Consider the following 144179-nt stretch of genomic DNA (forward strand, 5'->3'; position numbering starts at 1 on the left):
TGTATCACACATGATGGGATTAGGCTACGTTCACATTTGCGTTGTGCGCCGCAGCGTCGGCGACACAACGCAAACAAAAACGCAACAAAACGCACGCTAAAACGCTGCGTTTTGCGACGCATGCGTCCTTTTTTGCCGAAAGTTGGATGCAAAAAAAATGCAACTTGCTGCGTTCTCTGCGCCCAACGCTTGCGGCCAAAAAAACGCATGCATCGCAAAACGCAGCACAACGCATGTCCATGCGCCCCCATGTTAAATATAGGGGCGCATGACGCATGCGGTGACGCTGCGGCGCCGAACGCTAATGTGAATGTATTAGATACGCTGTTCTGCAGGCTGTACTACATATAATGGGATTAGATGTGGCTCCGTATCACACATGATGGGATTAGATATCTGGCCGTGCAGGGAGTATCACACACGAAGGTATTAGATACGGGCAGCACGATGGCTTAGTATTGCAGCCTTGAAGTTCTGGGTTCAAATCCCACCAAAGACAACTCCAGGGAATGTGTATGTCCTCCCCGTGTTTGTGTGGGTTTCCTCTGGGTTCTCCGGTTTCCTCCCACATTCCAAAGTCATACTGATAGGGAATCTAGAATGTGAGGCCCATTGTGGACAGTGCCGATAATGTCTGTAAATCCATGTGAGATTATTAGTGCTATATAAGGGTGTATAATAAATAAATAAGATACACGGCTCCATTACATCAGAGTAAAGCCATTCTTCAGACATCTGTAATACAGGGGTGTCTGAATGAGGCTTTACAATGATATAGCAGAACTGAGAGCTCAGTGATGATTACATGGCTGTGCTTTGAACACTGTAGCACTAACATCAGTGGTGAGCAAAGGTTGTGTGAGGCAGTGACAGGTGTTAAATGCGAGGGGCGATATGTATCCCCCAGGAAGCATACTGAGGCCGCTGGACTGCATTGCAGTCACAGACATATCTGTGATTGTAGTGCAAAATAAAACTAAGTTCTGGTCCTGGACAAGCTATTTGCCCAAGGCAGATTTAAGAAAACGGCATGGGCTTTTATTTTTAGAGCGCGGACTACAGGATGGTAGTGGGGCAGTTCGCTTCCTCCAAGCCTTGTCTTACAAGTGGCCCATGGCCACAGAGTTCATTTAAAAACCCTGCAGCAAAGGGTTGGGGGTGTCAGTCTTGGTATGCAAACTTGCAGAGCAGGTGGCTCTGAAAAGCTCAGCCTGTGTGAGGTAACACAAAACCAAGCAGAGCCAAAAGACCTGGCACCGCTCAGCATAGCACGGTGGGGCAGTCGCCCACGGCAACCGGTCTCGGATACGGACTGTCTTGATTCTCAGCTGCGATCCAGAGGATACCATTTGTTTTCCGTTTGTAAGTACGTTGGACATTAAAGATTCTTTCTGTTGAACTTTCCGGTGGTCACTGCCTGTCTGTCACACTGCACCAACCCCGCTGCACTGCATATGGTGGAGAATGCGAACTGACGCATACCCAAAGCTCGCTGCATGTCGGTTATTAGGCCCACAATACTGCAGCCCAAGCCTGCCGACAAGATGGAGAAGCTTTTGAAGCAGTTGGTCCTCACTCAGCAATGGCAGCAGGAGCAGCAGAAGCTACAGTTTCAGCGGCAGCAGCAGAAGCAACTGCAGTTACAGCGGCAGCAGCACAATCATCATCAGCAGCTGCTGTATCAGGAGCAGCAAAAGACTAATGAGAAGATTCTGCAGCAGGTTGTGCCTATGCGAGATGCGTCCTTACCAGTGTGTTGTGTATCCGCTTTTTGGGCTCCCCTGGTGGTTGCTGGTGGTACTGGTGACTTGTTTGCACTTTGCTTCTTCTGTTCACCTGCTTCCATCAGTGTTTGGGAGTTTCCTATTTAGCCTTGCTCTCCAGTCATTTCCTTGCCGGTCATCATTGTAACCAGAGCCTTCGGTTGCATGTTCCTGCTACTAGTCTGCTGATCAGCTAAGTGGACTTTGTCCTTTTGTTTTGTACCTTTTGTCCAGTTTGCAGTTTTTGTAATTCTCTGTAGCTGGAAGCTCTTGCGGGCTGAAATTGCCACTCCTGTGTCATGAGTTGACACAGGAGTCTTAAAGTAATTTCAGGATGGTTTTTGAAAGGGTTTTCAGTTGACCGTGAAGTCCTCTTTTGTATCCTTCTGCTATCTAGTAAGTGGACCTCTCTTTGCTAAATCTACTTTCATACTGTGTATGTCTTTTCCTCTTAATTCACCGTTATTACATGTGGGGGGCTGCTATCATCTTTTGGGGTGTTTCCCTAGAGGTAAGCCAGGTCTGTTTCTTCCTCTACCAGGCGTAGTTAGTCCTCCGGCTGGCGCGTGGCATATAGGAAGCCGTAGGTATGCTCCCTGGCTACTGTTAGTTGTGTGGTAGATTTAGCTCACGGTCAACTCGAGTTTCCATCACCCGAGAGCTCGTTCGTTACTTATATGTTTCTTACGTTCCCTTGCCATTGGGAACCATGACAGTATGACCGGCCAGTGTTAAACTTATTGGCAGAAGAAAGGAGAGAAAAAAGAAGTCTGTAAATTTTTTTTATTTTTTTTCCCCTTCTTCTATTGAGATGGACCCTGTCAAGGTTCGGGCTATTTACGACTGGACGCAGCATACTTCTCTGAAGAGTCTCCAGAAATTCTTGGGCTTTGCTAATTTTTATCGTCGATTTATAGCTGGTTTTTCTGGCGTTGCTAAACCTCTGACGGATTTGACTAAAAAGGGTGCTGATGTTGCCAATTGGTCCCCTGCTGCCGTGGAGGCCTTTCGGGAGCTTAAGCGCCGCTTTTTGTCTGCCCCTGTGTTGCGCCAGCCTGATGTTTCTTTTCCCTTTCAGGTTGAGGTCGATGCTTCCGAGATCGGAGCGGGGGCGGTTTTGTCGCAGAAAAGTTCCGACTGCTCAGTGATGAGACCTTGTGCGTTCTTTTCGCGAAAATTTTCGGCCGCCGAGCGAAACTATGATGTTGGTAATCGGGAGCTTTTGGCCATGAAGTGGGCATTTGAGGAGTGGCGTCATTGGCTTGAGGGTGCCAGACATCAGGTGGTAGTTTTGACTGATCACAAGAATTTAATTTATTTGGAGTCTGCCAGGCGCCTGAATCCTAGACAGGCACGTTGGTCGTTGTTCTTTTCCCGGTTTAATTTTGTGGTCTCGTACTTACCGGGTTCTAGGAATGTGAAAGCAGATGCTCTTTCTAGGAGTTTTGAGCCTGACTCTCCTGGGAATTCTGAACCTGCTGGTGTCCTTAAGGATGGAGTGGTTTTGTCTGCTGTCTCTCCAGATTTGCGACGTGCTTTGCAAGAATTTCAGGCGGATAGACCTGATCGTTGTCCGTCTGGTAGACTGTTTGTTCCTGACGAGTGGACCACTAGAGTCATCTCGGAAGTTCATTCTTCTACTCTGGCAGGTCATCCGGGAATTTTTGGCACCAGAGATTTGGTGGCTAGATCCTTCTGGTGGCCTTCCCTGTCTCGAGATGTGCGTGTTTTTGTGCAGTCTTGCGATGTGTGTGCTCGGGCCAAGCCTTGTTGTTCTAGGGCTAGTGGGTTGTTGTTGCCCTTGCCTATTCCGAAGAGGCCTTGGACGCACATCTCTATGGACTTTATCTCGGATCTCCCTGTTTCTCAGAAGATGTCTGTCATCTGGGTGGTGTGTGACCGTTTTTCTAAAATGGTTCATTTGGTGCCATTGCCTAAGTTGCCTTCCTCATCTGAGTTGGTCCCTCTGTTTTTTCAAAATGTGGTTCGCTTGCATGGTATTCCGGAAAACATCGTTTCTGACAGGGGTACCCAGTTCGTGTCTAGATTTTGGCGGGCAGTCTGTGCCAGGTTGGGCATTGATTTGTCCTTTTCGTCTGCATTCCATCCTCAGACCAATGGCCAGACGGAGCGAACTAATCAAACTTTGGAGACTTATTTGAGGTGTTTTGTGTCTGCGGATCAGGATGATTGGGTTGCCTTTCTGCCGTTGGCGGAGTTTGCTCTTAATAATCGGGCTAGTTCTGCCACTTTGGTTTCTCCTTTCTTTTGCAATTCAGGGTTTCATCCGCGTTTTTCATCTGGTCAGGTTGAATCTTCGGATTGTCCTGGAGTGGATGCTGTGGTGGATCGGTTGCATCGGATTTGGGGACAAGTGGTGGATAATTTGGAATTGTCCCAGGAGAGGACTCAGCAGTTTGCTAACCGTCGTCGTCGTGTTGGTCCCCACCTTCGCGTTGGGGACTTGGTGTGGTTGTCTTCCCGTTTTGTCCCTATGAGGGTTTCTTCTCCCAAATTTAAGCCTCGGTTCATCGGTCCTTATAGGATTTTGGAGATTCTTAACCCTGTTTCCTTTCGTTTGGACCTCCCGGCATCTTTCGCTATCCATAATGTGTTCCATCGGTCGTTGTTGCGGAGATATGAGGTACCGGTGGTTCCTTCTACTGAACCTCCTGCTCCTGTGCTGGTGGAGGGTGAATTGGAGTACGTCGTAGAGAAGATCTTGGACTCCCGTATTTCCAGACGGAGACTTCAATATCTGGTTAAATGGAAAGGCTATGGTCAGGAAGATAATTCTTGGGTAACTGCCTCTGATGTTCATGCCTCGGATTTGGTTCGTGCCTTTCATAGGGCTCATCCAGATCGCCCTGGCGGTTCTTGTGAGGGTTCGGTGCCCCCTCCTTAAGGGGAGGGTACTGTTGTGTATCCGCTTTTTGGGCTCCCCTGGTGGTTGCTGGTGGTACTGGTGACTTGTTTGCACTTTGCTTCTTCTGTTCACCTGCTTCCATCAGTGTTTGGGAGTTTCCTATTTAGCCTTGCTCTCCAGTCATTTCCTTGCCGGTCATCATTGTAACCAGAGCCTTCGGTTGCATGTTCCTGCTACTAGTCTGCTGATCAGCTAAGTGGACTTTGTCCTTTTGTTTTGTACCTTTTGTCCAGTTTGCAGTTTTTGTAATTCTCTGTAGCTGGAAGCTCTTGCGGGCTGAAATTGCCACTCCTGTGTCATGAGTTGACACAGGAGTCTTAAAGTAATTTCAGGATGGTTTTTGAAAGGGTTTTCAGTTGACCGTGAAGTCCTCTTTTGTATCCTTCTGCTATCTAGTAAGTGGACCTCTCTTTGCTAAATCTACTTTCATACTGTGTATGTCTTTTCCTCTTAATTCACCGTTATTACATGTGGGGGGCTGCTATCATCTTTTGGGGTGTTTCCCTAGAGGTAAGCCAGGTCTGTTTCTTCCTCTACCAGGCGTAGTTAGTCCTCCGGCTGGCGCGGGGCATATAGGAAGCCGTAGGTATGCTCCCTGGCTACTGTTAGTTGTGTGGTAGATTTAGCTCACGGTCAACTCGAGTTTCCATCACCCGAGAGCTCGTTCGTTACTTATATGTTTCTTACGTTCCCTTGCCATTGGGAACCATGACACCAGTGACCCTGATCCATTCTGAGGCCCTGTACATAGTTAGGTCAGCGCTGAGGAAGAGGAGTCCTGATTTGGAGGCTTTCTTCACCATGTTCGAGTGCACAGCAGAGCGGGAGAGCTTGCCGATGACCCAGTCGGCTGAAGTGGTGGCCCCCTTCCTGACGGGAGTTGCCCAGAAGGCATACCTGCATCTCAGTTGAGACGATGCACTGGACTATGAGAAGCTCAGATCCTTGCCCGACTGGGGGTTAACACATATGTGTAGGCTCAGCGGGTGTATCAGTGGTCTTTTGCGGCGTTTCGTCCTGTCAGGTCTCATGCATATGACTTGCTGCAGCTGGTAAAAAATAGCTTCAGCCTGAGTGGGTGGACCCCGGGTTGCGAACGCACCGATTACTCTTTAAATATATATTTGGTGCGTTCCGCCAAACCGTAACAGTGCCAAGGGCCCAAACATATGGCTGTCAACTGCCCCCTGACAGCTGAACCCATGGACTGTGGGTATACTCGCTGTATGTCTATGTACTCCCAGCCAGTCTGCACCACAGCTCCAGGCACTGCAGGCAGCGATCCCTAACTTCGCCCGGTACTCATCAACGGGTACCAAACGAAGGCTCTCTTGGACTTGGGGAGCTTAGTGACTCTGGTCCATGGGTCCCTTGTTGCCGGGGACAACCCCAATGGACCGAAAGTGGGGTGGTGTATATATTGTCACGCTCACGCCCTGACTGGTGGGCATGAGCCAGGGAGTTGTGGCCCTATGTGCCACAAACCAGACTACCCTGGATGGGGTGTGACTAGGACAGCTGTCTTGTGTTCGCTGGAAAAAGAAGTTGTGGAAACTAAAACTAAGAAGTACCAGCGGGATCAATTAGATTTTCAGAATGATCAAGTCTATAAGTGGAAAAGAAAAGGAATGGGTCAAAGGTCATACTCACGGGCACGATCAACATCGATTTCATCCATGTCTTCGGCTGAAGATAAAACCCGGGGCCCTGAGAGTTATAAAATAATGTGGGAGAGAAGAGACTTCCCTAGAGAGAATCGTTCAAGAGGGGGAGGGACAAGAAATCAGAAACGTAAGACATCCATTTCACCCCCGATGGACAAGAAGGCAAAAACTAACACATTGGAGGTGATTAATTTATCCTCTCATGTACTGTCCCAGACCCAAAAAGATGTATTGAGTTTGGGATTGTCATTTTCCCCTACTAATAACTTTAATTTCTTTTTAGCACTGAAAGACCTTCACCTATTCTCTAGAAAACTGGTGTTACGTAAACTTCACTCCAAACCAACATTTGGTCAGAGGGATGGATATGTGACAGAACAGGAAGCAATTGAAGCTCTGGAGGAACTGGAGCGAGAATCCAGTTCGGATACTACAGGTACTTCTCTGCCGCCAATTTTTTCCAAGTCTACCACTTTCCCCCCCTTGTCCTTATGTCCGCAGGTTGACATCTTTACTAAACTGGTAACAGAGGAATTTAAAACCGTTCAGAATAGGAGGAATAGGGACAATCTTACTCCCCTACAGAGGAGATCGTTGGAGGAGTTGAGTCAATTAGATGACGTTATTATCAAGCCAGCTGACAAGGGGGGGAATGTGGTAGTTTGGCCGGTAGAGAAGTATGAAAAAGAGGCCTTTAGGCAATTAAGAGACAGACAGATATATCATCATGCAGAATCCTCTATCTTCCTTTCAAGAGGAACTTGCCTATATTTTGGAGATAGCATTTGAGAGGGGCATTATTACCAAAAAAGTTCTGGTAGGTCTCATGGTTAAATGCCCTGTTGTGCCCATGTTCTACCTTCTGCCCAAGGTCCATAAAGATCCAGTCTCCCCCCCCCCCCAGGGCGTCCGATTGTCTCTGGCATTGGAGGGCTGTGTGATCCTGTTTGTAAATTTATTGAACATTACTTGCACCCGCAGGTAGAAACGCTGCCCTCCTATGTCAGGGATACTACGGACGTCCTGAGGCGGTTAGATGGCCTGTCCCTGGACCAAGACGCATTTCTTGTGGGGGCAGATGTCGAGTCTCTTTACACGAGTATTCAAGACGAGGAGGGTTTACAAGCATCTCGGTTCTTTTTGGAGAACAGTAATTTGGATGCTGATGTGAGGGAGCTGGTGTTGGATTTGTTACGATTCATTCTCACCCATAACTTTTTTACATTCAAGGACCGGTTCTTCCTGCAAAAACCGGGGACCGCGATGGGGGCGGCTTGTGCGCCCTCCTATGCAAACCTCTTTCTCGGTTTTTGGGAGAGGGGTTTGTTTCTGGATGGTGCACAGGCCGCTCCCCAAGTCCTTGGATGGTTTTGCTTTATTGATGACATTTTGTTCATCTGGCAGGGTTCTGTTACAGATTTAGAAATATTCATGGTGGGTCTGAATCGCAATGAATCCAACATCAGACTTACATATACTTATGACAAAACAAAGGTCTCCTTCCTTGACGTGGAGCTCAGAGTGCAGGAGGATGGATCGATACATACTGATATGTACCGAAAAGAAACATCTGTTAATGCTTTATTACATGCATCCTCTGCACATCTGGGCTCCACGATCAATGCTATTCCAATCGGTCAGTTCCTCCGGGCTCGGAGAATCTGCACCTCTGATGCGTTGTTTGAGGGACAGGCCAGTGACCTTGGGCAGAGGTTTAGAGATCGTGGTTATAGCAACAGGAGCATTAAGAAGGGCTACAGAAGAGCCAAAAATACCAAAAGAGCGGACCTTTTGGCTCCACAGGAAGGGAGTGTAGGGAAGAAAAAAGTAGGAGACATGGGTGTACGATTTATTTCTACTTATAACCAGCAATGGGACTTGATGAGAACCATCTTGAAGAAACACTGGCCGGTCCTTCTAACTGACCCAGTTTTGAACAAACATCTGACTCCGGTGCCCCTCATGACAGCAAGGAGAGGTCGTAACTTAAGGGATATTCTCGTGTCAAGCCACTATATTTCAAAATCTACCCCCCTTTTTGGTATTAAGGATAGGAGAAAAGGTTTATTTCCTTGTGGAGACTGTTTAGCGTGTAAGAACCATATGAGGTCCACGTCCTTCGCATCATCGAGCGGCCTCAAGACATTTCAAATCAGGGAATATATCACTTGCACAACTACGCATGTCGTATATTACGCCATGTGTAGCTGTGGCCTGATATACATAGGACTCACCTCACGTGAGTTACGGGTTAGAACTCGTGAACACGTGAGAGATATTGAGGCCGCTCGTGATGTGGATGACGTGGAGTCTCTTAAAACAATCCCCAGACATTTCAAGCTCAAACATAAATGTAACTCTAAAGAATTGAAAGTCTGGGGAATTGATTGTGTCCATATGGGGAGTAGAGGTGGTGACGCTGTAAGGATCCTTATGCAAAAGGAATGCAGATGGATAGTAAACTGAAATACAATGGTCCCATTTGGACTGAATGAGCAATTAAGTTTTTCATCATTCCTGTAGTTCTGGGTCGTCTCTGGTTTCTGAATCACTGTTTTTATATGTATTTTTATCCTGTTTTTAACTTGTTTTTCTTGTTTATTTCTTTTGTATTCATTCAGTGTTAAAATAAATTATGAACTATTATTACTCATACGCTTCTTCGGAAAAAATTCCATCTGGATGTGGATCCCGGAGTCTTCTTCCCTCGTATCTATGGATGGAACTTTCTAATTTGCACTATGTCACTTTATTATTAATATACATGTATATATATTTTCACTATGTAATAGGTATATTTTTTATATATGTGATGGACATACGTGTTCATCACAATAATCACCATTGTACTGTTTGATTTTTGTATTTTTTCATAATTATTGTAATAATTATCACTATTGTATTTTCTTTATTTTGCATCATGTCACTTTACTATTTATATACGTATCTACTTTGTCACTATGTATTGGTATTTCCTATATATTATGGGTTATGTATGTAATGAACATACATGTCCATCATATTAATCACCACTAGATTGTATTTTCATTTGTTTGATATATTGCTGTATATGTATGGACCATAATAGTTGTAATAATTATCACCATTGCACTATTCTTATTTTGGGATTGGGACTAATATCTAATCTATTAGGGATGAGTCTTCGTTAATATTTATACATATGGTGCATTTAACCCACTTTAGGAGATATTCTATCGGTAGTGTGAGGGTTATATGATTGATCCGGGTACCTAAGTAGGTTCACATCGCAGCGGCAGCATCGGACATTGCAGGTGAAGGGGCGGCCACTAGTGCGCATGCTCCTGACGCGGGCATAGGCCGCGGCATCTTCTCCGGCGCCTATTAATGACGTGTGCGGGTCACTGACGTCATCCGGGATTTCCCGGTGACCCGCGCCGCCATGTTGGCGCCCGGGATGATGCGGCATTAGGCGCCCGCTTTTGTCAACAGCATGCGCCGTTAATTAGTGGCGGTGAGTGATATAAAAGCAGGATATTGGGAGACATAGACACCATGCGGGCCCCCAGACGAAGCAGTGGGCGAAACGCGCGTAGGGGCGTGTGTCGTCACTATGGAGAAGGAAAAGGGTAAGACTCAAGTATGAGATGAAGTGTTCCCCCTGCATTTGTAGAATTTTGGTCACTGGACCATTGCATAGGTTTTCTTGGCAATACAGTGTAGTGGTGGTTCCCTCCAATAGTATAATCAGTCAGATGAGCTAAAATTGGTGTTTACTGGGATTCAGTATTCATGTGACTGTACCCTTTTTTCTTTCCTTCTTTCCATTATGTGACACCCCGCGTGTCCTTCTGGTGCACCTGTACCCAATATTTTAAACACTCTATAGTACTTTATTACTTATTTATATATGTATTGTGTTGTAATTTTAGTGGTTTATTCAATAAAACTTTAGTTTTTTATACAATTTCCTTTGAGCTTGTTTATACTTTATTTTGTGAGGTTGATATCTATCTAGGAAGTATCTCAGGGTACTATCCCAATTGATTTAGGGTGATCCCGGTAGGATCACCTTGTGATTATGGTTTCTGGACCTGGGTCGTTGTTTATGAGCCAGGGAGTTGTGGCCCTATGTGCCACAAACCAGACTACCCTGGAAGGGGTGTGACTAGGACAGCTGTCTTGTGTTCGCTGGAGACTCTGATGATGAGGTCAGGCTTGTGCGGCAGGCAGCTGCCAGGTGCCACTTCAGGGTGGTGATCCCACTTGAAGAACAGGAACACTAGAAAAGGTGCGGACGTCAGGCAGGACTGGCAGATGAGCACGGCTGAAACTCGAACGAGCTGGCAGGCACGGCAGAGACACAGAGCTGGCAGGCACGACATAGACACAGGGCTGGCAGGCACGGCAGAGACACAGGGCTGGCAGGCATGGCAGAGACACAGGGCTGGCAGGCACGGCAGAGACACAGGGCTGGCAGGCACGGCAGAGACACAGGGCTGGCAGGCACAGCGCATGAAGGAACATCAGATGCTAGTACAGCAGATGCTAGTACTGCAGATGCTAGTACTGGAACAGACAGGAAAGAGTGGAGTATGACGGAACAGGTTTGGACCTGTTCACACAAGGTGCTGGTATGAAAGAAAGCAGGAAGGAGTGGAGTATGATGGAACAGGTTAGTACCTGTTCACACAGGGGGTGAACCGCAAGGTATGTGGAGAGGAGCTGCAAGAGATTCTGCAAGAGCAAAGCAGAGTGAAACCGCAAGGTATGCGGAAAGGAGCTGCAGCAAGAGATTCTGCAGCAGCAAGAGCAGAGCGAAACCGCAAGGTATGCGGAGAGGAGCTGCAGCAAGAGCAGAGCGAAACTGTGAGGTATGCGGAGAGGAGCTGCAGCAAGAGATTCTGCAGCATCAAGAGCAGAGTAGTGCAAAACCGCAAGGTATGCGGAGAGGAGCTGCAGCAAGAGATTCTGCAGCAAGAGCAGAGCGAAGCCGCAAGGTATGCGGAGAGGAGTTGCAGCAAGAGATTCTGCAGCAGCAAGAGCATAGCATAGCGAAACCGCAAGGTATGCGGAGAGGAGCTGCAGCAAGAGATTCTGCAGCAGCAAGAGCAGAGCGAAACCGCCAAGTATGCGAAGAGGAGCTGCAGCAAGAGATTCTGCAGCAGCAAGAGCAGAGCGAAATCGCAAGGTATGCGGAGAGGAGCTGCAGCAAGAGATTCTGCAGCAGCAAAAGCAGAGCAAAACCGCAAGGTATGCGGAGAGGAGCTGCAGCAAGAGATTCTGCAGCAGCAAGAGCAGAGCGAAACCGCAAGGTATGCGGAAAGGAGCTGCAGCAAGAGATTCTGCAGCAGCAAGAGCAGAGCGAAACCGCAAGGTATGCAGAGAGGAGCTGCAGCAAGAGATTCTGCAGCAGCAAGAGCAGAGCAGAGTGAAACCGCAAGGTATGCGGAGAGGTGCTGCAGCAAGAGATTCTGCAGCAGCAAGAGCAGAGCGAAACCGCAAGGTATGTGGATAGGAGCTGCAGCAAGAGATTCTGCAGCAGCAAGAGCAGAGCGAAACCGCAAGGTATGCGGAGAGGAGCTGCAGCAAGAGATTCTGCAGCAGCAAGAGCAGAGCGAAAACGCAAGGTATGAGGAGAGAAGTGGCAGCAAGAGATTCTGCAGCAGCAAAAGCAGAGCGAAACCGCAAGGTATACGGAGAGGAGCTGCAGCAAGAGATTCTGCAGCAGCAAGAGCAGAGCGAAACCGCAAGGTATGCGGAGAGGAGCTGCAGCAAGAGATTCTGCAGCAGCAAGAGCAGAGCAGAGTGAAACCGCAAGGTATGCAGAGAGGAGCTGCAGCAAGAGATTCTGCAGCAGCAAGAGCAGAGCAGAGTGAAACCGCAAGGTATGCGGAGAGGTGCTGCAGCAAGAGATTCTGCAGCAGCAAGAGCAGAGCAGAGCGAAACCGCAAGGTATGTGGATAGGAGCTGCAGCAAGAGATTCTGCAGCAGCAAGAGCAGAGCAAAACCGCAAGGTATGCGGAGAGGAGCTGCAGCAAGAGATTCTGCAGCAGCAAGAGCAGAGCGAAACTGCAAGGTATGCGGAGAGGTACTGCAGCAAAGAGATTCTGCAGCAGCAAAAGCAGAGCGAAACCGCAAGGTATGCGAGAGGAGCTGCAGCAAGAGATTCTGCAGCAGCAAGAGCAGAGCAAAACCGCAAGGTATGCAGAGAGGAGCTGCAGCAAGAGATTCTGCAGCAGCAAGAGCAGAGCAGAGTGAAACCGCAAGGTATGCGGAGAGGTGCTGCAGCAAGAGATTCTGCAGCAGCAAGAGCAGAGCAGAGCGAAACTGCAAGGTATGTGGATAGAAGCTGCAGCAAGAGATTCTGCAGCAGCAAGAGCAGAGTGAAACCGCAAGGTATGCGGAGAGGAGCTGCAGCAAGAGATTCCGCAACAGCAAGAGCAGAGCGAAACCACAAGGTATGCGGAGAGGAGCAGCAACAAGAGATTCCGCAGTAGCAAGAGCAGCGCGAAACCGCAAGGTATGCGGAGAGGAGCTGCAGCAAGAGATTCTGCTGCAGCAGGAGATTCTGCAGCAGCAAGAGCAGAGCGAAACCGCAAGGTATGCGGTGAGGCGCTGCTGCAAGAGATTCTGCAGCAGCAAGAGCAGAGCGAAACCGCAAGGTATGCGGAGAGGAGCTGCAGCTAGAGATTCCGCAGCAGCAAGAGCAGAGCGAAACCGCAAGGTATGCGGAGAGGAGCTGCAGCAAGAGATTCTACAGCAGCAAGAGCAGAGCAGCGCAAAACCGCAAGATATGCGGAGAGGAGCAGCAGCAAGAGCAGAGCAGTGCGAAACCGCAAGGTATGCGGTGAGGCGCTGCTGCAAGAGATTCTGCAGTAGCAGAGTCGAACGGAGCAGATTCGCAGGAGTGCAGAGCAGAGGTAGAAAAGTGGTTCAGAGTGAATACAAGGAAGGACACATGATGGAAAGAAGTACAGACAAGGAGACAAGGTACTGAAACAAAGACACAGGAACCAGGATATTCAGCCTCCTGATGGGCGGACAGACAGGTACAAGGCACAGCAAGGAGAACAGCCTTCAGAGAAGGCAAAACACAGAGCAAGGCCTGGCAGCTCAGAAGCAAAACACTAACTGAGTTAACACACTGACTGCACAGGCAAGTTCCACAGAGTGGAGCTGCCCTAAATACTAGAGGCCTCTGGATAATTGGTCAGGGACACATTAGACAGGTGCGCCCTGATTTCATAAGAACCAGAGAGTTCGGTAGAGAGGTAGAGGCATCGGAATAGCGATTGATGAGGAATATGATCCTGGCTGCAGCATTCAAGATAGATTGGAGATGGGAGAGTTTGGTAAGATGGAGATTGATTAGTAGAGAATTACAATAGTCCAGACGAGAATGAATAAGAGAAACAGTAAGAATTTTTGCAGAGTAGAAAGTAAGAAAAGATCGAATTCTAGAAATGTTTTTGAGGTGCAGATAACAAGAGCGAACAGTGATTGGATGTGGGGGTGAATGAAAGCTCGGAATCAAGGATGACCCCAAGACAGTGGGCGTGTTGCTGGGGAGCAATGGTGGAACCACACACAGAGATGGCAATGTCAGGCATAGGTAGGTTAGTAGAGGGAGGAAACACAAGGAGTTCAGTTTTTGACAGGTTCAGTTTGAGATAGAGGGAGGACATGATGTTGGAGACAGTGGTAAGACAATCACTGGTGTTTTCTAAAAAGTCAGGCATGATATCAGAAGAAAAAGTGTATAATTGGGTGTCGTCAGCATAGAGATGGTACTGGAAACCAAATCTACTGATTGTATACTGCCCCTATTGGTAAAACAAAGAGAAGAGGAAGGGGTCTAGAACCAATCCTTGAGGAACCCCAACAGTAAGGGGAAAGTGAGAGGAGGAGGAGCCAGCAAAAGATACAGTGAAGGAGCGGTCAGAGAGGTAGGAGGAGAACCAGGAGAGAACTGTGTCTTTGATGCTGTTGGAGCGGAGCATAGTGAGGAGGAGCTGATGATCCACAGTATCGAATGCTGTGGAGAGATCCAAGAGAATTAGCATGGAGTAGTGACCATTAGATTTAGCGGTTAGGTGATCATTAGAGACTTTAGTGAGGGCAGTTTCAGTAGAGTGTAAAGAGCGGAAACCAAATTGTAGAGGGTCGAGAAGAGAGTTATCTGAGAGATAGCGGATAAGATGGGATTGGACCAGGCATTCCAGGAGTTTAGAGATGAAGAGAAGATTAGAGACAGGTCTATAGTTAGCGGCACAATTTTGGTCGAGGGATGGCTTTTTAAGTAATGGATATTTGATGGCATGCTTAAATGAGGAGGGTAAGGCTACGTTCACACGATCAGGATTTACATCCTTTTTTTTTCCTGCCCGTTTTTGGAAAACGGCAGCTAAATTCCGCAGTGAATTTGAGCTGCGTTTTCTGATCCTTTTTCTTCAGCGTTTTCCACTGCGGGTTTCCAATAGCAGTTTCCTATTGGAGTTGCTGGAAAACCGGTGCGGAATCCGCTGAAAGAATTGACATGCTACTTCTTTTTTCCGCTGGAAAATCCGCGCGGATTTTCCAGCGGAAAAACGGATCGTTAGCACAGCGGTTTTGGTTTTCCATTGGGTTACATTGTACTGTAACCAACATGGAAAACTGATCCGGATCCGCAGCTGAAAATCCGCTACGGATCCGGATCAAAATCCGGATCGTGTGAACGTAGCCTTAGATATCGGAAGAGTACTCCGAGCGTCTGACTCCACCATGATGACACGCCCACCAGGGCCGTGGGGTACTCGGAACTGGGTTGGACAGTTCTTTGCGGAAGTCGTGGGGCCGTGACCCGACTCCGCGGCCCTGGCTGTGCCGTAAAATGGGGAATATGTGTATGGTATCTAACGTGACGCCACCTGTGGTGTTCGGAAATGGATGGTCGACGCTGCTAAAGGAGAACGCTAATGCTGATGGTGACACAGCAACCTCATCAACCCCATCGAATTAAGGTTATTTGATCTACTCCAAAAGCTGAAGGCTCAGGGCCCCACTGGCCTTTCTATACATTATTATTGAGCTTTCTTGGAAATGCTTACCCCCTATTACGTTCATTCAATCACGGACTAGTAGGATTTCTTTTCCTGCAACAATCCTTATCTGCTCATATCACAGTCATTCATAAACAGGGCAAGGACCTATCCAGTCGTGAAAACTATAGACCTATTTCACTATTAAATGTCGACCGAAAGTTATTTGCAAAGGTTCTAGCCCTTCGTTTACAACCTATTTCCCCCGGTATATTAAACCCTGACAAGGTGGGCTTTGTTCCAGATAGAGAGAAGAACAACAATGCCCTCTCCAATACCCACAAAGCAAAGTCCTTAGTCCTTCTTGGCACAGAATGATGCCAAGAAGGCCTTTGACTAAGGTAATTGGTACATCATGGAGCAAGCCCTGATCAGTGTTAAGGTACTGTTACACTCAGCGATGCTCCAGCGATATAGACAACGATCCGACCTAAACTAGATCGCTGGAGCGTCGCTGTTAAGGTCGCTGTAGAGACGTCAAACACAGCAACTCCAGAATGATGCAGGAGCGATCCAGTGACGTAACGGCGACTCACTTATCGTTCACGCTCCATGTAAAAACGTTGCTGGCGTCGTTGCTTTTGATGTCAAACATGACGACACATGCCGATCTAGCGACCAAATAAAGTTCCAGACTTCTAGCTCCGACCAGCGATATAACAGCGGGATCCAGATCGCTGCTGCGTGTCAAACTCAACGAGATCGCTATCCAGGACGCTGCAACGTCACGGATTGTTGTCGTTCTCATTGGAAAGTTGTTTAGTGTGAAGGTACCTTTAAGGTACCTTCACACTGAACAACTTAACAACGATAACGACAGCGATCCGTGACGTTGCAGCGTCCTGGATAGCGATATCGTTGTGTTTGACACGCAGCAGCGATCTGGATCCTGCTGTGACATCGCTGGTCGGAGCTAGAAGGCCAGCACCTTATTTCGTCGCTGGATCACCCGCTGACATCGCTGAGTCGGCGTGTGTGACACCGACTCAGCGATGTCTTCACTGGTAACCAGGGTAAACATCGGGTTACTAAGTGCAGGGCCGCACTTAGTAACCCGATATTTACACTGGTTACCATTGTAAATGTAAAAAAACCCAAACACTACATACTTACATTCCGGTGTCTGTCGCATCCCCCGGCGTCCGCTTCCCTGCACTGTGTCAGCGCCGGCCGGCCGTAAAGCAGAGCACAGCGGTGACGTCACCGCTCTGCTTTACGGCGGCGCTTACACAGGATGCAGGAGGAGTGCAGGGAAGCGGACGCCTGGGGACGTGACAGGCACCGGAATGTGAGTATGTGTTTTGGTTTTTTTTTACATTTACAATGGTAACTGTTGTGTATCCGCTTTTTGGGCTCCCCTGGTGGTTGCTGGTGGTATTGGTGACTTGTTTGCAGTTTGCTGCTTCTGTTCACCTGCTTCCATCAGCGTTTGGGAGTTTCCTATTTAGCCTGGCTCTCCAGTCATTTCCTTGCCGGTCATCATTGTAACCAGAGCCTTCGGTTGCATGTTCCTGCTACTAGTCTGCTGATCAGCTAAGTGGACTTTGTCCTTTTGTTTTGTATCTTTTGTCCAGTTTGCAGTTTTTGTAATTCTCTGTAGCTGGAAGCTCTTGCGGGCTGAAATTGCCACTCCTGTGTCATGAGTTGACACAGGAGTCTTAAAGTAATTTCAGGATGGTTTTTGAAAGGGTTTTCAGTTGACCGTGAAGTCCTCTTTTGTATCTTTCTGCTATCTAGTAAGTGGACCTCTCTTTGCTAAATCTACTTTCATACTGTGTATGTCTTTTCCTCTTAATTCACCGTTATTACATGTGGGGGGCTGCTATCATCTTTTGGGGTATTTCCCTAGAGGAGGTCTGTTTCTTCCTCTACCAGGCGTAGTTAGTCCTCCGACTGGCGCGTGGCATATAGGAAGCCGTAGGTATGCTCCCTGGCTACTATTAGTTGTGTGGTAGATTTAGCTCACGGTCAACTCGAGTTTCCATCACCCGAGAGCTCGTTCGTTATTTATATGTTTCTTACGTTCCCTTGCCATTGGGAACCATCACAGTATGACCGGCCCGAGTTAAAACTTATTGGCAGAAGAAAGGAGAGAAAAAAGAAGTCTGTAAATTTTTTTTTTTTTCTTCTTTTTCCCTATGCTTGCTCCATAGTTGGATCAGATGTATTTCAGCTCTAATTACTGCCTTTGCCTTTCTCTCCTTATAATCCTTGAATGGCTCTGAGCTCACCTGTTTAAAGATGGATCCTCAGAGTTTGGCTGCAGGTTTAAATAATCTTGCTACGAAGGTTCAAAATTTACAAGATTTTGTTATGCATACTCCTATTTCTGAACCTAAAATCCCTACACCAGAGGTGTTTTCCGGAGATAGATCTCGGTTTCTGAATTTCAAATATAATTGTAAATTGTTCCTTTCTCTCAGACCTCACTCCTCAGGAGATCCTGTCCAGCAGGTTAAGATTGTAATTTCTTTGCTGCGAGGTGACCCTCAAAATTGGGCATTTTCATTGGCACCAGGGGATCCTGCGTTGCTCAATGTGGATGCGTTTTTCCTGGCTTTAGGGTTGCTTTATGAGGAACCTAATCTGGAGATTCAAGCTGAAAAAGCTTTGATAGCCCTATCTCAAGGGCAAGATGAAGCTGAGATATACTGCCAAAAATTTCGTAAATGGTCTGTGCTTACTCAGTGGAATGAGTGCGCCTTAGCGGCAAATTTCAGAGAGGGCCTTTCTGATGCCGTTAAAGATGTTATGGTCGGGTTCCCTGCGCCTACAGGTCTGAATGAGTCCATGACATTGGCAATTCAGATTGATCGGCGTTTGCGGGAGCGCAAACCCGTGCACCATTTGGCGGTATCTTCTGAAGAGACGCCAGAGAAAATACAATGTGACAGAATTATGTCCAGAAGCGAGCGGCAGAATTATAGGCGTAAAAATGGGTTATGCTTCTATTGTGGTGATTCTGCTCATGTTATATCGGCATGCTCTAAACGTACTAGGAAGGTTGACAAGTCTATTTCAATTGGCACTTTACAGTCCAAATTTATTTTGTCTGTAACCTTGATTTGTTCATTATCAGTTATTACCGTGGATGCCTATGTGGACTCTGGCGCCGCTCTGAGTCTTATGGACTGGTCCTTTGCCAGGCGCTGTGGGTTTGATTTAGAGCCTCTGGAAGTCCCTATACCTCTGAAGGGTATTGATTCTACACCTTTGGCTTGTAATAAACCACAGTTCTGGACGCAAGTGACTATGCGTATGACTCCAGACCATCAGGAGGTGATTCGCTTCCTTGTGTTGTACAATTTACATGATGTTTTGGTGCTTGGATTACCATGGTTACAGTCTCATAACCCAGTCCTTGACTGGAAAGCTATGTCTGTGTTAAGCTGGGGATGTCGGGGGGCTCATGGGGACACTCCTTTGGTGTCCATTTCGTCATCTATTCCATCTGAGATTCCGGCATTTTTGTCTGATTATCGTGATATTTTTGAAGAGCCTAAAATTGGTTCACTCCCTCCTCACAGGGATTGTGATTGCGCCATAGATCTGATTCCTGGCAGTAAATTTCCAAAGGGTCGTTTGTTTAACCTATCTGTACCTGAACATGCTGCTATGCGCGAGTATATTAAGGAGTCCCTGGAAAAGGGACATATTCGTCCTTCTTCATCACCTTTAGGAGCCGGTTTTTTCTTTGTCTCTAAAAAGGATGGCTCTCTGAGGCCTTGTATTGATTATCGACTCCTGAATAAAATTACAGTCAAATATCAGTATCCGTTGCCTTTGCTGACTGATTTGTTTGCTCGCATAGGGGGGGCTAAGTGGTTCTCTAAGATTGATCTTCGTGGGGCGTATAATTTGGTGCGAATTAAGCAGGGGGATGAGTGGAAAACCGCATTTAATACGCCTGAGGGCCATTTTGAGTATTTGGTAATGCCTTTCGGCCTTTCTAATGCACCTTCTGTCTTTCAGTCCTTAATGCATGATATTTTCCGTGAATATTTGGATAAATTTATGATAGTGTACTTGGATGATATTTTGATTTTTTCTGATGACTGGGAGTCTCATGTTCAGCAGGTCAGGAGGGTTTTTCAGGTTTTGCGGGAGAATTCTTTGTGTGTAAAGGGTTCAAAGTGTGTTTTTGGGGTTCAAAAAATTTCCTTTTTGGGGTACATTTTTTCCCCTTCTTCTATTGAGATGGACCCTGTCAAGGTTCGGGCTATTTACGACTGGACGCAGCCTACTTCTCTGAAGAGTCTCCAGAAATTCTTGGGCTTTGCTAATTTTTATCGTCGATTTATAGCTGGTTTTTCTGGCGTTGCTAAACCTCTGACGGATTTGACTAAAAAGGGTGCTGATGTTGCCAATTGGTCCCCTGCTGCCGTGGAGGCCTTTCGGGAGCTTAAGCGCCGCTTTTTGTCTGCCCCTGTGTTGCGCCAGCCTGATGTTTCTTTTCCCTTTCAGGTTGAGGTCGATGCTTCCGAGATCGGAGCGGGGGCGGTTTTGTCGCAGAAAAGTTCCGACTGCTCAGTGATGAGACCTTGTGCGTTCTTTTCGCGAAAATTTTCGGCCGCCGAGCGAAACTATGATGTTGGTAATCAGGAGCTTTTGGCCATGAAGTGGGCATTTGAGGAGTGGCGTCATTGGCTTGAGGGTGCCAGACATCAGGTGGTAGTTTTGACTGATCACAAGAATTTAATTTATTTGGAGTCTGCCAGGCGCCTGAATCCTAGACAGGCACGTTGGTCGTTGTTCTTTTCCCGGTTTAATTTTGTGGTCTCGTACTTACCGGGTTCTAGGAATGTGAAAGCAGATGCTCTTTCTAGGAGTTTTGAGCCTGACTCTCCTGGGAATTCTGAACCTGCTGGTGTCCTTAAGGATGGAGTGGTTTTGTCTGCTGTCTCTCCAGATTTGCGACGTGCTTTGCAAGAATTTCAGGCGGATAGACCTGATCGTTGTCCGTCTGGTAGACTGTTTGTTCCTGACGAGTGGACCACTAGAGTCATCTCGGAAGTTCATTCTTCTACTCTGGCAGGTCATCCGGGAATTTTTGGCACCAGAGATTTGGTGGCTAGATCCTTCTGGTGGCCTTCCCTGTCTCGAGATGTGCGTGTTTTTGTGCAGTCTTGCGATGTGTGTGCTCGGGCCAAGCCTTGTTGTTCTAGGGCTAGTGGGTTGTTGTTGCCCTTGCCTATTCCGAAGAGGCCTTGGACGCACATCTCTATGGACTTTATCTCGGATCTCCCTGTTTCTCAGAAGATGTCTGTCATCTGGGTGGTGTGTGACCGTTTTTCTAAAATGGTTCATTTGGTGCCATTGCCTAAGTTGCCTTCCTCATCTGAGTTGGTCCCTCTGTTTTTTCAAAATGTGGTTCGCTTGCATGGTATTCCGGAAAACATCGTTTCTGACAGGGGTACCCAGTTCGTGTCTAGATTTTGGCGGGCAGTCTGTGCCAGGTTGGGCATTGATTTGTCCTTTTCGTCTGCATTCCATCCTCAGACCAATGGCCAGACGGAGCGAACTAATCAAACTTTGGAGACTTATTTGAGGTGTTTTGTGTCTGCGGATCAGGATGATTGGGTTGCCTTTCTGCCGTTGGCGGAGTTTGCTCTTAATAATCGGGCTAGTTCTGCCACTTTGGTTTCTCCTTTCTTTTGCAATTCAGGGTTTCATCCGCGTTTTTCATCTGGTCAGGTTGAATCTTCGGATTGTCCTGGAGTGGATGCGGTAGTGGATCGGTTGCATCAGATTTGGGGACAAGTGGTGGATAATTTGGAATTGTCCCAGGAGAGGACTCAGCAGTTTGCTAACCGCCGTCGTCGTGTTGGCCCCCACCTTCGTGTTGGGGACTTGGTGTGGTTGTCTTCCCGTTTTGTCCCTATGAGGGTTTCTTCTCCTAAATTTAAGCCTCGGTTCATCGGTCCTTATAGGATTTTGGAGATTCTTAACCCTGTTTCCTTTCGTTTGGACCTCCCGGCATCTTTCGATATCCATAATGTGTTCCATCGGTCGCTGTTGCGGAGATATGAGGTACCGGTGGTTCCTTCTACTGAACCTCCTGCTCCTGTGCTGGTGGAGGGTGAATTGGAGTACGTGGTAGAAAAGATCTTGGACTCCCGTATTTCCAGACGGAGACTTCAGTATCTGGTTAAATGGAAGGGCTATGGTCAGGAAGATAATTCTTGGGTAACTGCCTCTGATGTTCATGCCTCGGATTTGGTTCGTGCCTTTCATAGGGCTCATCCAGACCGCCCTGGCGGTTCTTGTGAGGGTTCGGTGCCCCCTCCTTAAGGGGAGGGTACTGTTGTGTATCCGCTTTTTGGGCTCCCCTGGTGGTTGCTGGTGGTATTGGTGACTTGTTTGCACTTTGCTGCTTCTGTTCACCTGCTTCCATCAGCGTTTGGGAGTTTCCTATTTAGCCTGGCTCTCCAGTCATTTCCTTGCCGGTCATCATTGTAACCAGAGCCTTCGGTTGCATGTTCCTGCTACTAGTCTGCTGATCAGCTAAGTGGACTTTGTCCTTTTGTTTTGTATCTTTTGTCCAGTTTGCAGTTTTTGTAATTCTCTGTAGCTGGAAGCTCTTGCGGGCTGAAATTGCCACTCCTGTGTCATGAGTTGACACAGGAGTCTTAAAGTAATTTCAGGATGGTTTTTGAAAGGGTTTTCAGTTGACCGTGAAGTCCTCTTTTGTATCTTTCTGCTATCTAGTAAGTGGACCTCTCTTTGCTAAATCTACTTTCATACTGTGTATGTCTTTTCCTCTTAATTCACCGTTATTACATGTGGGGGGCTGCTATCATCTTTTGGGGTATTTCCCTAGAGGTAAGCCAGGTCTGTTTCTTCCTCTACCAGGCGTAGTTAGTCCTCCGGCTGGCGCGTGGCATATAGGAAGCCGTAGGTATGCTCCCTGGCTACTATTAGTTGTGTGGTAGATTTAGCTCACGGTCAACTCGAGTTTCCATCACCCGAGAGCTCGTTCGTTATTTATATGTTTCTTACGTTCCCTTGCCATTGGGAACCATGACAGGTAACCAGGGTAAACATCGGGTTACTAAGCGCGGCCCTGCGCTTAGTAACCCGATGTTTACCCTGGTTACCCGGGGACTTCGGCATCGTTGGTCGCTGGAGAGCTGTCTGTGTGACAGCTCTCCAGCGACCACACAACGACGAAACAGCGACGCTGCAGCGATCGGCATCGTTGTCTATATCGCTGCAGCGTTGCTTAATGTGACGGTACCTTTAGTTTCCCTAACAACTTCATCCAAGCTATTTTTTCTATGTAATCTGCCCAGAAAGTCAACATGCTAGTCACTGATACTATATCTATTAACAACAATGGCACTCATCAAAGGTGCCCATTATTCCCACTACTATTTATAATTACCAAACTCTTCAATTAGTAAGGCAAAATCCAGTAATTCAAGGCATTAAGACCATGAGATTGCAGCCTATGCAGATGAGATTATACTCCTAATATCTAACCTGTAAATAACCTTTCCTCAAACATTGCACACCTTCCATACATTCCGACTGATCTCTAGCTTTAAGACTAATAATAAATCCCAGCTATCCACATCTCCCTTTCTCCCCAACGACAACAAATTCATGAATAGAACTACCATTCCAATGGCCTGAGACTCAATTAAATTCTTGAGGGTAAACATTTCCCCAGAATTACAAAAACGATCATCCATGAAGTGCTTCCTGAGTTTATGGTCCCCCCTCCTTTCTATTCTAGCTAGTGAGGAAAAACATGTTGTAACGTAAATGCCGACGCCCCTGCATGGTTCCCCTTCCCACTCCATGCAGTGACACAGTCATACGGGCCGCATGTTCTTGTCCCCATCGCTCAGCATGTCTCCCTGCGCCTTGACTCCCGGCGGGTCACCTAGTGCGCACACGCATTCCCCTGCTCTTAAAATGGCAGCATGCGCACATTGTAAATCCCCCCAGTCAAGAGCTGGGAGGCATCTAGTCTTAATAGCACTCTCCCCATTAGGGAGGTGCCTGAGCAGACCCTATAGTTCTTGTGTCTTAGTGTGTTATGCAACTTTATGTTGCCAGGTTACTCTTCCCGTATAGTTGAGAGTTAGCCCGAGTCCCTGGTCATTATGCAGTTAGGCCCTGAACCTGAACTCCTGGTCCTTGTGCGGCCAGACCCTGAACCAGAACCCCTGTTCCTTATGTGGACAGTGTCCAAACCCTGAAACCACATCCGGCGGTACCTGAACTCTCAAGCCGCACCGGCGGTATTGGAACCTGTTACAATTTCGTCAGTACTAGAACCTGCACCCATGTCAGTCCTGGTTAGTGTTCCAGTGTCTGTAGTGTCAGAGCGTTTTCCAGGATCCGAATCTAGCCTTCTCTGTGACTCCATCTCAATATCCGTTCTGCCTGAGAATCTAAAACCTGTGCAGTCTGAAGAGCGTCCGTATCCTGTCTTCCCAAGTTACCCTAAGGTCAGTCCGTTTCAGCGTACCTGACCCTTGGTGTCAGCAGCTGCAGTACTTGGCGGCTACCTTCAGCTCAAGCCTGACTCCACCATCAGGAGCTCCAGTGAACACTAGGTAACCGCTTAGCTCCGCCCGTCCTAGGTAAGCCAGGTCCTGTGGCACATAGGGTCCACAAACCACATGCATCACCTGCGGGCGTGACATGTTCAATTCAATAATGGTCTCATGATAACCTACTTTAGGTTCTCCCTCTTCACCTTCATTAGAAATGTTTTCATCAATTCAGAAAGACCTGCAGCAATTATATCTGGCCCTATCCAAACCTTGAATATTAAATTAATTATATTAAGTCAAACTCCAGATTAGAAGGAAATTTACATCGGGAGATGAGAACTCATGACACATAGCAGCGTCTCTTTAGCCCATGGCACTCTTGTTTTTCAAGGGACAATTTGATTTCACTGATACCATTTTTATTTTACATTCATCTTTTTCATTGCTTTTTATTCAATTTTTTGTGTGTCAGTATAACGAAAAGCTGGATTTTTTTTTTTAAAGGTGTTCGCCATATAGAATAAATTGCTTGACAGTTTTAGGTTAGGGCAACACAGTGGGCATGTGTTATCTTGTGATATTGTATGTAATTATTTCTTATGGTGTCGCATTGTGATCTACCACAGTCACAAATGTTTCCAAATGAGTTGGGTTTTTTATGTTGCAAGGAATGCACTTGCCCTCGACTTCAATGCAAGTCACAAGTAACTTGTCGTAACTTGGCTGTAAAACTGTTGAATGCTAGCAAGTGGCAGACAGGATGCACAGATGTTTTTATTGCGTGACTTTTCGGAAAATTACTGTTGTACAACAGATGTCGTCGTGTAGCACTGGCCTTATAGTTTGTGTCATTACAGATGCAGCGGTACCAAATTAAGTGTACTTTTGAGTATTTTTGTTTTAACACAAAACCTACTTTAGCCCTTTAACGACTGCCAATAAGACCTGAGAATAGCCTCCGCACAGGTGACAATCCAGCAGCTGTCGGCTGTACACTATAGCTGACAACTTGCTGCATCAGCCACGATCAGTGTTGGCACAGTCCATATCTGTTTAACCTCTTACATGCTGCTGTCAATAATGACTACATCATATAATTGGTTAACAGAGAGTCGACACTGTGCATAATGCATAACACTGCGGGGCTGGGATTCACAAGCTGGGTGGCCGCACTGGCCGCACAGGCCAGGATTTGAGTGGAAAACAGCGCGGAGGGGGCGGCGCCCGGCACCGAAGAAGATTTGAGTGACTGAAGTGTGGCGGTTGCAGCAGAGGGGTTAAGACCTGCCTCCAGGGCTAAAGAGAGGTATTTTGGCGAAATTATAAAACGCTTTATTTTGGCTATAACTGCACCACAAACTAAAAGAGCCACCTTGTTAGAATGCAGCATTACTGCTGCACAAGGTGGCTCTTTTAGTTTATAACGGCTGGAGGGGGTGACAGAGTCCCTTTAAAGACATTTAGGTGGTAAAAATAAATTTTTTCATTCCTGTCATGTCACTTTGCATTAATTCCTGAAAATCACTTGAAGGGTTAATAAACTACCCGACAGCAGTTTTCAATATGTCGGTGGGTTTGGTTTTTAAAATGGTATCACTTTTGGGGGGTCTTCAACATATAGGACCCCCAAAGTCACTTCAAACCTGGATAGGTAACAAAAAAAATAATTTTGTAAATTTAATTGGAAGAAGGAAAAATGACTGCTACATTTTTAAACCTCCTAAAATGCTAACAAAATAAAATAATATTTTACAAATGATGCTGATGTAAAGCAGACATGTGGGAAATGTTATTTTACATTTTTGTCAAATTTCTGATATTTTTAAAAATAAACAAAACATATCGATCTAAACTTAACATTATCAAAAAGAATAATGTGTCAAAAAGACAATCTCCAAATTAATGAGATATGTTAAAAAGCGTTCCACAGTTATTACCACGTAAACTGACACTGGTCAGATTTCAGAAATTTGGCCCCATCAATAAGGGGTTAGCAGTGGGAAAACAGCTTTTTGAGATGTTTTTTTTTACATACTTAGTTCCAGTATGGTGAGGGACTTGAATATTTTTCACTTTGACCTATGGTCTCATGCACTTGAGTGCAAGAAAACTGACCATCTTTCACTAAGGCTACTTTCACACTAGCGTCGTGCACTGCACGTCGCTATGCGTCGTTGCGACGTACCGACGCTAGCTGTGAATGCGCCGCACAACGGGGGCAGCGGATGCAGTTTTCCAACGCATCCGCTGCCCCATTGTGAGGTGCGGGGAGGCGGGGGCGGAGTTCCGGGCGGCGGTCGGAAATGCTGCAGACGCACCAAAAAACGTTACAAGCAACGTTTTTTGGTGGCGACGGTCCGACGCAACACGACGCAACCGTCGCACGACGGTTGCGACATGTGCCAATGCGTCGCGCTGCGTCGCTAATAAAAGTCTATGGAGAAAAAAGGCATCCTGCAAGCACTTTTGCAGGATGCGGTTTTTCTGCAAAACGACGCATAGCGACGTGCAGTGCACGACGCTAGTGTGAAAGTAGCCTAACACAGTCTGCTAGACCTTTCTGAGCTGATGGCGGATCGAATAAGCCACCGCAAGTATCGGCAACTTTACTCAGGGGTGCCAATATGGTTAAAGATGGAGCCCTTTTTCTCATCTAAATGTCACTGTCATGATTGACATTATCTAAGGGGGTAATTTGCTTCGATTGGTTCCAAAAGAGATCAGAACCGATGCCACAGGGTGTCAGCTAATATTTACAGCTGGCACTGATAATTAAGGCTGCTTAACCCCTTTACCCCGAGGGTTGTTTGCACGTTAATGACCGGGCCAATTTTTACAATTCTGACCACTGTCCCTTTATGAGGTAATAACTCTGGAACGCTTCCATGGATCCTGGTGATTCTGTTTTTTCGTGACATATTGTACTTCATGCTAGTGGTAAAATTTATTTGATATAACTTGCATTTATTTGTGAAAAAAACAGAAATTTGTTGAAAATTATGAAAATTTCGCAATTTTCCAACTTTGAATTTTCATGCCCTTAAATCACACAGATATGTCACACAAAATACTTAATAAGTAACAAATCCCACATGTCTACTTTACATCAGCACAATTTTGGAAACAATTTTTTTTTTTTTGTTAGGGAGTTATAAGGGTTAAAAGTTGACCAGCGATTTCTCACTTTTACAACACCATTTTTTTTTAGGGACCACATCACATTTGAAGTCACTTTGAGGGGACTATATGATAGAAAATACCCAAGTGTGACACCGTTCTAAGAACTGCACCCCTCAAGGTGCTCAAAACCACATTCAAGAAGTTTATTAACCCTTCAGGTGCTTCACAGGAATTTTTTGAATGTTTAAAAAAAAAAAAATTAACAACTTTTTTCAACAAAAAAATGTATTTAGGACCTAATTTGTTTTATTTTACCAACGGTAACAGGAGAAATTTGATCCCAAAAGTTGTTGTACAATTTGCCCTGAGTACCCCGATATCCCATATGTGGGAACTTATCTAGATGTGTGGTGAGCACTTTGAACCCCCAAGTGCCTTCACAGAAGTTTATAATGTAGAGCCGTAAAAATAAAATGTTTTATTTTTTTTTCACAAAAATGTTTTTTTTGCCCCCAATTCTTTATTTTCCCAAGAATAACAGGAGAAATTGGACCCCAAACGTTGTTGTGCAATTTGTCCTGAGTACGCTGATACCCCATATGTGGGGGTAAACCACTGTTTGGGTGCATGGCAGAGCTCAGAAGGGAAGGAGCGCCGTTTGACTTTTCAATGCAAAATTGGCTGGAATTGAGATAGGATGCCATGTCGCGTTTGGAGAGCCCCTGATGTGCCTAAACAGTGGAATTCCCCAAAAGTGACACCATTTTGGAAAGTAGACCCCCTAAGGAACTTATCTAGATGTGTGGTGAGCACTTTGAACCCCAAATTGTTTCACTAAAGTTTATAAAGTAGAGCAGTGAAAATTAAAAAATTTTTTTTTCCCCCACAAAAATCTTTTAGCCGACAATTTTTTATTTTCCCAAGGGTATCAGGACAAATTGCACAACTTTTGGGGTCCAATTTCTCTGGAGTACGCTGATACCCCATATGTGGGAGAAAACTACTGTTTGGGTACACGTCAGGGCTCAGAAGCGAAGTAGTGGCGTTTTGGAATGCAGACTTTGATGGAATGGTCTGCGGGCATCATGTTGCGTTTTCAGAGCCACTGATGTACCTAAACAGTAGAAACCCCTCACAAGTGACCCCATTTTGGAAACTAGACCCCCCAAGGAACTTATCTAGATGTGTTGAGAACTTTGATCCCCAAAGTATTTCACTAAAGATTATAACGCAGAGCCGTGAAAATAAAAAATCATTTTGTTTCAAACAAAAATGATTTTTTTAGCCCCCAAATCTTTATTTTCACAAGGGTAGCAGGAGAAATTTTACCGCAAAAGTTGTCCAATTTGTCCTGAGTACGCTGATACCCCATATGTGGAGGTAAACCACTGTTTGGGTGCACGGCAGAGCTTGGAAGGGAAGGAGCACCGTTTTACTTTTTCAATGCAGATGCCATGTCGCATTTGAAGAGCCCCTGATGTGCCTAAACAAGGCAACCCCCACATGTACTTATGCTGGCTAACAGATGTAAATCATTCAGCTGCGGCAAGAAAAACTAAATCTCCGAGCACTAAAAAATACTCGGAGGACCCCCGAGCATGCTCAAGAAATCTCGAGTAACGAGTATATTCGCTCATCACTAGTTAATAACAATGGTATACAGTGATTTTGGTGCCAACGAGGTCTGAACGGTTTTATATTAAGTTTATGGTGCAGATTAAGAATATTACTTTGGTTTTGCCAGATTGGCTCTAGTTTTTGAGATATTTAATAGTTAAATCAATTGCAATAGAATTCTGGCTTAAAAAAGTGGCTTTTATAGCATTGTAACCTACAAAAAAAAAAAAGCCTAAAACACTGTCTGCAAATTGAAATTTTGATTTGGCTTTCATCCAAAGTCATATTGCAAGACTCGTTAAAGAGTTGACTGTGACTTGTAGGATCGCGGCTTCCAACAGGTGGCGCTATAGAGTTCAAGTCCTCTTTCGCTCTGAAGACGCAAATTGCATAACCTACAAATTAAAATACAAATAATAATCTTTATTTTTATATAGTGCTAACATATTCCGCAGCGCTTTACAGTTTGCACACATTATCATTGCTGTCCCCGATGGGGCTCACAATCTAAATTCCCTATCAGTATGTCTTTAGAATGTGGGAGGAAACCCACGCAAACACGGGGAGAACATACAAACCCCTTGCAGATGTTGTCCAAGGTGGGATTAGAACCCAGGACTCCAGCGCTGCAAGGCTGCAGTGCTATCCACTGAGCCACCATGCTTAGTGGATAGCACTGCATTACATGAGATATTTCATTACCTATGACACCGTGGAAGAGTCTAAAACACCAAAAACTATTGCTTTTATTATCACACACAAGTCGCATTGGGGGGAATGCATTATTTTAATGGATAAATTATCCCAAAAACTAGAATCAATTCAACAAAAGTAATGGGATCTTTGAATTCAGCACCATAAAAATACCCCAAATCCAATAAAAAAGACCTGTGTAATAACTGTTAACCCCTTTTCGACATCGGGCGTAATAGTACGCCGATGTCGGACACCCTCCTTTTGATGTGGGCTCTGGCGGTGAGCCCACATCTTTCCCGACACATGTCAGCTGTTCTGAACAGCTGGCATGTGCCCGGAACAGCCGCGGGTGGAATCGCGATCCACCAGAGGCTATTAACCCGTTAAATGCCGCTGTCAAACGCTGACCATTGCAAATAGAATTAAAGAGTACTTACTGTCAATTTGGGGATTCCCTTTATATTTGAAAGGGAGTCAACCCTCCTATGCCATCTACACTGCTCAAAAAATGAAGGGAACACTTAAACAACAGAATATAACTCCAAGTAAATCAAACTTCAATGAAATCAAACTGTCCACTTAGGAAGCGACAGTTTGACAATCAATTTCACATGCTGTTGTGCAAATGGAATAGACAACAGATGGAAATTATTGACAATTATCAAGACACCCTCAATAAAGGAGTGGTTCAGCAGGTGGGGACCACAGACCACATCTCAGTACCAATGCTTTCTGGCTGATGTTTTGGTCACTTTTGAATGTTGGTTGTGCTTTCACATTCGTGGTAGCATGAGACGGACTCTAGAACCCACACAAGTGGCTCAGGTAGTGTAGCTCATCCAAGATGGCACATCAATGCGAGTTGTGGCAAGACGGTTTTCTGTGTGTCAGCGTAGTGTCCAGAGGCTGGAGGCACTAACAGGAGACAGGCCAGTACACCAGGAGACGTGGAGGGAGCCGTAGGAGGGCAACAACCCAGCAACAGTGACACTACCTCTGCCTTTGTGCAAGGAGGAACAGGAGGAGCACTGCCAGAGCCCTGCAAAACGACCTCCAGCAGGCCACAAATGTGCATGTGTCTGCATAAATGGTTAGAAACCGACTCCATGAGGATGGTCTGAGTGCCTGACGTCCACAGATGGGGGTTGTGCTCACAGCCCAACACCGTGCAGGACGCTTGGCATTTGCCACAACACCAGGATTGGCAAATTCGCCACTGGCGCCCTGTGCTCTTCACAGATGAAAGCAGGTTCACACTGAGCACATGTGACAGACGTGACAGAGTCTGGAGATGCCGTGGAGAGCGATCTGCTGCCTGCAACATCCTTCAGCATGACCGGTTTGGCAGTGGGTCAGTAATGGTGTGGGGTGGCATTTCTTTGGAGGGCTGCACAGCCCTCCATGTGCTCGCCAGAGGTAGCCTGACTGCCATTAGGTACCGAGATGAGATCCTCAGACCCCTTGTGAGACCATATGCTGGTGCGGTTGGCCCTGGGTTCCTCCTAATGCAGGACAATGCCAGACCTTATGTGGCTGGAGTCTGTCAGCAGTTCCTGCAAGATGAAGGCATTGAAGCTATGGACTGGCCCGCCCGTTTCCCAGACCTGAATCCGATTGAACACATCTGAGACATCATGTCTCGCACCAACGTCACATTGCACCACAGACTGTCCAGGAGTTGGCGGATGCTTTAGTCCAGGTCTGGGAGATCTTTGTTCCAGCTCCTTGGGTAAAAATCTTCAAAATTTTATCAGAGCTTTGATGAAGATAGCTCTTGCGATTGAAATGCGTCGCTTGCTGTCCCTGTGTGCACACATGGAGCATGTTCATTGTCATGTTTTAATTGTTGGAATAAAATTTTGAAGATTTTTACCCAAGGAGCAAAGACCCTTTTTTTTCTGTTGCATATCGTCTCATCACGACGGAGTTCCCGTGCACCTGGAATGCGGTGAGCTGGCTTCATTTCCTTTTGTATCTTCTGGGAGGAGATCCCTCTGTTCACATAGGCCAATGCAGTCGTTGTCTGCACTCCAGTTGGTTGGTCGCTGAAAAGGAAAAACCAATGGGAAAGGACTAGGAATAGGTCTCAGGAGATCATCTGCCACCTCATCAGGAGCATGCCCAGGCATTGTAGGGAGGTCATACAGGCATGTGGAGCCACACACACTACTGAGCATCATTTCCTTGTCTTGAGGCACTTTCACTGAAGTTAAGTTGGATCAGCCAGTAACTTCACTTTCCACTTTGATTTTGAGCATTATTCCAACTCCAGACCTCCGTGGGATATTAGTTGTGATTTACGTTAATAATTTTTAGGTTTTATTGTTCTCAACACATTCCACTATGTAATGAATAAAGATTTATAACTGGAATATTTCATTCAGTGATATCTAGGATGTGGGATTTTAGTGTTTCCTTTATTTGTTTTTGAGCAGTGTATATGGACATATATCATGGGAAGCTGAATAAAGTGATACCTTGATATCTGATGTCTTATTCCACAGAAATCCACGTTTTTCTTATATGTACATAAGCTGTTCCAAGCTCTGGACCAGACACTAATCTGCCTAAGAATCTGCCTCCAGATATTATTATAAATGAAAGAGGGAGGTACCAGAGTTACCTGATCCAGAGTTTCTTGGTTGACAAAGTCCAATGACAAGTTTTCCACGCTGGGAATGTGGATTGCGGAGAGAACTAAAACGAATCCCAACGCTTTCGCACATGGCATAGAGGCTTCTGGTGCGCCGTCCCCGATAGTTCACATAGGCCAACGAAGTCCAGTTGTCTGCACTCAAATTGGTTGGTCGCTGAAAAGGAAAAAACAATGAGAAAGGACTAGGAATAGGTCTCTAAGGTTGATCTAGAGGCAGGACCGGAGACTCTAATTGGAGAAAAAGGAAGGATCTGCAGGATAGCAAAGCAGGCGCTGTCAACCATCAAACAAGCTCTCTTCAGCCATGAATAGGTGTAACAGGAGTGGTGGAACCACTGTGCTGTAGTCCAAGGAGAGACTGGAGGGGTGTAACTAGGCGAGTACCTGACTTTCACTAGAACAACTGATGGTACTAAGGTACTGGTAGCTGGAACAGCCCAGAAGGAGAGGACAGCTGACACAGACAGGTGCGGCTGATATACAGGTTGGCACTGGCAAGTGCGAGTCCGGCTGATATGCAGACTGGTACAGCAAGTGCTGATGGGTCTGTCTGATATACAGATAGCCACAGCAAGTACTGGCGAATCCTGCAGATATGCAAACTGGCACGGCAAGTGCTGATGGGTCCAGCTGTAATATAGACTGACAAGGCAAATACTAGCAGGGAGGTTAGGGACAGACGGACACTAGCGGGACTAGCAGTAACTAGCGAATAGGGACCGGAGAACAAGCTAGCATGTTTGGAAACAGACTAACAACGTTACACATGCACCTCCATCGAGGTGGATATGCCTTAAATAATAAGTGTCTCAGCCATTGTCTGGGGACACTTTAGGACTTTGCATGCAGCCCCTTTAAGGAGTTAGCACACACCCTAAGCAAAGTGCGCAGGTATCTACGCGCCGTACCCGGTCCACAACCAAAGAAAAAGGAGGAGGGTCCGATGCAGTGAGTGAGTCGGCGTCCCTGCTGGGGGAGAGGGGCAGCTTGCAGGGATGCAGCTGCTACAATAGGCAGACATATGTGAAGACTCGAGTCCACTGACTTGTCCCAGAGAGACAGAATGGAAGGCCGTAATAGATGGGTGTGAAACTGGCTGGAGGGTACCTCCTCAAAGGCTGAGGCCATTCTGCCCAGAACTCTCATAGAAAAACTGGTGGATCACGAGATTTCCATGCACAAATGAAACACACTGAATCTAAGAAGGGGGAGCTCGTATGAGAGAAAGAAGACCCAACCCACCCATGTGTTAAAGGTCATGCTCAGACATTCTAGGAGTTTGATGGCATTAGACATGTCTTTTGCTGGTCAATAGGCAGACTGAAGAGTTTCAAGGTGATTTGAAGACTTGACTCTGCTTCTTTGACAGGGCCTTCCAAGACATGGTTTCCATCCCACTGGCTAGAAATAGCAAAAAGCTTGAATACCCAGAGAGCAATTCTTAGTCCAAAAGGTAGTTAAACTATACATGAAGAGGATCGACAGTAAAGAAAATTGGTAATGGGGATGTGAAGACATGCATCACGTAAGTCTACTGAAGGCGAGCAATTCTGACGCCACTGCAGATTTCAGGAATTCCATCTGAAATCTTCAGACATGCACAAATCTGCTGAGCATCTTCAAGTCCAGAATGATCTGATCTCGCAATCCTTTTTGGAGATTTACAGGGATACTGCACAGCTTTTAAAGTCTGGGTTGGGAACAAGGAATCCATGAATCTGAGTATCGTGGATTACTAGAAGGATGCAAATGCTCGAGGTAGCTTTTGAAAGGGGACAAAAAAAAAACAACCTTTCAGGGGCAGGGAGGCAAATTCAAACTTGTGACCCAGAGACACTACCTGCCTGATGCACACGTTATCCACATAAGTCATCAAAGAATAATGATGAAAGAAGACTTTCATTCAGTGGATGACCTGAAAGTGGAAGGTTTTGAAGCCTTGAGAAGGGTGTGCCAAGAAAGAAGGCTTTGATGAAGGCTGTTGGGAAATAAGGCTTTGGGGGGGGGGGGGATTCTTTGTCACCTCTGTGAGAATAGGAGCAAAATCGCTAGGAGCATCTACAGTTCTGGGGAAGCAGAGCAATCTTGCTCCCTGTTGTATTATCGATGAACTCATCTAGGTGCTCACGAGAAAGTTTGTCCCTGCAAAAGAGATGGGTCTTTCTGGATGCCAGGTCTGCAGATCAGGATATGAGCTTGAGTTCCTGAACCAAGACAACACAAAAGTGGAGAAAGCATGCTGCCTAAATGGCTCATTTCAAGAAAGAATCTATGTTCTTATCCAGCGGGTTATTGAGGGACTCCACATTACAAAGGGGCAAGGATCCACAGATTGTGTCGCAACTTGATAAGCATGGTTCTATCCTAGTGTTTCCACTTTTTAAGAGTATTACCAAAATATTTGTGGCTGGGAAAGGTAATGCGTTGTTGGTGGTTCTGATGGAAGGAAACGGTTTCTTGCAAAAGAAAGGCGGACTCATTCGTGCAGTGAGGGATACTTTTCAAATTAAGGACAACGTCCTGCATGGCCAAGGCTAGTTTAGCATTCTAGTCATTCAGACTTGGCAAAGTGAGAAGTGGTCTCATCTGCTGTAGCACTGCCTTGGGTGTTACAAGAAAACCAAAAATCATAAAAAATCTATGGGAAGACATCATACAGCATCGGTAAGAGCATCTCTGGGTAGGAGGGAGACAGAGATAGAGGAGACGAGGGACTGGACTGATTGGGCAAGAGAACACTGACAGGCAAAACAGGGCTGGCAAGGTTCCCAGGGTATCTATGATAGATTGGGAGAAGCTGGCCAAGTTAAGGTACCGTTACACTAAACGACTTACCAACGATCACGACCAGCGATACGACCTGGCCGTGATCGTTGGTAAGTCGTTGTGTGGTCGCTGGGGAGCTGTCACACAGACAGCTCTCCAGCGACCAACGATGCCGAAGTCCCCGGGTAACCAGGGTAAACATCGGGTTACTAAGTGCAGGGCCGCGCTTAGTAACCCGATATTTACCCTGGTTACCATTGTAAAAGTAAAAAAAAAAAATACATACTCACATTCTGATGTCTGTCACGTCCCCCAGTGTCCAAACTGCTTTCGGCAGGAGCACTGCAATGCACGCGCTGCTGCCGAGAGCTTCCCTGCACTGAATGTGTCAGCGCCGGCCGTAAAGCAGAGCACAGCGGTGACGTCACCGCTGTGCTCTACTTTACGACTACCGCTGACACAGTCAGTGCAGGGAAGCTCTCGGCAGCAGCGCGTGCATTGCAGCGCTCCTGCCGAAAGCAGTTTTAACCCTGTGGATGCTGGGGGACGTGACAGACATCAGAATGTGAGTATGTACTGTTCTTTTTTTTCACTTTTACAATGGTAACCAGGGTAAATATCGGGTTACTAAGCGCGGTCCTGCGCTTAGTAACCCGATATTTACCCTGGTTACAAGTGAACACATCGCTGGATCGGCGTCACACACGCTGATCCAGCGATGACAGCGGGTCATCAGCGACGAAATAAAGTTCTGGACTTCTAGCTCCGACCAGCGATATCACAGCGGGATCCAGATCGCTTCTGCGTGTCAAACACATCGAGATCGCTATCCAGGACGCTGCAACGTCACGGATCACTGTCGTTCTCGTTGGAAAGTCGCTCAGTATGAAGGTACCTTTACTTATAGACTGGTTCAAACACCTGACCCATTCTGAGAAGGGGGAGTTTAATCTGAGGATTTCTGAGGCAGAAGGTTAAGGCACTGGACACAATTGAGCCTGATTGGTCTCACGGTAAACATTTGTTATAGTACAAACCAAAGAAATAGGTGACCAGTGTGACAGTGGGCTGCCTGGAGGTAGTATGGGCAACGGTTGCAGCAATTAAACCACGGCCTCAATTAGGTCTCCCACCAGTGCAGATATTAGCGACAGAAGCCCAGAAAAAAAGACAAGGAATTGACAGAAAGGACCAGAAGGGGCCCCAGAGGACCCCAACAGTAGAAGGAAAACAAAATATTTGCTTAAAAAATGCATTAAGAAAGTATCAACAGTCACATGTACATAGCCAAAAGAGAGGTGCAGGCTGCCATAAGAGGCAGAGGTACACCTGTGGACAGTATCGGTGGGAGAATAAAAAGCAGGGTTTTAACCCAAGGATGCCCTGGAGAGACCATAGGGGGGAGGAAAAAAGAATTGGGGAAGAGAGTTGCTATTATACTCACCTTCCCAATGTCTTCAGTTGTCAGCAGGTGACCGCTCATGATTGTGGGTCACTAACACTCTGCTGCAACAATACCCTCAGGGAAAGGTTGCAGGAGTAGATGTGCCATCCGCAGGGAGGAATACTACTGAGGAGTGCACGGTGTATCCTCCCATTAATGAAGGAAACTACACTACTATAGAGAACAGCTTACCTGGCAGAGAAAACACAACAATTTCTTTTTTACAAAATGTCAAGCCTCATACAGTTAGGTCCATATATATTTGGACAGAGACAACATTTTTCTAATTTTGGTTCTAGACATTACCACAATGAATTTTAAACATAACAATTCAGATGCAGTTGAAGTTCAGACTTTCAGCTTTCATTTGAGGGTACCCACATTAACATTGGATGAAGGGTTTATGAGTTTCAGCTCCTTAACATGTGCCACCCTGTTTTTAAAGGGACCAAAAGTAATTGGACAGATGAAATAATTGTAAATAAAATGTTCATTTCTAGTACTTGGTTGAAAACCCTTTGTTGGCAATGACTGCCTGAAGTCTTGAACTCATGGACATCACCAGACGCTGTGTTTCCTCCTTTTTGATGCTCTGTCAGGCCTTCACTGCGGTGGTTTTCAGTTGCTGTTTGTTTGTGGGCCTTTCTGTCTGAAGTTTAGTCTTTAACAAGTGAAATGCATGCTCAATTGGGTTGAGATCAGGTGACTGACTTGGCCATTCAAGAATATTCCACTTCTTTGCTTTAATAAACTCCTGAGTTGCTTTGGCTTTATGTTTTGGGTCATTGTCCATCTGTAGTATGAAACGATGACCAATCAGTTTGGCTGCATTTGGCTGGATCTGAGCACACAGTATGGCTCTGAATACCTCAGAATTCATTTGGCTGCTTCTGTCCTGTGTCACATCATCAATCAACACTAGTGACCCAGTGCCACTGGCAGCCATGCATGCCCAAGCCATCACACTGCCTCCGCCGTGTTTTACAGATGATGTGGTATGCTTTGGATCATGAGCTGTACCACGCCTTTGCCATACTTTTCTCTTTCCATCATTCTGGTAGAGGTTGATCTTGGTTTCATCTGTCCAAAGAATGTTCTTCCAGAACTGTGCTGGCTTTTTTAGATGTTTTTTTAGCAAAGTCCAGTCTAGCCTTTTTATTCTTGATGCTTATGAGTGGCTTGCACCGTGCAGTGAACCCTCTGTATTTACTTTCATGCAGTCTTCTCTTTATGGTAGATTTGGATATTGATACGCCAACCTCCTGGAGAGTGTTGTTCACTTGGTTGGCTGTTGTGAAGGGGTTTCTCTTCACCATGGAGATTATTCTGCGATCATCCACCACTGTTGTCTTCCATGGGCGCCCAGGTCTTTTTGCATTGATGAGTTCACCAGTGCTTTCTTTCTTTCTCAGGATGTACCAAACTGTAGATTTTGCCACTTCTAATATTGTAGCAATTTCTCAGATGGGGTTTTTTCTGTTTTTGCAGCTAAAATATGGCTTGTTTCACCTGCATGGAGAGCTCCTTTGACCGCATGTTTACTTCACAGCAAAACCTTCCAAATGCAAGCACCACACCTCAAATCAACTCCAGGCCTTTTATCTGCTTAATTCAGAATGACATAATGAAGGGATTGCCCACACCTGTCCATGAAATACCATTGGAGTCAATTGTCCAATTACTTTTGGTCCCTTTAAAAACAGGGTGGCACATGTTAAGGAGCTGAAACTCCTAAACCTTTCATCCGATTTTAATGTGGATACCCTCAAATGAAAGCTGAAAGTCTGAACTTCAACTGCATCTGAATTGTTTTGTTTAAAATTCATTGTGGTCATGTCTATAACCAAAATTAGAAAAATGGTGTGTCTGTCCAAATATATATGGACCTAACTGTAGGTGGCAGGACGTATACCCATGGTTCTATGTCTCACAGTGCTATTAATAGGAAATTGCCTAAACTTTTCCTCACATCTGTTTATGTGCTCCACGTCTCCTTGAGTGGAATAGTAGATAATGTATATGAAGGATATTCTTGCAGTTTTTCTTTATATAAAACAAACAGACAAAAAAAAAGAATTACTCCGATGTGGTTGGCATGTCTATATTGTAAATCCAACATAAGATAAAAGTTTGAACAATGTCCATTAATCCTTTGCTTCCATGTACAAAACACGTCTTCGTATGTCAATCATAATACTGATATTATACTCCAAGCTCTAAGTCTTCCAGTTCCTTCAGAAGTGCGTCCTCCTTCTGCATCTTATCAATCTGTGAATGGGAGCATACAATTAGATAAAAATCATAACAATATCTTGCCTACCAATTAATATGCACGCATGCAATGTAACTAATGGTAGAAATTATGTTAAATTTTTGGGGGCTGTAAAGGGTATTTTTATGGTACAAGTTATAGTTTTCAATGTCAGCATTCACTTTACCATGTAATGTACTGAAAATAGAAAATTAAATTCAATATGGAGAAAAACAGTGAAAAAAATGTCAGTTTCATAACTTTTCCTCTGGTTTAGTCTTTATATTGTTCACTGTGTAGTAAAATTGGCCTAGACACTTTATACTACAAGTCAGTACCAGTGATGAGCGCTTGTGTTCGGATAAAGTGTTTTCTCTATCGCCTCATTGGGGGACACAGGAAACCATGGGTGTATGCTGCTGGCACTAGGAGGCTGACACTATGCAAATAAAAAAAAAGTTAGCTCCTCCTCTGCAGTGTACACCCCACCGACAGGAAGTAGGATATTCAGTTTAGCTTAGTGTCAGTAGGAGGTGGGCACGGGTCTTTCATTAGACCCTTATCTACCTCAATGTGCGTCGTTTTCTTTCAGGTTTTTCCGGAAGGGATACAGGGTGAACAGCCACACCTGTAGTCCCACAATACGGACTATGACTACGGCGTGTACTGCCACCCCGTATCCTCATAGATCCCTCAGCAGGACCTTGATCCTAGCACACATGCGTGCTTAGAAGTCCAGTCCTAGCTCCGTCCCACACCCACTCGCCCACCAGAGCCTGTCGGTTGGAGGAGACGAGGACGTCCATCACCAGCTCTCTGGACGTCTCATACCTTCCTTGGATTAAGGTTAGTAACGGACGACGTGGGATGTGTGAGGTGAGTATTTCCCCACCCGTCCCAGAGTAGGAGTAGCTCTATAGGCGTTAATATAGGATGCATACTAGGCAGCAGGGATCTTAATTGCAGACTGCATTTGCAGGCCGCTGCGCCCCTTCTCGCGCTGCTCTTTTTTCCGGCGCGGCAGCCTTTGCAGGCAGACGCGTCTGCTCCTTCCTGGCTGCGGCCGCTCTGCCTTATGCCTCGGCGCGGTTGCCTTTGCAGGCAGCCGCGCTGTTCCCTTTATTTTCGGCGGCCGCACTGTCTCCTTTTTTTTGGCGCGGCAGCCACACCTCTTCTTCTCCCGGCGCCGCGGCCTCTAATTTAGGCCCCGGCTTCTGCTCGGGCCTACTCTTCCGGTGCCGACTCCGCCCACTTCCTCTTCTCTCGTGCGGGCTTTTCTTCCGCCCGACTGTCATAGCCGCCCACCGGCGCCATCTTGTGCTCCCCTAAAGGCGGTTTAGACTGTACCCATTCCTGTACAGAGCGGCTAGCTCCGCCCACTACTCCCAGCCGCCCCATTCGGCCTGGGATCGCCGCTATCTTGCTGGGGAGCGTTCTCCTCCAGACCCGGTGGCTATTCCCATCCCCTTCCGATCTGAGTGCTGGTCCTTTCCCACCAGTGTGCGTCTGCACCGGCCGGCTTCCCCGCCTCCATCTTCATGCTGGTGCCCTGGACCTGTGTCCTGATGCCTGTCGCAGCTACAACCTTGGAGCAGACTACAGTACATTACACCTACTGTGAGTAGCGCTGCTTAGCAGTTCGGCACTCCTCTCTGCATCTCTCCTGTTCCCCTAACCTTCTGGCATTCCTTAGTAGGTATGCTTACCATGCCTAATCCTATAGGAGAGTGTTCTCGTCCTCCTTTCATGCAAGCCAGTCACTGGTGTAATTATATTCTATAACCGTGCAGACCCGTGCAGCCACTGGCGTAATGCAGTTACCGGTGTAATGCAGTTACTGGTGTAATACGTAATAGTACTCTAATACCGTGCAGTCAACAGTGTATCAGTACTCTAGACCCGTGCAATTACCGGCGTAATACGTAATAGTACTCTGGAGCCGCGCAATCACTGGCGTAGTAGCACTCTAGAGCCGTACATCACTGGCATAGTAGTACTAGAGCCGCGCAGTCCCCGGTGTAATAAGTGCCCTAGAGCCATGCAGTTACCAGTGTGCACTCTGGCAGCAGGGCGCGGGAGCGCCGCTCATTAGCCTAATATCTAAGACCCCACAACAGGGCAGTCTCTGCGACTTTATGCTCACAGCATCTTGGCACCTAAGTGTATGCCTTTATCTCCAAGGATCTCTATCCTCTCCTTTTTTGCACAATAAAGCAATTGTATGATTAAGGCTCTGGTAGAGCCGAAACGTCATAATTTCCTCTGGTCGCTTTCATATCACATAGTTGTTCTGTCAATAAATTTTCACCATTGCAATATACAGAGTGTGCGGTGTACTATATTCTATATGTACGTGGGGCTTCCACAGCCCACTACACCTGCACCTCGCTCCCCTATTTATCCTGAGTGCGCGCCAATTTTCTTTACCTAGGCTCCCCTCTAGTCACCACTCAGAGAGAGGTGCCCGGTACTTATCACTTCTGATTGGCTGCCGCAGCTGTTACAATCCGCACTCAGGTGAGTCAGAGGCGCAACTTTTACCGTGTGTTTCATGGTCAATAACGTCTGTTGTCTATTAACAGCTAAACAGAAGATCTACCACGTACCACAAGGCGGATCTCAGTGCCACATGGTGGACCTCATTGGCAGCATAAGTGGCCAGTCCACTTTCAGGTAGGTCGGACACGCCGGTGTCAGGTACTTCTTCAGCCACGCACTGGTCCTTAATTGCGTGTTGCTCCCCAGGGGCCTTTCCTCTCCATCAAGTTATTCGGGCGTACCACTAACTATCCAGTAGGTCAGTTTACAGTGCTGTCCTAGGTCTATCTGCACTATCCAGTGCGTTACTCCTATCATATATGATTTACAGTATTATGCGTTCTGGCTGTCTCTTATGGAGTCAGAGCCCATATAATACCTTGACTCATGATTGTTCACGGCACTATTCTAGGGGCCTTTGAACTACCTCAATGCAGAGCTTCCTATTTATGTGTGAGTACTTACCTCTTCTTTCTTACAGACACTGGATTCAACCTCGAGCTGCTCTGGGATTTTATTTCCGACCGTAGCAGAAACAAGTTCTCCCACCTCGGTTAGGAATTGGATCTCACTCTGTGCAAGCATCGTCCAGTGTACAAGGCTGCTCCACGCCTGGATCCAATGATGGGTTTTTGTGATAATACGTTCCTTCCTTCAGCAGGATTAATATCCCTTTCACTGTTATCCTCGTTTGTGTGGTGTCTTATACTTAGGTAAGTAGATCCACAAACTACAATCCTCTCCCCGTTCCAGAGGGTCCGGGACGGATAGGGTCACTCATGCCGTCATAGGTAAGGATCTTCCTTTTGGCAGTCAAGTTTTTTTCTGGGGCCTATGTACTCCTTCCTAGGGCCAAATTCCCATGAAATTGACATACTCCAAGTTTTCCATGGACTCTTCTTCCTTGACTGCTCATGTCCGATTGTGCCTATCAATGCCCATCTTGTCATGCTCTCTAGCAGGTTCCCAGTACCCTACGCTCAAGTCTTTTCTTGTCATTTCAATTTAATGGTCTTTTCTGGGTTTTCTCTTAGAATCCTTAGTCCAGCCATTCCAAAGAGAGAAGCATCTCGGTTTTCCTATATTATTCCCTCCCTCCTGAACTTACTGCGAACTGGACCTCTTCTCCATCTCTGGACCCTCTGGTTTCCAGTTTTTCCACCGATACAGTCCTCCTCTCCCACAGAGAGCATCCCTAAAGGATACCAACGGCGGACTAATAGTCCATGGCAAAGTCGACCATTGAAGTGTCCGCCGCTACATTGTGCCCTGCTTTTGTCTCCACCTAGACAGCAAAGTTTATAGATGCATGGGCTAAGCTGCTCCATCAGGGCACCCTTCATAGAGTCCGATCGGAGGAAATCGCTGTCCTTGCGGACTAATTTACTCTTGCAGGAAGTACATGGTATCCGCCCCCGCGGATGCCGCTGCAGGTGCTGCTTGGACATCTAGCAATATGGTGCCCTTCCGAAGGACCATTTGCTTAAGGCGTGACAGTACTTATCCTCTAGGAAGTCCCTCACAGCTTGCCTTCCGAGGGTTTCCGTCAGTTTGTCTCCAACTTGAACCAATTATTAAGGAGGTCATCGGAGGGACAAGTTCTCTTCTTCCTTAGACTAAACCTCGTTGTTCTCCTGGGACCGCGTGTGCTTTCCTTTATTTTATGAAAGCCTTTATCCAGGTCCTCCTTTTCTCTCCTGCATTTTTGCGAGGGGCGGGTCCATTTTCATTTTATACCTTCCTTTCAGGCTGTCAACCACTTCCAGAGTCTGTGGCAGCAGTTTTGTACATTGTGGATCTTCGGTTCAGTGCTCTGCCCTTACCTTGCCGAGGTTCTCACTGGCTCTGTTCATCATTCTTGATTCCCTTCTCTTCGTCCTGCTCGGATTCATCCTTTGTAGTGTTCTCTCATCACGCTACCGGGTCAGGGCGAGGTGCATCTATCCAGCTAAGGCCCTCTTTTCAGTATACGGGCTCGGCGTAGAGGCCCTCCGGCCTCCAAATCAACGTATGCCCGCAAAATCCGGTCAGCAATGTTTAGATTTACCAGGTCAGAGCAGAGCTCCTCCTTCCAGGTTTAAGGCACACTCTACCCGGGCAGTGGGAGCCTCCCGGCGGTGCACATATAGGGCCTCTGCCTTGCACCTCTACAGACCGATGATCGGTCCTCCACACGTTCGCAAAACTTCCATGCCTAGCTTCCGCGTATGCCTGCTTAGGTAGGAATATAAAGAAACCCGGCACTCAACTTATAGTGAATCTCGTAGGATTTTCAAGCGGTGGATACCGCGTCGCCAGGACTCGCACGCCCTCCGTTCTTCTCTCTCAGGCTACCGAGGACTTCATTAATCTTTATTCAGCCGGACCCTGTGAGCCTGCACACATTACAATCCTCTGATAAACAGCACTGGCAGATCTTTTCTGCCCTATTCCCTACAGCTCCCACAGGCAGCACGTTGACTGAAGAAGGCCAATACAGGCCGAAACGTTTCTTGCTTTAATAAATCCTACGAGATTCACTATAAGTTGAGTGCCGGGTTTCTTTATATTTATATATGGTGTGGAATCCTACCCGGGCACCCTCACGGGATAGTGCATACGGTCTCTTCTCTTGCTTAGGTAGGAAGACCTTGCAGGCGACGGTGGTGAGTTCCTCTGACCTAGATTGGAGTTGACGGCTGTTCCCACCCCAGGGACTGCTTTGGGACGTCCCATGGTTTCCCGTGTCCCCCAATGAGGCGATAGAGAAAACAGGATTTTTGGTTGCTTACCGTAAAATCTGTTTCTCGGAGCCTTCATTGGGGGACACAGCACCCTCCCAAGTTGAACAGCTCTGTTTATTGTGTTATACTGTTAACGTTTGAGTTCTTTGAACACTCTTTGAGTGTTTGAAACTGTTAAACTGTAAAGTGCTGTGGAATTTGTTGGCGCTATATAAAGATTATTATTATATTATTATTCTTTCTCTTTTACTTGTTGCTTCTCCTACTGCTTTCTCACTAACTGAATATCCTACTTCCTGTCGGTGGGTGTACTCTGCAGAGGAGGAGCTAACTTTTTTATTTGCATAGTGTCAGCCTCCTAGTATGCAGCAGCATACACCATGGTTTCCTGTGTCCCCCAATGAAGGCTCCGAGAAACAGATTTTACGGTAAGCAACCAAAAATCCTGTTATCCTAGTATGCTTGGGTGCTAACCGAGTGACTTTGGCATGCTCGAATAATATGTTCGAGACCCCGTGGCTCCATTTTCCCTGGCTTTTTCGACAGGCGCAACACCTGTAGGGATTTCCTACTTGTTAGGCAATCCCAGCACGTGTTGCGGCCTCCGAACAGCTGCAAGACACACAGGCACAGGACCTCAAACATATAAATTGAGCACACCGAAGTCACTCGCTTAGCACCCAAGCATGCTCGGATAACACCTTATCTGAGCATGTTCGCTCATCATTACATTACGAATACACCGTTACCAAATTTGAGGTCCTTTTTCATTATACTTTACTGCTTTTATAAAACATAAATAAAAAAAAAAAAGTTTGGTTGGGTCTTCAAATTCTGAGACCTGTAACCTAGTCAATGGCGCTGCATGATGGCTTGTTTTATTGTGGGACGAGTCTTGTTTTTATTGGTACCATTTTGGGTCAGATATATAGGAAGGAGTGTGAAAAGTGTAAGCTTCCTAATTTATAGGTTTAATTCAGGTTTAAGTATTGCAAAATGGTATAAAAATACATTTAATACAAAAACATCATTTAAACTATAAATCATTTTCTAAGGACACATTCTCTAAGATGAATGGTTGCCTAGAGAAGGACACATTTACCTGGTTCTTTTCCAATGACTTGCCAGATGCTTGTAATTCTTTCAGTTGCTCAATAGCTTTCAGTTTCTGCAAAACAATATCTACGTTAATGGCAGACGGACAAACTACAGCTGAAAGCCCCAAAGTCAAAGAACATAACAGGAGTGGCAGAGCCATAAATGATAAAGAAAAATCACAGAAATTTTTTATTAGTAAAAATTATAATCAGTATTCAAGGGAATTAGTAAGAGGACCATGATCTGGATTTTGGCCACATACACACACACACACACAACTCCCTATATTAGTAAGAGGACTATGACCTGGATTTTGGCCACACACAACTCCCTATGACAATACTGCTAAAATTTAGAAGTATGTGGTATCACCATGATTAGCATGTCAGTAACACTTCTTTTTCGAAACCGAAAGCAGTGAAAACTAAGTGGAGCATTTCTTTATTCTGAAAGTAATTATCAAAGGTCAGAGTAAATAATGCTGGCAATTACGACAACATTTTTAGGAATGCTTTGTATTTAGGACATGATAAGGGCGGACAAAATAAAGGTACCGTAAACTGATGGAAATTGGTACTATAGATGTCCGAATTATACTTCCCGAAAACCAGCCCTGAGGAATCATAGGTAGTAGCTGCTTACCTTTTTCAGATTCTTAATCTTTTTATCAGTTTCGGGGTCTCCAGTTGTTACAGTGGTTGGGGCAATGTTCTGGCTAACTTGCAAGACTGGCTCAGTCGGTTCATCTGCTTTGGCCTCCTGGAAGAAGAAATGCAACCTTTGTGTGGCTGAATTGACATTACATTTTTCCATACATTTGGTAATATACATCTTAGAAAAAAAGAATCTGCCGAGCTGGAATTTACCCATGCACTTGCCAAGGTCTGCTTCGGTCACTGTATTGAAAAACATGAACTGCAGAATTTTCCAAAACAGGACCGACAACATTTTTTTCTTATAATAGAAATCAATGACCTGTATCTAAAATGTGAGAAAAACAAACAAAAAACATCCAGACCCCTTTGATAAAATGGCAGCAGGTCTTTCAGATGCCAACTGTTTGTATTTTTTAAATGCTATTTTACGTGTGACAAACTTTCTGGCATTTTATGGGTCTGTAAATAATATTTACGTATAGAGGAGAAAAAGGATTTGAAATGGGATCTCCAAAGCAACACCCAGGACAACGTCATAAGGAATGCAGTGACTATCATCACACACATTTTTGGTGGCGTGGCAACAGGTCCTCCTTGTGTGACTTGTCTCGTCCCCATTGGTCCGGACACCGCATTAGCACCAGGCCTGGAATACCTGCTTAGCAGCTTTCTTTGCTTCTCTCTTCTTTTGGTTCTTTAAAGCAGTTTTGGATATCGGCTTGTCGGTGGACTGAGGCTTTGTGCTCTGCGGAGGTTCCTCTTCATGCTGAAACAAACAGAAACATAATGTGGAACCTGCTCCAAATCTATCAGCACAAAAACTATATTCATCTCTAGATTTTCTGATAAATCAAGAGCCTTGGTGACTTCTCTGTATTGCAGGTTATGTGTTTTGAGGCCCACACATTTGGAGTTTTCTGGGAAAAGCTAACATGTCTGACCCTTTTCTTTGAAACCTGTCATAGTTTGAGGATCCGGAATCCCCCCATACACAATACAGAGACAGCCTCTCTACAAGCAACTTAATATATGCCTCTTTTCAAACATTTGTTAACCTCTGAAGGACTGAGCAGTTTTTAGTGCTTAGGTTTGAACTTCCCTTCTTCCAAGAGCATAGCCATCTGAGGGCTTGTTTTATTGTGGAAAATGTTGACTTTTTTATGACATCAATCATTTTACTATCCAATGTACTGAAAAATGGGGAAAAAAATCCAAGTTTGGAGAAACTGAAGAAAAGCAGAAAAGCTGCCATTTTTCGGACTCTTTATTTTCTGTTTTCTATGACTTTGTGATAAAAAATTACCAGATGACTTTGCTCTGTGTGTCAATGTGATTATGGTGATACCAAATATATATTACTAGATGGCAGCCCGATTCTAAAGAATCGGGAGTCTAGAATCCATATATACTTTATTTATTCAAATGTAAGAATAATACAATTAATAAATAATAGTAAGAAAGAACAAAAAATGGCTGCACTCACCAGCTATTGACAATTCTTGACAGTACGGCACATTTCTGATTGGTCGCTCGCGGCAGGCGGCAACCAATCAGAAAAGTGCCGCGCACCACGAAGGCATATATCTTTGTCCACCCTGAGCGGGTGTAGGACGCTGGTGACGTCACTTATCTCCGGACATTATCTCCGGACAAAGCCACGGAAGTTGGCACAAATTGCCGGAAGTAGTATTCTAGGCAATTATATATTAGATTTTAATGTTATCAGTGTTTACCTTTGAACGTTTATATTGTATTGTCCTGTCACCAGCCATGTGTACGATTATCGGCCGAAAGCCTCTCTGGAACCAATAATCACCCCATGTAAAGGTATCTTTATAAGTTAAAGATTCAGAATACTATGACTTTTATCATATCCTGAACAGTCAAGTTTTTTATGAACCGTTAAGGTTTTCTGGTTGAAGTAAAAAAAAACTCTGAGTGTTTACAGTTTGAAACCATAAAATGTTGAAAAATTATGTCATTCTTGAGTATATCACTCAATGGTGCTCATAAACGTGTCAAATTTGATCTATAATATACTTTAATATACGTTACTTTAATCTTTAATATACTTAAGAACAGGGCCCCAGACATCACACAGGGGGTCTGAAACACCGCACAGTGGTCCAAAATATCGCTGTGCTCTGCCTGGGGCCCCATATGCTGCCTGGGGCCCCTGTGCTCTGCCTGGGGCCCCATATGCTGCCTGGGGCCCCTGTGCTCTGCCTGGGGCCCCATGTTCTGCCTGGGGCCCCTGTGCTCTGCCTGGGGCCACTGTGCTCTGCCTGGGGCCCCATGTTCTGCCTGGGGCCACTGTGCTCTGCCTGGGGCCCCATAAGCTGCCTGGGGCCCCTGTGCTCTGCCTGGGACCACTGTGCTCTGCCTGGGGCCCCATATGCTGCCTGGGGCCCCTGTGCTCTGCCTGGGGCCACTGTGCTCTGCCTGGGGCCCCATATGCTGCCTGGGGCCACTGTGCTCTGCCTGGGGCCCCATATGCTGCCTGGGGCCCGTGCTCTGCCTGGGGCCCCATATGCTGCCTGGGGCCCTTGTGCTCTGCCTGGGGCCCCTGTGCTCTGCCTGGGGCCCCATGTTCTGCCTGGGGCCCCATGTTCTGCCTGGGGCCCCATATGCTGCCTGGGGCCCCTGTGCTCTGCCTGGGGCCCCATATGCTGCCTGGGGCCCCTGTGCTCTGCCTGGGGCCCCATATGCTGCCTGGGGCCCCTGTGCTCTGCCTGGGGCCACTGTGCTCTGCCTGGGGCCCCTGTGCTCTGCCTGGGGCCCCTGTGCTCTGCCTGGGACCACTGTGCTCTGCCTGGGGCCCCATATGCTGCCTGGGGCCCCTGTGCTCTGCCTGGGGCCACTGTGCTCTGCCTGGGGCCCTTGTGCTCTGCCTGGGTGTAGGACACTGGTGACGTCACTTATCTCCGAACATTAGCTCCGGACATTAGCTCCGGACATTAGCTCCGGACATTAGCTCCGGACAAAGCCACGGAAGTTGGCACAAATTGCAGGAAGTAGTATTCTAGGCAATTATATATTAGATGGACATTTCCTGAAGGAAATACATGGTGCTTGAACAGCGCTACCAGCTTTACAGCAGCACTTTTCACACACGGGACTGGGGGGCGCGCTTACTTTTGCACCCGGGGCCGGGGGCGCGCTTACTTTTGCACCCGGGGGCGCACTTACTTTTGCACCCGGAGGCGCACTTACTTTTGCACCCGGGGGCGCACTTACTTTTGCACCCGGGGGCGCACTTACTTTTGCACCCGGGGGCGCACTTACTTTTGCACCCGGGGGCGCACTTACTTTTGCACCCGGGGGCGCACTTACTTTTGCACCCGGGGGCGCACTTACTTTTGCACCCGGGGGCGCACTTACTTTTGCACCCGGGGGCGCACTTACTTTTGCACCCGGGGGCGCACTTACTTTTGCACCCGGGGGCGCACTTACTTTTGCACCCGGGGGCGCACTTACTTTTGCACCCGGGGGCGCACTTACTTTTGCACCCGGGGGCGGGGCTCCTCGGCCTCCGATTTGGTTGGTGGGGCCCCTCGTCCTCCGATTTGGTGGGTGGGGACCCTCGGCCTCCGATTTGGTGGGCGGGGACCCTCGGCCTCCAATTTGGTGGGCGGGGACCCTCGGCCTCCAATTTGGTGGGCGGGGACCCTCGGCCTCCAATTTGGTGGGCGGGGACCCTCGGCCTCCAATTTGGTGGGCGGGGCCCCTCGGCCTCCAATTTGGTGGGCGGGGCCCCTCGGCCTCCAATTTGGTGGGCGGGGCCCCTCGGCCTCCAATTTGGTGGGCGGGGCCCCTCGGCCTCCAATTTGGTGGGCGGGGCCCCTCGGCCTCCAATTTGGTGGGCGGGGCCCCTCGGCCTCCAATTTGGTGGGCGGGGCCCCTCGGCCTCCAATTTGGTGGGCGGGGCCCCTCGGCCTCCAATTTGGTGGGCGGGGCCCCTCGGCCTCCGATTTGGTGGGCGGGGCCCCTTGGCCTCCGATGTGGTGGGCGGGGCCCCTCGGCCTCCGCTTTGGTGGGCGGGGCCGGGCCCCTCGGCCTCCGCTTTGGTGGGCGGGGCCGCTCGGCCTTCGATTTGGTGGGCGGGGCTCCTCGGCCTCCGATTTGGTTGGCGGGGCCCCTCGGCCTCCGATTTGGTTGGCGGGGCCCCTCGGCCTCCGATTTGGTGTGTGCTCTGCCTGGGGCCACTGTGCTCTGCCTGGGGCCCCATATGCTGCCTGGGGCCCCTGTGCTCTGCCTGGGGCCCCATATGCTGCCTGGGGCCCCTGTGCTCTGCCTGGGGCCCCATATGCTGCCTGGGGCCCCTGTGCTCTGCCTGGGGCCCCATATGCTGCCTGGGGCCCCTGTGCTCTGCCTGGGGCCCCTGTGCTCTGCCTGGGGCCCCATGTTCTGCCTGGGGCCCCTGTGCTCTGCCTGGGGCCACTGTGCTCTGCCTGGGTGTAGGACACTGGTGACGTCACTTATCTCCGGACATTAGCTCCGGACAAAGCCACGGAGGTTGGCACAAAATTGCAGGAAGTAGTATTCTAGGCAATTATATATTAGATACATACAGTATAAGTATATATATATATATATATATATATATATATATATATATATATATATATATATAATTTTTTTTGCGTAACTACTTTTTGAAAATGAATAAGGCTGGTTTCACACTTGCGTCTGTGCGAGCAGCGTTTGATCCGCATGCATCATGCATACATATATTTAACATGGTGTATGCATGAACATGCGTTTGTATGCGTTTGCCTGCTTTTGTGTACGCATGCGCCGTTTCGCGGCGAATGCAACATGTTGCATTTTTGGAGGTATCAAAAATCCATCAAATATGCGCAGGCATGCGGATGAGTGTGTTAAAAAAGAATTACTGTCTATGGGAACGCATGCGTACGCATGTCCTTGCGTACGCATACGTTTGATGCGCTTGAATACTTCGGACTGCGCATGTCCAGGAACTGATTTAGACACGCCCTCCTGGAAATATCGAACGCATGCGCATAAAAAACGCAAACGCAGGCAAAAACGCATACAAACACATGCAGCGTTTTTTTTTAACATCATGCGTAAGCTGATGCGGATAAAAACGCTGTGTAAACATGTGTTTGCGTATGCCGATGATACGCTGCGCACATATACGCAAATGTGAACTTAAGGTACCTTCACACTGATCGATATCGCTAGCGATCCGTGACGTTGCAGCGTCCTGGCTAGCGATATCGTTGAGTTTGACACGCAGCAGCGATCAGGATCCTGCTGTGCCATCGTTGGTCGGAGCAGAAAGGCCAGAACTTTATTTCGTCGCTGGATCTCCCGTAGACATCGCTGAATCGGCGTGTGTGACGCCGATTCAGCGAGGTCTTCACTGGTAACCAGGGTAAACATCGGGTTACTAAGCGCAGAGCCGCGCTTAGTAACCCGATGTTTACCCTGGTTACCAGCGTAAACGTAAAAAAAAAAAAAAACACTACATACTTACATTCCGGTGTCTGTCCCCTGGCGTTGTGCTTCCTGCACTGAATGTGTCAGCGACGGCCGGCCGGAAAGCAGAGCACAGCGGTGACGTCACCGCTGTGCTTTCCGGCTGGCGCTTACACAGTGCAGAGAAGCACAGCGCCGGGGGACAGACACCGGAATGTAAGTATGTAGTGTTTGTTTTTTTTTACGTTTACGCTGGTAACCAGGGTAAACATCGGGTTACTAAGCGCGGCCCTGCGCTTAGTAACCCGATGTTTACCCTGGTTACCAGAGACTTCGCATAGTTGGTCGCTGGAGACCTGTCTGTGTGACAGCTCTCCAGCGACCACACAGCGACGCTGCAGCGATCGGCATCGTTGTCTATATCGCTGCAGCGTCGCTTAATGTGACGGTACCTTTAGCCTAACAACTGCAAAAAAAAAATGTCCTAGCTTTAGTAGCCATACTCTGAGAAACTTACATTTTATTGATTGGTTGACAGAATTGTATGGGACCTTGCTTCCTTTAGTGAGATGTGCGGTTTTTATTGATAGCATTTTGGGGTCTATATAAAACTTTCTAGTCAATTTTTTTATTCCATTTTTTGGTGAATTTGAGCTAACAAAAAAAAAAAACCCCAACGATTTCACCATTTTAAATTTTGTCTCATTTTTGTCATTTGCTGTATGGGATAAATATTTCAATACTTTATTAGTTCACATAACTTTGCACCAACGATGTGGAATATGTGTTTTTTTGTTGTTTTTTTTATAGACTTCCGTACTTGCGTTTGGGGAAAATGGGGGGGGGGGGATTTAAACTTTTAATTAATTTTCTCTATATTTGTGTTTAAATGTTATATATTTTTTTAAAGTGGCCTACCCCCTTATTTCCAGCAGTCCTGCTGGTTCAGTAAAGTCAGTATATGAGCGGATAATTCCGGCTTCCCTGATAGTCTAGTATAGTGAAGGGGCTATTGCCCGAATCTTTCATGATGTGCTACAGTGAAAGTGTTTTGGGAATTAACAGGATTAATACCAAGTTCCTTTGTGGTCCAGATAGTGGAGGGGTTAGTTCTTATATATGGTGATCAGTAGTTGTCATCGTGCACTGACACAATGGTAACATAGGAACAATCCAAGTGATGCTTAATCGCATCAATAGTAGAAACTGATCCTTTTTTGTATTAAAAAAAAAAAATAAAAAAATCACAGAATTTCCCATTTGTGTAAACCTAAACCAAACTCCATACATCATGGTGCATACAGCGTCAAATCACCTTGATCTTCTGGCGGGTTATGCATCCTGGTGTTTGACTGTGTCTCCTGTACAGACATTATGTGAACTGTGGCAAGGCTTACTTACCAATTTATAACTAGTCACCGGCTTGTTCCTCAGGGCAGGCGGCCTGTAAGCTTGCGCTGGCTTGCTGTCCTCTGCTGGCATTTCTCCCGGTACAGGCTGGAAAAGGATGGGTTTTGCTGGAAAGACGCCATCGGCAAATGGTTGCCAGGACACCTGCCACAGTTCTGTGTTGTTTGGCACATCGTACTTATGTAGTATCGAGCCAGTGTAGTGCCAAATCTTGTATCCATTGCCGACTCGTAATCTTGGAGAACAAGTAGCAGTAACTATATGCTCCCCATCGGGGCACCAGGAGAAAAATGTGGCATCGGCAGCTGTTGGTTTGGAAATGAGTTTGTAATTTTTCATATCCCACACTTCCATTTGTCCCCTCAAGTTACCAAAGCCAGCTAGAACCAAAATATGTCCCTGAGGGCTGTAGAAAGCAGCGTTCCGGGGGCCAGTGCCGAAATCAAATATGGGATCGCATTTCAGATTAAAAATTGTGGCTTTGGCAGGCATGAAGCCGTACACCACACAGAACTCGGTCGCATTTTTGTTCCACACCACATCATAGATTGGACCATTTTTAGCTGGAAGAAAAGAACATTTTAAAAAATTAATTAAGTACAAAAACAGGCTAATGCAGGCACACTTTAGTGTTAGGTAAGTGAACAAGCCATATATACTGCCAAGACAAAAGTGCAGCACAAGCTTCACAAGAAACTAGGCCAAATGTCCAGGCACGTTGGGCCCGATATCAGCACATTTGTAGCCTCCTGCTCCAGTGTCTATAACATAACATGCCGCCTCCTAACGGGAGATAAAGTGACGTAAGCCTCTTTCCTTAACGTTTTGTTTCTTTACCCAAACAAAATATGTGCCCCCTAGGATACATACTGAAGACAATGTCATTTACTTTATTAACCATTTAACCCCTTCAGGCATATGGGCGCACATGTGCACCTTGTGCTTGTGTGTGGAGGGGGTCATGAGTGGAGATCCCTCCACACGCAGAAAATGCTGGCTACACTACACAGCTGGCGTCTGTGTCTAATAGCCACGGCCGGAGCAGAGCTCTTATTGCTGCTGTTAATCATTTAACACGCCGCTGACAATCTCGGACAGTGGCATTTAAATAGAAATGTGTCAGCCCCACCTACCCCCTAGTGACACTGATTGGCTAACCCTTACAGCCAAGGGTCTGTTGAAGGTTCCCCTTTGCTGCCATCTTGGTACTCCTCTGAAGCTCAGCTGTAGGTTGAGCAGGATTCAGCGACTTGTACTATATATGTCAATACTGTGGTATGGGAATTATACAGTACAGGTTCATAGGACTAAGAGTGGAAAAAAAAAGAAGTTTTTAAAAATATATCTAATAGAAATAAAACATACAGTGCTTACCAGAGAGCAGAAACGACGATCTATGCCCAGATGAGTTTAAGCTTTCATACAATGGCAGCACTTATGTCACTAACGTATTGGTATCTGTAAGCTAATAGCAAGTAAATATGGCCAGGACTGCTCTCTGCAACAGGCTTCAATAGTTACAGGTGCGCTAACACCCTGGAAATACATTAGTTCTGATTAATATTTTTAACCAATATAATAGTTACTAATTATTAATGATGGTTACACTTGTGCTGCCGATACGACAGGTCACAATGACCTTATGTAAATAAAAGCTCAAGACCGTCCACATATGTACCTAGTGACAACCAGGGTCTAAAGGTACCTTCACACGAAGCGACGCTGCAGCGATAGCGACAACGATGTCGATCGCTGCAGCGTCGCTGTTTGGTCGCTGGAGAGCTGTCACACAGACCGCTCTCCAGCGATCAACGATGCCGAAGTCCCCTGGTAACCAGGGTAAACATCGGGTAACTAAGCGCAGGGCCGCGCTTAGTAACCCGATGTTTACCCTGGTTACCAGCGTAAAATCTAAAAAAAACAAACAGCACATACTTACATTCACGTCCCCCTGCGTCCACTTCCTGACTGACTGAGCGCCGTACAGTGAGAGCAGAGCGGTGACGTCACCGCTGTGCTGCTTTCACTTTCACTTTGCGGCGCTGAGTCAGAGGAGGAAGCAGACTGCAGGGGACGCAATGTGAGTATGTGCTGTTTGTTTTTTTTACATTTTACGCTAGTAACCAGGGTAAACATCGGGTAACTAAGCGCGGCCCTGCGCTTAGTAACCCGATGTTTACCCTGGTTACCAGTGTAAAATATCGCTGGTATCGTTGCTTTTGCTTTCAAACACAACGATACACAGCGATCGGACGACCAAATAAAGTTCTGGACTTTATTCAGCGACCAGCGACATCACAGCAGGATCCTGATCGCTGCTGCGTGTCAAACGAAACGATATCGCTAGCGAGGACGCTGCAACGTCACGGATTGCTAGCGATATCGTTATAATGTCGTTTCGTGTGAAGGTACCTTTACAACAACCCAGCAATTCTCTAGATTACTCTCCTGCACCTAAACCTTTACACACACATTGAGCAGGGCGAGTGCTGCATAGAAACATGGGGGAAACAAGGGGTTTTCTAGGTGATGTTACTCCTATCCGACTGTCATTAACATTAGATCAATATATACAAAGAAAGACAATGTTGCCCATATCCAGAAGCCAATGATAGCCTTTGTGCTATTGTGGCTATGATTAAGATGAGTGTGAATAAGGAATAAAGTGCTGGATCTGAACCACGTCTTTTGTATTCTGTAGAATATAAGGGGCGGTTTTAGACTTACGTAATTGTACAACTGCGCTTTCTCCATTCACCGCAATGTAATGCAGCGTCTGCTCCCCATAGTACGAGGCTCCCGTTTTGTCCACGTCAGTGCTGGCAGTCACTAGTACCGCAGTGGCTGTTACAGAACAGGAATAACGACATTAAGGACAGGAGGTGTGAGAGTAACGGAGCCGAGCGCACTCCTCTACAGTCACTGTCCAACCTGATCACAAATGTAAAGAGATTACAGCAATGGCAGATAGTCACAATATGCTGCTCATGTCCAGCAGGATTATACAAGGGTCTTGTATGCATGCATGGGTGGTTTCACCATAGCTCTATTTTTTATCCCTTTATTAAGGGAATCTGTCAGCAGGTTTTTGCTATGTAATCAGAGACCTCAATTCCAGTGACGTGTCACTTTCTGGTCTGCACGTTGTTATTCTGATACTGCTCTAGAGCTAGCGGTACTCAGAATGCTGAGCTCTGTATAACCCAGCCCTCACAGATGATTGGCAGCTTTCTGTGCACAATAATTAGTGGTGGGGATAAAGTTACACAGAAGTTGACCAGGAGGCATGAGACACCTAGTCCTGTAGTGATAATCTTCTGCTGATAAAACACTTTATATTGAACCAACACCACACAGCCTAATGAGGGACACACCACTGGAAACAGGGTCTCTGCCCCTACATTATGCTACTTTCGGATTCCATAGCAAAACCTACTGACAGATTCCCTTTAAGAGATATTACAATTTCTATAAACAGCAAAACGGATCAAAGAAATAGAAGATGAAAAATCCCACCACCACAAAGATAAAAAGACAATTAACACAATATAAACCATATGTTTAGCAAAATGCATGGTTGTCCACATTAGGATCCATTAGTGTAAGGTCTGTGATTGTTAATGTCAGATACTGAGAAGTATCCGGGCAGTGCCACCTACACGACCAGATCATTACCTTTAGAATTCCACAGCATCATCACTCGATCAGCTTTGAAGAAACTTTTATTAGCAATGGCAGATTGAGGGCCAGTGAAATTGGGGTACTGGTACAACCTCACAAACGATGGGGCACCTTTACTTCCAGGAACATATACTACTACCTAGAAAAGAGAAACATTATTACCGGTCAACCGATCCATGCCAAATTACCCCAACGGGTTGTCTGAAGCTGAAAACTGTGATTCTGAGAATGATTTTTTGTGAAATATTGTACTCCATGATGGTCGTAAAATTTGTTTGATGTGCGATCATTTGTGAAAATCAAAATATCACAATTTTGGAGAAAATTTTGGCCTTTTGATCACTGTGATAGGGTCTATTGCAATAATCAAAAGTCAGGAACCAATAAGAAAAATCCCATCTGCAGCCGGGTTCCTGCTGGCAGATCTCGGCGGGCGCACTGAAGAGGAGGCATTAGATGACGGAGGGCCGGGGAATGGTGAAGGTACAGAGGGGGGTTTGGAGACATCATGTCTCTCTCCTGTGACATGTATAATCATGCCACAAGAGAGAAATTATTATTTATTTATTTTTTTAAAGTGATCGTTATTCATTGAATAACGGTTATCACGTGATCAGGAACCGCAAAAGCCAGATCTGATCATGTTTTGCAGGGTCACAGCTACACCTGGTAGCAGAGACCCCAGAGACTTACTGACTCTGGGGAAAGGGGGGGGCTGGGAGTTCTACCCTTATTCCCAATTGCTATATTAAAACAGCAATGAAGGAATAAGGCCTTTTAGCGGACACTGTTTTATTGCGTATGGTGGGTCGATAAGGGGGTAAAAGCAGGGATGGAGAACCTTTTCTCGGCCAAGGGCCATTTGGAATTTTATAATAGTGTTCGGGTGCCTTATAAAATTATTAACTCAAACATTAGCCAACTACCGTATATTTATTCAAACATTTAAATAACTTGCAGCTTCCCCCCCCCCCCAACACACAGTATTGTAGCGCTCCTCCCAACACACAGTATAGTGGCGCTCCCCCCAACACACAGTATAGTGGCGTGCCCCCCCAACACACAGTATAGTGGCGCACCCCCCAACACACAGTATAGTGGCGCTCCCCCCCCCCAACACACAGTATAGTGGCCCCCCCCCCCCCCCCCAACACACAGTATAGTGGCGCTCCCCCCCAACACACAGTATAGTGTAGTGGCGCCCCCCCCAAAACGCACAGTATAGTGGCACTCCCTCCCAAAACACACAGTATAGTGGCACTCCCTCCCAACACAGTATAGTGGCGCTCCCCCAACATAGTACAGTGGCGCTGCCCCCCAACACACAGTATAGTGGCGCTCCCCCCAACACACAGTATAGTGGCGCTCCCCCCCAACACACAGTATAGTGGCGCTCCCCCCCAACACACAGTATAGTGGCGCTGCCCCCCAACACACAGCATAGTGGCACTCCCCCCAACACACAGTATAGTGGCGCTCCTCCCAACACACAGTATAATGGCGCTCTTCCCAACACACAGTATAGTGGCGCTCCCCCCCAACACACAGTATAGTGGCGCTCCCCCAACACACAGTATAGTGGCGCTCCCCCCAACACACAGTATAGTGGCGCTCCCCCCAACACACAGTATAGTGGTGGTCCCCCCCAACACACAGTACAGTGGCGCTCCCCCCAACACACAGTATAGTGGCGCTCCCCCCCAACACACAGTATAGTGGCGTTCCCCCCAACACACAGTATAGTGGCGCGCCCCCAACACACAGTATAGTGGCGCTCCCCCCCAACACACAGTAAATAGTGGAGTTCCCCCCCCCCCAACACACAGTAAATAGTGGAGTTTCTCCCAACACACAGTATAGTGGCGCTCCCCCAACACACAGTATAGTGGCGCTCCCCCCCCAACACACAGTATAGTGGCGCTCCCCCCAACACACAGTATAGTGCCCCTCCCCCGCCAACACAGTATAGTGGCGCTCCCCCCCAACACACAGTATAGTGGCACTCCCCCCAACACACAGTATAGTGGCGCTCCCTTTCAACACACAGTATAGTGGCGCGCCCCCCAACACACACAGTAAATAGTGGCGTTCCCCCCCAACGCACAGTATAGTGGCGCTCCCCCCCAACACACAGTATAGTGGCACTCCCCCCAACACACAGTATAGTGGCGCTCCCCCCAACACACAGTATAGTGGCACTCCCCCCCAACACACAGTATAGTGGCACTCCCCCAACACACAGTATAGTGGCGCTCCTCCCAACACACAGTATAGTGGCGCTCCCCCCCAACACACAGTATAGTGGCGCTCCCCCCCAACACACAGTATAGTGGCGCTCCCCCCCAACACACAGTATAGTGGCGCTCCCCCCAACACACAGTATAGTGGCGCTCCCCCCAACACACAGTATAGTGGCGCTCCCCCCCAACACACAGTATAGTGGCGCTCCCTTTCAACACACAGTATAGTGGCGCGCCCCCCAACACACACAGTAAATAGTGGCGTCCCCCCCCAACGCACAGTATAGTGGCGCTCCCCCCCAACACACAGTATAGTGGCACTCCCCCCAACACACAGTATAGTGGCGCTCCCCCCAACACACAGTATAGTGGCACTCCCCCCCAACACACAGTATAGTGGCACTCCCCCAACACACAGTATAGTGGCGCTCCTCCCAACACACAGTATAGTGGCGCTCCCCCCCAACACACAGTATAGTGGCGCTCCCCCCCAACACACAGTATAGTGGCGCTCCCCCAACACACAGTATAGTGGCGCTCCCCCCAACACACAGTATAGTGGCGCTCCCCCCAACACACAGTATAGTGGCGCTCCCCCCAACACACAGTATAGTGGCGCTCCCCCCAACACACAGTATAGTGGCGCTCCCCCCAACACACAGTATAGTGGCGTTCCCCCCAACACACAGTACAGTGGCGCTCCCCCCCAACACACAGTATAGTGGCGTTCCCCCCAACACACAGTATAGTGGCGCGCCCCCAAACACAGTATAGTGGCGCTCCCCCCCAACACACAGTAAATAGTGGAGTTCCCCCCCCCCAACACACAGTAAATAGTGGAGTTTCTCCCAACACACAGTATAGTGGCGCTCCCCTCCCCAACACACAGTATAGTGGCGCTCCCCCCAACACACAGTATAGTGCCCCTCCCCCGCCAACACAGTATAGTGGCGCTCCCCCCCAACACACAGTATAGTGGCACTCCCCCCAACACACAGTATAGTGGCGCTCCCTTTCAACACACAGTATAGTGGCGCGCCCCCCAACACACACAGTAAATAGTGGCGTTCCCCCCCCAACGCACAGTATAGTGGCGCTCCCCCCAATACACAGTAAATAGTGGCGTTCCCCCCAACACACAGTATAGTGGCCCACCCCCCAACACACAGTATAGTGGGGCTCCCCCCCAACACACAGTATAGTTTGCGCTCCCCCCCAACACACAGTATAGTGGCGCTCCCCCCCAACACACAATATAGTGGTACTCCCCCCAACGCACAGTATAGTGGCGCTCCTCCCCCAACACACAGTAAATAGTGGCGCTCCCCCCAACACAGTAAATAGTGGCACGCCCCCCAACACACAGTATAGTGGCGCGCCCCCCCAACACACACTATAGTGCAGCTCCCCCCCAACACACAGTATAGTGCAGCTCCCCCCCAACACACAGTATAGTGCAGCTCCCCCCACACACTCAACACAGACACACAATGATGCATTCACACACACAATACTCACCACTCCTTTTTGTCCATGCGCTGCTCCAGGCTCTGCTGCTCCGGTCTCATCGGCTCCACTGCTGGTACAGTGTAGCACATGATGAAGTGACGTCATTGTGCGCCCGCTGAGTCACAAGCAGTGGGGGAGTGATGAAGACGAAGTATCTGACGCTCCCTTCTCCATCACTGCTTTCAACTGTGTCGGCGTCTATGATGCCTATAAGTTGAATGACCAATGGGGGGGGGGGCACCAGGCCGCATAGCGGGCGTCCACACCCTCTAAAGAATTAAAGGGCCCACGGCCAAAAAATGGGCAAAGTGGCTGCGGGTCACACTAGATGATATCGTGGGCCGGACGTTCCCCACCCCTGGCTTAAAGGAATGAATATTTTTTAAAAGAACAAACGTAGACATAATCACCTTCCGTCACCTCCATGAATCCAGAACTGGGTGAACCAGAGGTGTCCGAAGTTCAGATATCAACAGAACAACTGAAGCCTACGATTGTCTGCAGTGGTCAGTTGTTTCTCTGATGAAGCGCTTTTAGTCACATGACTATTGCAGCCAAATCTTAGGCTTCAGCAGTCCTCCTTACATCTGGATGGCACAGACCTCCGTAGCATCCTGCCATAGTTCCATCTTGGGGGTGACTGAAGGGGAGTATTCCACTGTTTGAAGGGGGGAAAAAAGGTTTTCTGCTCCAGAAATTACTTTTAATAAAAATTGAAAATTTTCAAGAAAAGACAATAAGTCAATAGAAAATAACCGACATTTCCAAAAATAAGTCCATAACTTTTTTCTCTGTTCATTTGGTTATTTCAATATTTGGAACGTGTTTTTCATTTTGCCAAAAGAATAATTTCCTTCATTGCTCTTCTGGCAGGTCGAGCTTGAGAAGTAGTTGGCATTGTCGTATCGAGATGTAACCAGGTTTGTGTTTTTCAATACAAACCCAACAAAATTCAATTGAAGAAACCTTGAGGCCAAACACAGCTTATCAACTATAGCACGTTTTCACAGGTACAAAAAAGTGGAAAAAGATAGCCTAGCAAAGACCTATATGGGCCACAAGCAAGTTCACAATTTTTTTCCAGCAGAAAGAAAACAGGCCAGTAGAACAGTTTCAGTAGTCGGAAGACCTTAGCACTAATGGCGACAATGGATTATAGGATTATCATAATAATGCCTTTTCTGCATTTTAGCACTTGAACATTTATTAACGGTTTCCAGAAGTAAAATAATGAGGTTATCAATAGGGCTGTGGAGTCGGTGTAATGGAAATTGAGGAGTCGGAGGTTTGACTAAGGCTACTTGCACACTAGGGTCGTTTGGAATACGTCACAATGTGTCGTTTAGGAGAAAAAAACGCATCCTGCAAAGTTGTCCACAGGATGCGTTTTTTCCCCATAGACTTACATTAGCGACGCATTGCGACGTATGGCCACACGTGCGACGGATGCGTTGTGTTTTGGCGGACCGTCGGCACAAAAAAAGTTCCATGTAACTTTTTTTGTGCGTCGAGTCCGCCATTTTCGACCACGCATGCATGGCCGAAACTCCGCCCCCTCCTCCCCGTACATTACAATGGGGCAGCGGAAGCATCGTAACACTGCATCCGCTGCCCACGTTGTGCTACTTTAACACACTGTCCGTCGGTACGTCGGGCCGACGGTTTGCGACGGCCCGTACCGACGGACTAGTGTGAAAGTAGCCTTACCGACTCCACAGCCCTGGTTATCATTATCACCAAGTGACTGTGGCTAAGCCTAAGCCGTACTATCAAGCACAGCACCACCTACCTAAGGGCTTATTCACATGACTGTCTGACCGATGGATTTTTATGTTCTGCATAACATTCACATTTCTCAACCCTGACCTGTCTCACAGTCATGTATGACACTGTTAGTTGGGTAAAGGTACCTTCACACGAAGCGACGCTGCAGCGATAGCGACAACGATGTCGATCGCTGCAGCGTCGCTGTTTGGTCGCTGGAGAGCTGTCACACAGACCGCTCTCCAGCGATCAACTATGCCGAGGTCCCCTGGTAACCAGGGTAAACATCGGGTAACTAAGCGCAGGGCCGCGCTTAGTAACCCGATGTTTACCCTGGTTACCAGCGTAAAATCTAAAAAAAACAAACAGCACATACTTACATTCACGTCCCCCTGCGTCCACTTCCTGACTGACTGAGCGCCGTACAGTGAGAGCAGAGCGGTGACGTCACCGCTGTGCTGCTTTCACTTTCACTTTGCGGCGCTGAGTCAGAGGAGGAAGCAGACTGCAGGGGACGCAATGTGAGTATGTGCTGTTTGTTTTTTTTACATTTTACGCTAGTAACCAGGGTAAACATCGGGTAACTAAGCGCGGCCCTGCGCTTAGTAACCCGATGTTTACCCTGGTTACCAGTGTAAAACATCGCTGGTATCGTTGCTTTTGCTTTCAAACACAACGATACACAGCGATCGGACGACCAAATAAAGTTCTGGACTTTATTCAGCGACCAGCGACATCACAGCAGGATCCTGATCGCTGCTGCGTGTCAAACGAAACGATATCGCTAGCGAGGACGCTGCAACGTCACGGATTGCTAGCGATATCGTTATAATGTCGTTTCGTGTGAAGGTACCTTAAGAAAAGAAGCAGTCAGGTCCAGAATTGAACCATAAAATACAGTCACTGTATGGTAATGTGAATAAGCCCTAAAGAAAAAACACTGTGCCAGGGTGGTTCTGATGATGGCGTCCATAATTAAACAATATAGTCTAGCCTAGGTTAGTCTACATTGGTTAGTTTAGGGTTGTGGAAATCAGATGAATATTTACAGAGCATGATAAAGTATACCTTGCAGGGATGCTCTCCAGGTGACAACTCAAAATCACTGACTTTCTGTAAGTGCAATTTATTTGCAATGGTATCTGACGAAAAATGGCAAAACATAGAAACAATGAAATTATATATCACGACACCACGCATTTTTGCTATAAACTTTAGAGGGTTACTCCCAAAAAAAGCAAGTTTTCCCGAGAATGCAGATCGGCATCATACCCGACCTCTGCTCTATTCATTGTTTATGGGATTGATGGAAAAAATTGATTGCTGTACTCGGCTTTCTCCAGCAATCTCATAAGCATGGAGAGGACGCTGAGCATCAGCATCTCTGCTCTATTCAAAATGGAAATTACCCTCTAAAAGAAACTGGAATAGAGTGCCCGCTGAAATAAAACACATTGTACATACTCATAGGAGAATTTTTGGAAAAGAATAAAGGCTACGTAATACGAGTCAGACAACCGAAATCAGCTAAGAAAAGCAATGGCCGTTATACCAAAGTTGTTGTTTTCAAAAAAGTGAACTTCATTATTCACATTCCTGGCACAAATCTTCTCATCTACAGACCAGCGAGGAGACCTAGGGGATATAAAGCGAAGGTCATATCGTCAGCTATAAAACAGTGGCGATGAAATGCGTCGTTGTGTGTATATAAATATATATATCATGGAGTTCACATACTTTTAGACTTCTCTAATTATGACAGAGCACTGCAGATTTGTTTTTCAGATATTTACCAGTTCTCCATCTTCTTCTGGATGAATGACTTCACACACTTTCCGGTTTTCAAGTCATATAACTGGAGGTTAGGGGCTCCTGCTGCGCCATCTTTTCCACCTGCGATAAAACAAAGAACGGTTAAAGTTCTGTTATTAAAATAAGTGTTTCACAATATATGGCTGGAGATATCAAGGTTTCCCTTAGAGGGTTTTCCCCACCGCAGACATTTACGGCATGTCCCACCTCTGGGACATGTACTTAACTGCAGAATCAGGGTCCCCGACTCCTGTCCCACCAGAGAAAAATGAATGGCATCTTTATCACGTTGCACAATGGACCCCCAGTCCTGTACACACGTTATCCCTGATCTCTGGGACCTGACCTATCAGACATTTATGGCACAGCCGGTCAAAATAATATAGTTATTTAAGTGTCAAGGAGCACAACAAAACAACAACAAAAAAAACACATGGGCAGCTAAAGTGCTACATGTTTCATTTATTAGGTTACTATATTTCTTAGGACCTACATACTGTACAAAGGTTAGACAAGTGAGTAAAATGATGCAAAGAAGGCTTTCAAAGATAGAATTGTTGATATAGAAAATATCCTAAATCACCAAAATGCAAAGCGAATGAACAAAAGAGAAATGTCAATAGGATGAATATTTGATGCGATAATAATAATCTTTATTTATAATAATAATCTTTATTTATATAGCGCCAACATATTCCGCAGCGCTTTACAGTTTAACAGTTTCAAACACAACAGTCATAGGTAACAACGTTAACAATACAGTAATAAAGCAAAAATAAGACAAAATAAGACGACCCTGCTCGTGAGAGCTTACAATCTACAATGAGGTGGGGAGATACAAAGCACAGGTGTGTATTTACAATGGTGTATTTACAATGATGGTCCAGCCATCTTCAGGGAGTGGGGGGTAGATGGAAGTAGTGAATGGGTTACACACGCACAAAAACATAAAATGAGTTTGATTAGGGAACGTGATAGGCCGCTCTGAACAAATGTGTTTTGAGCGAGCGCCTAAAACTATGCAAGTTGTGCATGGTCCTAATGTCTTGGGGTAGAGCATTCCAGAGGATTGGCACAACACGGGAGAAGTCTTGGGAGTCGGGAGTGGGAGGTACGAATTAGTGCAGAGGTTAGTCGAAAGTCATTTGCAGAGCGCAGAGGTCGGTTAGGCCGATAGACAGAAATGAGGGAGGAGATGTAAGGGGGGGCCGCACTGTGGAGAGCTTTGTGGGTGAGAACAAGTACTTTGAATTGTATCCTGTAATGAATGGGCAGCCAGTGTAACGACTGGCGAAGAGTGGACACGTCCGAGTAACAATTAGCCAGATGGACGACCCTAGCTGCTGCATTAAGGATGGACTGGAGAGGGGAAAGTCGAGTGAGGGGGAGGCCAATTAATAGAGCGTTACAGTAGTCCAGACGGGAGTGGATTAGGGCGACAGTGAGGGTTTTTGTGGTCTCCATGGTGAGAAAAGGGCGAATTCTAGAGATGTTCTTTAGGTGTAAGCGGCACGATAGGGCAAGAGATTGTATGTGGGAGGTGAAGGACAGATCGGAGTCAAACATAACACCCAGACAGCGTGCCTGCTGCCGGGGTGTTATGATGGTGCCACCCATGGAGAGGGAAATGTCAGATTTAGGGAGGTTAGTAGAAGGCGGGAGCAGAAGAAGTTCAGTTTTGGAGAGGTTGAGTTTCAGATAGAGAGCGGACATGATGTTGGAGACTGCAGACAGGCAGTCAGTGGCGTTCTGTAGTACAGCGGGGGTAAGGTGTATAGTTGTTTGTCATCAGCATAAAGATGGTACTGAAAGCCAAATCTGCTGATGGTCTGTCCAATTGGGGCCGTGTAGAGGGAGAAGAGAAGGGGGCCAAGGACTGAGCCCTGAGGTACCCCGACAGTGAGAGGAAGAGGAGACGAAGTGGAGCCAGAGAACAGAACACTGAAGGAGCGGTCAGAAAGATAGGAGTTTGAGGCGATCACAGTTTGTGTTCAGAACTGCATTAAAGTATTGATTCTTCTTGGTACACTTGCACTTCGTTTCTGGAGGTTGTTTCAAGCATTATGAAGAACCAAGCACAGAACTTCTGTGGATGTAGACTGGTGCCAATCCTTCTGTCTCTTCGTGTAATCCCAGACAGCCTACTGTTGAACTTCCGGTCATGTGCAGCCGGGAAGTGTACGCCTGATTTCAGAGACGCACCAACACTGCCAAAATGAGCGACACACATGAGCAAGATTTAAATGAACTGGCGATGACGCCGGCTACCAGCTCTCGACGTAAGTCTAAGGCCTCGTTCTGGCTCTCAGACTTGCATAGAGCTGTGACTTCCAGATTGCCCAACAAACACTGGAGCGATCCGGCAGGTGACAATCTGCAGAAGATGACCGGAGTGGCACCGATAAAAGATGAAGATGGCAGCTGGTAAGTGTATTATTAGGGGCAGGAAAGTTAGAATAGAAGCACAACGCTAGCGCTGCAATAAAAACAAAGGCTGGAACGGTCCTTTATTGACGTCTGCAATGCTGAGAAATATAGGCACATCCTTATGTATCATGCAGTACCATCAAGGAGGCATCGTATTGACTCCAAATTTATTCTGCTGCAGGACAATAATCACAAACGTACAGCCAATGTCATTCATAACTATCATCAGCAGAAAGAAAAACAAGAAGGCAGGAAAGTGAAGGCCTCCACAGAACCCTGATCACAAAATTGCGCAGAAATACCACAGAATTCCACTATAGAGTTTGCTCTGGTGAGTGAGCTTGGACAGATCATTCTGAAGATCAATAAAGCTCATATATTATGATTTGTTCAAGGGGCTGTCCCACTATTAGAAGTGATCTCTAAGATGTGCGTTAACGTTCTGACCAGTGACGTCAACACCGCTCCATTCACTTAGCCTCTTTCCCGTTCAGTTCAGTTGATTGATGTGGAAGTGAGAACATATTCTACTGTACGACACCGCTTCTTAATTCTTACTACTTCATGTTAATGAGTAGCTGTTCAAAAGTGTCGAAGTAATACAGAGGAAAAATTTCTCCTTAAGGTACCGTCACACTAGGCGATATCGCCAGCAATCCGTGACGTTGCAGCGACCTGGATGGCGATATCGCTGTATTTGACACGCAGCAGCGATCTGGATCCCGCTGTGAAATTGCTGGTCGCTGCTAGAAGGTCTGCACATTATTTGGTCGCTAGGTCGCCGTGTATCGCCGTGTTTGACAGCAAAAGCGACGATACCAGCGATATTTTACACTGGTAACCAGGGTAAACATCGGGTTACTAAGCGCAGGGCCGCGCTTAGTAACCCGATGTTTACCCTGGTTACCAGCGTAAAAGTTAAAAAAACAAACAGTACATACTCACCTGCGCGTCCCCCAGCCTCTGCTTCCTGACACTAAAGCGCCGGCCCTAAACTGAAAGTGAAAGCAACAGCGGTGACGTCACCGCTCTGCTGTTAGGGCCGGAGCTCAGTCAGCGTCAGGATGCAGAGGCTGGGGGACGCGCAGGTGAGCATGTACTGTTTGTTTTTTTAACTTTTACGCTGGTAACCAGGGTAAACATCGGGTTACTAAGCGCGGCCCTGCGCTTAGCAACCCGATGTTTACCCTGGTTACCCGGGGACCTCGGCATCGCTGGTCGCTGGAGAGCGGTCTGTGTGACAGCTCTCCAGCGACCACACAGCGACGCTGCAGCGATCGGCATTGCTGTCGCTATCGCTGCAGCGTCGCTTAGTGTGACGGTACCTTTAGTCTGTATGCGCATGATTGCATATTAAGTGCCAATACAAAGACTAGATCCTGTTCTGTGAGATCAGGAAATCCTATCCTAATCCAATTCTTATATTTGCACAAGTCCTAAAATAAGCAGAGAAAACATACAAGTTCCGTTATCCTGGTTTCTTAAAATGCTAATCCATCTACCCTGCTAAACCAGTTCTTTACTTTTAATAGCCAAGAGGATAATTGCAGTTGCACTACATGGAGAAATTCCTCTACCAACAATTCACTTAATATGCAGTAAATGTAGGGCTGGTGGATTCCAGCCTCCGTATGCATCGCTAATGTCATTAAGGTACCTGTCCTCTCAGACATATTCCATAATAGCCATACAAGTTGAACTATCAAGGTCTTCAGAAACTGTATTTCACTGTTTGGCCGAGAACCAGGGCTGTGGAGTCGGAGTCCATTTTGGTGGAGTCGGTGTCATAGATATTGAGGAGTCGGAGGTTTGGCTTACCAACTCCACAGCCATGTCGAGAACTCTCAAGATACTGAAGATCCTCTTTTTAAAGAAAGCGGAAGTACTCATACTATGTCCATTAATCAGTGGTTGGTCCAGGAGAAGGAATGTCCTACAAAGGTCCTATGTGACAGCTCTTCTGCTGGAAGAACCATCCTGTGACAGCATTCCTCTCTGTATGATCAGCAGGTTCTGACATCTGGTCACATAAGTGTTTTTCTACACAAACCGATGTTTTTCGTGTAAAATATCTGCATTATTCTCATACTTTTTCTTTCTGATCAGACTCTCAAACTCAATGAGTGTGTTAAAAATGGAATGTATGAAGGAACCTTAATTTGCCATCCATTTTTTACAGATACTTTGCAATTACTAACACAGAAAAGAAGTTTTTATTTTTGGCCTTTTATTATAACAACTATAAATTGTTGTCATAGGGATGAAAAAAAAAAGTGCATACAAATGACTAAGAACTCCCATAAGGACAAAAAATTAAGACAAGTGCATGTAAAATCGTCTGCGTTTTCATCCAGAAAAAAAAAACCTCTACAATTTTGCATAGGTTCATCTGAGCCTAAAGGGAGCATTACTTACTGATGTACGTCTGCCAGGTTGCCAGGATTGTGTTCTTTGGAGAGAATCCAAGGCCAACCACTTTGGGGAGATCAAAGGTGTGCAGCAACTTGGTGTCAGCCGTGCTCACTATATTTGTTCTGAAAACACAAGGGTCATTTTAAAGCATTGAGACTTAATATATTAATAATTAAGCCCCATGACAAGGGCTAACACCTAGAACAGTAATACGACTTACACTTCTCCATTGCACCATGCAAAGAGCTTGCCATCCTTGCTGAACATGCATACTTTGCAGTTTTTGCTCCAGTCCCTAAAATTGCAGAAAGCAAACAAAAACATATAAAGCACCATACAATGTAAATTACTACAACTCTGGTAAAACAATGCAGGAAATCTCTTCTACTTTGCTGCTTTATTATTCTGTGTATTCGCCCCATTGGCACCTACCTACACCGATGCCTGTGATGTGTATGGCCAGCAATAGGGACATGGAGAAATCTACCACAATGTGGGACAAAGTACCGTAACTACTGTAACAGGCACTAGTTTGGCCAGCAGATTTTCTATCCTGATATCTTGGCAGAAAATCCACAGCATTTTACAATAGCAGTAAAGAGGATGAGACTATAAAATGATCATTAATGTGCGGTGGGTATTTTATAAGTGGACATTGACCCACAGTAGAGATTTCTTAATATACTGCATGTCAATTTCTCTTGAATACATTTTTGTTGCATAAATTCCCCATTTAATTCTGGACATGCATATTTAGACTTCCCCATTAAACTCAATGGGGGAGTCGAAATTAACAAGTCCAGAATTAAAAAAAAAAAATTATATACATCCTACAAAGTTAGAGAAAAAAAAAAAAGCACAGTAATGACACCAAAATATAATAAAAATAAAAAAAATATATGTGATATATTCTATAATTGATGGACCACCACCTGTGCGATAGTTATAGTGGATAACCACTAAAGAATGGAAACCAAAGCTCCCGACGTAAGGACCCGAACCAATAAGAACAAGACAGGGAATATTGGTAATATTAACTAATTTATTTTATTATATTAATGACAATAGTGACAAACATTAATTGAAAAATGTATTAAAATAAAATTAAATATAATTAAATATAAAAATACATATATTAATAAAAAGATATATTGTGCACAATAAGAAGCCGCAATATTTATAAGGCAAGCCAAATCCTCATAATGTATTATAACATATATGGCACTTTATCCCAATATACACACTGCAAAAATATATAAAAAATATAAAAAATATAAGATGTAAAATCAATATGTGCCAGTGATAGGGATATCACAAAAGACTCCAAACAATTCACTCTCAAATATCAAAGTGACCATGTGCAGGAATGTAAGTGCTATGTGCAACAGTTGAACCACCATTAAGAACACATGAAGTGTAAGAAAAATGGCCAAAGGGCCAAGAAAGTGCTATGTGCCAATGAAAAAATGCCAATTACTTACAGTGGTAAATCAAGGGAATGATCCCAGGCTGCCAGCGGCTAGGTAATGTGCACCCCGACGCGCGTTTCAGACACGCAGTCCTTCGTCAGGGGTCGTTGAGAGTGAATTGTTTGGAGTCTTTTGTGATATCCCTATCACTGGCACATATTGATTTTTACATCTTATATATTTTATATTTTTTATATATATTTGCAGTGTGTATATTGGGATAAAGTGCCATATATGTTATAATACATTATGAGGATTTGGCTTGCCTTATAAATATTGCGGCTTCTTATTGTGCACAATATATCTTTGTATTAATATATGTATTTTTATATTTAATTATATTTAATTTTATTTTAATACATTTTTCAATTAATGTTTGTCACTATTGTCATTAATATAATAAAATAAATTAGTTAATATTACCAATATTCCCTGTCTTGTTCTTATTGGTTCGGGTCCTTACGTCGGGAGCTTTGGTATCCTACAAAGTTGTAAAATTAAAGGGAACCTGTCAGCAGGATTGTGCACAGTAACCTACAGACAGTGTCAGGTTGGGGCCGTTATACTGATTACAATGATACCTGGGTTGATAAAATCCACCTTGTGGTTATTGTTTAATCTTTATTTGTAGTTTTCAGATAATGAGATTCTCATGCTCTGGGGTGGGACTAAGGAGGGGGTCTTCATGTGGTGCTCCGATTAGCTATTCATACTGATGGCTTATGACAGGTCACTGATCCCTCACTTACCTGCCCCCTATTTTACATACTACATATATGGTGTAGTTAAAAAAAAATAAAAATCACATTCCGCAGGCAGGCGCCAGTGCTGCAGCATGATCGCATCTATAATATGCATTGATTTTATTTAGTGACTTTTTTTCAGAATAATTGTATCTCTCTAAAAATGGCGCCGGCCACACCTGCGTAGTAGCATCTATCGACGGTCCGATGGATGTTACTGTGCAGGCGCAGCCATCTTGGTGGAGACAATTTTTTTTTTTTTCCTTTAGCAAAATGGTGCAGGCGGTGCTTGCTCAGTAGCATCTATCAGGTCGCGACACATACTACTGCACAAGCGCCATTTTGAGCGATAATTTTTTTTTATCCGAATGAAGTTTTATTTATCCATTCTCAAGACCAGAAGGATTTTCACTTCTATAGGTTACTGTCCACCATGGCAGTGTATGACAAGTGGCTGGTTTCCTATGCAGAGGGCGCACTTGAAAGCGCTATCTAATACACCCCTCCTCTGAATCTCGGTGGAGCCCACCTCAGCGCTCATGCACTCCTCCGATGCTACAGAAGCAAAACTGCCCCTCTCTGCAGCATCAGAAAGCGCACAGCTCAGACCAACAGCCTAGCCATGCCAGAGGTCTGAACTGTCAATCATCAGGTGCGCTCCTGAAGATGCAGTAGCAGTGACAGCTGCAGCCGCCGGCTTACAGAAGACATCAATACTCACCCTCCGTCGCTGCATCTTTGTCCCTGCACCTCTGACCTGGCAGCTCTTTCCTGTTCCTGTGCTCAGCGGTCACGTGGGACCGCTCATTAAGGTCATGAATATGAACGTGACTCCACTCCCATAGGCGTAGAGCGCATATTCATGACCTTAATGAGTGGTACCATGTGGCCACTCAGCACAGGAAGAACTGCCGCGCCGGGACAATGGAGATGCAGGGACATTCAGCGACGGTGCGAGGAGGGCGAGTATGATGGGGAGGAGCCGAGCCATGCATACAAGGATGGGACCGGGGGAGCTGAGCCGTGCATACAAGGATGGGACCGGGGGAGCCCAGCCGTGCATACAAGGATGGGACCGGGGGGAGCCCAGCCGTGCATTTTTTTTTATTTTCAGTCAATATGGCCATGCGAGGGCTTGTTTTTTGCAGGACGAGTTGTACTTTTGAACGACACAATTGCTTTTAACATATTGTGTACAGGAAAACAGGAAAAAAAAATTAAAGTGCTGTGAAACTACAAAAAAGTGCAATTCCACAATTATTTAGCTTTTTTACCATATTCACTAAATGGTAAAACTAACCTGCCACTATGATTCTCCAGGTCATTACGAGTTCATAGACACCAAACATGTCTAGGTTCTTTTTTATCTAAGTGGTGAAAAAAAATTACAAACTTTGCTAAAACATAAATAAAATAAAATGCGCCATTTTCCGATACCCGTATCGTGTCGGGTTGGGTGAGGGCTTATTTTTGCGTGCCAAGCTGATATTTTTAATGATACCATTTTGGTACAGATATGTTCTTTTGATCGCCCGTTATTGTATTTTAATGCAATGTCGCAGCGAACAAAAAACTTACCGTATTTTTTGGAATATAAGACGCACCGGACCATAAGACGCACCCCAAATTTGGGGTGAAAATTACAGAAAAAAAGATTTTTTTATAAGATGGGGGTCAGTCTTATTGTCCGAATTTAAGTTATCTTACCTGAGGGCTGGCGGTGGCAGAGCAGGGTCACAGGAGGCATGGTGTCAGCACAGGTGCGGTGATGCTGAGGCGTGGTGGGCGGTACGGCGTGCACCTGGGCAGGGTCCCTTCCTGCTTAGGTGGGCGACGCCGCGGCCTGGCGTCCATGGGAGGTTGCGGCAGTGGTGTGGAGGCGACAGAGGTGTGGCCACCTCCTCAGGTGAGGTGACGCCACGGCCCGGTATCCAAGGCGAGCAGCAGAGCTGGTTTAATCACCCATTTCTTGGTGGCGGCGGCCATCTTCCTGAGGCTGCGCGTGCGCAGATTGTGTGATCTGCTTCCTGGGGCTTCAGGAAAATGGCCGTGGGAAGCAGCGAGTGCGCAGATGGAGATCGCGGCAGCCATTTTCCTGAAGCCGAGATCTCAATCTGCGAACTCGGCTTCAGGAAAATGGCCACCGCGATCTCAATCTGCACATGTGCGGCCACCCGCAGCCATTTTCCTGAAGCTCCGGGAAGCAGAGAACTCAATCTGTGCACGCGCGGCCGCAGGAAGATGGTCGCCGCCAACGAAAAAGCTGTGATTCACCCGGCTCTGCTACTCGCCTTGGATACTGGGCCGCAGTGTCACCTCACCTGTGAAAGGGACTCTGCTCAAGTCATACCGCTCACCGCGCCTCATCATCCCCCACCTCTGCCGCAGCCACACCACTGCCACGACCAACCGGTAAGCCTGCATTCTAACTATAAGACGCACCCCCCATTTTCCTCACAATTTTTTTGGGGAAAAAGTGCATCTTATAGTAGGAAAAATACGGTAATTCTGGCGTTTTGACTTTTTTCTCCCTACGCCATTTAGAGCGATCAGGTTAATCCTTTTTTTTTTTTATTGATAGATAAGGCGATTCTGAACCCAGCGATACCAAATATGTGTATGTTTGATTATTTTGTTTTATTTTGAATGGGGCAGAAGAAGGGTGATTTTAACTTTTATATTTTTTAAAAACATTTTTTTCTGTTTTGGCATGCTTGAATAGTCTCAATGGGAGACTAGAAGCTGCCATAACCCATTTGTCTCTGCTACAGGCAGGCGATGAACAGATCGCTTGTATGTAGCAGAGTTACTCACTTGCTATGAGCGCCGACCACCAGGCAGCGCTCATAGCAATCCGGCAGTGACAACCATTGAGATCTGCAGGAGACCTCTGGTTGTCATGCCAACGCATCGGTGACTCGCGATCACGTGATGGGGGTCACCGATGGGCAGATTTCTGGAAGCGCGTGTTAAATGCCACTGTCAGAGTTTGACAGCGGCAATTAACTGGTTAACAGCCATGGGAGGATCACGATTCCTTCTGCGGCTGTTAGTGGCACGAAAATATGTGGGCTCAGCGCCGAAGCCCACATCAGAGGGAGAGTGTCTGACATCGGCGTACTATTACGCCCGATGTTGGAAAGGGGTTAATTCAAAGACAATCTATCAGAAAGACCAACCCTCCTAAGCAGTCTATATGGGCATTTAGGTCATAGAAAGCTGAATAAAACAATACCTGGACATCTGCGATCCGATGTGTTATTCCAGAAAAATCTACATTTCTCTTAATATGTAAATGAGCTGTTAAGATCTATGGGAAGGACATAGATCTCCTTGAGAATCTGCCTAAAGAGAGTATCCTACACGAAAGAGGTGTTACCAGTGTGAGACATGTAGATCAGGAGAGCAGAATGTCAGTCTTTACATGTCTCACACTGGTAACACCCCTTTCATGTATGATAATCTCTGGAGGTAGATTCTTGAGGAGATCGGTGTCAGGCCCATAGATCTTTCTTCATTTACATAAAAGAAAAAGGTGTATTTCTCTAAAATAGGACATCAGATCGCTGATAACAAGGTATCATTTTATTCAGCTTCCTACATGCCCATATAGACAGCTTAGGACGGTTGATATTTCTGACAGATAATTCAAACACTATTATATTCATCCTCCTAAATTGATATTTAACCCCTTTACCCCCGAGGGTGGTTTGCACGTTAATGACCGGGCTAATTTTTACAATTCTGACCACTGTCCATTTATGAGGTTATAACTCTGGAACGCTTCAACGGATCCCGGTGATTCAGACATTGTTTTCTCGTGACATATTGTACTTCATGATAGTGGTAAAATTTCTTTGATATTACCTGCGTTTATTTGTGAAGAAAATGGAAATTTGGTGAAAATTTTGAAAATTTCGCAATTTTCCAACTTCGAATTTTTATACAATTAAATCACAGAGATATGTCACACAAAAAACTTAATAAGTAACATTTCCCACATGTCTACTTTACATCAGCACAATTTTGGAACCAAAATCTTTTTCTGTTAGGGAGTTATAAGGGTTAAAAGTTGACCAGCAATTTCTCATTTTTACAACACCATTTTTTTTAGGGACCACATCTCATTTGAAGTCATTTTGAGGGGTCTATATGATGCCCCGCTCAAGGTGCTCAAAACCACATTCAAGAAGTTTATTAACCCTTCAGGTGTTTCACAGGAATTTTTGGAATGTTTAAATAAAAATGAACATTTAACTTTTTTTACACAAAAAATTTACTTCAGCACCAATTTGTTTTATTTTCCCAAGGGTAACAGGAGAAAATGGACCCCAAAAGTTGTTGTACAATTTATCTCGAGTACGCCGATACCCCATATGTGGGGGTAAACCACTGTTTGGGAGCATGGCAGAGCTCGGAAGCGAAGGAGCGCCATTTGACTTTTCAATGCAAAATTGACTGGAATTGAGATGGGGCGCCATGTTGCATTTGGAGAGCCCCCGATGTGCCTAAACATTGAAACCCCCCACAAGTGACACCATTTTGGAAAGTAGACCCCATAAGGAACTTATCTAGATGTGTGGTGAGCACTTTGACCCATTAAGTGATTCACAGAAGTTTATAATGCAGAGCCGTAAAAATAAAAAAAATCATATTTTTTCACAAAAATGATCTTTTCGCCCCCAATTTTTTGTTTTCCCAAGGGTAAGAGAAAAAATTGGAACCCAAAAGTTGTTGTCCAATTTGTCCTGAGTACGCTGATACCTCATATGTTGGGGTAAACCACTGTTTGGGCGCATGGCAGAGCTCGGAAAGGAAGGAGCGCCATTTGACTTTTCAATGAAAAATTGAGATGGGACGCCATGTTGCGTTTGGAGAGCCACTAATGTGCCTAAACATTGAAACTCCCCACAAGTGACACCATTTCGGAAAGTAGACCCCCTAAGGAACTCATCTAGATGTGTTGTGAGAGCTTTGAACCCCCAAGTGTTTCGCTACAGTTTATAACGCAGAGCCGTGAAAATAAAAAATCCTTTTTTTTTTCCACAAAAATTATATTTTAGCCCCTGGTTTTGTATTTTTCAAAGGGAGACAGTGTAAATTGAACCCCAAAAGTTGTTGTACAATTTGTCCTGAGTACGCTGATACCCAATATGTGGGGGGGAACCACCGTTTGGGCGCATGGGAGAGCTCGGAAGGGAAGGAGCGCCATTTGGAATGCAGACTTAGATGGAATGGTCTGCAGGCGTCACGTTGCATTTGCAGAGCCCCTAATGTATCTAAACCGTAGAAACCCCCCACAAGTGACCCCATATTGGAAACTAGACCCCCCAAGGAACTTATCTAGATGTGTTGTGAGAACTTTGAACCCCCAAGTGTTTCACTACAGTTTATAACGCAGAGCCGTGAAAATAAAAAATATTTTTTTTTACACAAAAATTATTTTTTAGCCCCCAATTTTCTATTTTCCCAAGGGTAACAGGAGAAATTGGACCCAAAAAGTTGTTGTCCAATGTGTCCTGAGTAAACTTATACCCCATATGTTGGGGTAAACCCCTGTTTGTGCGCACGGGAGAGCTCGGAAGGGAAGGAGCACTGTTTTACTTTTTCAACGCAGAATTGGCTGGAATTGAGATCAGATGCAATGTCGCACTTGGAGAGCCCCTGATGTGACTAAACAGTGGAAACCCCCCAATTATAACTGAAACCCTAAACCAAACACACCCCTAACCCTAATCTCAACTCTAACCCTAACCACACCCCAAACCCTGACACACCCCTAATCCCAACCCTATTCCCAACCGTAAATGTAATCCAAACCCTAACTTTAGCCCCAACCCTAACTTTAGCCCTTACCCTAGCCCCAACCCTAGCGGGAAAATGGAAATAAATAAATTTTTTTAATTTTTAAGTTTTTCACTAACTAAGGGGGTGATGAAGGGGGGTTTAATTTACTTTTAAAGCAGGTTTTTTTTAGCGGATTTTTATGATTGGCAGCTGTCACACACTAAAAGACGCTTTTTATTGCAAAAAATGGTTTTTGCGTTACCACATTTTGAGTGCTAGAATTTTTCCATATTTTGGTCCACAGAGTCATGTGAGGTCTTGTTTTTTGCAGGACAAGTTGAAGTTTTTATTGGTAACATTTTCGGCACGTGACATTTTTTGATCGCTTTTTATTCTGATTTTTGTGAGGCAGAATGACCAAAAACCAGCAATTCATGAATTTCTTTTTGGGGGGACGTTTATACCGTTTCGCGGTTGGTAAAATGGATAAAGCAGTTTCATTCTTCGGGTCAGTACGATTACAGCAATACCTCATTTATATCATTTTTTTATGTTTTGGTGCTTTTATACGATAAAAACTATTTTATAGAAAAAATAATTATTTTTGCATCGCTTTATTCTGAGGACTATAACTTTTTAATTTTTCCGCTGATGATGGCGGCTCGTTTTTTGCGGGACAAGATGACGTTTTCAGCAGTACCATGGTTATTTATATCCGTCTTTTTGGTCGCATGTTATTCCACTTTTTGTTCGGCAGTGTGATAATAAAGCGTTGTTTTTTGCCTCTTTTTTTTTTTTACGGTGTTCACTGAAGGGGTTAACTAGTGGGACAGATGTATAGGTCGGGTCGTTACGGATGCGGCGATACTAAATATGTGTACTTTTATTGTTTTTTTTTTTATTTAGATAAAGGAATGTATTTATTGGAACAATATTTTTTTTTATTATTATTTATGAAATTGTTATTATTTTTTTTTACTTTTTCACTTTGCCCCGGGGGGGGGGGGGGGGGGGGGGACATCATGTATAGTGACAGATTGCCTATTTGACACTTTGCTGTGCACTGTGTCAGATCGGCGATCACACAGAACAGCAAGGAGGATTCCCAGCGCCTGCTCTGAGCAGGCGCTGTGAAGCCACCTCTCTGCAGGACCCGGATGCAGCCCCGCGGCCATTTTGGATCCGGGGCTTGCAGGGAGGAGACACTCGGTACAAGGTGAGCACATCGCCTTGTACCGATCGTCTCAGGGAAGCACGCAGGGAGCCCCCTCCCTGCGCGATGCTTCCCTGTACCGCCGGAACACTGCGATCATGTTTGATCGCAGTGTGCCGGGGGTTAATGTGCCGGGGGCGGTCCGTGACTGCTCCTGGCACATAGTGCCGGATGTCAGCTGCGATAGTCAGCTGACACCCGGCCGCGATCGGCCGCGCTCCCCCCGTGAGCGCGGCCGATCGCGCTGGATGTACTATTCCGTCCTTGGGAAGTAGGGCCCACCCCACATGGACGGAATAGTACGTCCAATGACAGAAAGGGGTTAAAATACTGCTAAGAAATATAGTCTTTTTGTCAATTTACTATTTATTAACTTTTTTTTATCTATTCCAGCCTAGGAGGGTTAATCCTACTGATAGATTCCTTTTAACACTTGTTTCCAGCTCATTGCCTACGAAACTGATCACTTTTTGCTGTCTAGCAGTGGTGGCAAAATATGTGCAGTGCTTACAAACTCTGTTCTATTGAGTTTGTAAGCACTTCTTTGAAGTTGGACCACATTTCTGAGGCACACTCTTGAAATAAAGATGCAGCCCGAACATTTTATGTGTACAAAAGCGTGAAAATATGTCAAGTTTACCGTTCAAACAAGTCCAAATTTGCAAAGTTTGGTGGCCCCTGGATCATGTGAAGTCCATCGGATCCCCGGACTGTAGAAACAAAATCAGGACAGATTTAAATATTTATTATAATGCCTGTACAATTGCCCTAATGGTATGGGTTTGAAAGAGGTCATCTGATGAATTTCTATGGGCAACACTGACACTGTGGGAGAATTGTCTGTATTCAAGAGGGTCATCATACAATAAAGAAAAATCGTTGCATCATTTCCTCTCTGGCAACAAAGAAGAAGAATGCCAAACAAAGGGATCACCTATAAATAATTATACGTTAAAATAAAAACAAATAAATGGAAATCTGTCAGCAGTTTTTTTCTACCTCGTTTGAGATTAAATCAACCGAAAAAAGGCCCTATTATTTTATTGTGTTCAAACTACACTGAAATCCAAAATAAGTCTAACATTGCCAAGACCAATGCAACAAGACTCAAAACACAAATTCCAATAATTTTAATACTATAATGTTTATTAATAATTACAACATGTATCAATTCATAATTTTAACAGTAATAACCTCCAATGTGAAATGGAGCGGATACATACACATAACATCAATTTTTAAAACCATATGTGAGAAAAAATTCTAATATACATCTATAAACCACCACTGCCTCTAATAGAGGGACAATAGTCTCACCATAAATGGCAGCCTATCACTCATATGCCTGTGAGTATTCATTAATGTTACATACAAAAAGTGCTTTAGCCACCATGAATCGGAGCTTAAATTTATTTTACTGCCATCCAGCATGTATACCGAAAAAAGCCCACTACCTCATTGGTACACTGCAACTGCACACTATGAATAAAGTAATCAGGCTAAAGAGGTTTTTTACTCACATAAGGTATGATGTCCGTGTCACCGTTCCTGAACCCCGACGCGCGTTTCGAATTTTTGTATTATCTGCTGTGGATATTTTTAGGGTTTTAATACTGACCGCTTAGTATTCTGTCCTATCCTTTCCTATTTAGCTAGTGTGGCCTCTTTTGCCAAATCCTGATTTCTGCCTGCGTGTGTCTTTCCTCTAATACGCACAGTCAATATTTGTGGGGGGCTGCCTATCCTTTGGGGTTCTGCTCTGAGGCAAGATAGAATTCCCATTTCCATCTATAGGGGTATTTAGTCCTCCGGCTGTGTCGAGGTGTCTAGGATGTGTTAGGTACACCCCACGGCTACTTCTAGTTGCGGTGAGTTTAGGGTTTGCGGTCAGTACAGGTTCCACTTACTCCTGAGAAAGTCTCATGCGGCTCCAAGGTCACCGGATCATAACACATCACCCAGGAGACACAGAGAGCCGAGAGACACAGAGAGCCGAGAGATGCGGCAGGCCAGGCGCGCATGCGCACACAGGCAGCACACAGACATTGAAAAAACATCATAGAGAAAAGGTAGACAGGCCGGTCAGTGTAGAGATATATATATATATATATATATATACACAGCCTGTCATCATGAACAGGAAATATACAAAAATGAATAAAAAATAGATAATATAACAACGTAGTGCTAGATACTTTGTAGACAGGTACAGGTGATGTTAACGGTGGTATACAGTCGTAATGGATTTCATGTTGTAAGGATGTAGCATATTTAACCTCCATATCTTGGAGGAACTCTATGATGAACATCATACGCCCATTGATGGTAAGATACCTCCATCGATTAGACCGCGTTCCAAGAGGTTCCCCCCTCTTTCCACCTGTACCAATGTTGATTTATTCGTTCAGATAGTCACAAAAGATCTTATGGCAATTCCGAGATCCATCAATAATGATTATCTATTGCGTCAAGAACGTGAATGTCTAAAATCCCTTCAAAAACTCTCTGATGTCGTATTTAAACCAGCTGATAAAGGTGGCAATATAGTCGTATGGCCAAAATCTATGTACGAAAAAGAAGTCCATCGCCAACTCAATGATAAAATATGTTATAAAAAACTTACATATAATCCTCTATCCGCCTTCAAAACACAGCTACAATCTATTATTGATCGTGCAGTGGCGATGGACGTAATTACGAAAGAATTCGCATTGGCTCTTGTTGTAAATGAGCCCACTATTTCCACACTCTACCTATTGCCAAAAATTCATAAAAATAGTACCACCCCACCCGGACGTCCAATAATTTCTGGAGGGGGGAACTTCTTGGAACATGTCAATCGATGGATTGATTCCATCCTTCAGCCATTTGTGGAGTGTCTTCCATCTTTCTTAAAGGACACAGGTGCTTTTTTGAAACTGGTTGATGGTCTCCATATTGACCCAGGGGCCGTCATGGTGGTGGCAGATGTTGAATCACTGTACACCAGCATTAAGCACCCCGACGGCCTTAGGGCCACTAAATACTACTTAAATATGTCAAACCTTCCTGTCCCTTTTCAAAATTTTGTCTTGTAAGTTCTTGAGTTTGCCCTAACCCATAACTTCTTCACCTTTAAAGGGTCCTTCTTCCTGCAGCTCCAGGGAACAGCCATGGGTGCGGCCTTCGCGCCGTCCTATGCTAATCTGTTCCTGGGGCTGTGGGAGAGGGACCTCTCCCTGTCAGATCCCATCTCATCTGTGGACGCGGTACATAGATGATGTATTTATGATCTGGCAGGGCCCCATTAATTCTTTACACGAGTTCATGAGCTCCCTTAATGATAATGCCATCAATGTGCACATCACCTATCACCATGATGCTCAATGTGTGGAATTTCTAGATGTGTTAATCAAACGGGATGCCACCAATACTATACAAACTAACATATTTAGAAAGCCTACCTCTACCAATTCCCTTTTGCACGCCTCCTCCGCCCATCCGAGACATGTGGTCCAATCCGGCCCCATCGGACAGTTCCTCCGTCTTCGGAGGATCTGTTCCGATATTAGAGATTTTGAAATACAAGCTGACGATCTTAAAAAAAAGATTCTATGAAAGGGGTTATAGCCACCGCATGGTAAAAAAGGCATACAATCGTGCTAGATATTCTTCTCGACATGAGTTAATATACAAATCTAGTTCAAAGCTTCCTGACGGTAAAATTAGATTTGTTACCGATTACCATAAACGCTTCTCAGCGGTTAGAGATGTCCTTACCAGGTCTTGGCTGATACTATTAACTGATCCCGTACTCTCAAAATACCTACCTAAGCGACCCGCCATTACCACTAGAAGGTCCAAGAATTTACGTGATCTCCTGGTGCATAGCCACTACGTGGGCAATCCTAAAACTACCTTTTTAGACCAGTATCCTAAGAGATTAGGCTGTGCCCCTTGCGGACATTGTGTGGCTTGCCCCAATGTGGATAAATGCAATTCGTTTTTCAACTCTGATAGATTTTCTAATATCAAAATTTCTGGATCTATCAATTGCACTACCCGCAACGTCATCTATTTTGCCATCTGCCCTTGCGGGTTGATATACATCGGGCTAACCACACGTCCCTTTAAAATCCGTATCAGAGAACACGTACTAGATATTCTGGCTGCGGCCGGCACTAAAGATCCATCTACTCTTAAAACCATCCCCAGACATTTCTGGTTGAGTCACAACTGCGATGCTACCCTCCTCAGAATTAGGGGTATTGATACCCTGGAAACTAATATCCACGGGGGTAAAATATTGCAGTGCTTAGCCCAGCTCGAATCCCGCTGGATATGGAGGTTAAATACGCTACATCCCAGAGGACTCAACGAACAGATTATTTTTGCTCCATTTCTGTGACGCCGTACTGCTGCATAGTCTATATTCCATCTTGTGCTTTTACAATCCAATTGTTTTTAACTGTGTGTTGTCTTATTCTAATTTTATGTTTTATTGCTTCTAGTTTGAGGTCCCGGTTCCCTTTCAGCGTTTGTGCTATGTTCCATTCTTGTAGGATCATTTATCATGAAGATCGTTTCATCCTTACAACATGAAATCCATTACGACTGTATACCACCGTTAACATCACCTGTACCTGTCTACAAAGTATCTAGCACTACGTTGTTATATTATCTATTTTTTATTCATTTTTGTATATTTCCTGTTCATGATGACAGGCTGTGTATATATATCTCTACACTGACCGGCCTGTCTACCTTTTCTCTATGATGTTTTTTCAATGTCTGTGTGCTGCCTGTGTGCGCATGCGCGCCTGGCCCGCCGCGTCCCTCGGCTCTCTGTGTCTCCTGGGTGATGCGGTCCCACAGTGCACTTCTGCGCTGTGTCTCCGCCTCCCCTTGACGCGGACGCCGGCGGATGGGGTAAGTGGTTCGGGTGCGAATGCGCCGCCATTGGTGCAGCACACTCCAACATGATTCCATGTCGTCCGACGCTCCAGTTGCCGCCGCTAACTTTCCCTATCAAGATATGGACTTGATTTATTATTATTATGATTTCTACCCGGCGGTACTGCTAGCGTTGTAAGACACCATGGTAACATTCCATCATTTCCGGTCCCAGTTCATTGGTCCGGGCCCTCTTTTAAACCACACACTTCCTATTGTAACCACGCCCCCTGACGAAGGCTCTGCCGAAACGCGCGTCGGGGTGATGTGGTGACCGCTGGCTTCCTGTTGTGCCCCCTCAGTGACGGTCCCTGGCGATCCACTTCACCGATATTTGGGTATGTTACATCATTATTTATGATTCGCCTGTGACACGCTTGCAGATTTAGTATAGGCCGACATATGTGGCTATTGATTTATTTATACTAGGGGCCAACAGTGTGATTCCCACTCATTGGTATATATATATGCAGTATTGCATTCCAAATAAGGGATATTTAGTCTTTATTATACTTTAGTCACGGTCTACCCATCCCGTTTCTTTGGATTGTTTATATGCACTGTGGTTGCATCCACTTCTTCACGTGTTGTTCTGCATATTTTTCTAAATAAAGTTTTGTTACTTTTATACTTACCTTGACCTATGTATCATCTTCTGTTCTCCTGTTTTTCAATTATATTATAGATGTACAGTATGTAGTACAATTCATCAGACGATCGCAGGTTCAAGTCCTCTAAGGGACTAAAACAAAAATGAAAAAACAAAAATCCAAACAGCAGAAATACAGTTTGTTGGCTGATCAAACGCCACAAAAAATGCAATAAGTACTGATCATAACGGTATCAATAAAAATATCAGCTCAGCATGCAAAAAGCAAGCCCTCACATGGCTCCATTGACTGAAAAATGAAAATGCTACACGTCTCAGAAAATGGTAGCACAAGCACAATTTTTTTCAAGAATTTTTAAAATATCCACCATTTTGCCATAATCGTACTGACTTAAATAATGGTATTGTCAGGTCATTTTTACTGTACAATGAACACCATAAATACAAAACCCAAAAAACGATGGAAAATTGCATTTGTCTTTAACACACCATACTTGGAATTTCCCCATTTTCCAGTACATTGCATGGTAAAAATGGATGGTGTCGTACAAAAGTCCAACCCGGCCCGCAAGGCCTCATATGACAAACGCTGAAAACTACTAAAGTTATGGCACTTGAAAGAAAGCACAGAAAAAACAAAAACTGTTGCACATTAGATGACATTTTGTACATGTTTAAGACTCTTTTTGCATCTCATCAAGGTGATGCGACATTGCGGAGCAGATGTGCGGATTAAGATACCCACTGTACACCAAAGCTTTGGGCACAATTGCACAGAAATCTTGTGCACATGTTGCTTATTCTTTCCTTCCAGATTTGAAGCAGTTTAAAATCTGCAGAACGTCAATTCTTCCAGTGTTTTACACCAATTCAAATGAGTTGTGAATATCTGCTACAAATACCCGTGTGCACACACCCTACAGATGCGCCAATGCATCATCCACCATGAACCACATATATTTACAGTGGGGCAAAAAAGTATTTAGTCAGTCAGCAATAGTGCAAGTTCCACCACTTAAAAAGATGAGAGGCGTCTGTAATTTACATCATAGGTAGACCTCAACTATGGGAGACAAACTGAGAAAAAAAATCCAGAAAATCACATTGTCTGTTTTTTTATCATTTTATTTGCATATTCTGGTGGAAAATAAGTATTTGGTCAGAAACAAACAATCAAGATTTCTGGCTCTCACAGACCTGTAACTTCTTCTTTAAGAGTCTCCTCTTTCCTCCACTCATTACCTGTAGTAATGGCACCTGTTTAAACTTGTTATCAGTATAAAAAGACACCTGTGCACACCCTCAAACAGTCTGACTCCAAACTCCACTATGGTGAAGACCAAAGAGCTGTCAAAGGACACCAGAAACAAAATTGTAGCCCTGCACCAGGCTGGGAAGACTGAATCTGCAATAGCCAACCAGCTTGGAGTGAAGAAATCAACAGAGGGAGCAATAATTAGAAAATGGAAGACATTCAAGACCACTGATAATCGCCCTCGATCTGGGGCTCCACGCAAAATCCCACCCCGTGGGGTCAGAATGATCACAAGAACGGTGAGCAAAAATCCCAGAACCACGCGGGGGGACCTAGTGAATTAACTGCAGAGAGCTGGGACCAATGTAACAAGGCCTACCATAAGTAACACAATGCGCCACCATGGACTCAGATCCTGCAGTGCCAGACGTGTCCCACTGCTTAAGCCAGTACATGTCCGGGCCCATCTGAAGTTTGCTAGAGAGCATTTGGATGATCCAGAGGAGTTTTGGGAGAATGTCCTATGGTCTGATGAAACCAAACTGGAACTGTTTGGTAGAAACACAACTTGTCGTGTTTGGAGGAAAAAGAATACTGAGTTGCATCCATCAAACACCATACCTACTGTAAAGCATGGTGGTGGAAACATCATGCTTTGGGGCTGTTTCTCTGCAAAGGGGCCAGGACGACTGATCCGGGTACATGAAAGAATGAATGGGGCCATGTATCGTGAGATTTTGAGTGCAAACCTCCTTCCATCAGCAAGGGCATTGAAGATGAAACGTGGCTGGGTCTTTCAACATGACAATGATCCAAAGCACACCGCCAGGGCAACGAAGGAGTGGCTTCGTAAGAAGCATTTCAAGGTCCTGGAGTGGCCTAGCCAGTCTCCAGATCTCAACCCTATAGAAAACCTTTGGAGGGAGTTGAAAGTCAACTTGAATGGGCCAACATACCAACAACAGTGTGGGGCAACCTTGTGAAGACTTACAGAAAACGTTTGACCTCTGTCATTGCCAACAAAGGATATATTACAAAGTATTGCGATGAAATTTTGTTTCTGACCAAATACTTATTTTCCACCATAATATGCAAATAAAATTATAAAAAAACAGACAATGTGATTTTCTGGATTTTTTTTTCTCAGTTTGTCTCCCATAGTTGAGGTCTACCTATGATGTAAAATACAGATGCCTCTCATCTTTTTAAGTGGTGGAACTTGCACTATTGCTGAATGACTAAATACTTTTTTGCCCCACTGTATGTCTAGTCGAAGTTTACAGTGTTTAAAGCAGAGAGCTTCAGGAAATCTCTCCCACTGTACTGAAAGTATATGCAGTCTTCAATACTTTGTTTTATTTAGATTACTGCGTGTAATGGCTGCATAGTAACTCACTTATTTCCAAAAGATTAAATTCGGTCCTGGTCTTGTGATCATCACAAGGTCCTATTCAGTTCAACTGGAGCCGGATAAGATATTCAACTCCCTGTGGCTCGATGTTTTGCAGCGGTAGACAGCCGCAACACATGCAGGGATTGCCAAAAAACAAAAAAGGAAATCCCAGCATGTGTTGCAGCTGTCTACTGCCGCAACACATGCAGCCACGGAAACTCGAATATATTATCCGACAGTTCTTCCTAAAAAAGAAAACTGTTATTTAAAGGGAATCTGGCAGTTAGATCTACCCCCTCAAATCAAAGAAGTGCATGCAGGTCTTTGAAAGAAAAATCCATCTACACCTTTATATCTTCATTGAGACAATAACAGAACATTATATCAAAGAAAAATTTTTTTATTTAACAAATTCCCCCTGACGAAGGAAATAATACCGAAACGCGCGTCGGGGCGCGTGTGCACGTTGAGAGTTAAGGTACAAGGTACTTACTATGTCCGGATCTATATAACTTATTTTTCCATCGCTTGATCTCCGGTTCAGCTGCATTTCTGCAGTTTTTTAATCACGTTATATCATAAAGGCTCCCCCTTCTTTGGCACAAATCTTTTTCTTTTTTTATTATATTGTTCACTGTGTCACGTGTTGCTTAATGTGTGATAATATTCACAGTGCGTTTGCGTATTTGATGCACTTTTGGGACATTTGTGTATTTACATAAATTCCCCACCTTTGAATTGTTGCCATGGCACTTATGCACTTTATCCCTTGCAGCTGATATTTTTCTGCTTTTAGTGTTTCACTCTGTTTTTCATTCCTTCTCTTTTTTATATATATATATATATACTGCGCCTCTTCATTTATTTTATATGTATATACATAATTCTATATATAAAATATTTTTTTATTTTTTATGACCTGAGATCAGTTTGTTATTTATATTTATTTTTATTCCGGTCATGAGATATAGATATTATTTATTATCAATTTTTCCCTATTGATTACCTGCACCTTTTTATCTCACGTTGCACATTCTTTTATGAATTGATGTAATGAAATATATTTTTTAATATTTTTGTTAAATAAAAAAATTTTTCTTTGATATAATGTTCTGTTATTGTCTCAATAAAGATATATTTGCATGAAGTCCTTGGCTTTGGTTCTCTTTCTCCTTGATTTCCGTTCTCTGGGTTGGTGCTCTTATGTGCTTTTTTAGTGGTCTCCACTGTCTTGTAAGCCACACTCTATAAAAATTATTATTATATTATTCTATTTATTTAAATTTTTCTACTTTTATACATAAGTGTGGTTTAATTTCTTTGTTGTTACCTTTATATCTTGTATCTGTTGCTGCATTCTCAAGAGACTAGAGTTTTCATTCATATGTAATGTGATATTAAGTGTGCCAGGCTCTTTAGTTTGATTGATCTCTCACTGTCTGCTGTGTTTGCCCGCTGCATGATTTCACATAGACAGCGAGCTGTCAATCAAACAGGCAGGAGCTGTGTGGGGAAACATCCTGCAGAGAAGAGGCCAGCTAAAGAGAGCCTGTCGCTAGGTCAAAAATGGCTAATGTTTCCTCTTATTATAGTGTCTCCTCCCACTGCTCCCCTGTATGTCGTTTGTTGTTTTAAAGGCCGCTCTGGAACCGTAGCAAGGGAGTGTTGCTCACAGAGTAATTATATAGTACAGCCTAAAGACAGACCCATAGAGAATCTGTGAGCACAGCCCCTTGTAAGGATTAAATACAAAAACCCGTATCTCTGGAACCATATGGCAGAAAAGTAAACCTGTAGGGCTTCTGACCTGATGACGTCCTCTCTAACTGCTCTGTCATGGCCACAGGACCCAGATATAAGAGGTCAATGGATTTAGCTTTCAGAGACCTGCGTGCTCATAAAGCGGGTGGGTGTCAATCTCCCGGACTGATTTACTTAAACAGGTATTCTCAAACTGTCTCACAGCCATGCATGCACTCCTCACTTGTTGGTTGCTTGGGGGTGACAGTGCTAAGTGAGAAGCTGCATGCTACTACTACAAATTAATGGGAGTTTATTCTGGGTCTACACTGTTACCACTATATTTACACACTAGATGGTGGCCCGATTCTAACGCATCGGGTATTCTAGAATATGCATGTCCACGTAGTATATTGCCCAGTGACGTAGTATATTGTCCAGTGATGTAGTATATTGCACAGTTACGTAGTATATTGCACAGTTACGTAGTATATTGCACAGTTACGTAGTATATTGCACAGTTACGTAGTATATTGCACAGTTACGTAGTATATTGCACAGTTACGTAGTATACAGCAGAGCCACGTGGTATATTGCCCAGTTATGTAGTATACAGCACAGAGCCACGTAGTATATTGCCCAGTGACGTAGTATATTGCCCAGTGACGTAGTATACAGCACAGAGCCACGTAGTATATTGCACAGCGACGTAGTATACAGCACAGAGCCACGTAGTATATTGCCCAGTGACGTAGTATACAGCACAGAGCCACGTAGTATATTGGCCACGTAGTATATTGCACAGCGACGTAGTATATCTACTCACCTGCCGGAGCCCCCGGATCCAAGCGAAGCGGTTACCGCCGCTGCTCGTGCGCTCCGGTCTCAAGAGTGGATTGCGGTCTCGCGAGATGATGACGTAGCGGTCTCGCGAGACCACTACGTCATCATCTCGCGAGATCACAGCATGGACCGGTTACCGCAGTGTCGCGAGCGGGAAAGGCCTGTTGTCGATCCGGGGGCCGACGGACGGTGAGTATATAACGATTTATATTTTTTTATTATTTTTAACATTAGATCGTTTTACTATTCATGCTGCATAGGCAGCATGAATAGTAAAAAGTTGGTCACACAGGGTTAATAGCAGCAGTAACGGAGTGCATTACACCGTGGCATAACGAGGTCCGCTACCATTAACCCTGTGTGAGGGCAGACTGGAGGGGAGTACGGAGCGGGCACTGACTGCAGGGAGGAAGGAATGGCCATTTTTCGGCCGGACTGTGCCCGTCGCTGATTGGTCGTGGCTGTTTTGCCACGACCAATCAGCGACTTGGATTACATGACAGACAGAGGCCGCGACCAATGAATATCCGTGACAGATAGAAAGACAGACAGAAGGACAGACAGACAGACGGAAGTGACCCTTAGATAATTATATAGTAGATAGGAATAACATGGGGGAGATATTGCTGTTAGAAGAGCCGGGACAGGAGAAGAGATGTTGTGAGCAGCTAACTGCTGTGCAGAAATCAATGCACTGGAGAGAGCTGACTGGGATGAGAGCAGTTACCTACTGTGAACACTGGGCCCAGCTCCATGGAAACGAGCTGTACACCATGTAAGATAAAGGCTTTCACTGCAGGAGAATCACAGCGGATAGTATAAAGCAAAGCAATTACAAGCCTGCTTGTTTTCCTATTATCCAACTACAGCAGTATGACCATGACATTATGTCTTGAAAGGGATTCACAACTTTTTTTTTCATATGTGCCCAAGAACTTATAGACAGGTAAATGCTAACTGCCTGCCTGCTGAGCTGCGACTTCATTTGACCTCATGTCACCAGAGCAGCTCTTCCTCTTCCAGTCTGCTCTGTAGAGGGGCATCACTGAGGACATCATGCTGATTGACAGCTGATCCCCCGCAGTGAAGTAGTGAGTGGCGGCTGTCAGTCAGTATGACATGGGCAGTCACGTGGTAACATGGCGCAGAATGGCCAGCAGGAGCGGTGTGTGACTGGACAGACAGCGGCACCGGAGGCAGGTAGTTACCCGCAGTAAGAGGCGGCTGTCAGTCAGCATGACATGGGCAGTCACGTGGTAACATGGCGCAGAATGGCCAGCAGCAGCGGTGTGTGACTGGGCAGACAGCGGCACCGGGCACCGCAGGCAGGTAGTTACCCGCAGTAAGAGGCGGCTGTCAGTCAGCATGACATGGGCAGTCACGTGGTAACATGGCGCAGAATGGCCAGCAGGAGCGGTGTGTGACTGGGCAGACAGCGGCACCGGGCACCGCAGGCAGGTAATTACCCGCAGTAAGAGGCGGCTGTCAGTCAGCATGACATGGGCAGTCACGTGGTAACATGGCGCAGAATGGCCAGCAGGAGCGGTGTGTGACTGGGCAGACAGCGGCACCGGGCACCGCAGGCAGGTAATTACCCGCAGTAAGAGGCGGCTGTCAGTCAGCATGACATGGGCAGTCACGTGGTAACATGGCGCAGAATGGCCAGCAGGAGCGGTGTGTGACTGGGCAGACAGCGGCACCGGGCACCGCAGGCAGTTACCCGCAGTAAGAGGCGGCTGTCAGTCAGCATGACATGGGCAGTCACGTGGTAACATGGCGCAGAATGGCCAGCAGGAGCGGTGTGTGACTGGGCAGACAGCGGCACCGGGCACCGCAGGCAGGTAGTTACCCGCAGTGAGAGGTGGCTGTCAGTCAGCATGACATGGGCAGTCACGTGGTAACATGGCGCAGAATGGCCAGCAGCAGCGGTGTGTGACTGGACAGACAGCGGCACCGGGCACCGCAGGCAGGTAGTTACCCGCAGTAAGAGGCGGCTGTCAGTCAGCATGACATGGGCAGTCACGTGGTAACATGGCGCAGAATGGCCAGCAGGAGCGGTGTGTGACTGGACAGACAGCGGCACCGGAGGCAGGTAATTACACGCAGTGAGCGGCGGCTGTCAGTCAGCATGACATGGGCAGTCACGTGGTAACATGGCGCAGAATGGCCAGCAGGAGCGGTGTGTGACTGGGCAGACAGCGGCACCGGGCACCACAGGCAGGTAGTTACCCTCAGTAAGAGGCGGCTGTCAGTCAGCATGACATGGGCAGTCACGTGGTAACATGGCGCAGAATGGCCAGCAGGAGCGCTGTGTGACGGGGCAGGTAGTTAGGAATTGCCTGTAAGTTCTCGGCCCCATAACGGGTCATGGAGAAGCCCCTTTAGTATTGGAGGCCGAGATCCCATCGTTCCCGCAGAGGTGTGGGCCCAGCACCGCCGCTCGGGGGCGCCCTCCTGTAGATGTGACCAGGACTGGAGTCTGCACCTGTCACGTGTCAGTCTGTAGTACACTCCACACCACGTGGTGCAGAAGTGAAGCGCCAGTAACACACAGTACGGGGGCGCCGGCCCTGCTCCCTGCACCGGTCAGCGTACCGGCACACACACGTAGGAGGAACCGACTACTATACGTGCAGATGTAACAGACCTGCCAGAAGCGGCATGGGAGGCGCCATCTTGAGCCGGAAAGAGACTGGTGACGTAACGAGGGCAGAGGCGGAGCCTTAACGTGATCCACGTAACCCTTAGTGGCCGGATTACGCACTTCAGGAGACACATCCGCTGAAGTGTATGGAATCCTTCCGCCGTGGGCGCTACAAACACACGTGTAACTCCGCGGACTATTTGACAAGAAGTGATGACGTGTACGCAGTAGTGTGATACGTAGTTCCGTTGGGGGCGGGGTGTGTGGAATTGCCTACGCTGGCAGCTCGGCGACTCGGTATTTACTGCTCACACACCCAGTAGTGAAGGGGCTGGTGACCGTTGTCTGCTGTCCGTTATCCCTCCGCTCACACGTCAGCAGCAGCCATGGTGGCCAAACAGAGAATCCGGATGGCGAACGAGAAACACAGCAAGAACATCACACAGAGAGGCAACGTGGCCAAGACCTCGGTAGGTGTGCGGACCGGGGGAGGGTGTGCGGACCGGGGCTGGGTGGGCTGCTCGTGTAACGTCTCTCTCCTTCCTGCAGCGGAACCCCACGGATGAGAAGTCCTCGGTGGGACCCTGGTTACTGGCGCTCTTCATCTTCGTGGTGTGCGGCTCCGGTGAGTGACAGCTGCCTGTCAGAGATGTGATCTGTGGTACTACTACTCCCAGCAGCAGGGCTGCTCCAGCCTCACCTGTGACTAGTGTCTGACATGGGCTTAGGGACGCCTGTAGCACTACAGCTCCCAGCATGCCATACGTTCTGCAGGTTGTCAGGGCCTGCTGGGAATTATAGTTCCCTCAGCGCTGTGATGTCAGGTTGGAGTGTGGCTCTCCAGCTGTTGCAGCACTACAACTCCCAGCTGGGGTTGTTAGGACATGCTGGGTGTTGTAGTGCCATCAGCAGAGGGGGTCGCTTATATAAACTGTTCCTGCTGTTGGCTGTGGCTTGTCTGCGCCTACAGACGACCCGCGCTGGGAATCTGCCGGCCATCGTGTGCCACCTGTCAGTGCACCGGCCATGGAAACAGTCAGCAAACTGGAGACCATCACTGGATGGAGACGTCTCCCACGTTCCTTCTGCCCTGCCCGGGACGCTGTGGCCAAGACATCCTGACGGCAGCTTCCTTCCTGCTGACTGTCTCCTCCCGGCTGAGATTTATTTCTTGCTGCCTGGCCTAGTAATCGTCCGTCCTCGCCCGCAGCGTGGTTCCATTGTTTGCTGACATTAGGGTCACATGTAGGTCTGGAAGGAAGGGATTACCTGCCATTAGTGACTTATCAGGAGATGGGCCCGACCATTACCGGTGATCTCTGCATGGTGTCCTGACAGCTGTCCAGGTAATGGGGGAAATCTGCTGGGAGTTGTGGTGCTGGTGGCACGTGCTGGCCTGTAGGGTCCTAGACATCGAAGTCTGAGTACTGGGGTCATATACCGGTGATGACGGACCCTCTATGCCAGGCATGCAGTACACGGCTATGTATAGCGAGACTTTACAGTGATTTACAGGCGACACTTCTATGCCATATGGAAAGGCATTTCCCCCATGATGTTGTGTGTTCTGCTGTAGGTGCGTCAGAGCGGCGTATTATTGGGGTCAGGTATTCTGGGGTCTCTGGGATTACAGCATCCTATGTCTGCACAGTGGAGCTCTGCCTGGGACCCTGATGAGGGCTGGAGAACATGGTAATGGGAGCGCTGGTGGTCATGGGGGGGGGGGGGCTGTGATGCTGGAGGTGCGCAGTCATGGGGGGGGTGATGCTGGAGGTGCAGTCAACAGCTGGGGCTCGGTCCTGTGGGGCTTTGAGTGGAGCGGCATCACAGTGAGTATTTTGGGTTCTCCCTCTCCATCCCACTGCAGAGTTTCTTGGCTTAGTATCTTGCTCTCCTGTACAGTAGCACTTGTTGGGCGCTGATTACATGGGTGCTTGTGTGGTGACTCCCGGTTGCCCATTGTAGTCTATGGTGCTCTGTCACCGTTAAGGGATGTGCCGCCACATAGAACTAAAAAAGTTAATAGTTCACAATACTATAAATAAGTAAATGGAGTTTAATCAAAACTGACTGGAAGGAAAAGCGCAGTGGTTTCCCATAGCTGCCTATCAGATTTCGGTTTTGACATGTCACAGAATCCCTGTGGAGTTGACTGTGGGACACCTCTCTGCGTTTCCTCTGCACTGGGTTTGATAAACGTCTAGTCCTTAAGTTCTCCTTCCCTTGTCAGTCCCCTGCCGCTCTGGTGTCGGTGATCCTTTGCCTGTTTTCTAGGATTCCTGGTCCAGTGATATCTTTACCCATGCCTGTTTATCTAATGACTGGCTGCAGCAGTGACCAGTGTCGTTGACGTCTTACTGCTGCAGGCAATGATTGTGTGCAGTGGTCACATGACAGCTCAGCACAGGACACTGCGCATCATTACTGGTGGGGGGCCCGGGAGGTTGCAGGGGCCTGTGACTGATCAGTGCCTGGCATTTGAATGCTTGTAGAAGGCACCATAAGTTCCTCAATGTCTCTTCATCCCCTTCCAGGAAACCTCTTAAGTGACCTTTGCATCTCCTGTTTCCCTATGGAGTGCTGTACCCTATTGCGGCTGGCAGAGGACAAGATGCCAGTCGTGTTACATGCATAAGGGGGATTGGTAATATTTAGGCAGACCACAACCATGAGACACTTAATGGGGTCCTGAACTCCTACAGAACAGCTGTGGCCTGTGATCCTAGAGCAGGCACACATTACTGTATTGGCAAGCCCCCGCCATATGGAAGCGGATGGTCCCTACATCTTCATGTGAATTTACAGATGTGTCTTCTACATTTTGTATTTACTGGAATTGTCTTGCATTCTGTGATATTTTTCATTAAACTTTTTTTTTTTCTATCCTTTACAGCAATTTTCCAAATAATTCAGAGCATTAGGATGGGCATGTAAACCTTTCTCCAGACGTTACAATTTTCCTGTGAAGTATAACATGGACTCTGATTTATTATTTTCCTGTTAATTGGGACAACGAAAACCAGATTTCACACAACTGCCTGTTCCAGAATGACGACGTAAACCGCGATCATCCGAGTCATTCCAAACTGTGCCACCAAAGTCATTCCAACTTTTGTAATCCATCCTCCAGTGCCTTCAGAGAGCACCATATGCATCAGAGCAATAAAGCCGAGCTGCCGTCGTGGAGCTGCTTCTTCAGTGAGCGTTACTCCGTGTGGAACTAAGTTGTATGCAATGTAGATACCTGTAGTTCTAATAGGTTTGTGTCTGAAGCTATCTGTTTGTTAAATATTCTACCTTTTTAATGTATAAAATTGGTTAATTCTTTTTAATTTAAGAATCAAAAGCTGGAAAACTGAGTGATTTGATTATTCTCTATATGCTGCAAGAAAATCTGTCAAGTGTTCTCGTTCATTTTCAGCTGCTTGCTTTGCTCATAGAAGCTATTAATTCTCTAGAGAGACATCTTTTATGTTGCCAAAAACTAGCACCTGTAACGTGCTGCTCCCCAGATGTCCACTAGAGGGCGAGCACGAGCAAAGCTGCACAGTGGACTGCTACGGTCAGAGCGGATGGGGAAGAGTGAGCGCAGACCTGTGCCATCATCCCCCTCTATAGAGCTGTCTGTTCAAGCCATTTTGGCCTTTACAAGAGAAAAAACTGTGGACGCATTCTCAATGTATTTTTTTTTTATTGTCTAACCTATGCTTTTGCATGCACAAGAATCCACTCTCCATTTTACTGGTGGTTAGATATCTGTTGAAAATATTGGTTAGCGGCATGGCTATCACAGCTCTGAGCAACCATAGGTATTGTTTCAAAATGTGACCTACCTAAAAAGAAAAAAACAGTGTACAGTTGGTGCGTTTTGTAAAAAGAAAATAAAAACTTTACAAAAAAGTTGTTTCAGGATTGTTGAGGTATTTTTTAAAAATGGAGGGGATCATGTGTTTTAGGAAAAGGCCTACACTTTTAATTTAGCTGGAAGAATTGTGCAACGCTAACGATGTATGAGAATATGGAGGAGGTGCAAATGTCTGCCATGTTTTTCTACAATGCTGGTGTCTGCTTGTGCAAACGTGTAGATGCATGCATACAATGCTTTATACCCTGCACAGTAAACTTAACCCCTTCCCAACCTTGAACCTATGGGATGTCACCCACTGTCACTCTATGCCTCAAACGCTTCAACGGACCCCTGTGATTCTAAGTTTTTGTTTGTAACGTACTGTACTTCACGTTAGTGGTAAAATGTCTTCAGTATGACTTGTGTTTATTTATGGAAAAAACGGAAATTTGGCAAATGTTGTAAACCTTGCAATTTTCAAGCCCTTAAATCTGATATGTCACACAAAATACTTAACATTTCCCACATGTCTACTTTTGCATCAGCACAATTTTGGAATCAATTTTTCTTTTCATTATAAAGTTAAGGGTTAAAAGTTGACCAGTGACTTCTCATTTTTACAACAACTTATACAAAACTTTTTTTTTCTTTTTAGGGACTATTGATGGGCAGTCCGGCTCTTTTTGGTAATCTGGCTCTGCTCACCAAAAAAGAGCCGGCTCTCTTTGAATCCTAAAAATGGATCCCTATTGACTAAGTGTTCAGGTGTCTGAAACCCCGCCCACCTACCGCAGAAACTCTGCCCACTTGCTAGCAACTAATTAAATTGACGAATGGGTGGAGTTTTGTTTGGGTGGGAGGAGTTACATCTGCTGAACACATTGTGATTTTATGCCCATTGAGAGCCATTCAGAGAATTTAGTGGCTCACTGGGCCGCAGGCTCCCATCGTTCACAGCAGGTAGCCGGCTCTTTGGGTCGGATCGTTCGTGATCGACACATCACTATTTGGGTTTACATCACATTTGAAGGGTCTATATGGTAGAAAATACCCAAAAGTAACACTATTCTTGAAGGCTGCAGTTTTTAGGTGGTCAAAATCACATTCAAGATTTTTATTAACCCTTCAGATGCTTCACAGGAACTTTTCGAATGTGGGGGGAAAAAAATATTTTCTTTTTTTTTTTTTTTTTTTTTTGTGTGTGTAAAAAAGTTAAATGTTGTTTTCAGATCCTTTTTAATATTTGTTGTTTTTTTTTTGACAAGGATAACACGAAAAAAATGGACCCCAAACCACTGTTTGGGTGCATGACGGAGCTCGGAAGGGAAGGAGCGCCGTTTAATTTTTTTGAATGCAAAATTTGCTGGAACAGTTGGCGGATACCATGTTGAATTTGGAGAGACACTGATGTGCCTAAACAGTGAAAATCCCCCACACGTGACACCATTTTGGAAACTAGACCCCTGAAGGAATTGATCTAGATGTGTGGTGAGCACATTGAACCCTCAGGTGCTTCACAGAAGTTTATAACGGTTGAGCTATAAAAAAAAAAAAAAAAAAATCAGTTTCCCCACAAATGTTTATAACACAAAATATTGCATTTTCATAAGGGTAACAGGAGAAATTGCGCCATACAATTTGTTGTGCAATTTCTACTGAGACGTGGACACCCAATATGAGAGAGAAAACTACTGTTTGGTCGCACAGCAGGGCTCGAAGGGGAAGGAGCGACACTTGACTTTTTGAATGTAAAATTTCCTTGAATAATTAGCGGTCATCATGTCCCATTTGGAGAGCCCCTGATGTGCCTAAACAGTGGAAACCACCCACAAGTGACACCATTTTGGAAACCAGACCCCTCAAGGAATCTATTTTGATGCATGATGAGCACATTGCACATCCAGGTGCTTCACAGAAGTTTATAATGTTGAGCTGTGAAAAAAAAAAAAAATTAAAATCACATTTTCCCCACAAAAAAACAGTTTGTGGTGCAATTTCTCCTGAGTATGATGACACCCCATATGTAGGGGAAAACTACTTTTGAGGCACAGTGCAAAGCTCAGAAGGGAAGAGGTGCCATATTGGAGTTCAGATTTTGCTGGCATGGTTTGAGGGTGCCATGTCACATTGGCAGAGCCCATGAGGTGCCAGAACAACAGAAACCCCCTACATGTGAACTCATTTTACAAACTACACTTCCCAGTGAATTCATCTAGGGGTGCAGTGATCATATTGACACCTTGTGTGCCTCACAGAATTTTATACCACTGAGCAGTGAAGAAAGAAAAAATGTTTTCAGCCCCAAGTTTTAAATTTTTCTATGGGCTAATAGGATTTTTTTTTTCTTTTTACAACAAACTGAGGTCCGACTTTTTTTTGTGCCAATAACCCTACATGTAATCGGGAAATATTTTTCAGCCATAGTGCAAAGCTCAGAAGGCAAGGAGGATTTTACTGTTATGGTTTGCAGGTGCCATGACCCACTGGGAGAACCCATGAGGTGTCAGAACAGCAGAAGTCATAAGTGACCCCATTTGACAAACTACACCTCTCAATGAATCCATCTAGGGGTGCAGTGATCATATTGACACAAAGGGTGTGTCACAGACTTTTATACCATTAGGCAGTGAAGAAAAAATACCAAATACCAACAAAATTTCGGGGTTTTTTGTGTTGACCGATAGGTGGCAGATGCGGTTTAACAATGAGAAATGTAAGATTGTACACATGGGAAGAGAGAATCAATATCACCATTACACACTGACCGGGAAACCACTGGGTAAATCTGACATGGAGAAGGACTTGGGGATCCTAAGCAAACAGGATCATGGGGTGCATTAAAAGAGGTCTGGATGCACATGATGAGAGCATTATACTGCCTCTGTACAAATCTCTGGTTAGGCCGCACATGGAGTACTGTGTACAGTTTTGGCCACTTCTTAGTTGCCCTGGCAGTGTGCTTGGGGTCATTATGCTGAAAGACCCATCCACATTTCATCTTCAATGCCCTTGCTGATGGAAGGACGTTTGCATTCAAAATCTCACGATACATGGCCACATTCATTCTTTCATGTACACAGATCAGTTGTCCTGGTCCCCTTTGCAGAGAAACAGCCCCAAAGCATGATGCCACCCCCATGCTTCACAGTAGGTATGGTTTTCTTTGGATGCAATTCAGCATTGTGTCTCCTCCAAGCATGACAAGTTTTGTTTCAACCAAACAGTTCTACTTTTATTTTATCAGACCATATGCAATTCTCCAAATACTCTTCTGGATAATCCAAATGCTCTCTAGCAAACTTCAGACGGGCCCAGACATGTACTGGCTTAAGCAGGGGGACACGTCTGGCATTGCAGGATCTGAGTCCCTGGCGGCATAGTGTTGCTGATGGTAGTCTTTGTTACGGTGGTCCCAGCTCTATGCAGGTCATTCACTAGGTTCTGGGATTTTTGATCACCGTTCTTGTTATCATTTTGACCCTACGGGGTGAGATCTTGCGTGGAGCCCCAGATTGAGGGAGATTATCTGTGGTCTTGTATGTCTTCCATTTTCTTATTATTGCTTCCACAGTTGATTTCATCACACCAAGCTGCTTGTCTATTGCAGATTCAGTCTTCCCAGCCTGATGCAGGGCTACAATTTTGTTTCTGGTGTCCTTCAACAGCTCTTGGTCTTTACCATACTGGAGTTTGGAGTGTGACTGTTTGAGGTTGTGGACAGATGTCCTTTCTAATGATAACAAGTTCAAACAGGTGCCATTACTACAGGTAATGAGTGGAGGACAGAGGAGCCTCTTAAAGAAGAAGTTACAGGTCTTTGAGAGCCAGAAATCTTGCATGTTTTTAGGTGACCAAATACTTATTTTCCACCATAATTTGCAAAATAAATCTTGACAAATCAGACAAGGTGATTTTCTGCATTTGTTTTCTCATTTTGACTCTCATAGTTGTGGTCTACCTATGATGTCAGTTACAGATCTCTCATCTTTTTAAGTGGATTAACTTGCACAATTGGTGGCTCACTAAATACTTTTTTCCCCACTGTATGTAATTAACTTTAAAAAAAAGTTGGTAAAATACCAAGATAAGTACCGTATATACTCGAGTATAAGCCGAGATTTTCAGCCCATTTTTTGGGGCTGAAAGTCCCCCTCTCGGCTTATACTTGAGTCATACCCAGAGGTCGGCAGGGGAGGGGGAGCGGGGGCTGTCTAATTATACTCACCTACTCCTGGCGCGGTCCCTGCAGGTCCCTGGCTTCCCGGCGCCCCAGCTTCTTCCTGTACTGAGCGGTCACATGGTACCACTCATTACAGTAATGAATATGCGTCTCCACCTCTCATAGGGGTGGAGCCACATATTCATTACTCTAATGAGCGGTAACGGGGACCGCTCAATACAGGAAGAAGCTGCCGGCGCTGGGGAAGCAGGGACTGCACCGCCCCAGGAGTAGGTGAGTATAACGGGGAGGGGAGCGCTGCGCGATATTCACCTGCTCCTCGTTCCGCGCCGCTCCATCTTCAGCGTCTTCTGCAGTGACGCTCAGGTCAGAGGGCGCAATGACGTGGTTAGTGCGCGCCCTCTGCCTGAATGTCAGTGCAGAAGACGCTGAAGATGGAGCGGCGCCCGGAACGAGGAGCAGGTGACTATTGAAAGTGCCGGGGGCCTGAGCGACGGAGAGGTGAGTATGTGATTTTTTTTTCATCGCAGCAACAGCAAATGGGGCAAGTGTCTGTATGGAGCACCATATGGGGCCATGTGCAGCACTATATGGGGCAGTTGTCTGTATGGAGCATCATATGGGGCCATAACGATTGTGCAGCCCTATATGGGGCAAGTGTCTGTATGGAGCATCATATGGGGCCATAATCAACGTTTGTGCAGCACTACTGTATATGGGGCAAGTGTCTATATGGGGCCATAATCAACTTTTGTGCTGCATTGTATGGGGCAAGTGTCTGTATGGGGCATCTTATGGGGCCATAATCAACATTTGTGCAGCACTATATGGGGCAAGTGTCTGTATGGAGCATCTTATGGGGCCATAATCAAGGTTTGTGCAGCACTATATGGGGCAAATATCTTTATGGAGCATATTATTATTATTTATTGCTATAGCGCCATTTATTCCATGGCGCTTTACATGTAAGGAGGGGTATACATACCGTATATATTCGAGTATAAGCCAACCCGAGTATAAGCCGACCCCCCTAATTTTGCCACAAAAAACTGGGAAAACTTACTGACTCGAGTATAAGCCTAGGGTGGAAAATGCAGCAGCTACCGGTGAATTTCAAAAATAAAAATAGATGCTCCATACCGTTCATTATGGCCCCATAGCTGTGCCATATAGTGCTCTGCACCGTTCATTATTGCCCCATAGCTGTACCATAGAAAGCTGTGCCATATAGTGCTCTGCACCGTTCATTATTGCCCCATAGCTGTGCCATATAGTGCTCTGCACTGTTCATTATTGCCCCATAGCTGCACAATAGAAAGCTGTGCCATATAGTGCTCTGCACCGTTCATTATTGCCCCATAGCTGTACCATAGAAAGCTGTGCCATATAGTGCTCTGCACCGTTCATTATTGCCCCATAGCTGTGCCATATAGTGCTCTGCACCGTTCATTATTGCCCCATAGCTGTACCATAGAAAGCTGTGCCATATAGTGCTCTGCACCGTTCATTATTGCCCCATAGCTGTACCATAGAAAGCTGTGCCATATAGTGCTCTGCACCGTTCATTATTGCCCCATAGCTGTACCATAGAAAGCTGTGCCATATAGTGCTCTGCACTGTTCATTATTGCCCCATAGCTGTACCATAGAAAGCTGTGCCATATAGTGCTCTGCACCGTTCATTATTGCCCCATAGCTGTGCCATATAGTGCTCTGCACCATTCATTATTGCCCCATAGCTGTAACATATAGTGCTCTGCACCGTTCATTATTGCCCCATAGCTGTGCCATATAGTGCTCTGCACCGTTCATTATTGCCCCATAGCTGTACCATAGAAACCTGTGCCATATAGTGCTCTGCACCGTTCATTATTGCCCCATAGCTGTACCATAGAAAGCTGTGCCATATAGTGCTCTGCACCGTTCATTATTGCCCCATAGCTGTACCATATAGTGCTCTGCACCGTTCATTATTGCCCCATAGCTGTACCATAGAAACCTGTGCCATATAGTGCTCTGCACCGTTCATTATTGCCCCATAGCTGTGCCATATAGTGCTCTGCACTGTTCATTATTGCCCCATAGCTGTGCCATATAGTGCTCTGCACCGTTCATTATTGCCCCATAGCTGTGCCATATAGTGCTCTGCACCGTTCATTATTGCCCCATAGCTGTGCCATATAGTGCTCTGCACCGTTCATTATTGCCCCATAGCTGTGCCATATAGTGCTCTGCACCGTTCATTATTGCCCCATAGCTGTGCCATATAGTGCTCTGCACCGTTCATTATTGCCCCATAGCTGTGCCATATAGTGCTCTGCACCGTTCATTATTGCCCCATAGCTGTGCCATATAGTGCTCTGCACCGTTCATTATTGCCCCATAGCTGTGCCATATAGTGCTCTGCACCATTCATTATTGCCCCTTAGATGTACCATAGAAAGCTGTGCCATTGCTGCTGCTGCTGCAATAAAAAAAAAAACACATACTCACCTCTCTTGCTTGCAGCTCCTCAGCGTCCCGTCCCGGCGTCTCTCCGCACTGACTGATCAGGCAGAGGGTGGCGCGCACACTATATGCGTCATCGCGCCCTCTGACCTGCACAGTCAGTGTGGAGAGACGCCGGGAAGATGGAGCGGCGTCCGGCGTGTGGAACGCGGACAGGTGAATATGTAATACTTACCTGCTCCCGGCGTCCCTGGCTCCTTCCTCCGGACAGCTAGTCTTCGGTGCCGCAGCCTCTTCCTCTGTCAGCAGTCACCGTTACCGCTCATTAGAGAAATGAATATGCGGCTCCACCCCTATGGGAGTGGAGTCCATATTCATTTCTCTAATGAGCGGTCCCATGTGACCGCTGAACAGGGGAAGAGCTGCGGCACCCAGAGACCGTGGGACTGCAGGGACAGCGCCAGGAGCCCCGGAAGCAGGTAAGTATGCCTCAGCGCCCTCTCCCCCTCACCCGCCGACCCTGCCGCCGACCGTGACTCGAGTATAAGCCGAGAGGGGCACTTTCAGCCCAAAAATTTGGGCTGAAAATCTCAGCTTATACTCGAGTATATACGGTAATAAAAAAAAGTACAATAATCTTAAACAATACAAGTCATAATATGGGACCATAATCAACATTTGTGCAGCACTATATGGGGCAAATATCTTTATGGAGCATCTTATGGGGCCCATCATGAACTGTATGGAGCATTATATGGGGCTCCTGTTTCAATATGGATATTCAAAAACACTTAACCTACTGATGTCTCAATTAATTTTACTTTTATTGGTATCTATTTTTACTTTTGACATTTACCGGTAGCTGCTGCATTTCCCACCATAGGCTTATACTCGAGTCATTACGTTTTCCCAGTTTTTTGTGGCAAAATTAGGGGGGTCGGCTTATACTCGGGTCAGCTTATACTCGAGTATATACGGTAACTAACCCTAAATACCCCTCAGTAATCCCTGCCTTACCCCAGAGGTTAAAATGTACACGAATAAATGTCTACGACTTGGCTCCCTGTTCAATGTAGACAGACCCTAGCACTGCCCTGCTGTGCACACTACCGCTAATGAAGTGCTAAATTCAACCACATGCAAGAACATACAAAGATATGCATCACAGTTATAAATATAATTGTAAATATAAATAGTTCACGGAGATAGTCGGTGGGGACCTCATGGAATAATGACCTACAGTTGTGCACAAAAGTTTACATACCCCGGCAGAATTTTTGCTCCACTCATGGTTAGTGGTTGGGTGAAACCGTTTATTGACAAATTACTGTGTTTTCTCTTTTTAAATCATAATGACAACCCAAAACATCCAAATGACCCTGATCAAAAGTTCACATACCCCATTTTTTAATACCGTGTATTGCCCCCTCTAACATCAACGACATCTTGAAGTCTTTTGTGGTAGCTGTAGATGAGGCTCTTTATTTTCTCAGATGGTATAGCTGCCCACTCTTCGTGGCAAAAAGCCTCCAGTTCCTGTAAATTCCTGGGCTGTCTAGCATGAACTGCACGCTTGAGATCACCCCAGAGTGGCTCAATGATACTGAGGTCAGGAGACTGATATGGCCACTCCAGAACCTTCACTTTGTTCTGCTGTAGACAATGACAGGTCGACTTGGCCTTGTGTTTTGGATCATTGTTTTTTGGAATGTCCAAGTACGTCTCATGCGCAGCTTCCGGGCTGATGAGAGCAAATTTGCCACCAGTATTTGCTGATAACGTGCTGCATTCATCTTTCCTTCAACTTTGACTAAATTTCCTGTGCCTTTGTAGCTCACACATCCCCAAAACATCAGTGATCCACCTCCGTGCTTTACAGTAGGAATGGTGTTCCTTTCATCATAGGCCTTGTTGACCTCTCTCCAAATGTAACGTTTATGGTTGTAGCCAAAAAGTTCAATTTTGGTCTCATCACTCCAAATTTCTTTGTTCCAGAAGTTTTGAGGCGTGTCCCTGTGCTGTTTTGCATATCTTAGGCAAGATACCTTGTGTCATTTGAGCAGTAATGGCTTTTTTCAGGCGACTCGACCAGGCAGCCCATTTTTCTTCAAGTGCCTCCTTATTGTGCATCTAGAAATAGTCACACCACTAGTTTTCAGAGAGTCCTGTATTTCAGTTGATGTTATTTGTGGGTTTTTCTTTGCATCCTGAACAATTTTTCTGGCAGTTGTGGACGACATTTTTGTTGGTCTACCTGACGTGGTTTTTTTTTCACAGAGCCCCTGATTTTCCATTTGTTAATCACAGTTTGAACGCTGCTGACTGGCATTATCAATTCCTTGGATATCTTTTTGTACCCATTTCCTGTTTTATACAGTTCAACTACCTTTTCCTGTAGATCCGTTGACAATTCTTTTGCTTTTCCCATGACTCACAATCCAGAAACGTCAGTGGCTGGATGAAAGATGCCAGTGTCTGTCTGGATCCCAGAAACTCACTCATCTTTTATGCATACACACTGATTACAAGCAAACAGGTCACAGGTGAGGATGTTACCTTTAGTAGCCATTCAAATTCATTTGTGTCAACTTCTGTGCATGCTATCAGGCCAAAATCACCAGGGTATGTAAACTTTTGATCAGGGTCATGTGGATGTTTTGGGTTGTCATTATGATTTAAAAAGAGAAAACACAGTAGCTTGACAATAAATGGCTTCACCCAACCAGTAACCAGGAGTGGAGAAACAGTTTTGGTATTATCATTCATATTCTCTGAAAAAAGGCCAAGAAAGCAAAAATTCTGCCGGTGTATGTAAACTTTTGAGCACAACTGTATTGTGTAGTATAAGCAATAATACCCCTCTTGGTCTGATATAGTGCTTGATATAACTGCAGAGTTAAGGGGGGGAACATGTCCCATTAACCATATCCCAGGACCCTATAAGCAATTATTACATTCCCTATTCAACTGTCCCAACGCATTTCCCCTCCATTAGTTGTTGGGATTCATCAGGGGATTCCAAAGATCCTGGACACAGAGCAGGTATCACCAGTATTGGGTCAGGTGCCTGTGACCATCAGACATTGCATCAGTCTATACCATCAGTGTTTGCTCAGTGTGTCAGTCTATACCAGCGATCCCCAACGTTTTTGACCTTGAGAGCCACATTCAGCACTGAGAGAGGGTCACGAGCCACATTCAGCTCTGAGAGGGGGTCACGAGCAACATCCTGCTCCTGTCCCCCTCAATGTAGTGTCAACCAAAGCCACCATTACGGGTTTAATGATAACCAAAGCTTTTCCACAGAAATCACTCCAAAGCAGTATACTAAGATCCAGGGGTTCCTACAATGCCCCAATTCAGTATTCTCCCATCAAGGACTCCCAACACACTGTCGCATCCAGCTTCAAGACCCTCCTCTAACAGGTAATATCATCCTCCATACCTAAAACATCTCTAAACCCCTAAGACCAGTATATGAGAAACCAGATCTGTGCTCCTGTGCAGGGCTACGCAAAAAATCACCATTTTGAGATGTGCTCTTCATACCTGTTTGCTAGACCTGGAGCTAATGCACTAAGCTGACAGACAGCCACGAGCCAGAATTCATGGGACCGCGAGCCACATGTTGCTCCCGAGCTACAGGTTGGGGACCCCTGGTCTATACCATCAGTGTTTGGTCAGTGTGTCAGTTTATACCATCAGTATTTGCTCAGTGTGTCAGTCTATACCATCAGTGTTTGGTCAGTCTGTCAGTCTATACCAGTGTGTCAGTCTATACCATCAGTGTTTGGTCAGTATGTCAGTCTACATCATCAGTGTTTCGTCAGTGTGTCAGTCTATACCATCAGTGTTTGGTCAGTGTGTCAGTCTACATCATCAGTGTTTGGTCAGTGTGTCAGTCTATACATCAGTGTTTGGTCAGTCTGTCAGTCTATACCAGTGTGTCAGTCTATACCATCAGTGTTTGGTCAGTATGTCAGTCTACATCATCAGTGTTTCGTCAGTGTGTCAGTCTATACCATCAGTGTTTGGTCAGTGTGTCAGTCTACATCATCAGTGTTTGGTCAGTGTGTCAGTCTATACGTCAGTGTTTGGTCAGTGTGTCAGTCTATACCATCAGTGTTTGGTCAGTGTCAGTTTATACCATCAGTGTTTGCTCAGTGTGTCAGTCTATACCATCAGTGTTTGGTCAGTCTGCCAGTCTATACCAGTGTGTCAGTCTATACGTCAGTGTTTGGTCAGTGTGTCAGTCTATACCATCAGTGTTTGGTCAGTGTGTCAGTCTATACCATCAGTGTTTGGTCAGTGTGTCAGTCTATACGTCAGTGTGTCAGTCATTACCATCAGTGTTTGGTCAGTCTGACAGTCTATACTAGTGTGTCAGTCTATATGTCAGTGTTTGCTCAGTGTGTCAGTCTATACCATCAGTGTTTGGTCAGTCTGTCAGTCTATACCAGTGTGTCAGGCTATACCATCAGTGTTTGGTCAGTGTGTCAGTCTATATCATCAGTGTTTGGTCAGTGTGTCAGTCTATACGTCAGTGTTTGCTCAGTGTGTCAGTCTATACCATCAGTGTTTGGTCAGTCTGCCAGTCTATACCAGTGTGTCAGTCTATACCATCAGTGTTTGGTCAGTCTGCCAGTCTATACCAGTGTGTCAGTCTATACGTCAGTGTTTGGTCAGTGTGTCAGTCTATACCATCAGTGTTTGGTCAGTGTGTCAGTCTATACCATCAGTGTTTGGTCAGTGTGTCAGTCTATACCATCAGTGTTTGGTCAGTGTGTCAGTCTATACGTCAGTGTTTGGACAGTCTATACCGTCAGTGTGTCAGTCAATACCATCAGTGTTTGGTCAGTGTGTCAGTCTATACCGTCAGTGTGTCAGTCATTACCATCAGTGTTTGGTCAGTCTGTCAGTCTATACCGTCAGTGTCAGTCTATACCATCAGTGTTTTATCAGTGATATTTTCATATTCTAATAAAAATGGCATCGGATGCAAAACAAACATGTCTCCATTTTTTTGTTGAGCACATGGTCCTCAAAAAAATAGAGCAAGTGACCTGCCCTATAGACTATAAGGGTATGTGCACACGTTGCGGATTCTGCTGCGGATTTTTCCGCAGCGGATTTGGAAAATCCGCAGTGCAAAACCAGAGGTTTTCACTGCGGATTTTATCGCGGTTTCTTCTGCGGATTCCTCTGCGGGTTTTCAACTGCACTTTCCTATTGGTGCATGTTGAAAACCGCTGCGGAATCCGCAGAAAGAATTGACATGCTGCGGAAAATAATCCGCTGCGTTTCCGTGCGGATTTTTCCGCAGCATGTGCACAGCGTTTTTTTTTTCCCATAGGTTTACATGGTACTGTAAACTTTGGGAAAACTGCTGCGGATCCGCAGCGTCAAATCCGCTGCGGATCCGCAGCAAAATCTGCAGCGTGTGCACATACCCTAATGGTACATGAAAAACGAGGCCTAAGGCATAGTCTATCGGACAAGCAGTGTGTCGAGCTGTTAGGCTGGCGTCACACTTACCATATGAAAAATTGGTCAGTTTCTCTTGGCTGAGAGTCGCACAAGTGTTCTCATTATGGTCATCCGTGTGTAATGTGTTTGCAATGCGATGATGCAATTTCCTCGCACCTATGTATCCGTATGACATCCGTATGGTTTTACATGTCTCACTGCTTTTCCCCAATGAATTTAATGGCTCAGTGAGCTGAAATGAGGAAAATGTGTTTATTTGTCACAAGCTACACAGATGGTCCGTGTGGTGTCCAAGTTTTTCTCGCACCTATAGGTTTGCATTGACGAGTCTCGGCCGATATACGTGTAAAATCGCAGCATGCGAGAAAAAAAAGTGATGTGAGCTGCCCCATAGATTAACACTGGTCCGAGTGCTATGCGATGTTTTCTCGCATAGCACTCGTCCGTATTCCTTGCTAGTGTGACTCCGGCCTTAGACTTTATAAAGTTGTTTTTTTCTTCTTTTCCAATTCTTGCAAGTTGGAGAACTTTGGTGAACATTTTAAAATCACTGGAACTTCTTCAAAACAACTTCATAATGGTGAGAGTGACTTATCAGAGCTGTAATAGAAACCTCCGAGCTGGAATAGTACGGGTACGTGTCCACGGTCAGGACGGCCGGCGGTATCGCCGGAGCGGCGAAGCCGCTCGGCGCTAAGCCCCGCCCCCTTTCTGGGACGCGATGGTGCCGGATGTTTTAACTGTACACATCCGGGATCATCGCACCCTCGCATAGCGCCCTGTGATATTACTTGCGGCGACGCAGCGTCACCGCAGGTAGCACGGACATGCTGCGATCTGAAAAGACGCGCAGCATGTCCGGAGTCGCAGGGAAGTCGGATGTGTGTTTCCACACATAGTGGAGACGGGATTTCATAAAATCCCCTCCACTATGCTGGAACATCTGGACGCTGCGTGTTTGACGCTGCAGCTCTGCTCAGCGTCAAACAAGCAGCGTTTACTGACCGTGGACACTCACCCTAACAGGTTACAGTACAGAGCCTGAGGCCGTCTCACTGTTTTCTAAGGGGAATTCTCTTGCAGAACTCGAAAACACTTTCATACAAATTGTAGAACCACAGCGCCACAGTGTGGACAGTCAGGAGAGTGAACGACTGCAATGGTTTTTCACACTATATTGCCCCATTGGAGGCAACGTTGTTTCTATTTGTGTGCACTATATAGAAGGGAATAGATTGTTAAATACATATATGGTCTATAAGAAATGTGGTCTAATGTTTTAGATTTTGTCCAAAACTTTACCAACGAAAAGAGTGTTATCTGCTTAGGAAGACTATTCTGTTATGAGCTAAGAGACCATTATTGATTTATACAGTCGTATGATTGCATACAAACTACATCAATATTAAAAAGTAACAGCTTCAGACAAAAGGCCCCGTCACACTTAGCAACGCTAAAGCGATCCCGACAACGATACGACCTGTCAGGGATCGTTGCTGCGTCGCTATGTGGTCGCTGGTGAGATGTCAAACAGTGAGATCTTCCCAACGATGCAGCAGCGATGCGGCGACCTGTACAACGATGTCGTTGGTCGTTGTGACCCTGTCACATGGCAGCTATTATGACGATTCAGACCTCGATGAGGGTCGTCCTGTGTGACGTTGTCAACGAGGTCGTTGGTAAGGTGTCAAACACAGCGATGTGTGCTACCCAGCGGGACCTCAACGATCAAAAAAAGGTCCAGGCCATTCCGACACGACCAGCGATCTCACAGCAGAGGCCGGGTCGCTGGTACGTGTCACACATAGCGAGATCGCTACTGAGGTCGCTGTTGCGTCACAAAACTTGTGACTCAGCAGCGATCTCGCTAGCGACCTCGCTTAGTGTGACGGGGGCTAAAGGCACCACAGATCCACTTTCCTACTGCAATATAAACCTATGAAACCATAACTATAAATTGCTACAAAAATATTAAAAAATCACATGCAACAAATACTCCCTCAATACTTATGCAAAATGAATGCAAAAAGTACATTTTCAGAGACATGCGACATCCAAGACACTGGTATGCATTTAGCAGTTCCCCAACACCTTCAACATATTCTGGAGATTTATTTTTCCTAACAAGTTTTCACAGATCCACTTGTAGCTTTTCCAAGATCTCAATTCCTTATCATTTAGAGTTCCTGCAAACACATTATCTCTCATAAGCTCTCTGATCTGAGGACCAACAAATACGCCTTCGTTCAATTTTGCTGGTGAAATGCTGAAGAATTTCTGTGAAATGTACTATGCAAATTGTCTCTTCAGAGAAAAAGAGGACTTAAAGGGCCACTGTCACCCCCTCCAGCCGTTATAAACTAAAAGAGCCACCTTGTGCAGCAGTAATGCTGCATTCTAACAAGGTGGCTCTTTTAGTTTTAGGTTCAAGTATTCCCAAAATAAAGCGTTTTGAAACTTAGCCAAAATACCTGTCTTTAGCCAGGGAGGCGGGTCCTCACTCCCCAGCTTGAACCGCTACTCTGCGGTCACTCCAATCTTCAGGGGCTTTCGGCGCCGCCCCCTCTGCGCTTTTTTCTCTTCAAAACCGGCGCCTGCGCTGTGTTTCAGCTCTGGCCGTGTGACGTCTCAGCCAGGCTTGCAGACTGCGCCTGTGCGGGCATTGCGGCCACCCACCTTGGGAATCCCAGCCCCGCAGTGTGTTATGCATTATGCACAGTGCGGGGCTGGAAGGCGGGGGACCTGGGGGAGCGTCTGACACACGCAGTGCGCATGCCCAGGAATCCTAGCCCCGCACTGTGCATAATGCATAACACACTGCGGGGCGGGGATTCAGTAGCAGGGTGGCCGCACTGCCCGCACAGGCGCAGTCTGCAAGCCTGGCTGGGACGTCACACGACCAGAGCTTAAAGACAGCGCAGGCGCCGGTTTTGAAGAGAAAAAAGCACGGAGGGGGCGGCGCCGAAAGCCCCTGAAGATTGGAGTGACGGCAGAGTAGCGGTTCAAGCTGGGGAGTGAGGACCCGCCTCCCTGGCTAAAGACAGGTATTTTGGATAAGTTTCAAAACGCTTTATTTTGGGAATACTTGAACCAAAAATTAAAAGAGCCACCTTGTTAGAATGCAGCATTACTGCTGCACAAGGTGGCTCTTTTAGTTTATAACGGCTGGAGGGGGGTGACAGTGGCCCTTTAAACTCTATAGCGCCACCTGTTGGAAGTTAGGAATCCTACAAGTCACAATCAACCCTTTAACGAGTCGTGCAATATGACTTAGGATAAAAGCCAAATCAGTATCTCAACTTGCAGACACGGTGTTTCGGACTGTTGGCCCTCGTCAGTACGAAGCATGAGAACTGATTTGGCTAGGTGAGAGGCTCTGGACTGGGGTCTAAGGGGTAACGTTTCTCCTTATGGAGAGTGACATACCAGCTCTGGCTTGTCAAGGTAAGGAGGCTTATTCGCCGTGCAATGCTCCTCTGGGAAATTTAATATGCAATGTGTGAAATATCCTGCAACCCTCGTCAATTTGTCTTTGCTATGACTTTCAAGAAGTTTTTAATCAATCCCAACTTTACATGTAGTGGAGGAAGAAAGATTTTTGATGGAGCAACTAAAGGATTATGCTGAACACTGTCTCTACCTGGAGCACAGATGTTTCACTGTCCCCAATCATGACGAACATAATGCTCTACTGTATTTCTACTGTCCCATAAACACAAGAAGCAACTGAAAACTCCTTGCATTCCCATTAGCAGGCCAATCACTTTCAAATCTCCACAGATATTCCATTGATGATGCTTATATTGTATAGCATCCAAAACAACTGACAGATTTTCATAACTTTCCTTTAGATCAGGGGTGTCAAACTGCATTCCTCGAGGGCCTCAAACCATGTGTGTTTTCAAGATTTCCTTCTCATTGCACAAGATGCTGGAATCATTCTGTGCAGGTGATTAAATTATCACCTGTGCAATACAAGGAAATCCTGAAAACATGACCTGTTTGCAGCCCTTGAGGAATGCAGTTTGACATTTGACATTTAGATGACATGAGAGAGCATTAGGGATTGATGGTTTCCTATTTCCATTGTGAAGCAACACTGCTTTCAAACTTCTCTGGGATGAGTCAATCAACAATCGCCAATCTGCAACAAAATACTCTTGATTCAGTTCTTCAAAGAGGCCATTCACATTGTTACTGTACACCATTGGTCCATCAACTGTGAAAAATTGTGTTAAAGTGTTACTTCTGTTTCGGTAATAACGCACTTTGACATTATAATAAAGAAGATTCTTCTGTTTCAACCTAGATGCAATAAGTTCAGCTTTATCTTTTGACAATGAAAGGTCTCTGATGAGATTCATTTAATTCATGGTGAGTAAAGCATTCTGGCTGCTCGGCTGCTCCATAAGGTACATACTCATCTTGACTTGAGGTCTCCATGTCTTCGCCATTAGCTTCGGCTCCATAGTCTTCATATTCAACTTCATTTTCTTCCAATCCAGACAATGGTGGTACAGAAACTGGCAAGGTACCATCATATGGAACTGGCCTAATCGCAGATTCAAGTTAAGGGTAATTGATCTTATGTTTGTTCTTTGTAGAAAAGCCCTTCAGTTTGACAAATCAAAAGTAGCAGTCATCACTGTGATTTTTGGGATCTCTCCAAATCATGGGAACAGCAAATGGCATAGCCACTTTCCTCATATTCCACCAGTCACGAAGACCATTTGAACAACTTGAGAATATCACATGAGGGGCCCAGCTCGTGTCTTGATCACCAAGTGGACACTTAAAGTACATCTGGTACATCTTTTTAATATCATGAGTGATTGAACGTACTTGGCCTTTTGGTGTAAAAGAACAACACACATAGCAGAATCTGTTCGGATGATTGATAAACTGTCGGGGTATTTTTCTCCTTTAAAACAGATCAAACAGTAGAGTAAATTCAGTTCAATGGTGGTGACAAACGAAAAAAAAAAATGCGATGAGCCGACCGACTATATGTGGATATTTCCCCAGAGATGACAGAGGCAGCTTGTATTTAGATTTTATTGGAGGTAATCTGGTAGACAACTATATACAGTTGTGAGGTAAACGGGTCAGCCTATTCCTTACAGGTGAACATCTGCAGACAGGCAGTTTCTCAGTGTGATATTGGCTGCTTTCAGGTTCTCTCCCTGTGGAGACCCTCACTCAGTTACACCTCAGTGGCTGAGCTGTTTTCTTCTCTCTGAGGTGACTTTCCCTCCCAGAAATGCAATGAAAATCCTCTCACAATGGCGGCTGTCCGCTGCCTTCTCTTCTGTCTCCCTGTGACAGGGCTCCGATCCCTGTAGAGGCCTGTCTCCTTTCAGAGTCTCACATACCAGTCATTGCTGCTGTAGCGCCCCCACTGCCGCAGGGCCGAGGGGTACCCGGTACCGGGCCTCTAAGTCTCTGCTCTGGGGTTGTCACGGTGGCTAGACCCGGTCCGTGACCCTGCTGAGGGGCGTACAGTAACAGATGTGGATGGTGGTGATGTTGCAGTGCAGTGTAGGTCGTAGTAAATAACGAGGACACCAGGTTGCAGTCTCTTTACCTCTTTACTGAAGGTTTTAGAGTCCTCAGTCCAGAGCGCTGTCAACAGGGCTGTCAGAGACCGGCCGGTCCAAAGGCACATCAGGAGTTCCCTTTACAGGTGGGAATCAGTGTCTACCTTCTAGCGCTGGGTGTTGTAGTTCTTCCCTGCTGAGCACCCCGGGATAGTCCTCACAACTGCTGTGTCTGTCTCTGATGTTCGTTCTCTCCGTCCCCCAGGTGATATGGTAGGACGCACCCGTATGACGGGGTAGGCCTGGAGTTCTTCCGGGACCCTAGAGTCGCCCCTCTCCCACAGCTGCCTCCGTTGTCTGCTTAGGTGATTTGTGTGAGACAGCCAACCTATAATTGGCTGTCCTGCCGTGGTTTGCAGTAGTACTTAAAGTCTCTTACTTGCTCGGCGTTCCGGCCACCGACTGTTTGCGCCTCAGAAGGATGTTGCCTCGGTCTAACAGCATGACTCCTTCTGGTCCTAATTCCTCTTTACTGTATTCCCGTTGTTCACTGGTTAGTTCTGCTCTTAGGAGTCTGCCATGATCCCATCCCTGACAGGTCCTCTCACTAGCTCTTCCCAGTTACTTCTCTCTCTCTCTTCCTGTCCAACCCCCAGTTTTACCAGAGTGTGAGGAGTGGCCTACTAGATAGAACCACCCCCCCTGGTGGCCGGAGTGTGAAGTGTAGTGTGAGTGTTACCTGGTCAGAGAAACTCCTTTAGTGTAATCAGACGTAACATCACTCCCCTTAGTGGCAGAGCGACATTACTGCAACGACCAGGACTCTGGGGCGCTGCACTCCCCCCCGGTTAAATCCAGTACTCCCGGACTGGGAAAACAAGAACAACATTACAAGTTAACAGAAAACACACAAAATTTTGAAATATCATAAACAATTAAACATTGCAGTGCTTCCCTTTATGGGAGGTGAGGACTCTTGAACGTTGCGAAAGTTAGGTCATGCACAGTTTATGACTCTCAGTTCAGTGGTTGAAACAGCGGGGACCCTGGGTAAACAAAGGGGTCCCCTTTTAGAAGTTTTTGGAGCAATTCACCGTCCATTACTCTATTGTCCATTTTAAAACCTGTAACAAAAGATATATACACAAACATTTTCAACTAAATAACAGCCCTTATTAGTATCTCTAAGTTTTGTAGCGGAGGGGAATTTGATTCTGAGTGCTGCGTGTGGACCTTCGCAGCACAGGGGTTGCTACTGGCCTAACAGGGCCCACTATACTTGCTACCCCTGGTGTAGTGTACTGCCTTCTAGCTACACTTTCAGTGAGTCTGGGTAGCACTGGCAGGCTGAAGCTCTCAGGGCTGCTGCTGCTGGCAACAGTAGGTACGGCAGGCTCACCGATAGCAGAGGGAGGATTTGCCAGTTCAACAGTTGGCATGGCATCTTCAGGTAGGGCTTGTTGAGGTTGCGGGGCTGGATGATCTGGTACCACCATTGTTTCTGGTGGGTCCGGCTGTTGAAACGTTAGAACAGGTACCACGATGGCCTGATTTATCTGAGTCCAGGACTGGGGAAAGTCACCAAGGACGGTATGGATCATCTTCTCCTTTTCCACCGGCGGGGAGATTCCTGGGGCCGTGTCCCTCTCTCTCAACTTATCGGGGCAGACCTTAAGGTGATCCCTGGATACCGCTGTCGAGGTCTCCCCTCTGTCCTTGCTGATGAGACAGACCTTCGTGTTGTCGAAATCGGATGGCAGGATGCTATACGGTTCTGCTTCCCATTGGTCATCGAGCTTGTGTAGTCTCCTCTTTCGTTTAAGTACTTGCTCACCAGGTGACAGGGGAATCGCAGGAGCGTGCTGGTTGTAGTCCCTTTCTTGTTTTTGCCTAGCCTGGGCGAGACTTCTTTCCACGCACTCCTGTACTTTGCGGTACCTTCGCTGCCTTTCTGCATCCCAATCCGCATCCGGCGAGGTATCTTCGGGGACTAGGACCCCCATGTCCAGATCAACGGGTAGCTGGCTAGGCCTTCCCCTCATTAGGTACGCTGGAGTACAGTTGGTGGAATTTACTGGGATGTGATTGTAGATATCCACCAAGTCAGGCAACTTTGTCGGCCACAGGTTCTGTTCCTCTACGGGCAAGGTCTTCAATAAGTCGATCACCACCTGGTTCATCTTTTCGCACATCCCATTGGTTTGAGGATGGTACGGCGTGGTTCGGATCTTCTTACACCCGTACAGTTGGCAGAACTCTTGGAACACTTCTGCTTCGAATGCTGGTCCCTGATCAGTCAGTACCTTCTCCGGGTAGCCATGGGGCCTACAAAAGTACTGCTGGAAGGCCTTGGCGGCAGTCCTGGCCGTTAGATCCTTGACAGGTACAACCACCAGAAATCTGGAGTAGTGATCTACGATGGTAAGAGCGTAGATATAGCCGGACCGGCTAGGTGTCAACTTCACATGATCCAGCGCGACCAGTTCGAGCGGCCGTTTGGTGATGATAGGCTGCAGGGGAGCCCGTTGGCTGCCACGGTCCTTCCTGCGCAGGCTACATGGACCGCACTCCCGACACCACTTCTCAATGGCTCTCTTCATGCCAATCCAATAGAACCTCCCTCGGAGTAGCCTCTCTAGCTTCCTCCATCCGAAGTGTCCGGCTCCATCGTGGTAGGCTCCCAGAACCATGGGCGCATCTCGCCTTGGCACCACTATCTGCCACACCAATTCATGAGTACGTGGGTCGATGCTCCTCCTGCACAGCTTGCCATCATGGATAAACAGTTTGCTTCTCCCCTTCCACAGCTGTTGGGTTTCTTGTGGATCATCTGGGCCGGGATGCAACCCTGCCTGCGTCAAGAGCTCTTTCACCCGACGGACCGCGGGGTCACCATCCTGAGTTTCCGCCCATCCGTGATGGGGCAGGGGATTCAGCATGGCATCCGGTTGGTTCCTGTGCCTGTTCTTCACATGATGAGAGTTCTGAGTGGCTTTGGGGCGATGGAATGCAGGCAGCTCCACCTCTTCAAGTGCCTCCAGGTCTTCTCCCGTTTCTGGCAAATTGGGCATTCGGGACAAGGCATCGGCATTGGCATTCTTGTGTCCTGCCCGGTACTTGATGGTGAAATCGTAGTTGGACAGCCGGGCCATCCACCGCTGTTCCAAGGCCCCGAGTTTGGCAGTATCCAGATGCGTTAGCGGATTGTTATCCGTGAAGACGGTGAATTTCGCGGAGGCCAGGTAGTGTTTGAACCTCTCTGTCACTGCCCAGACGATGGCAAGGAATTCCAGTTTAAAGGAACTGTAGTTATCAGGGTTTCTTTCCGTGGGACGGAGTTTCCTACTGGCGTAAGCGATCACCCTTTCTTTGCCTTTCTGGACCTGGGACAGTACGGCTCCTAATCCCACATTGCTGGCATCTGTGTACAGCACAAACGGTTGGTCGTATTCGGGGTAAGCCAGTACCTCTTCTCCCGTCAGTGCCGACTTCAAACAAGTGAAGGATCCCTCCAGCTCCTCGTTCCAATCAAAGGGGGTGTTCCTCCCCTTGGTCCTCTTTGGTTGGCCCACCAACAGGTTTTGCAAGGGTGCGGCCTTCTTGGTAAAGTCCTTAATGAACCTCCGGTAATAGCCTACCAGCCCGAGGAACTGCCGGACTTCGTGAAGGTCACTGGGCTTTGGCCAGTCCTTGATCACCGTGACCTTGTCGGGGTCTGGGGCCACTCCTTCAGCGCTCACCACATGGCCCAGGTACTGCACTTTAGGTTTCAGCAGATGACACTTGGACGGTTTCACCTTTAAGCCAAAGTTGGACAGGGCTTCAAACACCTCGGCCAGGTGCTTCAGATGGTCTTCGTAGGTCTTAGAGAAGACAATGACATCATCCAAATACAGCAGCACGGTTTCGAAGTTCATGTGTCCCAGGCAGCACTCCATCATCCTCTGGAACGTCCCGGGAGCATTGCACAATCCGAAGGGCATGTAATTGAATTCGCAGAGACCCATTGGTGTCGTGAAGGCCGTCTTCTCTTTGTCCGCCTCCGCTACGGGAACCTGCCAGTACCCACTGGTGAGATCTAAGGTAGAGAAGTAGTTAGCAGATTTTAAGGCAGCCAGAGACTCCTCTATCCTGGGCAGTGGGTATGCGTCCTTATGTGTAATGCGATTCAACTGCCTGTAATCAACACACATTCTCATTGTACCATCTTTCTTTTTAACAAGGACTAACGGAGCTGCCCAGGGGCTACAGCTGTCTCTCACCACCCCAGCCTCCTTCATTTCCCGCAACATGTCCTTGGCACACTGGTAGTGAGCTGGGGGTACAGGGCGATATCTCTCTTTTATGGGTCGGTGATCTCCCGTGGGGATATGGTGTTGGATCCCTTTCACCTGCCCAAAATCTAAGGGGTGTTTGCTGAATACCTGCTCGTACTCGTGTACCACCCTGTAGGCCCCCTGTTTTTGATGGGATGGGGTAGAGTCAGTGCCCACATGCAATTCCCTACACCAGTCTTTCGAGTGCTCTGCAGAACCGTTGTCCTCCGCCACGTTTGACGGGACCAAGGGTCCAGGTGTCTGTATCACACTATTATTGACAGCGAACAGTTTGGCGAGCGTGGCATACTTGGTGAGGTGGACCTCTTCCTCCCCACAATTGAGGACACGTACGGGCACTCTCCCCTGTCGAACGTCGACCACCCCCCGGGCTGTCAGAACAGTAGGCCTATTGTCTGAATATACGGGTTCTACCAAGGCCTGGTAGTCCTTACCCCTGAGGCCTATGGCTGCCCTACACCATATTAACATCTCACTCCTGGGGGGTATCGCGATGGGGTTTGAATCACTCACAGTGACACGACCAATCTCACCCCCAGTCAGCTCTACCTGCTGTCTCTGCATCAGAGCTCTGATTTCTTTTTGCAGGGCGCGTTGTTCACTGTGGCCAGCGGTTTCTGCCACCTGTTGCAATAAAACAATAACTTCTGCAAGACAATTTGCTATAACATTAGTACCAAGAGTCATCATGGGATTACATTCTCGACGGTCAATATCAACAATCACAATCCCTTGGGCTTTCAATTCCACCCGCCCCACCTTGATGTTGACCTCCTTATACCCCACTTGTGGCAACGGCTGACCATTACTGGCTATTATGGTGAAATCATTGTCAGGGCCACGAGTAATATCGGTGTCCTCCCAATACCGTCTATAAAGCACGTAAGGTATAGTTGTCACCTGAGAACCGGTGTCCAGCAAAGCGTTCAAGGGGATTCCATCAACCACTACAGGGAGAACTGGTCATCCTCCAATGTACTTGGTTCTCCAATGCTGTGGGCCTGACCGTCCTACTCCTGGGGGTTGGCCCTTTGCCCCAGGGGTTGCTCGTTTAAAGGACAGTACCTTGCAAGGTGGCCCACCTGGTGACAGCGGCGGCAGATGGGTCTTCCGTCCTGGTGGAAGCGATCGTTGTTCCGGCCTCTGGTCGGCGGAGTCCTCCTCTGTCGCATCCAAGGGACATCCTCTGGTCTGGAGGCCAACTGGATCTTCTCCTTGGGGGCCTCCTGTAGGGACTGCACCGTCCGGGCCAGGGCAGCAACGCTCTTGGTTAGCTCCTGCATCTGGAGGCGAAGTCCTGCAGGGGAGTCGTCCTCTAGGCTCTGGGCATCGGTCTCGGCGGTGACTGGGGCATCCGACGCCACCTCCTGGTGGTATGTGAGCGCGGGGCGCCGGGGAGGTGCTGCACGGCTGGGCTGTTGCTCCTGCAATGCCTGGATAGCCTTATCTTTGAATTGCGCAAAAGTCGTCTAGATTTTGCATGGCCAAGAAGTGCAATTGGCCCCGCTGGTGACTGCACAGGAGCCCCTCAATGAACCGCTGCTTCAGGAGTTTATCCTCATCCTGCATGCTGCCGGGGTCACTCTGCTTAATGGCCCGCATCGCCTCCTGGAGATTAAGGGCATAGTCCCGTAAGCTATCCTGCGGTCTCTGTTTGCATCCATAGAAAGTCAGTTTAATTTCTGTAGCAGTGCGAGTATCGAAGGTGGCTTTAAGCTTTGCGAAAATCTGCTGTGCAGTTCCCTTATCCTCGGCGGGCCAGGACTTCAATTCTCTCAGAGCCGCCCCAAAGAGTTGGCCGGTTATCATATGAACCTTCTGAGGCTCTGTCAGGGGATAGAACTCGAGCAGGCTGCAGAGCCCTTCCTTAAAGTCAGTGAATGTATGCGACTCCCCGGAGTATCGCGGGAGCCAGGCCGCTCCGGGCAGGTACGGCATAGAGAAGGGCATTATGGCCTTTGTGGTAGCGGCAGTGTCCGACTGACTGCTGGGGGCAGCGGGTTCTGCGGCAGCCGGTGGTGGTATTAGGGCCGCGGCTTCGCCCGCTGCGGGGCCCGGAGGTGCCCCTGCGTCCCCGGTTGCGGCCTCCTCCTCCGCTCCTCCCGACTCGGACATGGCTGGCCCTTCCTCCACTAACCTGCTGGAGATCGGGGTTCCTCTTCCGGGATCAGCACGTTACCGCGCTTTCTCGTTCCGCGCTTCTTTTGGCCGGTTCCGCCCATGAAGCTGTGGCTCCTCCCTCCGCACACTGCGATGGCGAATCGTGGCGGGAACTCTTGGCGGCAATTGTCGACGCACAGTCTTTGCAATAAAGTACAGTCCAAGCACAGTAAATCACAGTTCCAAGGCACACATGACCTGATTCTTCAGGCTTAAGTAGATCCTGTTCGTGACGCCAAGTTGTAGCGCCCCCACTGCCGCAGGGCCGAGGGGTACCCGGTACCGGGCCTCTAAGTCTCTGCTCTGGGGTTGTCACGGTGGCAAGACCCGGTCCGTGACCCTGCTGAGGGGCGTACAGTAACAGATGTGGATGGTGGTGATGTTGCGGTGCAGTGTAGGTCGTAGTAAATAACGAGGACACCAGGTTGCAGTCTCTTTACCTCTTTACTGAAGGTTTTAGAGTCCTCAGTCCAGAGCGCTGTCAACAGGGCTGTCAGAGACCGGCCGGTCCAAAGGCACATCAGGAGTTCCCTTTACAGGTGGGAATCAGTGTCTACCTTCTAGCGCTGGGTGTTGTAGTTCTTCCCTGCTGAGCACCCCGGGATAGTCCTCACAACTGCTGTGTCTGTCTCTGATGTTCGTTCTCTCCGTCCCCCAGGTGATATGGTAGGATGCACCCGTATGACGGGGTAGGCCTGGAGTTCTTCCGGGACCCTAGAGTCGCCCCTCTCCCACAGCTGCCTCCGTTGTCTGCTTAGGTGATTTGTGTGAGACAGCCAACCTATAATTGGCTGTCCTGCCGTGGTTTGCAGTAGTACTTAAAGTCTCTTTCTTGCTCGGCGTTCCGGCCACCGACTGTTTGCGCCTCAGAAGGATGTTGCCTCGGTCTAACAGCACGACTCCTTCTGGTCCTAATTCCTCTTTACTGTATTCCCGTTGTTCACTGGTTAGTTCTGCTCTTAGGAGTCTGCCAGGATCCCATCCCTGACAGGTCCTCTCACTAGCTCTTCCCAGTTACTTCTCTCTCTCTCTTCCTGTCCAACCCCCAGTTTTACCAGTGTGAGGAGTGGCCTACTAGATAGAACCACCCCCCCTGGTGGCCGGAGTGTGAAGTGTAGTGTGAGTGTTACCTGGTCAGAGAAACTCCTTTAGTGTAATCAGACGTAACATCACTCCCCTTAGTGGCAGAGCGACATTACTGCAACGACCAGGACTCTGGGGCGCTGCACTGCCATCACCATCCTTTTCTGACTGACTCAAATCTTACCACCTTATAACAGTTAGCTCCTCTCCATAACATGTGACTTTCTGAGAAGCGGTCATTGGTTTACTGCACTGTCAATACTTCTTCCCATAAAACTCACTAAAACCTTTATTGATGTCCCTGTAAGAACATTCACAATTAAGACAAGCAAAGAAATGGGAATAACATTGGAAAAACCACATACATTGAAAATGCAGAAATAACCTAATAACAAAAATACTTCTATCTCAGAAACTATGAGATAGAGCAAAACTAAGCATATTTTTGGAATCAGCACATCAAACTCCATAAAGCAGACATATTATCTTTGCTGATGATTTTTTGTGTTGACCAGTGTTATGGAAGTGCACTATACTATATGGAAGACTATGGGGGTGCACTGTACTATATGGAAGACTATGGGGGTGCACTGTACTATATGGAAGACTATGTGGGTGCACTATACTATGTGGAGAACTATGGGGAGTGCTTTATATTATATGCAGGACTATGTGGTGCATTACACTATATGGAGGACTATGGGAGTGCATTATGCTATATGGAGGGAGCCCTTTATACTATATGGAGGGCTATGTGGAGACTATTGTAATATTTAACGGACTTTGTGGCTGCCATTCTTTTATGTTATTTGGAGGACTATGTGGGGGCCATTATAATATTTGGAGGGCTATGTGGGAGCTTTTATACTTTCTGGAGGACTATGTGGGGGACCATTATACTGTATGCAAGCAATTATGCAATTATACAGTGTGAAGGTTTATGTGGAATCCATCATACTGTGTGGATGGCTAGTGGGGGCCATTATACAGTGTGGTGATTGAGGTGAGGTGTGGAGCCAGTATTCTGTATGTAAGCCCATTATACTGCATGGAGAGTTATGTGGGAGTCACACTTGGGGCATCATACTGTGTTGGGGTCACCATACTTTACCGGGGAAATTGATGTGGGGTACAATTGTGTGGTTATCATACAATGTTTGTGGGGCACTTTTCTTGGTATCATACTGTATACTGCCATAAAATGTGAATCTTGAGCTTCAGTAGGAGGAAAATTACTTTGTAAAGGCTGAAAAGTTGTGAGCTATGCTCTGCTGTGACCCCACCAAATATTATAATTCTTATTATGTTTTGTTTTGGGTTTTTTTGGGGGGGAGGTGGGGATTATAACTTCTTCTACTTTGGTGCCCCATATTTATGCATGCCTCTATGCTAAACACAACAATACTGTGTTATTGCTGTATATAGTATAAGTACAGTAAAAAGTGAAAAAATAATGTAAAAAAAAGTTTGAATCACTCCTCTATTCCACTATTAAAAATTTATAATTTTTTTAGACATACACATCTATGATATCTCATTATCTGTAAACGTCCGATGTATAAATATATAAAATTAAGCTGATCAATAAAGAGATAATGATGAAAAAAATCTTAACGTGAATCTGTCACCAGGTTTTTGTTACCTCCTCTAAGAGCATCATACTGTAGGGAAATAGACAGTAATTCCAGTGATGTGTCACTTAGTTTCCTGGATGCATCAGCTGTGACACAATCAGAGTTTTTAGATGTTGCATGTAGCAGAGCACAGAAAGCTGCCCCTTGTACACCAGGCTCTCTATGTACATTGTCTATCGACAGTAAGCTGCTTATCTCAGGAAAGGATGTGGTCAGTCTAAGGCCGGCGTCACACTGGCGAGTTTTACGGACGTATGAGCGCATAAACTAAGTCCGTAAAATACGCATAACACACGGCCCAATGATTCCCTATGTCCCAGCTCCTATCAGCTGTATTTTACTGATCCGTAATATACGGTCTTGTACGGCCGTAGAAAATCGCGGCATGCTGCGTTTGTCACCGTATTGCGCAAAAAAATCGCCAATGAAAGTCTATGGGGGCGAGAAAAATATGGATTCCACACGGACCAGCAGTGTGACTTGCAAGAAATACGCAGCGGTGTTAGTGAAAAGCCGGTAATTCAATTGCCGGCTTTTCATTTCTCCTTCACAAACCCGACAGGATATGAGACATGGTTTACATACAGTAAACCATCTCATATCCCCTTTTTTTTAGCATATTCCACACTACTAATGTTAGTAGTGTGTATGTGCAAAATTTGGGTGCTGTAGCTGCTAAAATAAAGGGTTAAATGGCGGAAAAAATTGGCGTGGGCTCCCGCGCAATTTTCTCCGCCAGAGTGGTAAAGCCAGTGACTGAGGGCAGATATTAATAGCCTAGAGAGGGTCCATGGTTAATGGCCCCCCTGGCTACAAACATCTGCCCCCAGCCACCCCAGAAAAGGCACATCTGGAAGATGCGCCTATTCTGGCACTTGGCCACTCTCTTCCCACTCCCGTGTAGCGGTGGGATATGGGGTAATGAAGGGTTAATGCCACCTTGCTATTGTAAGGTGACATTAAGCCAGATTAATAATGGAGAGGCGTCAATTATGTCACCTATCCATTATTAATCCAATTGTATGAAAGGGTTAAAAAACACACACACACATTATTACAAATTATTTTAATGAAATAAACACACAGGTTGTTTTAATATTTTATTGCTCTCTCAATCCACCTGAAGACCCTCGCTCTGCAAAATAATAAACCAACAATATACATACCTTCTGATGAACTGTCACATCCCACGAAGTAAATCCATCTGAAGGGGTTAAATCAATTTACAGGCAGGAGCTGTGCTAAAGCACTCGCTCGTGCCTGTAAACCCCGGGTGCTGAAAGGAAAGCTGGGTGATCTGTACTTACATTGAGTCGCGTTGAGGCGCCCTCTGCTGGATGAACTCATATGAACTCGAGCGTGGGAACTTTTCCAAGGCTCCAGTTCATGAGTTCATCCAGCAGAGGGCGCCTCACCGCGACTCAATGTAAGTACAGATCACCCAGCTTTCCTTTGAGTACCCGGGGTTTACCGGCACGAGCGAGTGCTTCAGCACAGCTCCTGCCTGTAAATTGATTTAACCCCTTCAGATGGATTTACTTCGTGGGACGTGACAGTTCATCAGAAGGTATGTATATTGTTGGCTTATTATTTTGCAGAGCGAGGGTCTTCAGGTGGATTGAGAGAGCAATAAAATATTAAAACAACCTGTGTGTTTATTTCATTAAAATACTTTTTAATAATGTGTGTGTGTTTTTTTAACCCTTTCATACAATTGGATTAATAATGGATAGGTGACATCCCTAGGGGGGGAGCGTAGTGGCGCCCCCGCTCCACGATGACTCGCCCTAGTGGCCCTGTAAAACCCTACCGCCGCTAGTGAGAGCCTCTACCCATACGCTAGAGGATCCTCTATCACTAATACAAGCAACTTGCCTGTGCTAGGGAAAAGCTATATCCCCAATATTAAAAACATTGTTATGAACACATGGCAGATGTTTGGGGACACCATATATATCCGCACTTTAGGAGATCCCTGAAATATATAAGTCTGAGTATCCTTTTAAAGAAACTGTTATGCAGGATATCAAACAGTTAGATAGATTAGATACGTCACTAGTTCAGACCTCCTGCAACAGCATCAAATGCGGTGTTTATATAATGCTTTGTATCAACACCATAGAGAATAGAATATACAGATACTCATCTCCCAGTTTCAGCAGTGGCTCCCCATATGCCCTTCTATTTAAGCGCCTCTACGCGTTTCGCCCATTCCGGCTCATCAGGAGGCCTGATGCAAAGATGATACGTGTCATATCTGATGGTAAGGAAGTTATAAGGGTTAAAATTTGACCAGTGATTTCTCATTTTTACAACAAAATTTACAAAAACATTTTTTTTAGGGACAACCTCACATTTGAAGTCACATTTGAGGGGTCTATATGGCTGAAAATAACCCAAAAGTGACACCATTCTAAAAACTGCACCCCTCAAGGTGCTCAAAACCTTATTCAAGAAGTTTATTAACCCTTCAGGTGTTTCACAGCAGCAGAAGCAACATGGAAGGAAAAAATTAACATTTAAATTTTTAGTCACAAAAATGATCTTTTAGCAACAATTTTTTTATTTTCCCAAGGGTAAAAGGAGAAACTGGACCCCGAAAGTTGTTGACCAATTTGTCCTCAGTACGCTGATACCCCTTATGTGGGAGGAACCACTGTTTGGGAGCACGACAGAGCTCAGAAGGAAAGGAGCGCCATCTGACTTTTTGAATAAAAAATTGTCTCCAATCTTTAGCGGACACCATGTCGCGTTTAGAGAGCCCCTGTGTGCCTAAACATTGGAGCTCCCCCACAAGTGACCCCATTTCAGAAACTAGACCCCCCAAGGAACTTATCTAGATGCATAGTGAGCACTTTAAACCCTCAGGTGCTTCACAAATTGATCCGTAAAAATGAAAAAGTACTTATTTTTTTTACAAAATATTTCTTTCAGCCTCAATTGTTTCATTTTCACATGGGCAACAGGATAAAATGGATCCTAAAATTTGTTGGGCAATTTCTCCTGAGTACACCGATACCTCACATGTGGGGGTAAACCACTGTTTGGGCATACGGTAAGGCTCGGAAGGGAAGGAGAGCCATTTGACTTTTTGAATGAAAAATTAGCTCCAATCGTTAGCGAACTCCATGTCGCGTTTGGAGAGCCACTGTGTGCCTAAACATTGGAGCTTTCCCACAAGAGACCCCATTTTGGAAACTAGACCCCCCAAGGAACTTATCTAGATGCATAGTGAGCACTTTAAACTCTCAGGTGCTTCACAAATTGATCCGTAAAAATGAAAAAGTACTTATTTTTTTACAAAATATTTCTTTCAGCCTCAATTTTTTCATTTTTACATGGGCAACAGGATAAAATGATTCCTAAATTTGTTGGGCAATTTCTTCTGAGTACGCCGATACCTCATATGTGGGGGTAAACCACTGTTTGGGCGCACGGCAAGGCTCGGAAGGAGAGACGCACCATTTGACTTTTTGAATGGAAAATTAGCTCCAATCGTTAGCGGACACCATGTCGCGTTTGGAGAGCCCCTGTGTGCCTAAACATTGGAGCTCCCCAAAAAGTGATCCCATTTTGGAAACTAGACCCCCCAAGGAACTAATCTATGTGTGATGAGCACTTTGAACCCCCAAGTGCTTCACAGAAGTTTATAACGCAGAGCCGTGAAAATAAAAAATAATTTTTCTTTCTTCAAAAATGATATTTTAGCCCAGAATTTTTTATTTTCCCAAGGGTAACAGGAGAAATTGGACCCCAAATGTTGTTGTCCAGTTTCTTCTGAGTACGCTATACCCCACATGTGGGGGTAAACCACTGTTTGGGCACACGTCGGGGCTCGGAAGGGAAGTAGTGACGTTTTGAAATGCAGACTTTGATGGAATTCTCTGCGGGCGTGACGTTGCGTTTGCAAAGCCCCTGATGTACCTAAACAGTAGAAACCCCCCACAATTGACCCCATTTTGGAAACTAGACCCCCAAAGGAACTTATCTAGATGTGTGGTGAGCACTTTGAACCCCCAAGTTCTTCACAGAATTTTATAACGCAGAGCCGTGAAAATAAAAAATAATTTTTCTTTCCTCAAAAATAATTTTTTAGCCCGCAATTTTTTATTTTCCCAAGGGTTACAGGAGAAATTGGACCCCAAAAGTTGTTGTCCAGTTTGTCCTGAGTATGCTGGTACTCCATATGTGGGGGTAAACCACTGTTTGGGCACACGTCATGGCTCGGAAGAGAGAGAGCACCATTTGACTTTTTCAATGCAAGATTGGCTGGAATCAATGGTGGACCCCCTGATGTGCCTAAACAGTGGAAACCCCTCAATTCTAACTCCAACACTAACCCTAACACACCGCTAACCCTAATCCAAACTCTAACCATGACCCTAATCACAACCCTAACCCTAATCCCAACCCTAACCATAACCCTAACCACAAGCCTAACCCTATTCTTAACCCTAATTCCAACCCTAACCCCAACACACCCCTAATCCCAACCCTAACCACAACAAACCCCTAACCCTAATCCCAACCCTAACCATAACCCTAACCACATGCCTAACCCTAACCCCAACACACCCCTAACCCTAATCTTAACCCTAATTCCAACCCTAACTCTAATTCCAACCCTAACCCTAAGGCTATGTGCCCATGTTGCGGATTTGTGTGATTTTTCCACACCGATTTTGAAAAATCCACAGGTAAAACGCACTGCACTTAACCTGTGGATTTTTGTTATGATCTGGTGACCTTGGAGCCACATGAGAGACTTTCTCAGGAGTAGGTGGTACCTGTACTGACCGCAAACCCTAAACTAACACCGCAACTAGAAGTAGCCGTGGGATGTACCTAACACGTCCTAGACATCTCGACACAGCCGGAGGACTAAATACCCCTATAAATGGAAATGGAAATTCTATCTTGCCTCAGAGCAGAACCCCAAAGGATAGGCAGCCCCCCACAAATATTGACTGTGAGTATAAGAGGAAAGACACACACAGGCAGAAAAACAGGATTTAGCAAAAGAGGCACTTCTAGCTAAATAGAAAAGGATAGGACAGAATTCTAAGCGGTCAGTATTAAAATCCTAAAAATATCCACAGCAGATAATACAAATATTCCACATCTAACTAAAGACATAGAAAGTATATCTGCATCTCCTGAGAATCCAGCATGACTGAAAAATCCAAACAAAGTCTAAGCTGGACAAAAACACAATAAATTGCACTGAATTGCAAAGCACACTGCATGTGTGCACAGAGACAAAAAAACAGACACTTATCTTAGCTGAATTGGCAGCAGGGCATGAGGAGCCAGAGAGAGATGCAATCCCTCCAAGTACAATGGACAACTGGCACGGACTCATGGATCCTGCACACCTAAATACCTAATAGAGCTGCAATCAGCAGAAACACCTGCCCGGATTACAACCCCAAGACAACTGCACTACCACCAACAACCAGAGGGAGCCCAAGAGCAGAATTCACAACAGGATTTACTGCGGATTTCCAGTGTTTTTTGTGCGGATTTCACCTGCGGATTCCTATTATGGAGCAGGTGTAAAACGCTGTGGAATCCGCACAAAGAATTGAAATGCTGCGGAAAATACAACGCAGCGTTTCTGCGCAGTATTTTCCGCACCATGGGCACTGCGGATTTGGTTTTCCATAGGTTTACGTGGTACTGTAAACGTGATGGAAAACTGCTACGAATCCGCAGCGACCAATCAGCTGCGGATCCCCAGCCAAATCCGCACTGTGTGCACATAGCCTAATTCTAACCCTAACCCTAATTGTAACCCTAATTGTAACCCTAATTCTAACCCTAACCCTAATTGCAACCCTAACCCTAAGTGCAACCCTAACCCTAATTCTAACCCTAATTGCAACCCCAACCCTAATTACAACCCTAACCCTAATTGCAACCCTAACCCTAATTCTAACCCTAACCCTAAGTGCAACCCTAAGTGCAACCCTAACCCTGAGTGCAACCCTAAGTGCAACCCTAACCCTAAGTGCAACCCAAACCCTAAGTGCAACCCTAACCCTAAGTGCAACCCTAACCCTAAGTGCAACCCTAAGTGCAACCCTAACCCTAAGTGCAACCCTAACCCTAAGTGCAACCCTAAGTGCAACCCTAACCCCTAGTGCAACCCTAACCCTAAGTGCAACCCTAAGTGCTACCCTAACCCTAGTGGAAAAATAAAAATAAATATATTTTCTTTATTTTTTTATGTTCCCTACCTATGGGGGTGATAAAGGGGGGGGTTATTTACTATTTTTTTTATTTTGATTGCTGTGATAGGTTCTATCACAGCGATCAAAATGTACCTGGAAAGAATCTGCCGGCTGGCAGATTCGACGGGCGTACTGCGCATGCGCCCGCCATTTTGGAAGATGGAGGAGCCCATGGAGAAGACGGACGGACACCGGGAGGGACATCGGTGCTTGGTAAGTATGGGGGGGATTGGAGCATGGGGGGAGGATCGGAACACGGGGGGAGCGGACAGGAGGGCGGGGGGAGCGGACAGGAGGACGGAGGGGAGCAGGGGACATGACAGGACGGAGAGGAGGAGATCGGTGGCGGTGGGGAGGGGGCAGATCGGGGTCTCCAGCCATGGCTGATGCTATTGCAGCATCGGCCATGGCTGGATTGTAATATTTCACCAATTTTCATAGGTGAAATATTACAGATTGCTCTGATTGGCTGTTTCACTTTCAACAGCCAATCAGAGTGATCGTAGCTACGGGGGGGTGAAGCCACCCCCCCTGGGCTGAAGCACCACTCCCCCTGTCCCTGCAGAATGGGTGAAATTGGAGTTAACCCTTTCACCCGATCTGCAGGGACGCGATCCCTCCATCCCACAGGTCAGATTGGCACCGACTTTCATGACGCCTACGTGGTGTCAAAGGTCGGGAAGGGGTTAACCCCTTAATCCCATATGACGTACTATCCTGTCGAGGTGACCTGGGACTTAATTCCCAGTGACAGGATAGTACATCATAGTCGATCGGCCATGCTCACAGGGACAGCGCAGCCGATCGGCGCCGGGTGTCAGCTGATTATTACTGCTGACATCCGGCACTATGTGCCAGGAGCAGTCACGGACCGCTCCCGGCACATTAACCCCCGGCACACTGCGATCAAAGATGATCGCAGTGTTCCGGCGGCACGGGTAAGCCTCCCTGCAGTGCCTGTCAGATCGCTGATCTGACACAGTGCACTGCAAAGTTTCAGATCAGCGATCTGTCACTATACAGTGATGTCCCCCCTGGGGCAATGTAAAAAGTTTAAAAAAAATTACATGTGTAAAAAAAAACAACAAATTCCTAAATAGAGAAAAAAAAAAAATATTGTTCCAATAAATACATTTCTTTATCTAAATATAAAAAACAATAAAAGTACACATATTTAGTATCGCCGCGTCCATAACGACCCGATCTATTAAACTGTCCCACTAGTTAACCCCTTCAGTGAACACCGTAAAAAAAAAAGGCAAAAAACAACGCTTTATTATCATACTGCCGAACAAAAAGTGGAATAACACGCGATCAAAAAGACGGATGTAAATAATCATGGTACCGCTGTAAACATCATCTTGTCCCGCAAAAAACAAGCCACCATACAGCATCATCAGCAAAAAAATAAAAAAGTTATAGTCCTCAGAATAAAGCGATGCAAAAATAATTATTTTTTATATAAAATAGTTTTTATCGTATAAAAGCGCCAAAACATAAAAAATTATATAAATGAGGTATCACTGTAATCGTACTGACCCAAAGAATAAAACTGCTTCATCAATTTTACCAAACGTGGAACGGTATAAGCCCCCCCCCAAAAGAAATTCATGAATAGCTGTTTTTTTGTCATTCTGCCTCACAAAAATTGGAATAAAAAGCGATCAAAAACCGTCACGTGGCCAAAAATGGTACCAATAAAAACGTCAACTCGTCCCGCAAAAAACAAGACCTCGCATGACTCTGTGGACCAAAATATGGAAAAATTATAGCTATCATAATGTGGAGACGCAAAAACTATTTTTTGCAATAAAAAGCGTCTTTTAGTGTGTGACGGCTGCCAATCATAAAAATCTGATAAAAAATGGTATAAAAGTAAATCAAACCCCCCTTCATCACCCCCCTAGTTAGGGAAAAATAATACAATTAAAAAAATGTATTTATTTCCATTTTCCCATTAGGGTTACGGTTAGGGTTGGGGCTAAAGTTAGGGTTAGGGATAGGGTTGGGGCTAAAGTTAGGGTTAGGGTTGGGGCTAAAGTTAGGGGTGGGGCTAAAGTTAGGGTTAGGGCTACAGTTAGGGTTGAGGCTACAGTTAGGGTTGAGGCTAAAGTTAGGGTTAGGGTTAGAGCTAAAGTTAGGGTTGGGGCTACAGTTAGGGTTAGGGTTGGGCTAAAGTTAGGGTTAGGGTTGGGGCTAAAGTTAGGGTTGGGGCTAAAGTTAGGGTTACAGTTGGGCTAAAGTTAGGGTTAGTGTTGGGGCTAAAGTTAGGGTTAGGGTTGGCGCTAAAGTTAAGGTTTGGATTACATTTACAGTTAGAATTAGGGTTGGGATTAGGGTTAGGGGTGTGTTGGAGTTAGGGGTGTGGTTAGGGTTGGGATTAGGGTTAGGGGTGTGTTGGAGTTAGGGGTGTGTTGGGGTTAGGGGTGTGGTTGGGAATAGGGCTAGAGGCATGTTCGGGTTGGGGTGTGGTTAGGGTTATGGCTAGGGTTGGGTTTAGGGTTAGGGGTGTGTTTGGGTTAGGGTTTCAGATAGAATTGGGGGATTTCCACTGTTTAGGCACATCAGCGGCTCTCCAAACGCGACATGGCGTCCGATCTCAATTCCAGCCAATTCTGCGTTGAAAAACTAAAACAGTGCTCCTTCCCTTCCGAACTCTCCCATGCGACCAAACAGGGGTTTACCCCAACATATGGGGTATCAGCGTACTCTGGACAAATTGGACAGCAACTTTTGGGGTCCAATTTCTCCTGTTACCCTTGGGAAAATACAAAACCGGGGGCTAAAAAATAATTTTTGTGGTAAAAAAAAAGAATTTTTATTTTTACGGCTACGCATTATAAACTGCAGTGAAACACTTGGGGGTTCAAAGTTCTCACAACACATCTAGATAACTTCCTTGGGGGGGTCTAGTTTCCAATATGGGGACCCTTGTGGGGGTTTCTACTGTTTAGGTACATCAGGGGCTCTGCAAATGCAACGGGACTAGTGTTGAGCATTCCGATACCGCAAGTATCGGGTATCGGCCAATACTTGCGGGTATCGGAATTCCGATACCGAGATCCGATACTTTTGTGGTATCGGTATCAAAACAACATTAATGTGTAAAATAAAGAATTAAAATAAAAAATATTGCTATACTCACCTCTCCGACGCAGCCTGGACCTCACCGAGGGAACCGGCAGCGTTCTTTGCTTAAAATGCGCGCGTTTACTTCCTTCCGTGACGTCACGGCTTGTGATTGGTTGCGTGCCGCCCATGTGGCCGCGACGCGACCAATCACAGCAAGCCGTGACGTAATTTTCAGGTCCTGAATGCCTAGAATTAGGCATACAGGACCTGAAATTACGTCACGGCTTGCTGTGATTGGTCGCGTCGCGGTCACATGGGCGGCACGCAACCAATCACAAGCCGTGACGTAATTTTAAAATGTGCGCGTTTCCTGCCTCCCGTGACGTCACGGCTTGTGATTGGTCGCGTCGCCCATGTGACCGCGACGCGACCAATCACAAGCCGGAACGTAATTTTAAAATTCTGAATGCCTAGAATTAGGCATTGAGGACCTGAAAATTACGTCACGGCTTGCTGTGATTGGTCGCGTCACGGCCACATGGGCGGCACGCGACCAATCACAAGCCGTGACGTCACGGAAGGAAGTAAACGCGCGCATTTTAAGCAAAGAACGCTGCCGGTTCCCTCGGTGAGGTCCAGGCTGCGTCGGAGAGGTGAGTATAGCAATATTTTTTATTTTAATTCTTTATTTTACACATTAATATGGATCCCAGGGCCTGAAGGAGAGTTTCCTCTCCTTCAGACCCTGGGAACCATCAGGGATACCGTCCGATACTTGAGTCCCATTGACTTGTATTGGTATCGGGTATCGGTATCGGATTAGATCCGATACTTTGCCGGTATCGGCCGATACTTTCCGATACCGATACTTTCAAGTATCGGACGGTATCGCTCAACACTAAACGGGACGCCTGCAGACCAATCCATCTACTGTAAGTCTGCATTCCAAACGGCGCTCCTTCCATTCCGAGCTCTGCCATGCATCCAAATGGTGGTTCCCCCCCACATATGGAGTATCAGCGTACTCAGGACAAATTGAAAAACAACTTTTGGGGTCCAATTTCTCCTGTTACCCTTGGAAAAATACAAAACTGGGGGCTAAAAATAATTTTTGTGGAAAGAAAAAGATTTATTATTTTCACGGCTCTGCGTTATAAACTGTAGTGAAACACTTGGGGGTTCAAAGTTCTCAAAACACATCTAGATAAGTTCCTTGGGGAGTCTAGTTTCCAATATGGGTTCACTTGTGGGGGGTTTCTACTGTTTAGGTACATCAGGGGCTCTGCAAATGCAAATTCAATAAATTAAGGTCCTTTCAGGTCTGGTCACTAAGGAGTTAAACAATATTTCTAAAATCCACTTATCAACAGAACACAATTAAATCCAAGTCACATAACAAAAAAATGTTTCATTATGTAGAAAAAGGCCATGACACATCCACTGTCAGAATAAAATCCTAAAATCCAATGCTTTATTGTAAGTCCATTAAAATAAATGTCTCCACATGTCAGACTGGCCCACGCATTTCAGGCTCACAATACGGGTTGAGTTCTAGGCTACTACTTAAAACTCATTATGTGTCTGAAACGCGTCAGCCAGTCAGGCACATGGAAACATTATTTTTCATGGAATTAAAATAAAGCCTTGGATTTTATTCTGATAGTGGATGTGTCACAAATAATTTCTATATTTTCAACTTTTTTTCGTGGTCACAGAAAGATTCGGCACCAGCAGATGCTGGTCACATGGTATCCATTCACTGGGACACACCATTGACATTCTTTTACTATCTAAGAGGTGCTGTTTTGCTCAGACATGTAATGCTTTGGTTGTCTGACGAAAAATGGCACTATTGGATAAAAACATCTTTTTTCTACTTTGATTTGTGATTGAATTGTCTGATAGACCGAGCCCAGCTGGAGGCATGCACCAAACAGAACTACAAATCTCGACTGCTTGGTAATCATTTTGTTCTCCATTAACAATAATGACAGCAAAGTACTAATAAGCGGGGGGGCATTTGTGCACTTCAATCTGTGCACATTTAATCGAAGTACATGTATCAAAGTACTCGCAGTTAAAACATGGCAGTTAGACAGGGCAGGAGACAGGTAAGACAATCTAAATCTATTCCCTGTTCATTTGGAACAGAACCAATACTCACCATATGTATTTGTATAATCTATATCCTGGCTGCTGCGTTTACTCTATTCAACGCCCTTGCATAAACTCTTTAAACTCCATCCATATCGGCCCCTCTGTCCTTACCTCTCCTATGTATAGCACTCATGCTCTGTTCACATTGCTTAACAGCGCAGATCCATTCAGTCCCACCATCCAACACAAGAGAGGCTCTCACAAATCACTTAACCATCTCCTTACTCTTTCTATCCCCCTTCTCCTAGTCCTCTCCCAAACCCGGCCCCCCATGTTATAGCAAGTCAAACCTCCCAACCGCTGCATTCAGAAACCCCTCTAACCTTATTAATATCCCATGCACGCCCTCTGCCTCTTTCAATTGTGCCCTTCGGAATTCTCGTTCTGTGTGTAATAAACTCCCTTTCATCCATGATTTCTTCCTTACTAATTCTCTTAATCTCCTGGCTCTTACTGAAACCTGGATACAGCAGTCAGACACCACCGCTGGTGCTGCGCTTTCATATGGTGGACTACATTTTTCTCATACCCCAAGATCGGACAACAGAGCAGGTGGAGGCTTTGGTCTGCTCCTATCAACCAAATGTACCTTCCAAGTTATCCCCCAAGTACCTTCACTTGTCTTCCCTTCCTTTGAAGTCCATGCTGTCAGATTCTACATCCCCTTCTCTGTGCAAGTGGCGGTGGTGTATCGTCCTCCCGGCCCCTCTCATCAGTTCCTGGATCACTTTGCCACCTGGCTTCCACACTTTCTCTCCTGTGACATCCCCACACTCATCATGGGTGATTTCAACATCCCGATTGCTTTTCCCCTCTCCCCATCTGCTTCTCACCTTTTATCTCTAACCTCCTCTTTTGGCCTCTCGCAGCATTCTAACTCTCTAACGCATGAAAACAGAAACTCCCTCTACTTTGTCTTCTCCCGGCTTTGCTCAGTGGACGATTTCACAAACTCCCCTCTCCCGCTCACTGACCATAACCTTCTTTCATTCTCTATCAAGAACTGCCATCCCACTCAGGTCACCCCCACTTTCCACACTTATAGAAACATACAGGCCATTAACACCCAGAAACTTATGAAGAACTTGCAGTCCTCATTGGCCCCTATCTCCTCCATCTCATGTCTTGATTCTGCACTGAAGCATTACAATGAAACTCTGCAAAGTACCCTGGATGAAATTGCACCTCCTATACATAGAACAACTCGGCACAGATGGCGACAACCGTGGTACACGCTGCAAACACGTTTCCTGCAGCAGTGCTCCAGGTGCGCCGAACATCTGTGGAGAAAATCTAATCTACCCGAAGATTTCCTCCATTATAAGTTCATGCTTAATACATACAACTCTGCCCTTCACCTTTCCAAACAAACCTATTTTATCACCCTCATCATCTTACTGTTCAATAACCCTAAACGTCTCTTTGACACTTTTCATTCTCTACTCAACCCAAGAGTGCAGGCCCCCAACCCCGGATCTCTGCGCTGATGATCTTGCCAATTATTTAAAAGAAAAAATTGACCACATCCGACAGGAAATTATCTCCCAATCCCTTCATACCATGCACTGTCCTCCCTCCCCCACTGCATCTAGTTCACTCTCTGACTTTGAACCAGTCACAGAAGAAGTAATCAGGCTCCTTGCATCTTCTCGCCCGACCACTTGCACCAGTGACCCCATTCCGTCACATTTCCTTCAGTCCCTTTCCCTTTCTCTGGCTGTCACCTCTTACCTAACAAAAATATTCAACCTTTCTCTCTCTTCCGGTATTTTTCCCTCCTCATTTAAGCATGTCATCATACATCCATTACTTAAAATATCCATCCCTCGACCAAAACTGTGCCGCTAATTATAGACCTGTCTCTAATCTTCCCTTCATCTCTAAATTCCTCGAACGCCTGGTCCACTCCCGTCTTATCTGCTATGTGTCAGATAACTCTCTTCTCGACCCTCTTCAATCTGGTTTCCGCTCTTTACACTCTACTGAAACTGCCCTCACTAAAGTCTCTAATGATCTACTAACAGCTAAATTTAATGGTCACTACTCCATGCTAATTCTCTTGGATCTCTCCGCAGCATTCAACACTGTGGATCATCAGCTCCTCCTCACTATGCTCCGCTCGGCCTCAAGGACACCGTTCTCTCCTGGTTCTCCTCCTATCTCTCTGACCACTCTTTCACTGTATCTTTTGCTGGTTCCTCCTCCACCTTCCCCCTACTGTAGGGGTTCCGCAAGGATCAGTCCTAGGCCCCCTCCTCTTCTCTTTGTATACCGCCCCTATTGGACAAACAATCAGTAGATTTGGTTTCCAGTACCATCTCTATGCTGATGACACCCAATTATACACTTCTTCTCCTGATATCACGCCTGCCTTTTTAGAAAACACCAGTGATTGTCTTACCGCTGTCTCTAACATCATGTCCTCCCTCTATCTGAAACTGAACCTGTCAAAAACTGGACTCCTCATGTTCTCTCCCTCTACTAGCCTACCTTTGCCTGACATTGCCATCTCCGTGTGCGGTTCCACCATTACTCCCAAGCAACATGCCCGCTGTCTTGGGCATGTTGATTCTGAGCTTTCATTCACCCCCTACATCCGATCACTGGCTTGCTCTTCTTATCTGCATCTCAAAAACATTTCTAGAATTCGCCCTTTTCTTACTTTCGACTCTGCAAAAACTCTTACTGTTTCACTTATTCATTCTCGTCTGGACTATTGTAAATCTCTACTAATTGGCCTCCCTCTTACCAAACTCTCCCCACTCCAATCTGTCCTAAATGTTGCTGCCAGGATCATATTCCTCACCAACCATTACACCGGTGCCTCTACCTTGTGCCAGTCATTACACTGGCTACCCATGCACTCCAGAATCCAGTACAAAACTATTACCCTCATCCACAAAGCTCTCCATGGCTCAGCATCACCCTACATCTCCTCCCTGGTCTCAGTCTACCACCCTAGCCATGCTCTCCGTTCTTCTTATGACCTGAGGTTAGCATCCTCAATAATCAGAACCTCCCACTCCCGTCTCCAAGTATTTCACGTGCTGCGCCAATTCTTTGGAATGCCCTACCCAGGTTAATATGATAAATCCCCAATCCTCACAGTTTTAAGCGTGCCCTAAAAACTAATTTGTTCAGATTGGCCTACCGCCTCAACGCATTAACCTAACTATCCCTGTTTGGCCCATTCAAAAAACTTAAACAATAATCAGGTTCCTCTCATCATGTTATCATGTTCTTTATGCAGTTAATAGCCTCTGTGTCTGTACTGTTACATACTTAGGCTGTTAACTAGTTCATGCAGCTTTACATGAATGCAGCGCCCCAGAGTCCTGGTCGTTGCAGTACTGTGGCTCCGCCACTAAGGGGAGCCATGGTGCGTTCGATGGCACTGAAGGAGTTCCTCCAATCAGGTATCACAGACACCAATATGTTTCACAGCTGGGCCTCCGGGGGGGAGCTAAGGGTGCTATTCATTAGGCCACTCCCCACCATAGTGGGTAAACTGGGGGTCAGGTAGGAAGTTAGTAGAGAAAGCTGACTGGATCGAACGAAGCAACACCTAGTGAGAGAGGGTGTTGTGGAGGAAGAGACAGTAGGGCCTCTGCCAGGGGTGGGATCCTGGCAGAGGCTTGGCATTGAAAGAACGTAACGGGACCGTGCCTGCTCAGAATAGCGGCGGTGCCCTAAGAAAGGATTAGAAGCGAGATAGATTGTGCTGAGTGAGAAACGAAATCAAGCAGAAGGAGAATACCAGCAGGGGTTTTGTTGAAAGAGGCAGCACCTTGCTGAGGCGCATTACCGGTGGCCGGAACGCCGAGGGAGTGGAATAAGATACAGCTTTAAGCCATACTCCAAACAGCGGCAGGACAGTCAGTCTCAGGCGGGCTGTCTACCACATATCACCTATGAAGTCTTGGGGGGCAATTGCGGGAGAGGGGCGTCTCTAGGGTCCCGGAAGAACTCCAGGCCTACCTGACAAACGGGTGCCGTTCTTACTGTAACATCAGGAAGGGACGGAAGATTAGCAGAAGATCAGTTAATCGAGTTGTGAGGGAACTTAAGAAACAGACACAACAGTTGTGGGGTACTTTCCGTAAGCACAGCAGGGAAGGACTACAACACAAAGCGCTAAGAAGGAAGGCACTGATTTCCACTTGTGAGGAGAACTCTGGAAGTGCCATTGAACCGGCCGGACTTGCGCAGCCTGGTGGACCGGATTCTGGACTGAGGACCGAGAGATCTCCAGTAAAGAGGTAAAGAGACTGCAACCTGGTGTCCTCGTTATTTACCGCGACCTGCACCCCACAACTGCACCGCTATACCACCGTTAACAGTACCTATTTGCAACGGACGTCCCCCACTGACAGACAGGGCCACGGACCGGGTCTAGCCACCGTGACAACCCCAGGACTGAGATCCCCGAGGCCCGGCTCCGGGTACCCCTCGGCCCTGCGGCGGTGTGGGGGCGCTCCATGAACACCTGAGCCTTATACTATGGCTGGTCCGAACAACGAAAGCAATTGTTACCATCCACCTATCGTGTCTCCCCTTTTTCCTCATAGTCCGTAAGCTTGCGAGCAGGGCCCTCACTCCTCTTGGTATCTATCTGAACTGTGATTTCTGTTATGCTGTAATGTCTATTGTCTGTACAAATCCCATCTATAATTTGTAAAGCGCTGCGGAATATGTTGGCGCTATATAAATAAAATTATTATTATAATAAACCGTGCCCACCACATACCAACTCCAACAATATGCTCCAACAGAAGTAATGACAGCATAGTGCTAACACTATATTATTTACTGTGAATAGGTCCAAAGCTTTATTTCATAATGTATCTTAATAGGCATTAGTGCCTTTTATATATTATTATTTATTGTTATAGCACCATTTATTCCATGGTGCTTTACATGTGAGGAGGGGTGTACATAATAAAAAACAAGTACAATAATCATGAACATTACAAGTCACTGACTGGTACAGGAGGACAGAGGACCCTGCCGGTGAGGGCTCACAATCTACAAGGGATGGGTGAGGGTACAGTAGGTGAGGGTAGAGCTGGTCGTGCAGCACTTCGGTGGTTACTGCAGGTTCTAGGCTTTTCAGAAGAGGTGAGTCTTCAGTTTCTTTTTGAAGGTTTCCACCGTAGGCGAGAGTCTGATATGTTGTGGTAGAGAGTTCCAGAGTAGGTGGATGCACGGGAGAAATCTTGTATGCGATTGTGGGAAGAGGAGATAGGAGGGGAGTAGAGAAGGAGATCTTGGGAGGATCGGAGGTTGCATGCAGGTACCAGGAGATCATGTCACAGATATATGGAAGACACAGGTTGTGGATGGCTTTGTATGTCATGGTTAGGGTTTTGAACTGGAGTCTCTGGGTAATGGGGAGCCAGTGAAGGGATTTTCAGAAAGGAGAGGTCGGGGAATAGCGGGGGGGTCAGGTGGATTAGTTGGGCAGCAGAGCTTAGGATAGATTGGAGGGGTGAAAGAGAGTTAAGGTACCTTCACACGAAGCGACGCTGCAGCGATAGCGACAACGATGCTGATCGCTGCAGCGTCGCTGTTTGATCGCTGGAGAGCTGTCACACATACCGCTCTCCAGCGACCAACGATGCCGAGGTCCCCGGGTAACCAGGGTAAACATCGGGTTGCTAAGCGCAGGGCCGCGCTTAGTAACCCGATGTTTACCCTGGTTACCAGCGTAAAAGTAAAAAAAACAAACAGCACATACTTACATGCGTCCCCCAGCGTCTGCTTCCTGACACTGACTGAGCTCCGGCCCTAACAGCACAGCGGTGACGTCACCGCTGTGCTTTCACTTTCACTTTAGGGCCGGCGCTCAGTAAGTGTCAGGAAGCAGACGCTGGGGGACGCATGTAAGTATGTGCTGTTTGTTTTTTTTACTTTTACGCTGGTAACCAGGGTAAACATCGGGTTACTAAGCGCGGCCCTGCGCTTGGTAACCCGATGTTTACCCTGGTTACCAGTGTAAAACATCGCTGGTATCGTTGCTTTTGCTTTCAAACACAACGATACACATCGATCGGACGACCAAATAAAGTTCTGGACTTTATTCAGCGACCAGCGACATCACAGCAGGATCCTGATCGCTGCTGCGTGTCAAACGAAACGATATCGCTAGCCAGGACGCTGCAACGTCACGGATCGCTAGCGATGTCGTTTCGTGTGAAGGTACCTTTAGAAGGAAGATTACAAAGCAGGAAGTTGCAGAGGTCAATGTGGGAGATGATGAGGGCATGCACTAGTATCTTTGCAAATTCTTGGTTATGGAATGTATGGATCCGGGAGATATTTTTGAGTTGGAGTTGGCAGGAGGTGGAAAGGGGTTGAATATGTAGTAATCTTTTAGTTTTAAAGCTGAAGAATCCATTTGTTACAGTGGGGCAAAAAAGTATTTAGTCATTCAGCAATAGTGCAAGTTCCACCACTTAAAAAGATGAGAGGCGTCTGTAATTTACATCATAGGTAGACCTCAACTATGGGAGACAAACTGAGAAAAAAAATTCCAGAAAATCACATTGTCTGTTTTTTTATCATTTTATTTGCATATTATGGTGGAAAATAAGTATTTGGTCAGAAACAAACAATCAAGATTTCTGGCTCTCACAGACCTGTAACTTCTTCTTTAAGAGTCTCCTCTTTCCTCCACTCATTACCTGTAGTAATGGCACCTGTTTAAACTTGTTATCAGTATAAAAAGACACCTGTGCACACCCTCAAACAGTCTGACTCCAAACTCCACTATGGTGAAGACCAAAGAGCTGTCAAAGGATACCAGAAACAAAATTGTAGCCCTGCACCAGGCTGGGAAGACTGAATCTGCAATAGCCAACCAGCTTGGATTGAAGAAATCAACAATGGGAGCAATAATTAGAAAATGGAAGACATTCAAGACCACTGATAATCTCCCTCGATCTGGGGCTCCACGCAAAATCCCACCCCGTGGGGTCAGAATGATCACAAGAACGGTGAGCAAAAATCCCAGAACCACGCGGGGGGACCTAGTGAATGAACTGCAGAGAGCTGGGACCAATGTAACAAGGCCTACCATAAGTAACACACTACGCCACCATGGACTCAGATCCTGCAGTGCTAAATGTGTCCCACTTCTTAAGCCAGTACATGTCCGGGCCCGTCTGAAGTTTGCTAGAGAGCATTTGGATGATCCAGAGGAGTTTTGGGAGAATGTCCTATGGTCTGATGAAACCAAACTGGAACTGTTTGGAAGAAACACAAATTGTCGTGTTTGGAGGAAAAAGAATACTGAGTTGCATCCATCAAACACCATACCTACTGTAAAGCATGGTGGTGGAAACATCATGCTTTGGGGCTGTTTCTCTGCAAAGGGGCCAGGACGACTGATCCGGGTACATGAAAGAATGAATGGGGCCATGTATCGTGAGATTTTGAGTGCAAACCTCCTTCCATCAGCAAGGGCATTGAAGATGAAACGTGGCTGGGTCTTTCAACATGACAATGATCCAAAGCACATCGCCAGGGCAACGAAGGAGTGGCTTCGTAAGAAGCATTTCAAGGTCCTGGAGTGGCCTAGCCAGTCTCCAGATCTCAACCCTATAGAAAACCTTGGGAGGGAGTTGAAAGTCCGTGTTGCCAAGCGAAAAGCCAAGAACATCACTGCTCTAGAGGAGATCTGCATGGAGGAATGGGCCAACATACCAACAACAGTGTGTGGCAACCTTGTGAAGACTTACAGAAAACGTTTGACCTCTGTCATTGCCAACAAAGGATATTTTACAAAGTATTGAGATGAAATTTTGTTTCTGACCAAATACTTATTTTCCACCATAATATGCAAATAAAATGATAAAAAAACAGACAATGTGATTTTCTGGAATTTTTTTTCTCAGTTTGTCTCCCATAGTTGAGGTCTACCTATGATGTAAATTACAGACGCCTCTCATCTTTTTAAGTGGTGGAACTTGCACTATTGCTGAATGACTAAATACTTTTTTGCCCCACTGTACTTGCTGCATTAGTTTCAAATAGATGATTACTTGAAAGTTCACATGTCCAATAGGATATCTTAAATATTTTTACCCCCTCCAGGAAGCAGAAAATGGATCCTTTGCAAATGGGAGAAAAGCGTATGGCTATTTACCGATCCGTTTTCATGGACTTCAATGTTAAAAAAATTGATCCAGTTAAAATCCGTTTTTTAAGCTGGACAAACACATTGTGTCTGTACAACTTTTTTGGCAAAGGATTGCTTCCGGATCAGTTCTAAAAGATGGACATGTGAACATATAAGTGATACATCCCCGCAATCAGGGTCTCTGCCCTTTCTTGATGCTGCTGTCAGATGGAGTAGAAAACATAAACTCTCTCTGAGGCTGTGTTCACATATCCAGTAATCATTAGAACGGATCCAGCAGCAATCTATTAACAAAAAAGTTGTACAGACACAACTTTTTTGACCAGCTTAAAAAAACTAATTTCAACTAGATCCATTTTTTTTTTTACACTGAAGTCTCAGGAAAATGGATCAGTTAAATGGCCATCTGTTTTTCTTTGATTTGAAAAGTATTCTTTTTTTTTTTTGCTTACTGCATCAGTTTCAAATGAAAGAATAACTGATGGCTTTTTAATGAATCTGTTTTTCATAAACATCAATGTTAAAAAACAGGTCTAGTTGAAATCAGTTTTTTTAGCTGGACAAACAAAGTTGTGTCTGAGCAACTTTTTTGTTAATAGATTGCTGCTGGATCCATTCTAATTTATCACAACTGGACATGTGAACATTGCCTTAAGAGGAATTCTCATCTCAGCTATTGGTTGGTGCTACCATTTATTTCTACCATTCTGCTGTTTATAGAGTCTCAACCTCCTGCGGCCGATCTATGAATGGTTGAGAGGGAAATAACCTTTTAAATACATTATACAGTTGGTAAAAATGATGGGGAAGATTTACTAGCTAAAATGCACAAGAATTGTGTCTACACTTAAGCCAGAATATGTCCCCATGTGCCATGTGCCAGATTTATTAGCGGTTTTAAACACTAGACACTTTTGGAAAGTTTCTAGAAAAGGTGTTTAAAAAGTGGTCTAAAAGTAAGCTGATTAATGGATGGTTTGAATTTGGACTAGACAATCTAAAATACACACTGGGTTTATCATCCAGCAAGAGACACTGTGATAAATTTAATGCAATTTAAGACTGTTTACTCTAAGTTTACTGTAACTATTACTTAGGGTTAGTAAAACATCACCTATATTTAAAGCGTAGCTTCCAACTGTCCCTAATTCAGTGGTACTGTCCTGCCACGTCATTGATTTGTCCTTGCTTCTATACTCACCTCTCCGACGTCTTCATCGCTCTGGTGACTCTGGTGGCTGCGTGGGCAGACGGTCAAGGGGCTGCTCCACAAGTCTTGGAATCCCAAAAGGCTTGTGGGACAAACCTCTGCATCTTACACTTCCATCACTGCTTCTGCCTCCTCCACCACCTCTAGGGCCTCCACCTGCGTCCTCAACTTCTCCCTTAATGAGTCATGCATTCCAACAATGCAGAGAGAATCCCCCTCACTTCCATACTGCACAACCATGACTAACTGCAATCAGGCAATGTTTAAATTATTATGCCTTGGAGATTGCAGTCACACAGCTCAAGAGTTGGGGACAACTTTCCAGGCCGAGTTAGAGCAATGGCTGTCTCCACTGTACCTGGAGCCAGGGAAGGCCTTGTGCGATAATGGTGCAAACATGGTGGCGACCCTATGCCCGCGCAACCTCACACATGTACCTTGCATGACTCACGTCCTAAACCTGGTGGCAGAGCAATTTCTCCACCACTATCCAGGCCTGGACATGCTGCTGCAGAAAGCACGGTCACTGTGTGCTCACTTCCGCCATTCGCACCTCACAGGTCATCGACTTGCATCGCTACAGAGGTCTTTCGCCCTACCGGTTAACCGTTTGATATGTGATGTGCCAACACGGTGGAATTCCACTCTGCACATGTTGCAGCAACTGTGGCAGCAGCAACAAGACCTGGTGCAATATGTCCTTTTGCATAGCCTGGGACAATGCAGTACGGACATGGTGCAAATCACGCCTGTGGAGGCCACAAATGAAGGACCTCTGCACCCTTCTGCACAGTTTCCAAATGGCTACTAAGATGGTTAGCACTGACAATGCTGTCATCAGCATCACTATTCCGGTCATCTACAAGCTGGAGCACACTTTGAATAGTCTATGGGAGGAGGTGGTGGTCCCAGAGGAAGAGGTGGAAGCAGAGGACGATGCAGAAGGGATAACAATATCTCTAAGTCCTAGACTGTCATCGCACAGGCGGGTGCCATGGGAGGGTGGATTACAGCAATCAAGGGGGGCTTATGGTACCAGACAAACTGTTAGTGAAGGTGCAGGAACTCAGGAACAAATGGAGGAGGACGAGGAGGAAGATGTGATGGGCGCAACAGTCAGAAGATGAATAGGATAATGATCCCCTCTCTGTTGTCCATGGTTGGAGGGAGGGGATGGAGGAAGACAGCTTGAGTGTTATCTCGCCATCAACACACCATGTATTTGGACCTCATGGAAGCATCCGACACATGAGCGCTTTCTTGCTGCACTATCTGTGACATGATGCCTGTATTTTTAGGGTTAGAAATAGTGCTAACTACTGGGTTGTCACTCTGTTAGATCCACAGTACAATTTTGCCAGTTGCTTCCCCCCTGGAAAGGGACCCCGCATGCTGGAGTATCAAAACAAGCTTGTAGACAATCTTAAGAGTGGTTTTCGCTAAGACAGCAGTATACAGTGTGCATCGTAGTTATAGACTTTCAACCCAGTAATGTTGAGTTGCTAACGCCAAAACATTTGCAGCAGCAGTGTAAGTGGTAGAAGCAATTTCTGTGAGTCATTTCACACATTTTTTTCACCAGTAGAACAGAAGTCTGACACATTGAGAACAACTGGAGATGATGGTGCAGAAGTATCTCAAGCTCAATATCAATGCCTCCTGGGGGCTTGGATCCTTGGAGGTTTTGTCATGCCTGGCAGCCAGCTTTTTCTCAAAACATGTCTTCAGCTTTGCTGGTGGTGTCCAGATGGATAAACGCATCCGGCTGTCCCCTAAAAGTGTGGACCATCTAACTTTCATCAAGATGAACAAGTCATGGATCTCCAATGACTTTTGCAC

General features: G+C 46.1%; 2 protein-coding genes across 2 annotated transcripts; one reads left to right on the plus strand and one right to left on the minus strand.

Moving 5' to 3' along the window:
- Positions 1 to 38306: 38306 nt before the first annotated feature.
- Positions 38307 to 90892, minus strand: EIF2A (eukaryotic translation initiation factor 2A). The gene is made up of 14 exons (XM_077290765.1): positions 90820 to 90892; positions 78040 to 78109; positions 68408 to 68482; positions 68191 to 68309; positions 63330 to 63429; positions 63089 to 63171; positions 62605 to 62678; positions 56018 to 56162; positions 55070 to 55186; positions 52334 to 52905; positions 46143 to 46253; positions 45474 to 45590; positions 44836 to 44901; positions 38307 to 38489 (listed from the first exon to the last, which is right to left on the minus strand). Exons 1-14 carry the CDS (start codon positions 90845 to 90847, stop codon positions 38424 to 38426), a joined length of 1743 nt encoding a protein of 580 aa, XP_077146880.1. The 5' UTR covers positions 90848 to 90892; the 3' UTR covers positions 38307 to 38423.
- A 103-nt stretch (positions 90893 to 90995) lies between these two features.
- SERP1 (stress associated endoplasmic reticulum protein 1) lies at positions 90996 to 94720 on the plus strand. Its single transcript, XM_077290766.1, has 3 exons — positions 90996 to 91286; positions 91366 to 91441; positions 93710 to 94720. The coding sequence occupies exons 1-3, from the start codon at positions 91203 to 91205 to the stop codon at positions 93748 to 93750; spliced, it is 201 nt and encodes a 66-aa protein (XP_077146881.1). The 5' UTR covers positions 90996 to 91202; the 3' UTR covers positions 93751 to 94720.
- Positions 94721 to 144179: the final 49459 nt, after the last annotated feature.

This window comes from Ranitomeya variabilis, chromosome 2, assembly GCF_051348905.1.
Source record: "Ranitomeya variabilis isolate aRanVar5 chromosome 2, aRanVar5.hap1, whole genome shotgun sequence".
Taxonomy (NCBI): domain Eukaryota; kingdom Metazoa; phylum Chordata; class Amphibia; order Anura; family Dendrobatidae; genus Ranitomeya; species Ranitomeya variabilis.

Bases quoted from the DNA above. Each gene is read 5' to 3' on its own strand.
- EIF2A (XM_077290765.1), bottom strand. From the start codon at position 90,847: ATGGCGCCTCCCATGCCGCTTCTGGCAG. The intron at 44,902-45,473 runs GTAAGCAGCTAC...ATTGTTTTGCAG, and splicing joins AGATTAAGAATCTGAAAAAG to AAACTGAAAGCTATTGAGCA. The intron at 38,490-44,835 runs GTAAATGTGTCC...TCCCATTCACAG, and splicing joins AGTCATTGGAAAAGAACCAG to ATTGATAAGATGCAGAAGGA.
- SERP1 (XM_077290766.1), top strand. From the start codon at position 91,203: ATGGTGGCCAAACAGAGAATCCGGATGGCGAACGAGAAACACAGCAAG. The intron at 91,287-91,365 runs GTAGGTGTGCGG...TCCTTCCTGCAG, and splicing joins GCAACGTGGCCAAGACCTCG to CGGAACCCCACGGATGAGAA. The intron at 91,442-93,709 runs GTGAGTGACAGC...TATCCTTTACAG, and splicing joins CTTCGTGGTGTGCGGCTCCG to CAATTTTCCAAATAATTCAG.